This window comes from Callorhinus ursinus, unplaced genomic scaffold (genome assembly GCF_003265705.2).
Source record: "Callorhinus ursinus isolate GAN/ISIS: 27379988/994484 unplaced genomic scaffold, GSC_fseal_2.0 scaffold3, whole genome shotgun sequence".
Taxonomy (NCBI): Eukaryota; Metazoa; Chordata; class Mammalia; order Carnivora; family Otariidae; genus Callorhinus; species Callorhinus ursinus.
Genome location: NW_027397065.1, coordinates 12,759,090 through 12,903,268, shown reverse-complemented (window position 1 = coordinate 12,903,268; position 144,179 = coordinate 12,759,090). Strand labels below are relative to the sequence as shown.

At 41.6% G+C, this 144,179-nt stretch overlaps 3 protein-coding genes across 5 annotated transcripts; 2 read left to right on the top strand and 1 right to left on the bottom strand.

Annotated features, from left to right (window-relative positions):
* Positions 1-48,457: 48,457 nt before the first annotated feature.
* On the top strand, positions 48,458-57,270 carry GLRX (glutaredoxin). Of its 2 annotated transcripts, none has more exons than XM_073888360.1 (3): positions 48,458-48,773; positions 54,351-54,470; positions 56,070-57,270. In XM_073888360.1, the coding sequence occupies exons 1-2, from the start codon at positions 48,567-48,569 to the stop codon at positions 54,462-54,464; spliced, it is 321 nt and encodes a 106-aa protein (XP_073744461.1). In that variant the 5' UTR covers positions 48,458-48,566; the 3' UTR covers positions 54,465-54,470; positions 56,070-57,270. The 2 variants fall into 2 exon arrangements, with proteins under 2 accessions (XP_073744461.1, XP_025722592.1); XM_025866807.2 differs by having other exon boundaries at positions 48,459-48,773; positions 56,065-57,270.
* On the top strand, positions 56,720-63,024 carry LOC141369886 (uncharacterized). Of its 2 annotated transcripts, none has more exons than XM_025866805.2 (3): positions 56,720-56,859; positions 58,943-59,076; positions 62,202-63,024. In XM_025866805.2, the coding sequence occupies exons 1-3, from the start codon at positions 56,797-56,799 to the stop codon at positions 62,632-62,634; spliced, it is 630 nt and encodes a 209-aa protein (XP_025722590.1). In that variant the 5' UTR covers positions 56,720-56,796; the 3' UTR covers positions 62,635-63,024. The 2 variants fall into 2 exon arrangements, with proteins under 2 accessions (XP_025722590.1, XP_025722591.1); XM_025866806.2 differs by having other exon boundaries at positions 62,191-63,024.
* Positions 63,025-78,673: 15,649 nt separating this feature from the next.
* RHOBTB3 (Rho related BTB domain containing 3) lies at positions 78,674-133,478 on the bottom strand. Its single transcript, XM_025866804.2, has 12 exons — positions 132,949-133,478; positions 132,468-132,693; positions 127,697-127,883; positions 117,093-117,247; positions 113,569-113,680; positions 111,081-111,446; positions 102,514-102,626; positions 99,217-99,337; positions 94,473-94,646; positions 91,969-92,135; positions 86,815-86,911; positions 78,674-81,563 (listed from the first exon to the last, which is right to left on the bottom strand). Coding segments are annotated over exons 1-12 (1,836 nt in total). The 5' UTR covers positions 132,951-133,478; the 3' UTR covers positions 78,674-81,447.
* Positions 133,479-144,179: the final 10,701 nt, after the last annotated feature.

The window sequence follows — 144,179 nt, the reverse complement described above, 5'->3', positions numbered from 1 at the left end:
GGGTGTTCCCAGCTCCTAGTCTAGTATCTGGCACAGAGAAGGTGCTCAGTAATAATTTATTCAAAGAATGAATGAGGGAGGTTATTCATACTATGTCCTATTTAAAATTCATGTGGCCAGAGGATTTGGATTACTGCAAGAGTCTGCTGTGTCATTTAGGTTTATGTGCCTTGCCTCATCTTTCCAAAGTCATGATTTAGAAATTAGTTTGTTTTTTTTTTTTCTGATGGCAGACTGACTTGCCTTTGGGAGTCCCTTTGCCATGATTAACCAACTGGACACCTTCAAAGGGGATGTCTCTTTCCAATTTGGCATTCATACCTCTAGTCACCTCTGGAACATGAGCATCTCAATAGTCTATAATGGTTTGTAATATAAAATTAAATGATTAAAGTTACTTTTATTTATCATAACTGATGGGTTCATTTCCTACTGTATTTTTTCTATAGCTTTTCTCCCACTTCTCCAAGACAGGGTAGAGGACAGCAGTCTAGAGATAATGTTGTATATCACGTTTCTGTCTTCATTAAGGATAGATTAGCCTGACATTTCTTTAAATTCGATACGAGCTTTTGTTGACACCTATTTTATGCCTGGCATTTCTGTCATCTTCCAAGCATAGACATTTTGAGGACAATTGAAGGACCGTGGGATTCCTGTAATGACGGAACTAGCAGAGCCCATCAACAGCATCCAGAACAACTCTTCTGGATTCCATAGACGCTGAAATGAAGATGCTTAAATGACAGCCACACAGAGCAGGATGAGACCCTAAGAGCTTACAGACTCTCCCTAGAGAGGAGCTGAGAACAGCCCAGCAGCCACTGATGGCAAACAATACAAAGATGGAGTCGTAAAGCACCAAACAAGAAGTACCGTACACGCGTGGTTCAAAGCAGTCAAGCCAGACAGCCTGGCTTAGAGTCCTGCTCTGCCACTCACCAACTACAGACCATAGGCAAGTTCATAAAGCCCTGCAGCTTCAGCTTCCCAACCATGAATGGGATAGTACCTTCCCCAGAGCATTATGGTAACGTACTGGTAGGATGGTGCATGGTACCCAGCAAGTTTTCCATATATATATATATATATATAGTTTATTTTCTAATTATTTTTTCCATCTTTTATTTGGATTTGGTGAGTTCTGTTACAATATACCCGACAAACAAGCAGCCAGCCAGGACTAAGAAGTCTATTGGGTTCATTTAGATTTTTGCATAGCAGTGATTGAGCCCCGTTGTATGGTAAACACAATCCAGAACATTTTTGAGGCTCTGCTCCTTGCTGCTTTGTGAAATAACTTTTCTCTGTGAATCTTTCCAAGTATGATATTAGCTTCTCTTAGCATCATGGCTACCAATAACAGTACTGATGCACTTGTCCCAAACTTGAGCTTAACTTTGAATATTCTATTAATTCTCTCTTCCACTTTGTCTTCATAGGAGAGTTTTAAAAAGAGCCTTGTGGTCTGTAAGCCTGAGTGTTTCTTGCCCATGCAGGTACTGGAGTGGGCTGGCAAAGATCAATTCAGGTAAGATGCTTTGGGGAAAAGCCTGCTGTGGAAATGACTCTCGTACACCTGTAAGCTTTTCCTTCTCCTCTCAAGGATAGAGTTCACTTAAGTCAGCCTTGTCAAACCAGTGCCAAGAGGGTCTCCAGGGGTCTTGTGGCCACCTGAGCCACAGAGCTCTGCAGCTGAGAACAGGCTATAAGGGGACACTGGGGACTGTTGGCAGAGCTACCTCCTGTCCTCCCTCATCCTTCCTTCCTCCCTCTGCCCCTGCTGACAAGTCTGTATTGCTGTGGTAGCCAATTATCACCACCCCACCTGCTCCTCCCTTCTAACTCACCGCTCTTGCCTGAATGAACTATTATGACTCCTCCCTTCTGTTAAGATGCATATCCTATCATTTCTCCTGTCTTTGGGTACAGATGACTTGGCTTACAATGAGAAGGCCAGTTCAAAACCAAGAAAACCTGTAAGCAAAACATGGAAAGTTTGGGAAGTAAAATTGAAAATGCTTTGGTATGTGGTAGAGAGTAAAGAATAGAACTACACCCTGCGTTTGAGTCCAAGTTCTGAGGTTCACTGACCTGTTGACCCCAAGCAATTTGCCTAATCCCCTGGATCTTCCTTCCAACATCTCTGATGAATTAGGATACCATAGTTATGCAAGGATTAAACACAGGCTGTTGCATTCGATGAGAAGGACTGGGCGGGCAATCATAAAGAACCCCATTTATTCTCACAGGTGCCCCTGCAAACACACTTTGGTGGCTGTTTCCTTGCCCTCGGCAGATCTCAATTCTTCCAGGACAGTTGTTCTTGATAAGTCACTCTTAGCATAAGTTTCATTTCATAACTAGTAAGTCCAGCCTTCTGTAACAGCCAAAACTCTGAAATTCATTTAAAATTAAAGTCTCTCCCCTCTTCCAGCTTAGGCTTGCTGAAAGCCAAGTGAGTCTTGCCACCCTTCCCATTGACCCACCACTCAGCCATCCATGGGTGGATGGAGAAGAGGGTGCAGAGGAGGGATTAGGGCTGCAGAGATCTTAGACAGCACCCTGGAATCTGGCCTTGGCTTCCTGCAGGCATTGTCAAAACCCATCCTGGGTGCCTCAGAAGGTGCCGCGCTGAGCTCCTCCAGCCTTTCAGGGTGTTGACAGGATCTCTTCTTTGGCCAGCCCTCCAAAAAGGACCGTGCCAACATAGCAACTACACGTGTTCCTTCTGGTCACATCCACCCTTCCACCTCAGCCATGAACAAAAATAAGCACTGAATGCATCCTCTACTCTACTGTAGGGGTGGTTTTGTTTTGTGTATTTTTCCAAGCAAATACCAGTCCTCTGTGTCCCCCAAGTTTGAGGAGTCACAGATCAGGGGTGTTTTGTTTATTTAAACCACTTTATTAAAATATGACTGGCATGTAAAAAGCTGTACCTATTTAATATATACAACTCAGTGAGTTTGGAGGAAGGATACACCTATAAAACCATCACCACCATCAAGGCTACAAACGTACCCAACTACCTCCCAAAGCTTCCACTCACACCCTTTGTTAACATTATTATTTTTGTGTATGTGGTAAGAATATTTAACATAAGATCTCTTAGGCGATTTCAGGTACACAGTGTAGTCCTACACACTACAGGCACCGTGCTGGGTAGTGAGTCTCCAGAACTTGCATAACTGACACTCGGTACCCTTTGACCATCACACCTCTTCATTTCCCCCTCCCCCTAGCCCCTATGATCACCATTCTACTGTGCTTCTATGAGTTTCACTCTTTCAGATCACACATATAAGTGAGAAAATACAGCATCTGTCTTTCTCTGTCTGGCTTAGTGCGTTTAACATAATGTTCTCCAGATCTATTCATGTTTTTGCAAATGGCAGGACTTCATTTTAAGGCTGAAATATTCCATTGTGTGTATGTGTGTGTACACAGCACATTTTCTGTACCCATTCATCTGTCGTCTATGGACATTTAGGTTTTCATATCTTAGCTATTGTGAATAGTGTGGCAGTGAACAAAGGAGTGCAGATATCTCTTTGAGAACTTAATTTCTTTGGATAAATATCCAAAAGTAGGATTGCTGGATCATATGGCAGCTCTATTTCTAATTTTCAAAAGAACGTCCATGCAGTTTTCCACAGTGCCTGCACCAGCTTCCCCTCCTGCCAGCAATGCCCCAGATTGCCTTTACTTCACATCCACGCCAACATCTAAGTGGTCTTCGTGAAGCTGCTATCATTAGCCTGTGGTAAGGGGAAACACTCCCAACCCTCTGGAGAAACCCTCTGATTTCCCACATCAGCTGACTTCTCAATTAAAAGCCTTTATGCCAGTAAGAGGAGCCAGAAGCCAAGGGAGCAAAACTGGGTATTTTGACCCCCTCTGTAAGCTCTGCATGTGTGGTTCAGCGTCTTGCTTTACAGTTGTGGTTAAACAGCAATCTACTGCCTCGTGACGTCAGCCAAAGCTGTCAGAGTCCTGTGTTAAACCCCATGATATATGTTTGGGGATTTTCAGCCCGAGCACTGGTGCATTAATCCAACAAATACTGATGTGCACCTAGGTACTGTGCTAGGTGCTGGGAATCTATCACTGAACCAGACCCATGCAAACGACACAAATTGTTTGATTCCAATTGTGGTTAAGTGCTGCAAAATGAAAGGGCACTATGAGAATGAATAATAAGGGGACATAGGGCAGTTAGGGAATGGAGCAGGGGAAGTGGCATGGAAGCCAGCATCTGGGGAATGAGTAGGAGCTGGATGAAAGGAGACTGTACCAGAAAGAGCGAGCATGTGGGAAAGCCTTGAGAAGAAGGCTGTTAGCACTCATGAATGCCTGTTTATCCCCATCGCTTCTCCTTAACAAAAGGCATTTAGGGTCTGGTTTTTTTGTTGTCGAACTTGTTTTCTCAATTGCTGCTTTGCCCTAACTAAGCATTTCTGCCGATATGAAGCCCAGACGAGATTCCCCACTGAAGTCTAGGCACTTGAGGTTATCGCCTTATCACAGGCATTCTGGAACTTGGGGTTCTTATCTGGTGGCCTTCTCACGTTGCTAATAGTTCTGAGCAAAGTTTCCAAAATAGAGTGTTATCAGTTTAGGGGCCAGTTGATCTCAGACAGGTCCGAGAGCCTTCACAGGGCAAAGTTTGAGCTGGGGAGGAAAGTGATCGGCCTTGCCCAGAAATTAGCCAGCCCACCTTCTCCCCTGAAGCTGGAGGCTAGCACAGAACAAGTGCACAGAGAGCCACGCTGGCAAGTGCCCTGCACTGGCGGAGGTTTCTGGAGTTACAGCAAGAAGTCTTGGCCACAGGGGTAGAGCCCTATCAGCCTGAGGCAGTTTCTCTGAGAAAAAGTAACACCTGGACGATTAACATTGCCAGCCTTCTCTCTCTGCTGCCAGCAACGAGGCAGACCATCTGTGTGGTGTGACTCTAAGGAGGTAATGGTGGGCAGGGAGGAAACCCCAACAAGAGGGGTGGAGAAACATGCCAAAAGGTCAGAGAAGCTGAAAAGAAGAACTTCTGGGAATCAAAATGAGCAGAAGTTGGGAAGCAAGGTGGGTATTTTCTGAGAGACCACTTTATAGCATACAATGCTTTGTGCCTCTTTCATGCAATTTTTTTTGGGGGGGCACACATTCTCAATCCTCCCTTTAAACCCTTTTTAGCATGAGGGGGGATATCCCACCAAGAAAAAAATAGGCCTAGAGGGGTCACATGGTATCAGCACTAGGACAAGAATACCAATCTTGTCACTCTACTATACCGCACTTCCTGCCAGTGTACCTCAGGAGCTTGCCCTCTAGGACTTGGCGCTGATTCCCAAGATCTACCTAGTTACTGAGGGGACCCAGCAAGGTCTCCTCCCAGCCAACTCATGTTATGCCTCCTTGAAATTTAGTTTCTCCTCTAAGAGTATTGAAGTAAACACCTACTTACAGAAGGTAAATTTTTATCCCTATCTTGCTCTGAGCCAGGTATTCCTCAGTGCCTTGGCTTCTTCAGCCAGGTAAACACCTAAATCTACTATGAAAATGCCTCATTCTGGAACACCACCCTTGAGTTCAGGCCATTCCGCATCATGGGCATCCTTCCCAGGCTCCCATCCACGACTGTAACCATCCCTTCCTCCTGTTTTCTCCCGGGAGGTGGGATGCCCTCCAACATAACAGAATCTTAAAGGACACTCCTAAGCCAGTCAGTTTCACCAGACCATTTTTCTAACTCCCCTACCATGACTGTTATGGTCATCCAATGAAAAATTAAAATTTGTCCTTTGTCTTCTTCTTAATCTGTGGCTTAAAAAAAAAGTCCTTTCTACTCTTGACAAAAATTGCCAATAGTACATAGTACATAAAATAAATAGCAAACGCCCCCTGTTCTCACTCATCTACCTCAGGTCCCGGAGGTAGCCACGAAACATGCACAGTATCATGCTTAGTCTTCTCTTTGGTTCAAACAGGATATCAAACTATAGTCTGCAACTTAATTTTTTACTTAATAACACTGCTTGATTATTCCATGTTAATCCCTGTTGACTTATTTCATTCTTTTTAACAGCTGCATGGTATTCCAGCACTTAGGTCATAATTTCATAATTTAATCACTCCTGAGATTCAGGATTATTCTTAATAGTGAAAAACTGAAATTACCAACAAGGGCCACATAAATTCTCTTTAAGAAAAAAAAAAAAGATTTTATTTATTTTAGAGAGAGAGCACACAGGAACAAGGGGAGGGGCAGAGGGAAGGAAAGAAAGAATCTCAAGTAGACTCCACACTGAGCACAGAACCTGATGCGGGGCTCGATCTCATGCTGAGATCATGACCTGAGCCGAAACCACGAGTTGGACGCTTAACCCACTGAACCACCCAGGGAAAAAATTCTCCTTTTAAACTGAATGGTTTAACATTTTAGTCAGTAACCCTGCTGACAATCTCTACGTTAGCTTGCCTTACTCACCAAATCCTCTTAAATCATGAGAGAACCGTAAAACTTAAAGACTGTTTAGAGGATGTTCAGAAATCATTTACAGATGCAAAAAATTTAAATATTGTTCATCAGTTTCTAAAAGTGGTCAAGTACATTTTGTTTCTTAAGTTCAACAACTTTGATGGTAACTGTGGCTCCAAGCTATGAATGAGGAGAGAAGAAAAAAGCTAATTTCTCTACTGACCATTTTGGACTATTATATGTTTATATTGTAATTTTATGATGTTTAGGATTTACAATAGTTACATTCTGTTCTTTAACCATAATTTTGTGCATTTGGTTCTGTTCTACAATTAAATGTATTCAAGACTCTACCTCAATTCTTTGCCTTCCCCATTCTTGAGACTTTATTTTGATTCATCTCATAGTTAACCAGATTTTGCTGTGTACTTTTTTCCCTAATGAATTATCTCCAATGGGAAATTTGAGGTCAGTCTGTCCTTTTCTCCCTTGTAAGAAATGCTTTTTCTGCCTAGATGCCCACGTGGATTCTTATATTGTCCTGAAAGTTGAACTAACTTGACTATGTGTCTTTGTGTTGATGATTCTGTTACAAGTTTCTTCCCCCAAGATCTCTTTCAATGCACAGAGTCAGATCATATTTTGCTCCCATGGAGTTTTCATTTTATTTTTGATATTTTTATTTTCTGCTCCATTTGTTCTGTTACATACTTTAGGAACACTATCATCCCATATGCTGACTGACTGTTGTCTGGCTGGCTGTCATCTTGTACTTAGTTTTTATTTATTTGGAGAACCCCCCCCCATAAATGCTATTTTATTCTCTTTGATCTGACCTCTGCATCACTGAATATGTTTTCAACAACATCTGTTCTAATGCAGTCTTCATTTCTAGGATAGTTATATTATCTTCAGTTTCATTCATCACTCTTAGCTTACTTTGTCTTCTTTTGCCTATTCTTCTTTGATCGTATATTTCACTTCAGAATTATTTCACAAAGACCTTCTGTATTTTTAAAATTGGGAGTGCAGACAAATACACATCTGAAATTCCTTGGTGTGCTGGAATGATTCTTCTTAAGAGTATTATGCTTCATTTGCCTTTTGGTTTTTGAGTTTCTTTGCACATTTTTGTGATTTTTATTTGCTTTTGACATTAACGGACCTACATCAACTTGAAAACATATACCCTGCTCTAAAGGAAATGCGGTTCTTGCCTGACTTGCCATGTTTTAATTATGGAGAGGAGTCAAGGGGTAAGCTGGAGCAATGGCAGGCTTCAAACTGGGTTTTTATTGGGCTTCAGTAGTTTTTAACCATATTTGCCTTATTCTCTGACCTCTCAAGTGAGCAGATGGCCCCAGCAAAATGTAAGGACCATGGTGGAGACTCCCAGCTCTCCAATCTTTTATTGGGTTATTTATGTTTATCTGTAGCTGCTTGTTTGAATCAATCAACCACCACTAAGCTGGCTGCCACTACCACCTTTTCATCCTCCCTGCCTCATCTCCTACTAATTCTACTTTGGGAAATAAACATGCCTTGCCCAGTAATGTCCTTCCATCTGTATAACCAACCTCTCTTCTCTGCAATGTAGAGCAAAGACCCTCAGTTCTTGCTCTAAGTAAAAGAGCATCACCTGGGGCGCCTGGGTGGCTCAGTTGGTGAAGCGACTGCCTTCAGTTCGGGTCATGATCCTGGAGTCCGGGATAGAGTCCCGCATCAGGCTCCCTGCTCAGCAGGGAGTCTGCTTCTCCCCCTGACCCTCCCCCCTCTCATGTGCTCTCATTCTCTCTCTCAAATAAATAAATAAAATCTTTAAAAAAAAAAGATCATCACCTGGACCCCTGATAACACTTACTTTCAGAAAACTCTGAATCCTAATTGGAACCCAAAAGGTGTGTTTCAGCTCCTTCCAGCCTCCCTTGACTCAGTCTGGATGCACCATATTCGGGGGATAAAGTACTTTGAGATTTTAGGTACTTCCTAGTTTTACTGCAGATGGACCTTTCCGATCAAAATTTCATCCATTTTAACTTCATTCATTCTGTAGGTTTCATGGAAGGGATAAAGAAAACACAACTTTACACCACCATCTTTTAGCTTAATCACTTTTTGTTTCCTTGAAACTCTCTAGTTAATAGGCTTACTGGATTATGAGCATTTTGCTTCACTTGGTTTCATTCAAAATCACTTATTAAACATTTATTATACTATTGAACACTCCCTGCCCCCAGCACAAATCATCAATAGAATATAAAGTTGTCATGAATCATTTACACTATTAAGTAACTTAAAATAAAAATTTATTGAGTAAATATTAGATGCAGAACAGTATGTAAGATGCTGCTTAAGATATAAAATGGAGTAAGACTCAAGACCTACTTTCAAGGAACACTATGGTAGAACATGGATAAGATATCTCTAAGTAACCATAGTAAGATGCATTAAATGAGGTCAATGAATGATCACTATTATTATGATGGGATCATGGTGATGAAAGGAGATATGGAGAGTGATCACATTCATCTGAAGCGATGATAAAAATCAAAAGGAAAGAAAAAATGGTGAGCAACATTCATGCTAAGTAACTTGAGGTACGGTGGTATGATGGCAAGACAATGGGCTTTGGAGGCGTACGGACGGGGCTCACCTCTCGGATTGTACAATTACTGTGCTCTCTCAGTCAAACCATTCCTCTGTCAGGTTTGCCTTTGGTAAAATACCCAATACTATCAATCTGTTGTAAGGACCAAGTAGAATAATGCATGTCAAGATCCCTGCACAGTGCCAGGCTCACAGTAGGTATTTCATAAATGTTTATTTTCTTGCCAAATTAACTCTGTTCATGTTTCATCCCTTAGTTGTCATATCTGTTATATTAGCTATTTAACACATATACAGAAGTTTTTTGTTCTTGTTTTTAAAGATTTTATTTATTTGTCACAGAGAGAGAGAGGGAGAGTGAGCAAGCACAAGCAGGGGGAGTGGCAGGCAGAGGGAGAAGCAGACTCCCCAGTGAGCAGGGACCCTGATGTGGGGCTCGATCCCAGGACATTGGGATCATGACCTGAGATGAAGGCACTTAACCAACTGAGCCACCCAGACGTCCCAGAAAGTTTTTTGTTTTGTTTAGTTTTAAGATGAGTGTTCTTACCCCTTGTTAATACTATCTGCTATATAACTGCATAATTCTTAACTATATCATTGCTTTATTAACTCTATCTCTGAAAAAATCCAAAGAGACAATCATGAAAGTGCTCCACAAACTGTTAAGTAATAGCCAGTGTAAGGAAATAGTATTACCGTCTACCTTATGTTCTGTCCTTTAAAATGAAATCCCAGCCCTCCTTTGAATGGGAGAAACCTTTAACAGATCTGAACTGGGTTTTATCCTGCTGTGCATTTAGACAATTTTTCTATTGATTGAAGGCTATTTCTCTGACAATATTTAGAGTCTGCTTGAAGCTGGCTTGGGACCTTGCCAGTGTTTTCCATGGATATGCAACATTATACACATTAAAAAAAAAAGAAAGAAAGAAAATAGAATCTCCTGTAGTTGTGCTGCCTCTTTCCTCAGCTAAAGGTCATTCCTAATCTTCCTCCAGCTCCCAGAATGCCGTGTGCAATGGTTTTTGAAATGTTCTGGGAAGGAAATGGCTTCTATAAAGAAAAGCAGGGAACAGATTTTTCATGGGAGCAAGGGGCCCTACGTGTTTCTCAGTTCCATTTAAAACACTGCAAAGATGAGTTCTAGGGAAACTTCATGTTGGTCTATTTCCTGTAGTTAAATTTTGAAATTCCATCCCTGGATAGAACCATGGCTGGAACTTCAACCATAAGCCCTCTGTGACAGAGCATGGAAAATGAGGGGATTCCACAGGACGGCATCACCACACCTGAGTGCAGAGGTTGACACGTATTAACACGGCTAGAGAGTTTCCATTAAACCCAGTGACCACCACGCTGGGACCAGAGTGAGACTATAGCACTTCTCAGAAACCTAGAAATGAAAACAAATTCTGAGAATGCCACGGGGCACACTCAGACCACTACATAAACACTCGTGGCATTGAACGAGGCACACATGACAGGGAGGCTAACCTGGAAAGCTGCTTCCTTGCTTCCTCAAAGCTCCCACTGCTCGTGAAGAGCACCAGCTTCTCCCAGATCTCTGCAGGCAGCCGAGGCCAACCAAGTCCATTTCCCAGAGACACTGACAGTCCCTCCCTCACCCTGAGTCTTGGCCACTGGCTAGACCACACAGCATTCACAATTTTAGAAAAGCAGTTACTTTCACAATTTGTTGTTCCTTGTGTATGAGCTCATTTCCACACTTCCTAAGCTTACCACACAACCTGAATTCCCTTTTTCTATTCATAGCAGTTCCCTCGTCTAATTTTGACTCAACCATTATCAAAGCATGTGTCACTCTCTCAGACATTTGTCTGGAAATTCTGTGTATGTGACTCAGTAACAAGTAAGCATGAGCACGCAGGTATCATCCCTTTGGGATGATGTCCCTTATTTTCTAAAAGCGATGCTTTTCCAGGTGTCTGCTAATAACAAAAATAAAAACTAAACATATATACATACATGCATGTATATATAATACATGTACATATTTATGTGCATATATAAAATTTGGTTGATGCTAACATAATCTGCAACAAACCATACACATTAAAAGAAAGCATGGTAGCAACATCTCCTATAACAAAAATGATGAAATTTAAAACTATGTCACTGAAAAGATGAAATAGAGCACATTATTTCTAGGATCTATTAAATTCTTTTGCTTCCTTGAGCACACACTCTATATGGATATCAGTACATTTCTGCCTTTTAGCCAACCCCCCCCCCCGCAAAAAATCCCAATTCTCTCAAACCAAGAAATGGTAGATTTTGTGTTTGCTTCCACTTATGTGGTATTTCCATTCATGCTGGGGAAGTGACTATGTATGTGTTCACTGTGAAACTGATAAAAATGCCTGTTTGGCTCACACTCTGAGGCTGCCCAGGCCTCTGGCCTGGAGTTCTAGGAGAATGCCCAACCCAGGCTCATCGTGATGCCTGAGCTCGGACATTTCTTGCCTCTTCCAGCTCTCACTTTCATGTCACATTTTAATGTGGGCCTTCACTCACCTTTGTCTGGCTGTTAGCCCACCTTTGTACTAATCTCCTCAGCTTTCCTATGGGGCCTGGAAACCCTCAAATAAAGTCAAGATGACCTTAATAGTTTGTTTTGTCAAGTACTCTGAAACCTTGGCTCCCTGTTGTAGGTAGGGATATCTGGTCACCATAACAAAAGCACAAAACAAGTATATATTGACTCTACTTCCCAAATGAATTTTACCTTCATTTCTCGCCATTAAACAGAGGTATGCCATTTGGGAATGTGCTGGGAAAGTTGGGTTTTGTAAGTAGATACAGCAAGAAGATACAGGTAATGCTGTTCTTAGGTCACGTGGCTGTCATTTGAACCAAGAGCAAAGAAGCCACTCTGGCAGGGGGTGTTTACCCTTGGGCTCACAAACACCCAAGTGGCTCTTGGAGAGAATTTCAGAATTTCCCATAAATTTGGATGGGGGGGAAAGAACCACTTATTTTAACTAACCTGTAACTGAAATTTAGCTTTTCTTTTAATTATGAAGATAGGCAACAAACTACAATAGTTCCCTATGACTTTGTCACCATTAGTTGTTGCTAGTTCCTTGACATATCATTAACATTCATCCCCACTTTGAAGGTGCAACGCTTACTAAACCCACCAGATCTTATTTAATGTATTAATAAAGAAGCACCTATATTACTATCACATATTTTTTAAAAATTTTCACCATAATTGGTTCCCTTAGTAGCCTGTGTATTTTGTTTCGTACTTCCAAGCATCACTCTAAGAAGTGGTTCACAGGCTCCACCAGACTTCTAAACAGGGCCATGGCTCAAAATCAAAGACTGCGACTTCCTGCACTAGGGTTTCACAGATGAACTTGAGTTGCTGGTTTACAAATACATCATCCCAATAGGAATATGGCAAATGATAATGACTAATGCTTGAGAAATGTGACTTAGGCATGGGCTTCTAACAAGTGTTCAACCCTCCTGGGTCAAGAAACTTCAATGAAAGTGTGGAGAGAAAGAAAACCTGCTGTCTGTCAGCAAGCTTTCAGAACTGCAAGGCAAGCCATTGCATAACCACAGTCTGGATTCGCTGGTTGGCCTTCTTCATTCAGCTTGCTGAGATTATGATATTCCTGTCCAAGAATGATTATAGGTTACGAGGCCTGCAGGTTCAAAACTGCCCTCTGCGGCTATTTGTAAGTTCCTCTGACTGTTCATTTATTAACTATTGAGTTCCCTGGTTCTTTGCCCTAAAAGTTCTAGCTTATTCCTTTGACCCGGGGTTTCAATTAGACCTTTACAACGGAAGACGGTTCTTTGTCTTCAAGAGAAGCTGACTCCATAGTGTCAGGTCCTACTGGACTTGAGATGACTCTTCCCTTAATTTTAGTTGATTCATATTCTCGGTGGCTGACTCAAGAGGCATGGCTCAATAATGACAACATCATTTTAAATTTATAAAATTTGAAGGGAGCCAGGGACAGAAATAAAAGGGAAAACATGTAGAATGAATGATAGGAATAAAAGGAAAACCGTATAACAAATGAATGACGACTGCCAGTGGCCCTTTGTCTTGGAATAAAATAGAAACTTTACTAATAAAAGCCTGTAGTTTACATGTGAGTAGAGTTTATATAGTCATTATTCAGTTCAATGTCCTTAACAACCCAGCCAACAGTTACAAAAGCTGTATTTCAGAGAACATCCAGAACAGGACACAGGTCCCAGGTTAGAAAGCGGGGCTTGAGCCAAGGCAGGGGACTAGGCGCTCTACTCTTGGGGCGGGGCTTCTCCACACAACACAAAATCTGAAAAGCCCAGAGTCCTCAGCGGTACTGCTTGAGAAAAACCAAACAAAACATAGAAGAACTGTGTACCGTCTGAAAACTAAATGAGACTCAGGAGCAAAATGGTAAACATCAGCACTTCCTAATGTTTGTAACACTCACCAAAGACAGAAAAGGACAGAGAGGCATCGTTGGCCATTTGAAGCAAAAAAAAAAAAAAAAAGAAAAGAAAAGAAATGATAATACATAGAGAAGACAGGATTTAGCAAAAGAAACTGGAGGTCAAAAACCATTGAGAATCTACTTGAAGTATTATTTCAATTTTTAACAAGGTTGTTGCGCATCTATTCATAGGTTTGGTTCTTGTTCATATATATTGAAACATAATATATGCATATTGTATTACTAACAAGGCAAAAGGACCTATGATACAAAGAATGATGTCTTCGATGATTTTTAAGTACATTTCCTATATAGTTCTCTGAATAATATCCAACAAAAATTATGTAACATTCTTTGGCTTTATTCAAAAGTAAATAACTTCATCTTTTGGTTATTTTGTTTCTTATGATTTCTTACCCAACTACAGGGAAAGCTTGGTGCTCATAAAAGAGAAAAAAACAAAAACAAAAGGAGAATGGAGGACCCCACTGGTCTCTAAGCATTGTGCACGTGAGCATTCGCTGCACAGGTTTCTAGATCCTGATTTGAATCTCAGGGGCCACAGCTGTGTGTGTTCCACAAAAGGCCCTTTGAAACTCTGTTCCCTTCCTGGTCTGACACAGCCCTAGATGGCTGACCTTTGAGGGACAGACATGTTGGTTTGGCTTGGCCTCCGATCTCCGTGAAGGACTGTGAGCCATGCTCATCTGTCTGGGAGCTGCTACCTACTTCTTCCATTATATTTAGCTCTTCGGTTATTTTCCTAATGAGCTGTCTGTTTGCCTCCAGCCTTCCAGCCAGAAAATGAATGTGTGCAAATTATAAACTAAGTACCCAGTGCTTGAGCCCTACAAGGAGCAGCTCTACACATTTTGAAATCCACCCACTCTAGAGTTCTTGCTGGGGCTGTGTCTTTATTCTGTTTGCCCCATGGCTGGGCAGGAGCACTACCCTCTAGCTCGAGCCCTACATTCTCTCAAATGACCAGCTCCATAGCTGCCCTTCCCCACACCTCCCCACCTTGCTGGTTTGCTAAGGTACCTAAGAGGCAGATCAAGCACATGCTTACCGTGGCAGCAATTCAAAGAGAAAAGAAAAATTAAATGTATCTTAATCAACCAGGTAATTACCACTGGAGAACTTTTTACAATTATGATGTGACTCTGAATAGTGTATTTTGAATTATGTGTGGTGGGGCTGGAGGAGAATGAATCTTAATATTTTTTGATTCGTGAGGACTCTAAAGGTCATCATCAGCCTCTACTGCCTAGCATCCTCCAGACTGGTTTTTGCCCCGCCCCACTCCTCAATGAATCTTCCACCCAGAATTGATGTGACTCAGAGAATTCAGTCCTGCTGGAAATGTGGGGCTTGGTGAGCCTCAATCTGCCTTAACATGAACTTATCAGCTCCTGTTGTTCTACCCTTACACGGCCCCAAATAACTGGAAATTGTAGAAACTCACTACTTCCCATCTTTAAAGCCAAATGGCATTTTGGTGGTGGTTTGGAATCTTTATTTTCATGAAGTTGATGAACACCAAAATATATACACGGTTATGTCTTCACAGATAGAATATCGCACGACCCCCAGCTCTCATGTCTTATTTTTAATTTTAAGACCTGGGAGGTGCTGTGTAACCAAGCGCTCTCTAAACCATGAGAAGCAGTTTGCACCTCATGGTGGAAAAGCCCATTATCAATACGTCCATGAGAGTCAACACGGATGGGCACACGGCTGCTACGCAGAAGCGGTTTCCTGCTCAAGGTGACACCAAAGGGTGAAACAACCTAGAGGAGATTTGGAGTTAGTTTAGCAAGTGTTAGATATTGCCAAATACTGAGTAATTAGTTTTAAAAAACTTTATTATATATATACATATATAAATTTGCACAAAAAATCAACTACATGGAGAGTGCACATCTTTTAGAGGACTCAACAGCACTTCTTGGCGGGGGGGGAGACAAAAAAAAAACATTACCTAGAGCATTTAAAATACAGTGTCGGTTTTAAAATTTCATTTATATATAGCTTTTAGAAATTGTTTTGGAAGAAATAAAATTACAGGCAGAAGATCTCACGACTTGATTTGCAGTGACAATTTTAAAATTATATATTCAGGGCTCAAACAACCCATACGTCCCTTCACCCCATCTATCCCTATTTTTCCCCTGGTAACTTTGTGCTGGGCAGAAACAAAAGGACAGCGGCTGCAACGTCTGCCTGACATTCTGTGCCTACTTCTTTTCCGGCCCCAGCAGGAAGAAACCGTGGGGCTCAGGATTTTATAAACACGAATTTCTTACTCAATGCTCTAGGGAAGGTAAACTCCAAGCCCTGGCAGAAGGGAAAACGCCTCCCAGCTTCCAAAACCGGACAGTCAGGCCCAGTTTGAACCATGGGATCCAGCTGCACCAGAGTAAGCCTGGCTGGCCACAGTGTGGCCACATCAAAGCAAAACACACATGCAATCTGGGGACATTCGCCCTGCAAGTTTTGATGGGAATGTGAGTGGGAGGAGAGTCAGTGACAGCCCCTACCTCTTACTTCCAGGCCCCCCTTCCCCCGGGACCTCCAGGATTAAACTGCTCCCGCTCTGCGGTCTGGGACTCTCACTTGTTGAGACAAGGAGCTTGTTCAGCCTTACATATGAATGAAGGGCAGATGGAGAAGTAAGCCTCACCGACCACTGCTTCCCTGAGTGATTCCTCTCCCACACCCCCCATGGAAAGCCCTCCACCAAAAAAAAAAAAATTCCATCTCCTGGCCTTTAAATCTGGCTTCTGTCCTAGTGAGAGGTTGCCAAGCACAAAGCATTATGGGGGCTCCTATTGCAAAGCTAACAGGGCCCTGAGCGACCAGAAGGAGAGAACTGCTCTTTAAAAGCTTTTAAATGCTGTTATATTTTTACAACCACTTACTGAAGAGGTGAATTATTTTCTATCCCTCCTTCCCCAGAAGCACAGCCATTAAGGTTACCTGGAAACCTGTCCAGGAAGCATGTGGCAAATAGCAACCAAGCAATAGAAACATCCGGATCTGTCATCTAAAAGGAGATGGTATCAACAAGGTCATATTTGGGGAGAGGTGGATTGGAAACTTCATTAGTTTGCATGTCCTGGCTATTTTGGGGGGCTATTTACATGCGCATTTGGGAAGGGAGTTTGTTCTTAGCTTAGCTGGTGGGGGAGCTTGGTTGGGCTAAGCTGGAAAAGCGGCTTGAGATTGGATGCTACTCATACTAAAGACTACCCCATGGAAGGAAGAAGCACAAGAATAAAAAGGCATTAGAAGGCACTGCCTCTGATCTGGAAGAACTTCCAATCTGTCGGAGATGTGATGTACACAGAGAATGACCTGAGAACAATTTTTAAGGTTCAGAAGCACAAGAACATACCATGGAACAGTATCTCCTAGGGAGCCAAGATTTCATCCTGAAGGTGATTTTGAATAAGGTCCTGAAAGAACGGCGAAGAAGATGGGAGAAAAGATGGGGGGCATGGCTGGCATGGTATGTTAGCCAGACGTTCGCACTGAGGACACAAACAAAATAACGAGAAGAGGGTTTGACGAGAAATTTACAGTGCTGTTTATTTTGATGTTTTAATTTTCCTGATTGTATGGGTGAGAAGGAAATGACTCCTCTGTCTCTTCATGACCTTAGCTACTGGGGAAAAATTGTGGAAGCCGGGTTTCTCGCCTTTTTTTCTTTTTTTCTATTTCTAAAGAACTTATTCCTGATGTGTATTTCATTTCCAACCAACACCCTTTCTATGTCAGATGAGGTGATAAAATTTGTAATTATAGAGAAGCAAAGCTGTGACTCAGCTGTTTCACCACGCAGCCTTGCCCACAGACGCGGGGCTTGGGGAACTCCAGCTGGCCGAAAAGCAGCAGCGAGGAGAGGGGACACTAATGAATACTTGCCGCACCCACTCCCTTTTGCTTTACCCCAGGATATGTCCTTTTTCCGATTCAACATTAAGGAAGCGAACTGACGAAACTGTAATTCTGAAAGCTAAGCTATCGGCAAACCCTGTTCCAAAAAATTTGCTGGACCCAATAAGGCAAGCTGTGGGACAATCCCTGGGCTTCCACACTGAACTCTTTCCGCTCAGCGGCCATCCGTTTTCTCAGGGGCATCTGCGTGAGTCAGTGAAACATGGCCACGGATACTCGAGCAACCAGGGAGAATCAGACACTAACAACATAGACAGGAAATCTCCGCAACACAAACAATTCTCAGGAAGGGAAAGGGGCTGAATGATAAAGGCCCGGCCTGACATGCCACACACCTCTCAAATGACATAAACCCAATGCTGTCAACCTGAGACTGCCAAACCATATTCTAGCCAGCCTCTCGGCTTGCAGGCTTCACAAATGGTGGCTTCATCAGGTACTATGACTCCGAGAAGGATACTCACCTGAGCATCGCGGGACGCGACCATGGTCTCGGCAAGCCCTCTTGACATGTAGAAGACGCCTGACCTCGGCCCCTCTGAAAATGGAAGGAGGCACGTATCAGACCTGCACCTGGTCTTCCCCACTCACCTCACAAAGGGCAAGAGGTGTTTAAAGGCATGAACCGGAAGCTGGACTATTTGACTACACCTGTGATATACCATGGTCTTAAAAAATTCACAGAAGCCCTCTATGAGTCTTGGTTTCACCATCTCCAAAATGGTGTGAGTTCGCCTGACCTGTTTTATTCTACAAAGGTCACATATTAAAAACGCCAGACCAACACATGGTTCTTTGGGTGAACAACTGTTGTTTTCTGGCCTTGTTCGTATCGACTACCCCAATAAATCGGGATCGATCATAATCTCTTAGCAAAGTTTCCGTTTGCATTTGTTTCCTCCCTCACATAAAACACACACAACACGCATACTTATAAAGAATCCAAATTCTTTCATTTTCTCCAACTCCGGTACATTTCCCCGAGTGAGCAAGAACAGGAGAGAATTTACAGCACAAGCCAAGAATTACTCATAATATTGCATACATCCAGGAGAAAATATTACACACACAAGCATCATTCTTCCTGTGTGCCCTAAGGGGTGGGGGTGGGGGTGAGTTTATTTGGACTAAGCTAAACTCTGCTGGACTTGGTTTTCAAGGTGTTTATGCTTTTGTTTGCTCACTCACCTGAAACATCCGTGTCCTTATGCCAGAAAAGTGCTCAGTGCTTATACTCACGCCCTTCCTGTGGGCCCCCCACCCAATTCCACCAAAGCCAGAGAACCTGGGACAGCTGGAGACCCTCACCCCCTCCCCCACCAGCGAGCCCTGCAAGGAAGAGGGAAATCAAGAGAAACTATGGATTCCCTACCTTCTCCAGGCCCCAAAGATTTTTCTCATACAAGAACCAAACACCAAAAACCAGAAACAAAACCTAAATGAAAGCACAAAATATTTAACAAGGCATAGAGATTTCTGTAGGAGAACTTTTAGGAAACAATGAGATTTGAGATCACACAAGGTGGGAGAGGGGATTGGACACCGATAGGAAATATCCCGGAGGAACAACCAGCCAAAACTAGGAATGAGGATGTGGGGAACTTCTCCGGAATCTATTTCCCTCTAAATGTGGGAGAAGAGTCAGAGCAACATGCTGGTGAGAGTCAGGTAAGAGAGTCAGTCATCTTTGCGTGGCCCGACCTTCAGACCTTTGTGTCCAGGCCCACAGCTGCTCCCGACCCCCTCCTGCAGGTGAAAAGCTTTCCAGTGCCCCCTCCTCCTGAGTTAAGTTCTCTTCAGGTGCTTCTCCTGATGTAAATCCACGGTATCATTCAGGCTCCCTGTTCACTGGCTCAAACCCTTTCAGACCTTCCCAGATCTGTTTTCTCTCCAGTTCTAACCCCATCTTGTGTCTCTTCCCCAATACCAAAATTCGCATAATCCTCAGAACAGATCAACTCCAGTCATCTACATTTTTTTCTAGGTGCAGAAAAAAAAAAAAACTGGGCAGGTCCCCTCAGTGCACTCCCTGCTCACCCACATTTCCTGCTCCTCTGACCAAGTCACCGTCTCCAAGAACAAGCCCCTCCTGGGCTTCCTGCCAGAGTTAGTATTTTACAGCTTTCACTTGAATTTCTAAACGGCATACTTTTGAACATGTAAATTAATAGACAAGGCGAAACTATTTTTGGAACTAAGAGTGGCAAAATTCTCAAAAATACAAACCTGCCCCAAGTTACTTTTTAAAAAATAAAAGTGCCCTTGAAAAAACAGAAGTGCTTATGAAATACTCAAATATCTTCAGTGAGCACAAATACAATTGGTCCCCTAAAAGTTTGAGTAACGATCCAAGGCGAGGGGGGAAGGGTCAATGCTGACTGATTTACAGAAAGTGAATCTGAGTCATGGCAAGGTCCTGAAATTTCACATGAACTCATTCTGCCTGTAAATGCCCCAGAATCGATGGGGAGCAAAGCGAACTCTGGCCAGGCAGGCAGAAGCACTTTGTTTTCCGTTGTGCGGTGACGCCAGATCCCCCGTGCCTCTGACAAAGGCCCTCGTCAAGCCGGTGTGTCATCATTTGCGTTTGCCACGGCTGCAGCTCGGTGTGAGCGAAAACCCATTTCCCGACTTGCCAGGGCCTCGGGTGCCTCCTCAGGAGCGTGGGCCGCCGGGCCGGGGACGCGCGGGGTGCAGCGCCACCTGCTGGGCACCGCTCAGGAGAGCAGCAGACGAGCTGACCGCGGAACCCCCTGCGTCCTACCGGCGCCCTGTTTGCTTTGAGGCAATGACCAGGCCTGACTGGAAGGAGAACAAAAACACTAGCAGAAATACACACTCTTGATCCCAGCCCATCCTCAGGGTGCACACGCGATCCTTTCTCCACTATAGAATGAGGTGTGGTGTGTGTGCACACGCGTGTGTGTCAAGGTATAGTGTGGTTGTGCATTTGGTTGGGTCCAGAGGTGATCTCTTAAAGGTAGGGAAAGTGGTATTACCGTCATCCTCCTTGTTGGACCCGCAAGGAGTTCTACAGTTGGCAGCTACTCTCACATAAATGATCCCATTGAATCTCCTACTACTCGGTACGGGGAGATAAAACCGTGTCACCCAAATGAGCGGCCAGCACCCTGGCTCTGCTAGCAGAATTACTCATGACCTCACCACGTTTGAGGGTGACAGCAAACGAATGAGTTTTCCCCCCTTTCAAACGACTTCACCCCTGTGGAAGCAAAGACTCACAGTCCCTCAGCCAGGCGGCACTGGCCGTCGGCGTGGAGGACGTCCAGGGCAGACTCTGACAGGAAGTAAACTCCAGCCTGCTGAGCAAAGAAATCCTGAAGTCCAACCTCAGCCAGCCACCTCCGACAGGCTGTAACGGGTATGTCGGAAAACTCCGCCGAACCTGAGCCTGTGGCTCTTTGTCAGAGATATGTTCCCATGGGTCACAATTATGAGGCGACTTTCCCTGCCAGAGAGGTTCCTGACCTAAAGCCAGGGACATTTGTTGAAGCAGGAGGCCTGAAAGACAAAAGGAAAGGTGTTTCATGAAGAAAGCTGCTGTTAGCAATGTGGCAGTGTCTGCTGACAGTTCCAGAAACACCAGTGAGTGACCCAACAGACTGAGTCTTCTGGGTTTTCCTGGTGACTGAGTAATAAAAATAACAGCACCGTGACGGCTGACGTAGGCCAGGCAGTAGGCTAAATACTTTACCCTTTCTTTTCTCATGTAATCCTCACAACTGCTCTAGAAGATCAGCACTATGCTTAGCCCAGCTTTACACATGTGGAAACTGAGGCCCACAGAGTTTAAGTGGCCTAAGTTTACCCAGCTCAGAGGTGTAAAGATAGGACTCAAGCCCAAGTGTGTCTGGCCCTAAGACCATGCTCCCAGTGTTTACTGCTTCCCAGCTGCTGGTGCCCTATGAGGCAATGAACTATAGTATATTTTACTTGTTATTTCAAGGCCAAAATGACTCATCAGCCACATGACCACACCACTCATTTTCACTGACACCTCGAGTATGCAAGCAGGGCCTGAAGAAAGAGCTTTCGTTCACTTTGTTTTGAGCCAGGATGACAGACCAGGAATGGTTGGAATGAACAGTTCTAGGTCAGAGGTCAGGGGACAGAACTGGACTCCCAGGGCAAAAACAAACAAGGCTCTCGGTGCCATGTGGGGGCCCAGAGGCTGGGGCTGGCCGCCGTGTCTTGGGATGGGATGACGGGGTGTGAAAGGTGGCCTGCCCCATTCTTAGGCAGCTGGGGTGGATGAGGAAAACACTGCATTCAGCCTCCTGTTCTGCCACATACCTGCAGGGAAGCTGTACGACAGACCGGAAGGGTGGCCATTGGCCGCGTCATCTCTGACGACTTCACATAGGCCAAAGCTTCTCGCTCTAAAGTGGCAGTAATGGCATCCATGCTAAACTGTTGTCAGGTAACGCGACCCTGTGTGTGAGAAAGTGCTGGTAGACTCCAGAGTTCTGCAGATACACTGCATGTATGGTTATCAGTTCCACAGGAAAACAAATATTTTATTAATTCTGACATGCGCTTGTATGAGAGATGGGAAAGAGATGTTATCTGTGCAGTCTTTTGCCCTGTGGCAAAACTTCAGGACAGAGTTATATATATAGTTCCAGGTTTCTGTGAGGCAGTTTGACCTGCCCGGCTAACCCAAGTGACGTGTTCGTCAAAGCCGTCCTGTGCGGCCCAAGTTCACTTCTACCAATAGCAGTGCTATCATTGAGCCAACCAGTCCTAAGAGCAAACGAAAATAGTGCCAGGTTTACAGATAAAGGCTCTGAGGAGAGCTGGAGAGACAAAAGAGAAGGGAGGGGATGCCCGAGCCCAGGGCCTCCCTGTGGAAGCAGGGCGGCTAAGCCCCAGCTAGTCTCTCTCTCCTGGCCTCCTAAGAAGGCCCAACCTCCCCGACCAGTGCATGTCAAAAGGACACTGGCAGTCCAGATAGCACGGGTCTCAAGCCTTCAGACAAAAGCCTCTTGTCTAGGAGGTGCTGGGAGACACCACACAACATATTTCTTTCTAAATTGATTTTTTTTTTCTTTTCTAAATGTTACCTAAATCCTGGGAAGCTATTTCCATGAGCTAATTTTGAAATACCTTATGATATGTGAAAACCGTCAGCAGCATGAATGTCTACCATTAGGGGAATGGTTAAGTAGAGGCTGGCGTATTCTATAATGTTTATTTATGAGAGTTTACTTACACACGAAGAAGTGCCATAAGGTAAAGGAAGGTTTGTGTTAGGCTCTAACAGAAAAGCAGAGAGAAAAGCTGCATGCAGAACTATCTTATGGTGGCGTCTGACAGTACTAAAGATAAAACGATGAGCTGATCAGTACGATACAGTAACGGCGGATGCATGACCTTGTGCATTTGTCAAAACCCACAGAACTGTATAACACAAAGATAAACCTTAATGTGAAGAAGGGATTTCAGTTAATAATAGTGTTTCAATATTGGTTCATCAATTATAACAGCTGTGTACCTCATGCAGGATATTAATAACAGGACAAGCCGCGTGCAGGGAAGGAGTATATATGGGAAGTATTTGTTATATCGGTTCAATGTTTCTATAAACCTAAAACTGTTCTAAAGAATGAAGTCTTTTACTTTTATTAACAAAACTAAAAACAGGGGCGCCTGGGTGGCTCAGTCGTTACGTGTCTGCGTTCGGCTCAGGTCATGATCCCAGGGTCCTGGGAAGCCTGCTTCTCCCTCTCCCACTCCCCCTGCTTGTGTTCCCTCTCTTGCTGTCTCTCTCTCTCTGTCAAATAAATAAGGAAATCTTTAAAACACACACACACACACACACACACACACAAAACTAAAAACAAATAAATGAAAAACCAGAAGGAAATAATCAAAATGCTAACAGTACTGTTCTTTGGATGATGAGATTATGACTAATTTCTTTTTGGTTTGTTTTTACTCTTCAAATTTTCTACATTCTAATTTTGCCTGTTTTTACCTATGTATATCACTTTGCCAACCAGGAAAAACAAATGTATAGTTTTACAATCTTGTCTGGGTGGCCGGTCTCTGCGACAGAAAATGTATTTGCTCCAAGTGGTTGGTTGTCCAGTTCTTTATACATGGTTGGAACTTAGTAAATTTTACTTATAAAACATAAGCACCTTTAAATATGTTGTCAGCTCTGTCAGCCTTGGAGCCTGAGAATTTGTTGCCTCGTGGCTCAGGAGAGGACAGCCGATTAAAATAAAAATTGTGAGAGGAAGGAATCAGAGCCTTGAAGGATGAGCTGGATGCGTCACTCTGAATTGAAAATCTCTTCTTGAATAGCCAGGGGCCTGTTTGGGCATCTTGAGAAACATCCAGTAAATGGCACTGACGTGCAGGAAAGTGATGGGTGCTGATATAAAACAAGATCCCAAGATGTTGTGTAATTAAGCAAGAAGCATTGTGTAGAAGTTATAGTGGTAGTGCTGGTTTGAGAACTGGGGAAGGTTATGCCAGGTAAAGTCTTCGCTAAGTTCCTGATTCCTGGCAAACCAGTCAAAAATTGGTAACAGATATTTGAGAGCATCAGAGGAGTCTGTTATATTCTAGTTTTAGAGCAAATCTTCGTAGTAGAGGTGTTTTGCAGTTTACAATGAATCTTTGCATTGGTCTCATTTACTGCTTTCATTTGTTTGTTTGCCATGTGACCTTATGTGACTATGAAGAAGCTTCTTGAAGACAGAGCCATGTATTGTTTATTTTTGTGTGGCCTATGTATGCCTGGCCCACAGTTGGATTAAAGGTGGCTCCAAATTCTTTGACACCTCCCACTAAGAGATGCAATGTATTTCTCCTTCTTTTGAATCTGGGCTGGCCTGGGACTGCTTTGAACACCTGAATATAGTGGAAGTGACATTATGCCAGCTCCAAGCCTAGTCCTAAAGAGAACTTGGTATCTTCAAGCCATGAGCTTTCACATACAAAATCCAGCTACCCTACTGAAGAGTCCATGTGGGATCACATGGAGAGAGAGATGAGCCCAACTGAGCCTAGCCTTCTAGCCGCCCCTGCCAAAACATCAGACAAATACATGGAGCCATTTTGAACTATGCAAGTCAGATCAGCACCATCAGCCTGTCCCCAAGGACCCCAGGTGACTCCACATAGAGCAGAATAATCACTTAGCTAAGCCCTGCATAAATTCCCAACTCACAAAATCATGAGATATAATAAAATGGTTGATTCAGTCACTAAGCTTTGGGGTAGTTCATCAAGAAATAATAGATAACTAGAATAGCTCTCAATAAATGTTTGCTGCTGGATAGATGGATGGATGGGATATATGGATGGATATATGGATGGATGGATGGATGGATGGATGGATGGATGGATGGATGGATGGACGGATAGATATATGGATGGACGGATGGATGGATGGATGGATGGATATATGGATGGATATATGGATGGATGGATGGATGGATATATGGATGGGTGGATGGATGGATGGATGGATGGATGGATGGACGGATAGATATATGGATGGATGGATGGATGGATGGATGACATCAAAGGGCCATTGTCTTTCTCAGAGAAATGATGCTTAGAGAGCTAAAGAAACTTGTCAAAGCTACCATAGTGCACATTTGTCATTCACCCTCCTCCTCGAGGATCTGAACCTCCTCCTTCTTTTGGAGAATCCCCTCCCATTTGAATGTGGCTGGAATACAAGAGTCTAAGTTGGAAGTGGGTTACTCCATTTCTTAACTACATCCAGTCCTGCTGTGAGAAGTCAGCTGTCATCTGAGTCTTGCTCCTTTACAAGATGGTTTCTTTCTCTCTAGCAGCTTTTAGACTTTTCTTTTGTTTATGAAACTTTTAATTGCTCTAAAATTTGCCTAGGTATGGGTTTTTCTTTATCTCTCTGTGTGGTACGCCACAAGTCTAGTCAATCTGAGAACTTTTAAAGTTCTTTAATTCTGGGAAATGTACCTCCATCATTTCCCCCCAAATATCTCCTGTATTTGGTTTTTAGTTCTCTCTCTGGGACTCCTGTGATCTGGACGTTAGCATCTCTACTTCTTTCCTCCTTCTCTCTTATCTTTCTTTTCCTACTATTGTCTCCTTCTCCTTTCTTGCTCCCTTCTGGGAAAGTTCCCTTAACCTTATCTAATTCATTCTTCAACTATATTTATCCTACTATTTATGTTATATATTGTGGTCTTTATTTCAACTATTTTAATACTTAATATTTCCACTTAATTCTTCTCATGATCTCCTATGCTTGTTTCAAATGGCTAATATATTCTCATTTTCTTCAGGATATTTATATCAAGCTCATTTTATATCCTCCTTCTGTTCATTCTAATATTTTTGCTTGCATAGTTTGTATTGGGGGACTTTCCAAATTGGGGTACTTTCTGTCCTTTGAGCTTATACTGAAAGGGGCAATCAGCTACCCTCTGATACTGCACATCAGGAAAAGAGTTTAAGGAAAGGGAGGTTATGCACCCAAGCACTGGAACCATTGCCCCTATTCCCATTTGCACCTCCTTTACAGAGAAGCACCACGGAGGTGGGTGGTTTGTTTGTAATTTTTAAAATCTATGCTTCTTTCCTACTTCTGTACTTTCTTCAGTGTTGATCTGGGGAAAGGAGTTGCAGCTGCAGTCAGTTGGGCAACTGTCAGGAAGTACAGATTCCAAATAAGTAAGTAATTAATTTCAACTAAAAGAACAATTAAAAGAGGAAGAAGTCCCATGTGAAGCAAAGCTGGTTCCCAGCTTGTGGGGACCTGGATTGTTGGCTCTGAGTGTCCCTACTGTCGTCTTTGCCATACAGTCACCCAACAGTCCTACACCTGCCCTGCAGAGGCAGGGGATCTGATCACAAAGCAATGGCATCCAGAGTCCCGGCCTCAGTGACCCTGTCCACATCTGTGTCTGAAATTTCTGCACCACTCGGAGACTGATGCAAAATTGCCAAAGACCTTTCTTCACAGGTCATTTCAAACACGAGCCTCAATTGCCCAAGCAAGTAGGAAGGGAAGGCAGATTGTCAGCTATGGGCTGGACTTCACCAAGGAAGCCACACTGGCTGCTACCACTGTAGCAGCAATGGGTAGGGTGGGCAGGGAGGACACAGACCTTCAGGCTACCCGGAACAGCAGGTCTAAGAAACAACAGGGCCTTGTTCTGTATCACTTACTGAGAAGCGTCCTCAACATCTCTTTGCTCTGAGAAAGTCATTTCCCTGGTAACAAAGGCATGTCGTTGTGTGCTGTGCCGGGAGTCTACAGCAAAAGGCCAAGGCTCTGGCATGTGCGTGCGCGCCGATGCTGAGCTTTTGAAACGGGTTGTTTTTTTTTTTTTTTTTTGCAGATGCTCATATACCAACAAACTACCTTTTAGCCCTGTTTCCTTAAAGAGTTCAGAGTTATAATTTTCAAAGGTCCATAAGTTAGAAAGAATCAGAATGACAAATCTTTTGAATGTCTGTGTTTGACCCTGAACTTAGACCTGAATGTTTCAGCCTCATCTGCACTGGTCAGGCTCAAAATCTTACTAGCCATTCCTCTTGATGCAAAAGGAGGTTCCCGTTCCTGCTCCTGAATACCACATCATACTCTCAATTTCTTTTTTAGAGAGAGAGAGCACACAAGGGTGTGTGCGTGCATGCACAGGGTTGGGGGGCTAGCAACGGGGGGGGGGGGAGGGAGAGAGAGAGAATCTTAAGCAGGCTCTATGCCCAGTGTGGAGCCCGACACAGGGCTCAATCCCAAGACCCTGGGATCATGACCTGAGCCAAAATCAAGAGTTGTACGCTTAATAGGTTAAGCTACCCAAGCACCCCATACTTACAAATTTGAGTTAGAAACATTCTATCATCTAAAATCTATGTATTATTATTCATGTATACTTTTACAGAGATATAATTAAAATATCTCAGTGACATGTGTTATTATACACAAGATACCAGTGAGAGAATAAGATAATAATAGTTGTCACATATCAGTGCCTTATATACACTAATTTACTGTGCCTGTCAAAAGTAAAACAAAGACCATCAAAGGTAAGTGGTACCTGACCAGCTCAGTAAGCATGTGACTCTTTTTTTTTTATAAGATTTGTTTATGTATTTGAGAGAGAGAGCACATGCACGCATGCTTTCACGCACACACATAGGAGCAGGGAGGGGCAGAGGGAGAGGGAGAGAGAGAGAGTCTCAAGTGGACTCCCTGCTGAGCGTGGATTCCCACAGCCCTGAGATCATGACCTGAGCTGAAATCAAGCATTAGACACACAACTGAGTGAGCCACCCAGGTGCCCCGAGCATGCGACTCTTGATTTTGGGGTTGTAAGTTAAAGCCCCACATTGGATGTAGAGATGAGAGATTACTGAAAAATAAAATCTTTAAAAAAATTTTTAAAAAGACCATCAGAGGTAATAAATAAGTGGAGAAGAGATGGATGGATGCATGAATAGATAAAAATAAAAACAAAGTCTATTGATTTGCCAGACAAAGGAGAGCAGGCTAGTGAAAAAAATTCACTGAGTGAGTAGAAGTTCACTGAGAGGGAAAAATCAGAGTTTTTAAAGTCCTCGGGGTAGGGAGGTGTTCATGTGGTTATTGCTAACTAAGGATTGACATCCAGTACTCTGCAGAGGACAGAAGGAGTCCACGGGGTTTAAACACGGTTGGCTGAACAAACCATACTGCTCATTACTTAGGAAAGTATTCAGTTAGGACCACTGAGTCTGGGGTCTCAGGGTCAATACAAGGTCCTGGTCCTTTATCAGTTCCAGCCGGTCAGAGCCAGCTGTGAGAAGGACACCGTCAATTGTGATCTTTTCTTCGCAAGCACCACTATAAGCAGAACATTTTCCTTTACATTCTTCACCACAGCCTTTAAGAAAGTGCAGGTTTTATTATCCCCACTTTACAGAGCAGTAGATGAAGGCACAGGAAATGTCAAGTTCTTTGCCCAAGGTCAAGACAGAATTTGAACCTGAGCGGGGGAGTTCAGAGCCCTCACTCTTAACCCCTCAACAGATGTTCACAGATCTAAAATCAACATGGATGTATGTTGCTTATGTAAAATAATTCAAATTATTTAAATTACATTTACCAAACTTATTTCCCCATCTCACCTAAACTAAATGAACAAATATTAATTCAAAGAGTACCATGATTAGTACTATGACTATGCGCTAGGTTTAACTTGAGATCTGCCTGTAACCTTGGCAAACTGTTGAATATTTTATGAAGACAAGAAAGGATATATTGGCCTTTTAATTTTTGCATCTTCTGTTGCCATAGGAACCAAGTCTGTCTCTCTACAATCCTACACATTATACCAAAATCATCCTGAAGGAGCAGGATTCCCCTTTTTAAAGACTTTCTCACTGGCATCCCCTCCACCCATCCCAGACTTACCCACTCCACTATTTTAAAACCTCACACAAGGAACATTTTCTAAGTGAAAATTATTTGCAATTGTTTGCCCATTTATCCCTTTCCTTGCATCTTAAACTCCATCAAAAGTGAAGCATCTCTTGGATTTAGAGGAAGAATTAACATTGTCTTTAGGAGATTTAATTTTTAGAAATAGACAATCTCTGATAAATCTGACAACTAAGAAATTTGGCTAAGCTGCTTAATGGAGTTTTTAGCTCCAAAGGAGTGTCACCCAAAATAATGTAATGTGACTTTCACCTCACCAGTGAAAACTGATAATAAGGCATTTCCAAAAGAGAAGTCCCCAAATTTTAAAGACCAATGATATACCATTGGAATAAATGAACTGCCCCCCAAGATGATTATTTTAACAATAATTATTAGGTGTACACATGTCAGTGTGTTTGTTGGAAAACTCCATATGATAGAGCATAAGTTATACCTCACATGTACATTGAATTCGAACTTACAGACAATTGTGTGGCTTCCCTTCTTGCCAAGTCTGTGGGTTACAAACAGAAATATAGAGTAAGATTTCATTAGAAGAAAGAGTTCTGTGGCCAAGAAAACACTAAGTAAAGGACTGCAGTATCTTTGAGGCCTTTTACAACACAAAGATTCTAAGATTCAATATTTCAGAAGAGCTTCTGACAACTTGAATTATTTTTCAGCAATGAGTCCCCACTGAATCAGCTATATTCTTTCTCCAAATTTCTCTTGTAAATGATGATGATCATTTATAGGCTGATATTAAGAATCTTGTCACTGAGAACTCTTTCCTTAGACTTAGCACTGAGCTCCAGGCAACTGACTTAATTAGCTTGGAAAGTTCCTTCAACTCCCACTTCTCCAGGATGCAAATAACCCGAGAGCTCAAAGAACCAGATTTATTTTCTGCACACAGCTTTTCTAGAAGGAAGTGAAAAATGTCAATATTATGACTATTGCTAATACTGCTACTACCAATAATCATGATGGCTACTATTTATTGATAAGTACTATTAAAGACTGAATATTTAAATTTTTTCTTTATTTGGATATGTAACATATTACTTGCCAGAATGCAAAGGGAATAAAAGAAACACAGCATCAACAAATTAAATGTGTGTGTGTGTGTGTGTGTGTGTGTGTGTTTTCTTTTAATTCCTTTCCCTAATCCCTTGGTTCCTCTCCCCAGAGACCACCACAAAGATTAGTTTATTAGGTATCCTTCCAGGATGACAAAACAAGTATGTATTGCTATATTGTAAATCATATATATACACATAAAAATGTATATGTGTATAGTATATATATACACATATATGTATACATGTATATAGTATATATAGTATACATGTATGTATATATGTATTTCCATACATATATATTTTTTCTGTTTCCCCTGTGAAATACAGCATTCCAGTGATACCATTAGACATCTTCTTTCTTTTAATATCTCTTAGCCTGTTCTTTTTTTGTAAGATTTATTTATTTATTTGAGAAGGAGAGAGAGCGCACAAACAAGCAAGAGTGCGAGTGGGGGAATGGGCAGAAGAGAATATCCAAGCAGACTCCTGGCTGAGCAAGGAGCCCGACATGGGGGCTGTCAACCCCGGACCCATGAGATCAGGACCTGAGCTGAAACCGAGAGTTGGCTGAGCCAGCCAGGTGCCCCTCTTAACCAGATCTTTATATAAGCCTCTTTCTTCTAATGGTTACATGGTTACATGTTATTTCTGGATGTACACATTTTTAAAAAAATAGAAACTTAGATGAGATAAAAAGTTTTCTATAGATTTTTTTCCAAGCTGTTACATTTATGGCACTCTATAATAATTAGTGTTCATTATGATGACACTCATCTGTTTTTTGAATCATTAAGATAAAACTAAAATTATGTTTATGTTTAGCATAATTACCATATACCTATAATCTAGTATGCTTATTATAATTTTGCTTAAAATCATATTCTCAGTAGAATTGTTTTTGGACATCAAAGATTCCTGAATACTACTTAGCTCACTGTCCACCCATAAGAAAGATTTCTCATATTTCACTACCACTAGATGGTGCTCACACATTAATGTCTACCTGAGCCTCAGGGACGCTTTCGCCGTACACATAGTCCTAGGTTAGGCCCCACACTGGACAAGGCCAGACCTGACTGAAATTGCACCACATGAAGTATGTTTTTAAGCCCCATAAAATCTACCCGGATCCCCAGAGTCAGGAGGAGAGTGGTAAGCTCTCGTCAGAAAAGCAGAAGTCTCCTCACAGCGGTGAGGAAATGACTAAGGCGGGTGGGGTACAAACAACTGGCCCAGTCTTTTCCTCCTGGTGATGCTTCCAATAGTAACTTAATCTCCCACTCCAGGAACTGGAGCAGTGATGCTGAAAGGTGAGGCCAGCACCCTGAACGCAAGGACAACTTCCGTGACCGTCCATCTACCACAGCCTGGCCGGCATGTGCACTGGGGAAAAAAGGTCTGGACAAAGCACCGATGCGGGGCCCTCCAGTGTGCTGGCCCTACTCCGCCCTGGGGGGCCTCTGGAGCAGCAACTCAGCTTCTGTCAGCACAGGCGACTTGCCACAGGGGGCAAACATCCAGATTTCCCCAGGCTATCAACAAAGCTTCTCTCCGCATTCCCTGTGGTTCTTTCTATTATATTCAGTTTCTGAAGTAACTCTCGAGCCACTTCCCAAAAGAAACATGAGGATATACGGACTTCACCAGAAGACAAATCCCCACATCTAGGTCAGTTTGCAAACACGGGCCAGGGTGTGAGCGGCGTGCTCGCCAACGCCGGTGGGGCACAGAAAAAGATGCGATCGGCACAGGCCGGGCTACTGAAAGAGTTTCACGAAGAGGCGGCTCTTAGGATGAGAGAAGTGTCATGTCTGGAGCGGGAAAGGCCTTGGCAAACATCCGCGGGCAGGGGGGGCGGGCATTCCGGAACAGTCCCTCAGAGTCCCAGGGCCTCAAGGACTTACGTCAGGAGCCCCTGGCGAGGCCAAGTTCTGCGCAAGCCATGTTTGAACCAAGAACCCTGACCCTCGATTCTGTTTTGTTTAAAGCTGGAACCACTGGTCTAATCCAAACTGCTCACTTTACAAATGAGAACACTGAAGCAAGCTGGGGACTTGCCCAAAGTCATACACAGCGGAGACCATTTTGGACATGATACAGAAAGGAGAACAAGGAACAAGAAAGAATCACATTTCATCTGACCCGTGGGTGAGAAAGGAATATTTGTCAAGCCATATGAACGTAAAGGCGGTTTATACTTGCCTCTCAGGTTCCACTAAGAGATACATTTCCTCTTACCAGAGACATAGACGTGGAGCAAGACGTATTTCATACTTACTAAACCCCAAGCCCACACTCTTAGAACTTGAAAAATATCAGAATACTCGTATCCACTGTCCAGATGCATTTTTTTTTTCTTTTCCACCTTTTCAATTGCTCTCTTAAAGCCATTTCCTACTCGTTGTCAAAATACAGTCAAGAAAAAGGCAACCCTCCCTCCTCGGAGCCTGATCCAAGCCCACTCAAGCCCCTGATCCAGACTTGGCAGTGCTTACACTGGTTGATGTTGGCAAAAAATCCTATCTCATTATAAAATGTTTTCTCTTTCTCACCAGCTTCTGTTTCCCCTTATTTCACAAATGTGAAATTCATTTCAGACTAGCTTTAAGAACTTGAGTTAACAGGTGGGTTGGGAAAACCAAAAGAGAGCACGAAAAGATCAACCCTTAAAAAGTGGTGGGAGATCTATGATCCAGGTCGCAAGGGAAAGGGCCCTGTTGCTTTTCTACTCCCCTGGTGAAGAGAAAACAGAGGGTGCCCCCTCAGTTTCCTGCTGTATTTAGGTGAAGAAAGCCTACCTCAAACCAACTTAAGCAAAAAAGGGAATCGATTAGCCCAGGCAATGGTAAAGTCCAGGGGTGGGTCAGGCTTAACCAGAGGCAGGTGTTCAAATAACATCATCAGGCATCTATCTCCCTCCCTTGTCCCCACTTTATTCTTGTCTCCGCCTCATCCAAACTCAGACTTTCCTAAAGGGAAGGCAAAATTTCAACAGTTGCAGGCATACAAGCATAAAGCCTCCCAAGAAGAGAACACCCGTGTCCCAATGGCTCCAGGTATCGGGAGTTGCAGCTCATTGGCTTGGATGGTACCATGTGCCTCTCTTTGAACAAAGTGATTTGGTTCTGATAGGGCCAGCCGGTGTCACACGCCCACTCCTGGCATGGGGATTTGAGAACTAACCAGAGGTCATGTCCTACCAGAACGGAGTCTTAAAGGATAGAACCCAAACCAAGGGCCAAGCGTAGGAGTGAGGTAGTTCTCCAAAGGGTAAAGACAGGTTCTGGCGCTGGAAGAAGGCATGTGAAGCAGGCAAAAACCCTTCAACTGCCTAGCTCTGCTGCTCTCAGTGATGATGGGGTAAGGCACACCTGGTAACTTTGGCCGTCTCGAGATCAGCTAACAGCAACTGTCAGCTAAGCTACCCCGCCCATTCAATGATGTGCTCGTCCAACAAATGTTTACTTGTAGTAAGTTCTGAACTTGGACTGAGCTCACGCAGGGAGTGTTGTTGGGTAAACTGGCTTCCAGGAGCCACTGTGTCAGGAAGTACTGCAGGCTGATCAAATCCCCAGGGCCACATTTGGAGCCTCGGCTGACCGTCAGCTACTTTTTTCTTCCTTCCTGCAGACCCCGGGCTACCAGCAGTTTTGTTTTTCTGTCTACTCAGTTTCCTGGGAGTTTTTTCTTCTCCTAAATTTGAAGAGGCCTAGGACACATCCTTCCAGCTACCTTTGAGGGACACTCCTGAACACGAGGAGCAAGATTTTCTTCTTCATTAGTACTAGAGGCTCACGGAGGACTGGGAACAGTTCAAAGATTCAGAAGCCTTACAGTTTCCTTATGCTCATTATTCCTGATCATCACCCTTTTCAGGTTCCTAACCTTAAGGAGTTCCTGAACCTTCATGACATCTCTGTCTCCTCTTACATGCATGAAGTGGAACCCCCAGAATCTCTCTCTCACCCCAGTAGATGAGCAGTCCTGGCTACAACTTCCTGAGCACTCCCTCATCGTGTCATGTAATCCTCACCTCTCCTCTGAGGGAGGTTCCCATCTTGCACAATCTAATATTGCCCATCAAAGAGGACACTGGGGGCTGGAGAGATGAAGTCACTTGACTGAATTCATATGACCGGTCAGTGACAGCAAGGGACCAAACCTAGGTCTGCCTGACACTGAAGCCCAGCTCTTGACCATTACACACTGTCCTCTGTGGCCCTCTGCTTCAGAAAGCCCTCTCACAGCCTGGAAGCCTGAAGGCACAGAATGACAAGACCAAACAAGGGCGTACTGGAAGGCCACTCAGGAGCCCCCGGACTCAAGAGTGCCATATGCAGCCCCAGTGGTACAGGGATTTCAATCTCCATGTGTGACAATGTACCCCGTCCCCACAGCCAGCATACACAGAAGGCGTTAGCATAATGGGTTTTCTCCATGCGTTACCCCAGCTGGTGCCCAGTAAGAATCACCTCTGTTTTATGTAGGTGAGTGTTTCTCTACCTTATTCCATCCATGTGCCCTTCTGGTAAGTGCGAAGTTCTTACTACCACTGTCCCAACGTCTGGAATGGTCGGTCCCCAGTAGTTTCTTCCCTTCCATTCTGTCTTTTGCATTACTCCATCTCACCAGCCAAAGTATTTCACTGAACTTCACCTCGTGTAGTTTGAATTACAAGAGAAATTCCCTTTTATAGTCTCCATGTATAAAACTACTGTGTGATAGTGAATATTATTTTCAGAATATGCCCAGCCACACCTAAAATATTTAACAGCTCAGATGGCATGAGCCCCAGCCTATCAGAGCTGCTGCTGGGCTTTCTACCACACTGGGGACCACCACCTGAACTTCAGCCCGCCCAGCCCAGAGTTCCCGCAGCACTTCCCGAGGGCACCTCGCCCACCATCACAACGGAGAAAAACTGAAGTAGGTCCTAGTGTTTCTGCGAATGTTGCCACAGAACTCCACCAGGTGAGGAAGAAACAAAAATGGAGATTGCATAATTCTCTTTCTCCTTTCTTTTACATAAAACTTCCTTCCTAACCAATTTCTTCTTGTACGAGGGAAGAGAATTTTCAACCATGAATAACAACAGCCCAGTGGACTACTGTGTGTCAGAATGTGGACCTATAGTCCATCAGGTGGCATCGCCCTGCTTACTCATCTCAAAATGCAACTCTTAGGAAACAACTTCCCTATCCAGCAGCCACCCACTTAGTCCTCCCAAAGGAAGCTTGTGAAGTCATGAGGGTGTGAGGCACTTGGTTTCATAATGCATAAGCATTGACCCAGTTCTGGAAGAAGAAGCCAACACCCAAACCTGAATACTTTTGCTCTTCCTTTTAGTAGGTGAGGAGTATGGTGACACGGGAGGGAACTTGGAGGACCCGTGCTCCTCCTGTGAATACAGCTCCCAGCGTAGAGCCTCAGGTCGCGTCAAAAGTGAGGAGTACTGCTCAGCCCAGCAACACAGCAGGAGGGCCCCAAAGAGGGCCAGAGTCAGAAGGAAGGTAAAAAGTTTCACAGATATATTGCAGTCGCTGAAAGGATTTATTATTAAGTGCATGATTCCAAGAAATAATTGGAAGCTCTTTGCAAGGACCACTTCTCCACTGGAAGATTCAGAGGGGAAAAAAACAAAACAAAACACACGAATAAAAATATTTCACAAAAAATAAGGCATATTTAATTCGATATTAGATTCAATCAAACTGTATGGAGAGCCTGTGGGTAAGCATTGCCAGGAATGTAAAGGTGGGCTTCCATCCTCGAGGTCCTACTGCAAGCTCGCTAGAAGTAAGTTAAGTATGTCTGGGATTCTGAAGAAGCAGAAAACTGAACGATCAGCTCTTGAGAGCTCTTGAGGATCACCTCAAACCTCCAATACCTGGGCTGAAAAAGCCCCCAAAGTTCCCCAATATTAACAATTTCTGGAATTAATCTCTCTTGGTCCTCTGACTGCCAGCTGCCAAGTGCCCTCCAGTCACGCCTGCAACACATCGCCTCCCTCTCAGTTCTGGGAGAGAACACACACCACACAGAAATACACTGTAACAGTACAGGCGGACTGAAACAACCCAAAACTCCAACTATAGGTGTGATGGTACATTCATTAAATGGAATACTAAGTTACATTTATAAAGCTGAGTCCGAGGGGCAGAGGTAAATTGTCGCCAGACCAAGGCAAGGGTAGGACATTGAGCATACAGGTGACCGTTTAAGAAAAAATACATGAACAACTATCTCCAGAAACGTGGTTGCATTTGAGAGAGGAACATGAGGCCAGGGGTCAAGAGTAGGAGGAAGCAATGATTTTGGGTAGCAATGATCCAGAGTTACTTTGAAACATTTCCAATGAGGAAGAAGGGAGAGAAGCTGCCCACACAAAAGCATTAGGGAATGAGTTTCAACTTCACTGACAATGTCCTGGAGAAGGCAGAGGAAGGCTTTATATCCACAACCCACAGAAAACTGCAGAGATTTCTGGTCCCATAGTCCCTTTTGGAACACCTGCTACCAGGAGCTTCTCTGCTGGCCTCTCCCAATCATACAGTTAGCTCTCAGGCTCTGTTCATGCGTTCTCCTTTCTCCACACACCTAACTTCAATTCTTCCCCCTCCTTTAAAGCCACTAGGTGGAAACTTTCTTCTTCAATGACCTCCCAGTAAACCAATAAATCTCTGTGTGTAGTGGGAATCATTCCACTACCGTAGAACATAAGAATTTCCAAAGTGCTTAGTTTCTCCAAAGAAAGTGAAATCTGGCTGTCCCCGGCCACCCTGTTCCTGTCCCTCCTTTGTGAACATCAAAGAACTCCAGAGTGCTAAAGTTTCTAGGATCCAGGAACATGGAGCAGGGGCCCTGGATGCATCATGGTAGCCATCCCCATCTCCCGGCCCATGGTCCAGCTCCCCAGCTCCTCTGCAGGCCCCTCTGGTGGTCTCACCACCTCCAGGCCACGTGAGGCCCAGGGCAGTCCCCCTTGGCCCCCAGGTCCTGAGACTCAATGCTCACCACGAGGTCTCCACCAATTCCTCTGCTTGGTTCATGCTGGGTGTATCACAGCTCAGGATGCTGGACGTGAGAGGCACACAGGCCCCCGACACTCAAGACCGGCCGCCTCCCTTTGCCCTCAGAGCCAGGCCACTCCCTTCCCTTCAAAGCCCACCCCCATCCCCTCCTTTTCCAGCCTCTCCTTACACTTCAGAACTAACACTTCCATCATAAAACGTGATGGGGCATAACACTGACCCCTTCCCTATCCAGACCAAGACAATCCAGAGCTCAGAACACCAAAGCCTGTTTGTCCTGCCTGCAAGGGGGAAAGAGAAGTTACTCACACCACAAAACCCTCCCCATGGTAACTATCAACCCAGTGCTCTGTTGCACCTTCCTCTCAATAAATCTTTGTGCTTTATAAAGGGGAAATACTTTCCATAAATAAATAGGGATACTTTCAAAGGGAGGTAAGGGCACTTCTTAGCCAGGGTAGCTGAAACCCATTTTCCTACATTTAATATCAATTTACTATTGATTTACAGAGAGTAATTTTCATAGTAAAACAGCACCTCACAGCGTAGACAAGCTTCCCAAGGTTTGGGAGATGAGCCTGGGCACAAAGAGGATTTTCTCTCCTCCTGGCCAGGACGTATCTCCTAGTGGGTCTTCCTCTGTGGAAGGAAGATCTTTGGTGGGAGCATAACCCCGAGGGGTTCTGATTCAATTAATCCAGAGTGGGACCCAGGCAGGTATTATTTTAAAGCTCCCCAGGTGCATCTCATGTGCAGATAGGACTGAAAGCTGATTACATACGGGCGGGCCTAAGGTTATAAATTTCATCAGTGCTATGAATTGGTTTCCTAACCCCAATCTCTGTATCACCATAGCAAGTCCTCAAATAATCATTCTGTGTGTGTTTGCCAAGTATTCATGCTCCACACAGTCCCCAAACCAACACGTATACGTATATGTCAATGTCCCCTTTTAGGGCCAGGACCCTTCCTCCTCCTGGGTCTCCCTTGCAGTAACAGGTGTTGGAAGTGGAGCCCCCAGGTACCCTCTTTAGGGATGGAGAGGAGAGCGGAGACCCTTTGGCTTCGGTAGCCAGAGAGAGCGTGGCAGGGCAGGGCCACTCGTGCAGCATCTCAGTTTAAGCCAAGATTCAGATGTTCCTTCCTCCGGGATGAGATGTTCATTCTCAGAAAATACCCTCCATTTCTGAGCACCCTCTGTTGCTCTCACATGCAGACTGGCCTTTGTGGCCACATGTCCCAACATGCCGGCCCACCTCGCTGGCCACACGGCGGCCTCACGGTCGGGCTCAGGCATCGCCAGCCACGGGGTGACCATCTGCCTTCTCCAGAAATAGTTTGAGTTTTTAGTAAATCAGAGTTCAAAAGAGAATCTTTAAAATTCCACATCCTGAAAATTGTAGAGAAATGGCTGTCCCACAGCCCTGAGAAGGCTGTGGTTGGTTTCTCTCCCCTCTCCACTGCCCACCAGCTGCCCGGGGTTCCCACTGTTCCACACGGACTTTCTCGCTCAGCCTCCTCGCAGCTCCCTGGTAGCCCCATGGCTGCGGAAGTGAGGGACTTGGGCCTGGGACGTTCCCTCTCTCTTTTATGACCCTCTGTTGGTCAGCTCCCAGCATAGGCATGATTTACTAAATGTGGGATGTGTCCCCTCATGTCTGTAGCTTCTGGTCCTCTAGGTTTCCAGGACGGTACCAAGAGTGATCACACTGCTTTCATTTTTGACCCTCATTGATTCTTTTTTTTTTTTTCTTACATAAGACATGAACACATCCTTACTGTACAAGTTTCAAATAATATAGAAGTCTACAGAGCAATGCTGAAAACCTGCACCATCCCTCCCATGGCCACTTTCCCCCCTCAGAGGCCACAATTCCCACCATTTGCAATGCATGCTTCTAGCCCCCTTTCTAGGCATTGACATCATATGTAGTCCATGGATCTATGCACCTATGTCATTTTTTATTTCTCACTATTTTACATCTAGATATGATTTTGCTACTTTTAAAACTTGATAGGTTTTTCACTTGGGAATCTTTCATGTTAGGATACATAGATATAGCTCATTCATATACCCGTATATATATCACACACAAACACACATAGAATACTCTCATAGACTACATTTTTATCTTCGTACAAAAGATACTGTCTGTATACATGATCCTGCTATTTGATTTTCAGACCCTAGAAAACTCAGCTCATGTGCCTGAGGGGTCTCAGGCACTGTTCATATTAACAGCTGCATCCTGTTCCATCATTTGGATATGCCAAAATGTTTTAACCAGGAGCCCACTGAGAAGCATTCTTATTGCAAATACACTTGTCATCCATCTTCAGTCGAACCTCACATTCTGTGGGGAATCATGAAACCAGCGGGTTGCTGTGTGGGGCCAGGATGCAGGGCCGAAGGGGGTGGGGAGAGGGCCCCTGGGGAGCTGTTTCCTCTTGAGTCACCTCCTAACACTCCCTATCGTCACTTCTCCTTCCACCAAAGTTCTTTAGAGGTTACTCTGCACTGGTTTTCTCCACTTCCTTACTGCCAATCACTACTTTACATAAGTAAAAAATTAAACACAAAAGCAAGTACAGATTCAGTGAAGGTATGGCCATGATAAACCATCTGCCCAGGAGGGAGAGATGAACAAGCAGACCATAGAGGATCCTGAGGGCAGGGAAACTACTCTGCATGGTGGATACAAGTCATTATACATCTGTTCAGACCCATAGAATGTACAACACCAAGAGAGAACCCTAATGTAAACTATGGGCTTTGGGTGATGATGATGTGTTTACAATAGGTTCATTAGTTAAAACTGCTCTAAAAAGTAAAATCTAGTTTAAAAAGACATACACCTGAAACTTATATAATGTTATATGTCAGTTATACCAAAAAAAAAAAAAGAAAGAAAGAAAGAAAGAAAGAAAAGAAAAGAAAGAAACCCTGAGGAAATAGGAAAGTAGGGTTCATAGTCACCCTGGAGGCAGAAGGCAGAGCAAACAGGCCTTTTTTTCCCTTATAGAGGGTACAAGGAAACAACACGGATTCACATACCCACATTCATACACTCCACATGTGTGTTAACACACAAACACACTCTCATACGGCCCCATCCCTTCCCAGCTGTATGCTCTGAGGATCTTTAAGCTGAAGGCTGACCATACCCTACGTTGATCCCAAGTGAGCAGGTTAGCAGAAGTCTTATCTTGACCTGAAAATGATGCTAGAGTAGTTGACTCTCAAGCCCTGCTCTGGTATGTGAGGTGAGGTCCAAGGTACCGAGGCCTCTCTGTTAGCTCTTTATTGCAGTGAAGAAAATCACCCCCAAACGTATCCACCTAAAATAACAGGCATTTTTTTTATTTCATACAGTTTTTGAGAGTCAGAAAGCCTGAAACAACTGGGTGGTTCTGGTCCATGGTCTGTCATGAGATTGCAGTTAAGATGTTGGCTGAATTGCAGTCATCAGAAGGCTTGACTGGGGCTGGAGGATCTCCTTTCAAGATTGCCTACTTAATGGCTATTGACTAGAGGCCTTAACTCTTTACCACATGGACCTCTACATGGGGCTACTTGAGTGTCCTCACAATATAGCAGCCGGCTTCCCCTAAAGTAAGAGATCTAAGAAAGAGCAAGGTTTTATATATATATATATTTTTTTTTTTCTATTTTCCGGGGTGGGGGGGAAAGAACTCAGTGTGGGAGGTGGGCAGAGGGAGAGGGACAAGCAGACTGCACACTGAGCACAGAGCCCCATATGGGGCTCAATCCCACGACCCCGAGATCATGACCTGAGCCGAAATCAAGAGCCAGATGCTTAACCAACTGAGCCACCTAGGTGCCCCTACAATGTCTTTTATGACCTACTCTCAGAAGTCATATGCATCATTTCCACAACATCCTGTTGGTTAACAAATGTCTGCTCTATTCAGTGTAAGACGGATCCACGCAGGATATAAATTCCAGGAGACGGGTAGCACCGAGGGCCAGCTTGGACACTGGCTCCCTCAGCTTTACGACAGTACTTCTGCCTGGTTCCTCGTGTCCTACCAGTCCTTGCTGATTCTTGGGTGGCATCTTGTTGTGCTTGGTAGACCTCAAACTGCCAACTCAACAGTGGTCACTTGTGACTTTAAATAATCTCCAAACCTCCCTGAGTCTGCTTTCCTATCTGCATATGGCAGGTACTTGCTCTAGAGGAATATTTATTTATTAAATTATTTAGAGAACCTGACTTGGAAAAGGAGTAATTGAAACTGCTAAACACATTTAGGCCTGGAAGGCACTGCACTCGGTCAAAGAAGTTGATAAAACAGCCTGTGGAACAGCAGAAGTGGCCATCTTTCATTTCAGTGTTTTCAACTTGGTTTGACTAAGCAGGATAAAGTTCTTATTGGTGGCTTACCGCTTCCAAGAAGTCTGCCCTGAGAGTTGGCCATGAAGACTGCTAGTTGCCTCCCTAACATCCATTCCCCTTTCTTCTTCCTACAGAGCTCCAGCTGTGCTCAGGAATCCACTCCTCCCCAACACAGCCCATCCCCTCAGTATAAGCTAAAACCATCTCCACTCCAGGTGTGGGCCTGATCGTCTCCAAAAGTAGAGTCATTCCATGCCTTTTGCTAATCTTTGGGCCGGAATGAGCCTGTGAAACAATCTGGATCAGTAACACAAGGTGAGGTTTACTGTGGGAAAACTTCCTAAGTGACCCTTCCTAGCTTCCTCAGGACATTTTTCTTCACAGAAATGAGGCATCCCACCATCAGGCTGAGGGTGAACCCGTCACATGGACAAGAGCAGGGAAATGGAGGTAAGGCCACTGAATTATGCCAGCCATAAAGCTGGCCTTATTTCTAAAGGGTCTTATGTATATATAAAATATATATATATAATTGTTTAAGCTAGTTTGAGTTGGGGTTTCTGTTCCTTATAGCCAAAGTCATCTTAAGAAACACAAGAATAATTAACCAGTACAGAAAACCCTCTGGCCTCTGATGTAGCTACCTTGAAAAGGATCATGGAAAAGCAGACCCCTGCTCTTGGGATGGTGAAAGGGGATGGTAGACAATAAAATCAGAATACCACATGCAGTGCAGGAGAAGTCTGACTGATTATCTGTCTCTTCTTGCTGGCCCAGAGAACTCAGGTAGCAAGCATACAGCAAGGTGGTCAGGGAAGAGATACCCTGACTTTGGGGTGGGCATGTGAACCAGTTCCAGTCCAGGGGACATAAGGGAAGTCTACTGGGGAAAAAGCATGGAAGGAGGAATGCCTTCCCTGCCTGTGCCACCCTCTACCTCCCACCTTTGAACACAGCCATGTAAAGGTGTGGGCCACCTGCAGCCAGCTGCCACCCTGAGGGAAGGACCAAGAAAATCGCAGAGACCCTTGCCCAGAGCCCCAGATCACTGAGCCTCCGAGCCACCTTCCTACCTCTGAAATTCCTGAGAGCCAAGAAAAATAAACCCCTAACCAAAACTAATTTTAATTGGGTCTTCTGCTAATTTACACCTAAAATATCCAAACTGACAAATCTGGTTGGAGGCTAGGGCTATTAAAAAAAACCTGGGGTATCATATTCTGCTTGTTCACATGATGCTCTGAAATCTAAATCTACGTGTTTTCCCTTGAATTGCCCTAGAAGCCCCTAAAGGAAATCCAAGTCACAGCCCAGGGGGAGTCCTTAATTTTCTATCTCTCTCCAGCCACATCTGATGCTTGAGTTGGGGTTTCTTTGGCTATAAAAGTCTTATAGCCAAAGGACATAGGTATAATGCCCTGTGAGCTATCCTACCTTGGCACCAAGGACGGGAAAGATAGAGACCTAATGGCACTTCCTTACTGGGGCCCCTAATAAAGAGATTCCTAATAAAGGGCTTAGTGTGCTTTGGCATGATTAGGTTAAGGAGATGAGAGCAGTAGTGCTTATTCCCTCCCATGAAGCCAATAGCAAGAGTAAGATCTATCTGTAGTAAAAACCTAGAAAGGTCAAGGGTACAGTCTTGAACTTAAAGGACAGCAGTAAACCTCAGTGGAATCCAGGGACCTGTCAGTCCCCTATATTAGTAGGTGATACACTAGACTGAGACTGAGCCCGGATCTTAGAAAAGGTGGCAACAAGGGAGACTTTCCAAATACATCGTGGAGCCTGTTGGGAAGCAACCTAGACTTCTGACCTTGGTTGAACTTCAAGTCCTCCAAGTCATCTTATTCCTCCTGTCATCTGGGATCCTCTCCTTATTCCTCTTGTCATCTGGGATCCGAAGTCTCCAAAGTATCTACCTTTCAGGGTTGCTATAAGGATTGGAGATGATGTATGTAAAGCCCCTAGCCCTGAGCCTGGCACACAGTAGGCACGAAGTAAGCGGTAGCTATCCAGGCTACTGAGTTCAGCGCTAAGAAACCCTGCATAGAGGTGGTGGGTGAGGAAACAATCCAACCAAAGGGATGACAGTTAGAATCAAAATCACTGGTCCTCTGTGGTCAAATCTAGAGAGGTCCAGAGAGAGAGAGCACCAAACAGTCTCAGACTCTGAAAAAGGGCATGGCCTCACACCAGAATTTTGATGTGTCTGAGGTTGGAAAGGGCTTCTGGTAACACGGCTCATTCACCTGGACTGCTAGAGCCGCACATTGCAAGGGCTGAGAGTGGCCATGTTTAGTCTAGCAAGTCTTGAGAGCAGCTCAGAACCATGGCAGCTGGCCACCTGCTGAGCTGCCCCTTCCACCACCACGTCAAGCCTTGTGGAAGCCAGGAGTGATCTCAGGGTGAGCTCTGAGAGATCCTCAAAAGTTGGCCTGCTTCAAAGCATTCCTTAGAGACTTTCTATGATCAAACTGCATTTAGGTATGCATTGTGTTACTGGAGAGATGTGTCACAGTCATTAACTGATCATTTAACTGCAAATCTATCCATTCTTAAAATACACCTAGCACGGCTCCTCAATGCCATGTATAAAGTCCTCAGTATTTAGCTTGGTAAAGGATGCCCATCCGCCTGCTCTGCGGCTGTCTCTCTCCCCTCTCCCCCAACCTCACACCCCTCATGCTCCATCCACACGCAGCTACATCCAATACCAAATGCCATTTATGTCCTTCCTGCTCTTCCTCCTTCCTCTGCTCCCTGTGCTCTTCCCTACCTTGTAGACTCGCAAACATCTCATCTCCTAAGATTCAGCCTTGCTCACCCTTGTCAACCTTTCCCTAAGCATACTACAGGCAGGAATACCACTCTCTCGGTCACCCTAGTGCCCATACATACTTCTCTTAGACCACTTAGAATACTCTATAACACCCGTGTCCATTTCCTGTCTCTGTATTCCCTGCTGGACCATAAACTCCTAAGGGCTGGGTCTGTATGAAACAGATGTTTGTGTCTGGCTCAGAGCAGTTGATTTAAAATATTTGTTGAATGGAGGCATGTGTGAATGGATAAGGACCAAGGTGTCTCTGTTAATCTTCTGGGTTCTGGTAATACAGGGATGAAGGCCATCTCCCTGCCCTCCAAGAGCTCACTGCAGATGACAGAAAATGAGTACCAAAGGACAATGAGATAGAATAAGTCAGACCACAGCATGTGAGCCCAGCCATGGGCATGTGAGCTCAGCTGAGGGTCACCCATTCTGGTGGAGAAAAGAAGCGTGTGCTCAAGGATACTTCCTACAGGAGTCAACACCTGATCTGGATCTGGATCCTGTTGGACCAGGGGAGTCAGCCACAGAGGAAGGGGAGGGAGCGGCACGTTAGGCAGAGGGATGAGCAGGTCCCAAGCAATGAAGGTGTGAGTAGCAGCAGTGTGGAAATGGCTCAGACTCCACCGAGCTGAAATAAAAGGAGAAATGTGGGGGAAAGGCAGCAACACAGATAAAGAGGCAAGGGAGGACCCATCACGCAGGGCCACAACCCCACCAGGGAACCTGGAGTTTTTCCTAAAAAAAAAAAAAAAAAAAAAAAAATGGAACGCTTCTAAGAAAAAGAGAGAACATGGTAGGATTTGCAAATATAGAGATGCCCCAGGAGCAGTGTGGGGCCAGGCCGTGAGGCCAAGATGGAGATTCTAACAAAATCTAGCAGAGACCTGATGAGGGCGGGTTGAAGGCAGGGCAGTCAGATTGAGAAGGGTGTTCAGAGCTGAGGGGTCCAAGGGAGGCCAAATTGTTAGAGTCTGGTCACTCTGTATAAAGAAAGCGGGGGCAGGGGGGAGGTGGGCCTACAGATGCCACCCCCCCAGGTCAAAAGGGCAGATGCTGGTGTTCATGGGAGCATGCATACCTCTGGAAGAGAGGAGAGTGCCTTGGGTTTTGTTCATACTGAGGCTAACACACCTCAGGAACCCCCAGAGGGGTCTTCTCAGTAGGCAACGCGCTGTCCATTCCTGAGGCTTAGGAGAGAAGTCTAGACAAGAAAAATAGACGTGGTACTCTTCAGCAACCAGGTGCTAGCTGGAGCTACGTGGGCAGATGAAATCTTTCAAGGAGGGTGTGTGCCTAGTGAGAAGAGGATCAAGCCCCAGGACATACCACACATGTGGGCAAAATTCTCAAGAAAGAGTCTGAGACAGAATACCCAGAGATACAGGAAGAATAAAAAAAAAAAAAAAAAAAAAGCCACAAATGACCTTTTGAAGAAGAGAGCTTCAAGAGGGGACAGTGACCTGCGTGATCAAGTCCTGCAAAGTGGCAAGTCAGGAAAAAAGCCTGAAACATGTTCATGTGTGTCCAAATTTTCCCAGCCCTCGTCAGCCTGTAGGTCCATACAGGGTCACATGAATAGTATCAACCACCATTTCACCCACATCGCTGGCTTGCTGCCAACCATCTGCAGAGCCGGACCGCCACTCCCTGAAGAGAAGTCCTCCGTCTCCCATTATTTCTCTGAGTGCCTGGGAGGGCAGTGCACAGGCCCAAGAAGAGTGCCCGAGTGCTCCTCCACACACACTGGCATCTGATGTTCACAGCACTTTGGGACAGGGCCTCCCCACAGCCCCCCTGAGATGCCCCCGAGGTTAATGGGTTCCATCTCTTGAAATGCCAAAGCAACACACCATGATGCTGAAGCAGCAGAGTATTCTACACTCTGACTTCTTCCCTGAGCTGAAGCCACAGCATTTTCTGAGAAATGAAGAGGACACCCCGTTTGTCATCTGTTTGTGCTCCATGTCTCACAGAGTTCCTCCTGAAAATGCCTTCTTCAGCCATGTGGCCATCTGTCTTAAGGCCCCAAACACCAGTCCCTGGGGCTGAGCTGTGGAGCAGACTACAGAGTCTCCCCGTATCCCAGGCTCTGCCCCAGGGACCCAAACCCCCAGGGGACTCTGTGTACACAGATCTTTGGTGAAGTTCACCCCATCAGTTTACCAAAAACTCCACATCCACACTTGTGAATTAGTCTGTCAGGAAACCTGGCCACACAATGACTTAGCAAAGGAGTTGCAGCAGAACAGCTGATAAGGAGGTCAGATTGCAATGAGGTGAGGAAAGAGTGGGAGGTGGGGAACTACAGATAGCAAACAGAACGGCAAGTTTCCTGACATTTGACTGTGGGGAAAGGTCGAAGGAGATGAAAGGTGGTGGTGGTTTTCAACCAGGAGGGACTAGAACAGAGTTGCATGCTGGCCAAAAAGAGCCGCAGAGAACAGGCGACCCCCAGACACCGGGAGGACAATGGCTCTGAGGGAATAGCCAGGTACAAGGCCTGCCGATGAATCTGGGGCCCAGGGAAGAGAAGGTGGCACCCCTGAGGTCCCTGAAGAGACCCTGGGCCCCTGGGAGGAGCCTGGCCACATGAGCGCCCACAAAAGGAAGGAAGTGAGTGGAAGAGGAGAGAGAATCTGCCCTGTGCTTAGGCAGGAGGAAAGTGAAGCCAGGGGCTGGGCAGGACAAGCAGCCTCAGCCCCCCCCCCCCCCCCCCCCCCCCCCCCCGCCCCTAAGTACATTCCTCTTGTTGACAGAGATCTCAGTAGCTCCCTCTCTGTGACTCAAAATCTGGGTTTCTCATTTTGCCATTTAATTTTAGTAATAAAAAGAGCTGCTTCTGGGAGTCCATCTTCTTCCCTCTGTCAATTACATGATGCCGGGGACTCCACAGACATGCTGATCATGGAAGGGTCCCTCGCTGGCCCCAGCCCCACCCCTCCTGATGGAGTTTCAGTGTAAAACTTCCTGAAGAAAAGAACAAAATTTTACTTTAAAAAAAAGTGGTGTTTCCCGGATTGATTGATTTAACTTACTGCACACAGAGGGGTCAGAACTGAACCTAGAACAGAAGACTCTGCTCCCCCCACACCAGGGACTGTGGGCTGGCCAAGCAAGGGACAACATCACAGTTTCCGGTGCTACAGCCCCTGCTTGAGGTGAGCGTGGTAGCCCAGTTATTACACCACTTCATTCCCAAACACTGAAAACAAAGGGGCACAAACGGAGGGTTAAACAGAGAAAAATACCCTCCTTGAACCTGCAGTTTGAAATCTGGGTGTGTGCTGGAATTTGCTTTCATGGTAAACTGATGTTCAAGGGTCCCAAAGTCAAATGCTTATGGCCATAAAGAAGCAGATGCCTCCAAGACAGGAGCTAGCATGTGGCCTGTAGCAAAAGGGAGTCACTGTCCGCCCTGCTGAGAGGGACAACAGCTCCTCAGCCCCAGCTGCTGCCACAAATCCATGCGACCAGACTTTTCAGAGAGAGGTTGCAAAACCAGATTCTTCTGTGAAATCTCCGGATTTTTAAGGGTTGGGAACTAATTCCATTAAAGTAATCACAACCGCAAACACCCATCAACCGGGTCAAGTCAAATGCCCTCAGAGCCACGTCAAGATTGGATGCGTAGTCCTAATTTCAGTTTCATTTCCTCTACGGTGATTTCCATGTTTCATGAGTGATTCTGTTTCTGCGTGAGTGTTGGTGGCTCTGAGAGGTAAAACAAAGATTGGACTCCTAAGAAGTCACTGCTGGCTCAGCACCCTCCCCGGTGCTGGTCTGCATCCTTGATGCTTCCCCAATTTGACTCTGGTCTCTGCCAAAGGGCAGGCGCTCCTGAAAAAGCTGAGGACAACACCGACACCCTGGATGTAGCTATTGATAAAATACAAGTATGCAGGAGCGCCTGGGTGGCTCAGTCGTTAAGCATCTGCCTCCAGCTCAGGTCATGATTCCAGGGTCCTGGGATCGAGCCCCGCATCGGGCTCCCTGCTCCGCGGGAAGCCTGCTTCTCCCTCTCCCACTCCCCCTGCTTGTGTTCCCTCTCTCACTGTGTCTCCCTCTGTCAAATAAATAAATAAAATCTTAAAAAAAAAAAAAGGAAATAGAAGTATGCAGTCCTTGGCGTCTCTAGCTGGTGACTCATACCAGACTGAAATGACATTGGAGCTGTCTCTTTAAAACTCGAGCATGCTACCAGGCAAACTCCTCCTCCGGGGAGGTTCCTTTAACTGAGAGCCAGCTGGCCTGGCCATCGGTTTACTCCGGAGCAATACCGGCAATTGAGGATTCCTCCCCAGGAGGCAGCTGCCTGTCAGGATGGCTCAAGAGTTTGTGAACAGCAAAATCCAGCCCAGGAAGGTGGTTGTGTTCATCAAGCCCAACTGCCCCTACTGCAGAAGGACCCAAGAGCTCCTCAGCGAACTGCCCTTCAAACAAGGGGTTTTGGAGTTTGTCGATATCACGGCCACCAGTGACACAAGCAAGATTCAAGATTACCTGGAAACGCTCACAGGAGCCAGAACGGTGAGTTCTCAAAGGCTGGGCAAAAGGTTCTCAGATTCTCTTTTCTTGTGGGGGCTGTGCAGGGGATCCGCCTGTCCTTTCTCTAGGACACCGCTAGGGCTCCGGCACTCAAGGCGCCGCCGGAGGGCTCTGCGGGATGGGGGAGGGCGACGAAGAGAAGACACCGCTCCAGGGAACAGGCTGCAGGGCTGCAGCCAGAGGTCCTCGCGGACCCTGTGCCCGTGCGTCCGGGTCAGCGGGCCCAGCCGCTGTCCCAGGGTCGGTGAGCTATCTGGAGTCTTTGTTTCAAGCACTGCCGGGAAGTGACAGTTTGCAGCTTGCAGGGCTGGGGTTGGAAGGTGGGGTGCAGGGGCCAGGGTGACCTGTGCGTTTCTGTTACTGAATGTGGGAATCGTATGCACTCTTTCTTCCGTGTTCACTTGGCCAAGCAGGATTTGCTGTCCTTCAATCTTTTCTAGAAGCTTTCTTTAACCATAAACCCAATTAGCCCATCCTTCCCTATCTCACCTAACTCCTCCCACTGGAAGAATCTAAAGGCTCATGATTTGCCCCTTCTTCTCTGAGGTGCTTCCAGGTCTGTGCTAGTAGGGAGTTCAGGGGCCAGAGTTCCAGCCTGGCTCTCACAATGGCTTGCAGTATGATCCTAGGCAAGACACCACCTCGGGGATCCTCTAGGACCTCCCCGGCTGCAAGACCAGACCAGAGCAAGGGACCACCAAGTCCCCTTTGCTCTCAATAGACCATGAGCCCCTCTAAGAACTACTTTTCTCTACCTAAAAAGGCTTCCTCTGCCTCAGCACCCCTGGCTTCTGGCGGGATGGCCAGGCAGCCAGCTTGCCTGAGTCTGTTCTGGCGCTGGGTGGGGTAGGGGCTGGCCCACCAGCTCACCCCAGTCCCCCTCAGGAGGCACATTCTCGGACATAGTGTTTGCAGAAGCACATATCCTGCCTCCGTTTGAGTTTGACTCACGGGCTTTTGTCTAGGTTCTGAGCATAAAGCACTGGAGGCTGCTTCTCCTTGCCTCTCCAGTCAGAGACCCGTATTTTGGCACAGAGGGGGGCTGAGCCTGTTACCCTCTGGCCTCCAGCGCCCCAGCTGTGAGCTGAGGACTCCTGTGTCTGAGAGGGAGGTCCTGCAGCGGAGGACACAGTGGTCAGAGACTCCTGCTGCCCGGGGCCTGAGAGCCAAAGGGCAGGACAGTCCCTGCCAAGGACCCTGCTATGACAGGTGGATCCCTCTCAGCCAGTGGCTCCCAAACCTTCCTGCACATTGGCATCACACGGGGAGCTTTTTTTAAAAAATCTGGATGCCCAAGGCATTCTCCATATCAGTTAAGTCATTTATCGGAGGTGGGAGCCAGGCGTCAGTAGTTTTAAAGACCCCCAGATCAAAGGGTACAAATTCTCAGTCCTAAGATGGGGAAGTTCTGAGGATCTAGGGGACAGCAAGATGACTGTAGTTAATAATACTGCATTGTATGCTTGAGGTTTGCTCTGGAGGAGGTCTTAAGTGTCCTCACCACTCATAGACAAAAGTTAACTATGTAAGGTGATGGACATGTTAATTAACCTGATTGTGGTGATCATTTCAAAATGTGTATGTATATCAAATCATAATATTGTAGATCCTCCATATATATAAATTTATTTGTCTATACCTCAATAAGGCTGGGAAAAAAAGTTTATTTCCTACCAAAAAAAAAAAAAAAGATCCCCAGGTAATTCAACGTGCAACAAATTTTGAGAGCTCCATGTCAGCCTGGCAGCCTCTCTTCTTTAGCTGGAGACACCTCTTCATGCATTCATTCGACACATTTTTTCCCCCTATCTCTTCATAAAGCGGCAATTTTTTAAGTTTGTTTTTGAATTCTTAAAAAGACCTTTCACAGGTTCTTGAGCCCTGAATGCATTCCTCCAAGGGGAAGAACAGATCCTTTTACGGGGCTGCCTTCAGGTTCCCTTCCAAGGAAGGGTTTACTTCTGAAGAGATGAGAGATTTGGAAGTCATTGCTCTTATTTACCCTGTAATGACCTATGGTGATGGGCACATAGCAGGAGCCCAGCAGGACCTGACTGGTTCTAGAAACTTGTGTCTTCAATCAGGCCGTGTACTTGGAGAAACTGTTTGGGTTTTGCTATGGCAAAAACTCTTCGATCAGTACTTCATTTATTCTTTCACTCATGCTCTTCCTTTATGTAGATCCAAGTTTCTGACCCTTATCATTTTCCTTCTCTCTAAAGAACTTCTTTGAACATTTCCTGCAAGGCAGCTCTGTTGGCAACAAATTTCCTCAAGTTTTGCTTGTGTGAGAAAGTAATTTCTCCTTCACTTTTGAAGGATAATTTTTTTGGGTGCAGCAATTTTTTGAAGCACCTACTACATATCAAGGCACTTTTAACCGCCATGAACAGAACAAAAACTGCTGCCTTTGTGGAACTTACATTCTAGTAAACACAGTAAGTAAAACAGTTTGTTGGAAGGTGGTCAGTAATAAGTGCTGTAGAGAAAAACTAGGTAGGAAAGGGAGGTGGACAGTAGGCAGCAAGGTCCAGTTTTAAAGGAAGCCATCAGAGCCTCACTGATTTTAGATCTCTAAAGGAGGTGAGAGAGCAATGCAGGCAGAAATTTAGCGGTAGAAATGTTCCAGGCAGTGGGAACAGTGAGCGCAGAGGTCCTGTGGTAGAAGCACGTGTGGCAAGGAGGCCTGTGTGGCTGGAACATCGTGAATTAGTAGGAAAGTAGGAGGAGATGAGGTTGAAGAGGTAATGGGGTAAACCTGGGAAGGCTTTTCAAGCTGTTATAAGGACTGTGGCTTGTGAAGTGCAGTGAGATTCCACTGAAGAGTCTGGAGCAGGGGAGTAACCCAAACTGACTGAGTTTTTGGAAAGGGTGGTGGCTGTGGGGATAAGTGAGTGTAGGAAGGCCAGCCTGAGGGCTGAAGCTGGGAGACATCTGGAGGCTACAGCAGTTACTCAGATGAAAAATGATGGTGGTCTGTATGAAGCTGCCTAACTGGGGCCGGGGCCAGAGAAAAGTACACCAGGACAGTCCAAGTCCCACTATCATAAAGCTTGCTTTTACGATGGCAGTTCTCTTTCTGCTTCTTGACAGTTAGAGACTCTCAGGTTCCTGGAAGAGGGTGCTGGGGCCAGGAGGGGAGGACACAGAGCATGTGTTCCTTCATCCTTCCTCAGCAGAATCAACTGATAGCCGCTGGGTCACTGCAGCTCCCCACACTGCCCTGGGGGGCCTGTAGTCCCACCCCTTTTGGAGGTTCCAGTAACCACTCCGCTGTAAGTGGTTTGGCTGTTGCCTAGCCTAGAGGGTGGGCGTAAGGGCAGAGGGGCCTTTCAGCTTTCAGGCAAACCAGCCCCTTTGCCAGGTGGGGTCTAAGGAGAGACTCCTTGCTCCTCGGGGCACTCTCTCCAACTAATTCAAACCCTCTCAGCCAACACCCCGGTCAAAGGTGGGGATGTGGCAAAAGCAGTAGGAGCCATGACCATTGCTCAGTTCTCTTTGAAAATAGAGACGGTCAAGAGTGAATATATCTCCTCCTTGTTTAAAGCTCAGGTGATTTCGGGGCACCTGGGTGGCTCAGTCGGTTAAGCATCTGACTCTTGGTTTCAGCTCAGGTCAAGATCTCAGGGTCATGAGATCCAGCCCTGCTCAAGCTCCGTGCTCAGCAGAGAGTCTGCTTGAGATTCTTTGCCCCTTCCTCTCCCTCCCCCCTGTCCCTCCCCCCACTTATGTGTTCGCTCTCGCTGTCAGATAAATAAATAAGTAAATCTCAGATGATTTCTATTTCATTAGGCAGTGCCTTTAACAGAAGGAGCTTTGCAGTATAATTATACTAAAATTACACTGGGATTCGGTTCTAGTTACTGCTACACTGACCACAGCCAAGTGTTCCTGGGTGTGATAAAAGCCAAAAGGCCCCCAATAATTTGGAGTAGTGGGAGCTTTGTTCTAAAATAATGGAAGGACCCAAGGGAAAACTTAGGTTTCCGACCTACTCTTTCCACAGCTATTCTGTCCGCTGATAAAAATAATGTTGCCCTGATGGTGTTCCCCATTTACAAAGTCCCCACACAGCCATGGGGCAAGTGGGGCAGGCAGCGCTGTCTGTGACTGAAGAGTGCATTCGTGCACTTTCTCACTGACGTGCAGTTTTGTGTGCTCTTTCCCAGTGTCCAGGCACAGGAAATAGCCATAGAAATGGGGTGCAGATTCATTTAATATCTGGATAATTAATACCTTAATTTTTAAAGCTCACTACCACCGAGAACACCTTCTTAATAAAAATGCTGTAAGAACTTACTGAAGTAATTTTGCCCTCTTTCTCATCTCTCTCATGCTCTAAAAAATTCACTTGAATCATTATGCCTTCTGAGGAAAATCAAACGCTTTGAAAATATTTTTACTGCCTTCTGTCTTTCATCTCTCCTGCCCCTTGTGGTAGGTTCTTAGGGTTCAGGAAGAGGACCTGCTTGCTTCTCAGTCAGGTGACTTGTATGGTTTGTTTCTTCATTGCCAGTCAGCTTTTCTGTACAAGTTGGCCTAGAAGTTCTAGAAGTTGTCTGGGCCACAGTGAGAGGACTTACTCCTCCCTTCGGGACTCTAAAAACACTCGGGAAGCTAGCAGCATGGAGGGAGCCTGAGCATGACCAGAGAGGATCGCATTCAGCAGGGGTAATGACTCTCAGCCGGCCTTGCCTTGGGTGACCCACACGTGCCCGAGGGTGAAACAAAGCAGCTCTTACTCCCAGAACAACAGCACTTGAACATCTGATGTTAGGCCAGGGATGAATAAAGGAGAGTCACATACCACCACCCCTTCCCCAGCTGAGGACAGAGCTCACAGCAGAGAGAGATGACAAATATACCATGAATCTAACAATCAGGGACCCGGACCTAATGCCAGTACTCTTCTAGCTGTGTTTAGAAACCAACTGCTTGAGAGACTATGGACTCTGAAAAACAAACTGAGGGTTCTAGAGGGGAGGAGTTTGGGGGGATGGGTTAGCCTGGTGATGGGTATTAAGGAGGGCACGTTCTGCATGGAGCACTGGGTGTTATACAGAAACAATGAATCATGGAACACTACATCAAAAACTAATGATGTAATGTATGGTGATTAACATAACATAATAAGATAAAATTAAAAAAAAAAAAGGGAAACCAACTCCTTCCTGGTTGTCGTGACTCAGCCTCAGGGCTCAGGTGTGGTCCCAGCTGCAAAGACACCAGAATTCAACCAGGGTGGTCTGGCTGCAGCCAATCGAAATTCTTTCCCTCAAATGTGTTTCTCAAGAATGAGATTTTTAAGTTATTTTTACAAATTAGACAATCTCACGCACTGCCCTCTCCATATGATAAATATCTTGGCTTACAAACATTCTTTGATGAATAATTTTACGCTCGTAACAAAGTTCTGACCTGAAAGAACATACATGAGGAGGTTGTAAAGTGATTCTAAAAGCTTTGGATCATGGGAAATTTTTAAAGGAAGGAAAAATGTCATTCTTTCTAACCTAGTAATGAAGCTCCTTACCTACCTTAGCTTGTTTGCTTTTTTAGGTACCTCGGGTCTTTATCGGTAAAGATTGTATAGGCGGATGCAGTGATCTGATCAATATGCATCAGAGTGGGGAACTGTCGGACCGGCTAAATCAGATTGGAGCTCTACAGTAAGTCTAGGTGAGTGAAGGGTGGGGTGCCCAGCCAGAACACTGGGAGATGCTGGAATTCTGCTGGATTTTATTATACTCCAGAGAGGCAGTTGGGTTAGAGGAAGAGTGATGCGGAGTGATTTATAGAACTGTGATGTCGTTTAGGACTTTACAGAGAGGTTGTGTGGATAGGAGGAAATCCTTTTAGTTGACCTTCATTGAACAAATATTTATTGAGCACTTACTATGTGCAGACACTGTACGAGGCACTGGGAATAGGGAGAGGAACAAAAAGATAACAGGGAACCTCTCTTCTAGAGTGGCAGCCCGACCAAAAACAAGTAAGTAAATAATTCCTGACACAAATTAATAAAATAATGTGATAGAACAAGGCAGGGGGTGGGGAGCAAATTTAGAGCTGATATGGTGAAGGAAGGTCCTTCTCAGCTGGTGGAGCTGAGACCTGGTTGACAAGAAGGAGACAGCCATGTAAAGATAAAGCTAAAGAGCTTTTTGGGCAGAGGAAATAGCAAGTACAAAGGCCCAGAGCTGACAACAAGTGTGGAACATGCAAGGAACAGAAAGCAAGCAAGAAGAGACTGGGTGAAGTGCAAGGAGAAGGAAGAGCAGCCAGAAGTACGGGCGGGGAGCCCGGGTACAGAGGCCAGGGTAAGCAGTTTGGATTCTTCTCCGTGCAATGTTGAAATCAAAGTAATTTTTGCATTACCTGTGTTCACGCTGTAAATCAATTTAATCTAATTGGATTCCCAAATGTCAAAACAAAGTTTTCTGCAGTTGTCACCCAAAGGAGATCCTTGGCTGAATGGAAAGCCATAGGGTGATGAACTCTTCAAAAAAGGAACCAGGGTACTTTTTGGGGTCTGATGAGCTCTTTTTTCCCCTCGCTCTCATTATAGTTAGCTAGTTGCCAGTAGGTCGGTTCCACTCACTGACAAGCAGAGAGACTCAGTGGGTTTTTCCAGTCAAAGGAGATTTTGACTAATGTATGTTTCTCAGACCAAAATATTTTTTGAGGGATATTTATTGCCCATTAATTAATAACTTACCCTTAAGCAATGTGTGTATGTAATTTCTGGTGCTTAACTCAAAACAGCAACAGAAGTTAAAAAAGAATTTCTGAAAAAGTATAATTGAATACCTTGAAATGAAGTAGTCAATACCATAAAGCTCCTAATCACAGTTCTTACATCATTGCAGCAAGTGAACACTAAATCTGTTTGTGGCCTCACCCCATATATCAAAGCACTCAAAACCCAATTAACTGTGGTGCCAAATATTTTCTATTCTGGAACACTTTTGAGCAATTTAGGCTTAGATTAAAAATGGAAGAAAATTAATGACTTTGTTGGGAAGATATGAAAGACCATTTCCCCAACTACCTCTGTGTCAGGGTGGGCGTTAAGAGTCCCCCTTATTCACAAGGTCTATTCGCACTGTCCTTCAGCATTCTATGATCTCAGTATTTTGCTGCCAGCTGTATCTAAAGGCCATCTGTAAGTGTGCTCAAATAGCAGGAGTAAGTATTCTGGTAATGGAAAAAAAATGAGGGGACTTTATATTTCCATGGAAATCCACTTCTTTGTATTTTGTTTGTCTGGCAGAGCAGATCCCAGGATGATATCCCACTGAGAGCTGGATGGCACTTCAATGATAACACACTTCCTGGTGGATGGATCTGCGACTAAAATCCACAGCAACTGTTTACTTAAAATTCTGAAATATATGAACAAAAAAAAAGGGGGGGATTTTTTTGGCGAAAAGAGCTTCCTCTTGTTTTGACTCAGTATTAAAAGTGGACCAACTTGCCCCAACCCACAGGTCTGAGAAGGTTGATGGATATCTTGGGTTTCTTCTCGATTGGCCCTTTGGGTTCCAAAAGACCATGACAAGTGATGGCTTAGGATTCACTCAATGACCCAAAAAGTTGTCTTTCTCTTTGGCACATGTCTGTTCCTAACTGTCCCATATGCTAGGACACCTCTACCTCTAAGCCAGTGTTTCTCAACTAAGTTTATCCCAGGCCCCCCAGGATGAATCTGTAATTGGTTTTCTGCTACTGCCTGAAAGGTACTTTGTTGAGTTTGACTTTACAGAATTTGCATTACAAAAACAATAGGTCTTTTGAATGTGCTTTTCCAAGCTACATGGGTCTCCCAGGTCATGATCCCCATCCCACCCCATCTTATCTTGAGAATCACTGCTTGGAATCAGTGTTCTTCACCTTGATAAGTCACAGATTCTCCTAGGAAGTGTTCAACAATTCCTTGAAGAGTCTTAAGGAACTAATTTGAGAAACACCACATGAAAATTTAAGCGTGGTTGGTCTTCACTTGATGCCACAGAGATCACAGCTGCTGCAATCATGGGCACCTCTGTTATGTAAGATGGTCGTCCAGGTAATCCGGAATAAGTGTGTATTAACTTGTTTAGATTATGAACAGAAGTAAAATACAACATTTAAAATGTTATCACAGAAAACTTGCAAACCCCTCCCCCAAGAATAGGTCTGTGAAAGTGGCCATATTTGAGAAACATCATTCCTAAATGATTTTTTCTCTCTCCTTTTTCCCTTCGCTCTATGAAAACTTGAGTCCCTTATTGTGAAGTTTATTCTAGAATTGGGATTTTAAATTAATTTTCTTCTGCAGTCTCTCGTGTGAATGGTTAATTGACAGTAATTTTTGTCTAATTCTTTCTATGTTCTCATTACCTTGAGGAGTAATATTAATGTGAACTACACCATATTAAAACTTTATTCATGTTTGTCTCCCACCATTATAAATAAAGGCATATGCTATTGTCCTTCACTGAGTACAAATGGTTGATGTGATTTTTAAATTTCATATTGAAATGACAAATAATTTGAATATGTCAACACTAACCTATTGAATAATGTTTAGAATCCTATAATAGTTTCATTTCACATTCTATTTTTTCCATTTCTTACCTAATACCCTTCAACCAAATGGCTGTGGATGATTGTGCAGGTTACGTCCTGCACAACACTGTGAATGCCCCCCCTGGGGGTTGTGCAGTGTGCAAAATCCCCTCCAGACCATTTGCCCATACTTGCTTTCACACTTCATCCTCAAACACCCCTTCTTCACCTTCAATTTACTTTCATATTTCTCCTCCAAGGCCTGATTTACAGATTATCTCCCCTGTACCTACCCTCTCCTCTCACTGCCTTTGGACAATAAAACGCCACTGCTGTCTCTTCTGTATCCTAAAGCATCTGCATACTGGTACTTCAAAACTCATAGGGTTGAACTGCAGTTAATCCTCTGTACTGGTCTCTTGCCAGATTCAGAAATACTCAAAGGCAAGAGTCTCGACTTAAACTTCATTGTATGCCCAGTTTCTAGCACAGATTTTTTTTTTATCAAAGCAATACATGCATGAGATTAAAAATGTCAAACAATAGTGAAAGTTCTTCCTATTCCACCCATCTGCAAACCCTGTTTTGACCACACATTTATCAGTTTCATTTAAGCCTCTTAAGAAATGTAAAATAGGGGCACCTGGGTGGCTCAGTTGGTTAAGCGACTGCCTTCGGCTCAGTTCATGATCCTGGAGTCTTGGGACTGAGTCCCACATCAGGCTCCCGGCTCAGCGGGGAGCCTGCTTCTCCCACTGACCCTCTCCCCTCTAATGCTATTTATCTCTCGCTTGCTCTCTAATAAATAAATAAAATCTTAAAAAAAAAAAAAAAGAAATGTAATATAGGTGCCTGAGTGGCTCAGTCGGTTGAGTGTCTGCCTTCCGCTCAGGTCATGATCCCACAGTCCTGGGATCGAGCCCCGCATCGGGCTCCCTGCTCAGCGGGGAGCCTGCTTCTCCCTCTCCCTCTGCCCCTTCCCCCAACTTGTGTTCTCACTCACTCTGCACTCTCTCTCAAATGAATAAATAATCTTAAAAAAAATGTTAAGATCTATTAGACCTATATAAGAGTGTATAGAATGCATAGTTCTGTGTAAATGACCAGCCATATATCTGCCTCCTCGGTTAAGAAATGAAACCCCTCTCTAACAGAGCCCTTCTAAGGTACTGCTAAAGCACCAGAGAGGCCCATGTGCCCCTTCCCAACATATCCCCTTCCTCCCTCCACAGAAGTAACCACTAGCTCATTTTTGTTGTAATCATTCTGATGCTTCTCTATAGCCTTACTCCCTAAATCTCCCTAAGCAACACATTTTAGTTTTGGAAAAGCAATAACAAACACCAACCCAGCTGTGTAAGGCAAGGGCAATATTATCACCATCAGGTGAATGGCCCCAGGAGAAGATAAGCTGAACAGAGGCTCAGAGTCTTCCACTGGCTTCGGTTTCCCTGGGGGTTTACCAGAGGGGTGGCCCTGAATGAGTCCTTGGGCAGCCCAGGTATCCCCTGGTGGGAAACCTAGTGTGGGAACAAGTCCTGGGCATCCCCCAGAAAGAGAGTCCATGGACGTGGGCTGCTATGCATTTTCTCCGTCTGCAGCCGCCCTCCAGCTATCAGCAGCGGGTCAAAGCGCAGCACTTGAGCGGCAATGTGACACGCCTGGACCCCTCAGCTAGCGCAACGTGTGGTACGAAGAATGGAAATGTCATCAGCACAGGGCAAGCTAAGTACAGGTAAGGATCTGCTTCGGGCTCATCTGGGCACTCTCTGCTCAAATTAGAAAAAAAAAAAAAAAGATGCAAACTAGAGAGCCATCAACGGCTGCAGTCTGGGCTGGTTGCCCTCTATGTCCGGGCATGGCTCTCTGCCTGAGAGCTCTCTTCACTGCCATTCTGAGTACTCTAGTTCTCTCCTGGGCTGGATCTCCTATTTCCCTCTGTCAGTATACATTTGTTACAGCTCAACTGCTTTAACAAAGGCATACTCTCTCTCCGGACAGTCCAGAGGCAGGCAGGAGGCTTTGCTCCACGAAGTCACAGTCAACCCAAAGGATGTACGCACCACTTCCACTCATGCCCCATTGGCCAGAACTGGGTCTATGGCCCCAGTTAGCTGCTGTCCCCACTGGGAAACCCCTTGCCCAGCTAAACTCTGAGAGGTCTACACCAAAAGAAAGAAGGAAAGTTGGCAGATTGTGTCTTTCTCTTTTTAAGTCTTCTTTTTTATTTTGGAAGACCTATATCCTCCACGGTTTTTAAGAAAGAGCATGGAAGGTAAATTTTTTGAAACGCTGCTTGTCTAAAAATGCTTTTATTGTACCTCCTATTTGACTGATAGTTCACCTGACTATAGCTTCTAGTTGGAAGTCGTTTTCCTGCAGAAGTTTGGAGACACGGCTCATGGTCTACTGTTTGCAGCGCTGCTGCTAAGTCTGAAGCCATTCTCATTCTTGGTCTTTTGTAGATGACCTGTTTGGTCTTCTTATTATTTTTATACTCCAGAAGCATATAAAATCTTCCCTTTAAGCCCCATGTTCTGAAATATCATGGTGATATGCAGTGGTGAGAGTCTATTTATTTTCATACATTTTGGGGAGTACATGGAGGCTTGGAGGGTCCATAGGCAGTTTTATTGAATTATTTGATACTTTCCTCCCTTCCATTTTCTCTGTGTTCTCCGTGTGGAACTCCTAGTAGTCAAACATTGGCTTTCCTGGACTTGTCCTTTAATTCTTGTTCTATTTTTCTCTTATTTTTTTCCCTGAGGGATCTACTCATCTTTATCTTATTTTTCTAGTGAGTTTTTAATTTCTGACATCAGGTTCTTAGTTGCCAACAGCTCTTCAGTATTATTTGAATGTCCCTTTTTTATAAGATTGTTTTTGTTTCATGAATGCAGTATCTTATCTCCCTGAGGTTATTGTGATTTATTAAAACTTCTTTACTGAATTTTTTCCAACTGTGATTTGTTTTATTTCTCAGAGTTCTTTCTTGTTCTTAGTTGTTGTTGTTTTTTTCTTTTTCCTCTTGTTCTTGTATTATGAATGCAAACACATTTTTTTTTTAATCTCTCAAAGATACTAATTATACTTGGGGCTTTTCTAAAAGCTTTCTTCTGATTCCTACATTCTTTCTTTTCCCACTGAGTCCCTATTTTCTATTTCTGCTTTATATTTGAACCATTCAATGTTCTGCCCTGAACATTTGAGATCTGGCTATCTGCACCTATTTAAGAGTGAGGCACCAAAAACTGGTTAGAAGATCTGTGTGCATGGATTGGGTTCATCCACTGGTGACCTTCACCAGTCTTTGTGCAAATGTTACTTTCTCAACAAGGTCTCCCACATTAAACTCTATTTAAAGTTTCACCTAAAAATTCCCTCTCCCTCTTCCTTGTTTTATTTTTCTTTATAGCATTCATTACCTAATATAGCATGCAGTTTATTTTGTTTGCTGTCTGTCTTCACTAAAATGTAAGCCTCTTGAGGCCAGGAATCTGTGTCTGTTTATTTACTGCTCTATCTGCAGCATTGAGAAGACTGGTTGCCCATAGTAGGCATTTGATAAATATCTGTTAGATGTTTGGATGGATGGATGAATGAATGATCAGGTGAGGATCCCCCAATGGTTAGTTCTGGATGTTTTTCTTTTAAGCCATTGGGTTTCCCCACTTTCACAGCTAAGGGGTTGGGTCTGGGTGCCAGGTTCTGGCTGCCAAGCAGGGGAAAGGGATTTGGCAGCCCCCAGGCCAGTGTGCAGTCTCTCCCGTAATCTCCTGTTACCCATCAGCTCCTTGCTGAGTAATTCTGTGTGATATGCAGGAATAAAAAGGAATATCATCTGAAGGGCACCAGAGGTTGGCACAAGGGGTTGGCAGAGAGAGCAACAAGAATAACCAGACAAACAATTCAGAGCCAAAGCTCTACTCCTGTTTACTTTAAAAAGAAAGTGATTCAGTCTCCTGCACATGTCCCATTTTAATAACGGCTGTAGATCTGCTGCTTCCAGCCTGGCCCTTGGAATGGGACAGCCGTTCCAAGTTAAAGGCTGTCCAAAGACGGCCCTTAAGGGGAAATAATACCTAGGGTGATAAATGGGTCTGTGTGGCCCAGATCACACTATTTATATCCCCAGTGAATATTATTAGGCCGTTATCTTAACATTTGGTTGTAAGAGAAAGCCACGCTCCCTAACTCACTGTACCACAGTTGTTGTTAGCAGGTTCGGGGAAATATGTTAAAGAACCGGCCTCCTGAAATATTTTAAGTCAAATTTCTTTCTTATATTAATAGCAGTCTTTTCTTATTAAATACATTCAACATTTGAATGGGTAAAATTTACTCTTACGAATTAATGGAAGAGAATTCTAGCCTGGTCCATTTAAACACTGGTGATATTTAAACACATTACACACAGATTTATATTTGCTGTCCCCAGGTGACTTCTGGTGAGCTGTGCAAAGCTGAAGGGGAGAAGAGAGGAAGGGGAATTAGGAGAGCCAATGAAAGTACAGAACGAACTTTGTGTCACCTTTCTGGGGTTGCACCCGGCACAACTGGGGTTTGGTTCTTTCGGGCTCTTCCTGCCCAGTCAAGGTCCTCCCTCCTTGCCAATAGGACTGGAGCCTCTGGGTGCCCACGGCCGAGCTTTCTCAGGAAAGAGCAAAACCACTGCCTTCTCGATTTTCTCTTGGGTGCCTTGTGAAACTTGGCATACTTTATAAGTAAAATTACAGGTTGTTTTTAAGATGGGGATTTTCTGTGGCCTTTCCTTATTATTCTTTCAAGTCATCCTGAGGATCAGGTATGAATGTTCTTTAACACAATCTGCCCTGACTTCTAACCAAAGGTGCCGAACAGGGACCAAAGGATCTGCTCTGGGAATGAAGAGCCGACAACTCCCGGGAAGTCAGAGAATTCAGCCGGAAGCTGTGGCCACGAGGACTGTCCCCTCGCATCTAGGATGCAACCCCCATGTGTGGCAAGAGCTGACTCGGACTGCCTTGAACCAGCCACTTGCTTGGAAGATGCCACTCGCAAACCCAGTCACTGGATGACTGGAGAGTGCCACAGAGCGCAAGGGAAGAAAAGGGTGGATTACGGGCTGCCTCCCAAAAGGGCAGAATGTGGGTATAGCCTGAGACAGACAAAATGCACACTAACCAGAAAGGAGCTGTGCTTCTTTCCCCAACCCAGGAAACCTGAGGCAGGCAGAACCGCTGGAGGGGATAAATGTGGCTCTGGGCCACTTCTGAGGACAACTTACCCCACCCAGGTATGGCCCAATGGCTGACAGACTGTCCCTAATACAACCAGAAAAATTCCCCTTGTCCAAATGAAGGATGGAGCAACGAAAGCAGAGTGCCCCTTCAAACACACCCTGAGCTGGCAAGAGAAGAGAAATCCCCCTTTATAGGAATTTGAGGAGTGAGGGATATGTGTTCCCCACTAATGAGATCATCTTCAGCATCTTCTCTCCACTGGTTCTTCTCTGACTTCCGGAGAGTGGGCCCTGTGAGCTGTAGAGCCCTGGTATGGTCTCAGGGCTATTGAGAGGGTCCGAGAATATACACAGATATTCTCATTTTCCACAGGTATATATAAAGAGGTGCCTTTCCATGTATCTTTTACTGCATCTGTTTTTTTCTAATATTTCAATAAAGGTGAACAATTGGTTTATCCAGTTAGAAGTTTTTCTTGGTTTATTTTCTTGTATTGCAGCCACAGGGGCATATATATATGAAATATATATATATTGAAATATATATATTTCATATATATATGAAAATATAAATTCATTTAAAGAATCACTGCATGTACATAAAATTATTCAAAATACTTAGTTTACTTACTTAATTAATTTATATTATTATTTTTCTACGTGGGTCTTGAACTCACAACCCTGAGATGGAGACATGAGTTGAGATCAAGAGTCAGACACTCGATAGGTTGAGCCACCAGGCGCCCCAATACTTAACTTACTCTTAAAAAAAAAGCATCCCAGCATTTACAGTAGCTTTTGACCATTACTGTTTTCTCAGTCAATGGTTAAAGCACAACCACTACATGTGGAAAGGCCGTGGTCTGCCCCATCTTTTAATGCTGAAAACATGGGGAGGGGGGTGGTCCACAAGTTCAGAAATATTAGAAACTCTTGCCCTGTAGTAAAGAGATGGCTAACACCACTGGTCCTCAGTCTTTCTACTTAGATAGATCAGAATCTAGAAAATAGCTACAGTGTAAAAGTAATATCAGGTAATGGTTAACTCACCCAAAAGTCAGTATATAATGAATTTTCTCCCGTTTTCCTAGGTGTTTTTGAAGGGCTACAGGATCTACCCATTAGCTGAAATAGAATGTAAATGTCTGCATGCTATGACAAAAGGAGCTTAGAAAGACCCAGCTGCTCTCACCAGGTGCCAAGCTCATTCTAAGTTTTGAATACGTTTCACTCATGTGATCCTCACAGCAGCCCTATAAGCCAAATACTATCACCATCATTCTCCATCCTAAAGATGTAAAACAGCGGGACACAGCGAGGTTAAGTAAGTTGCCCAGGGTCTCTCAGCAAAGCCAGGATTTGAGCCCAGCCGGCTTCCAGGGGCACATAATGATGACCATGCTGCCCTTCACTGGGCCTTTTATTGTGAGGAAGACCTACCTGTGTCTCCTGGTCCAAAGGAAGGGTTGAAGGGCCTTCGCAGGCCTCTGGGCACTGAGCCATAAGACATGCTCTGATTCTTCTCCATCATGGACTGTCTCTTAGCTCAGAGTTTCCCAGAGCGGGTTCTTAAGAGCACTGGCTCCATGCCACATTACTAAATGTTATATGACAAAAGGGGTTTGATGGTCAAATGAGTTTGGGAGGGGTTGGGCTATGCTACGTGCTGGCTGTGGGACTTGCACTCATTTTGAGAGTCTAAGTGTTTTATCTGACAGACTTTAAAAACATGCACTTGAGGACCTCCAGTGTCCAATTCAGTATGTACGAAGCTTGGAAGTTGACCATCTCAACAGACTGTAGAATGCTGAATAAACTGAAACATTAACAGTGTTCCTTAGATCCATAAGAAGAACGAAGTCACAGGGTAAACCACTGCCCCCCAAATTGGAAAGGCCGACGGGCCGATACAGAGAATCACAAGTGACCAGAGCCGAGAGCTCCATGAGAATTAGAGCCGGGAGAGGGAAACCTGAACTGTAGCTGGGGAATTGCTGGAAGCTCAGTGTGGACTACAGGGGACCCCGTCATCAGGGGGCCCCCACACTTGGGCAAGGTTTACTTCCTGGTGTTCTAACAAGGATCTCACAGTGAATACTGGAGAAAAGTCCTCTTGTGCTTCCAGCAGGGGAAGGAGGGGGGAAACAACTCTGAAATATGCCAGAACTCTCTGTTTATCTTAACAAGGTCTATTCTCAGGAGTGAACTCTAACTGGGGCCTAAGCTGCTGGGCTTTTATCAGAAATGAACTGACCTGGAGGGAGGGGAAAGCCCAATTTTGACTTCCATAATCTTCCACAAGGGAAAACGGAAATACCCAACTCAATTCTAGCCATCCTATTGTGCTTGGCTGCGGCAGGGGTGGGGGGGGGGCGCGGGTGACATGTGAAGCTTACAGTCCAGAAGCACAAGCTCACTAAAACCTAACATCTACTCAAGGGACTATGGAAGGCTTCCCTCCCTCCACACATCCTACTACCACATTACTGAAGTCTTGTCTGTCACAGTTACCCAGTACATGGTGAAAAAACGATAAGGCATATTAAAAAGCAAAAAACACAATTGGAAGAGAGAGAAAGCATCAGAACCAGATATAGATAGGGCAGGGATGTTGGGATTATCAGACTGGGAATTTAAAACAACTATGATTAATATGCTAAGGTTTTTAGTGGATAAAATAGCACACAAGAACAAATGGGCAATGTACACAGAGCGTTGCAAATTCCATGAAAGAACCAAAAAGAAATGCTAGAGATCAAAAATACCATAACAAAAATAAAGAATGAGATGGGCTCATTAGTAGACTGACGTGTGCTACGGTCTAAATGCCGCCCCCCTACCCCAAATTCACAGGTAGGAATTCTTATGCCCAGTGTGAAGGTGTGAGAAAGTGTGGCTTTTCAGAAGTGATTAGGTCATTAGAATAGAGTCCTCCTGAATGGGATTAGTGCTGCTCTTATAAAAGAACCCCCAGAGCTCACTAACCCCTTGCACTATGTAAGGACACAGTGAGAAGTCACCAGCTACCAGGAAGAAAGTCCTCACCTGACCATGCTAGCATCTTGATCTTGGGCTTTCTAGCCTCCAGACCTGTGAGATATAAATTTCTGTTGATTATAAAATACCCAGTCTATGGTAATTTGTGAAGCAGCCCAAATGGACTAAGACTGAAGAAAGAATCTCTAAGCCTGAGGATATCTCAATGGAAACTTCCAAAACTGAAAAGCAAAGAAAAAAAAAAAAAAAGATGGGGAAAAAAATACAGAGCAGAATATCCAAAAACTATAGAACAACTACAAAAGATGGAACATATGCATAATGGGAATACCAGAAAGAGAAGAAAAAGGAAAGGAACAAAAGAAATATTTGAAACAATAATGACTAAGAATTTTCCCAAATTAATATCAGCCACCAAACCATAGATCCAGGAAGCTCAGAGAACATCAAGCAGGATAAATGCCAAAAAAGTTTATCTAGGCATATCATTTTCAAACTATAGAAAATATAAGAGGAAAGAGAAAATCCTGAAAGAAAACAGAGGAAAAACCATCTTACCTATAGATGGACAAACATAAAAATTACATCTGACTTCTCTTCATAAACCGTGCAAGCAAGAAGAGAGCAGACTAAAATATTTAAAATATTGAGAGGAAAAAGCCCACCAAACTAAAATTCTCTGCCCTGTAAAATTACCCTGTGAAAGTGAAGGAGAAATAGAGATTTCCCTAGACACACAAAAAATTGAAGGAATTTGTTGCCAGTATTCATAATTGATCCAAGAGATAGCAGTTTATTCAAAACAATAACAGCAACAATGTATTTGATTACATATGCTTAGGTACATATATGGACATATGTATGCTTATGTATAAGTGAAATGAGTAACAAAAATGATACAAGGAATGGGAGGGAGAAATTAAGATTAGTTTGTTAGTAACCTGTGAAGCAGTACAGTGTTATTTGAAAGTGGACTTGGATTAGTTGTAAACATATATTGCAAACTCTAAAGCAACCACTAAAAAAGTAAGAAAAAAAGAACTGATATGCTATGAAAGGAGAAAAAACTAAATCCCTAATTTAGGGATTGAGCATAAAATGCTCAATTAAAACTACAAAAGGCAGAAGAAGAATGGATGACAAAAATAGGAACAAAGAACAGGGCAAAAAAATAAAAAGTAGTAACAAATATCATAGATATTAATCCAAGTGTATCAGTAATCACTGAATGTCAATGGTCAAAATGCACCAATTTAAAGACAGGGATTGTCAGAGTGGATCAAAAAACAAGACACATAATCTTAAATATAAAACACATAAATTAAAACTAAGTGGACAGAGAAAGATGTATCATGTTAACACTAATCAAAAGAAAACAGATAAAAGCTATATTAATTTTAGGTGGGGCAGACTTTAAAGGCACAGACGTTACCAGGGATACAAAAGGGCATTACATAAATATAAAGGGGTCCATTCTCCAAGAAGACACAACAGTCTTTAACATGTATGTGCCCAACAGTTGACTGTCAAAATACATGAGGTACAAACTGATAGTACAACAAAGAATAGATAAATCTATTATAATTGGAGAATTCAATACCCGTCTATCAGAAATAGATAGATCCAGCTGGCAAAAAAATCAGTAAGGACATAGCTGATCTCAACAACACCTTCAAGTAACTGGATATAATCAGTATGGATAGACTACATTCAAAAATAGCAGAATACATATTCTTCTTAAACTTATGTGAAACATTCACCAAGATAAATCATAAAACACACCTTAACAAATTTAAAAGAATAGAAATCATACAATATCTGCTCTCAGACCAAAATGTAATTAAACTAGAAATTAATAACAGAAAGATACTTAGAAAATCCCAAAATACATGGGGATTAAACAACACACTTCTAAATAACCCATGGTTCAAAGAAGAAATCTCAAGAGAAGTTTAAAAGATTTTTGACATAAAAATGAAAAGGAAAAATGACTTATCAAAATTTGTGGGATGTAGCAAAAACAGTGTTTAGAAGGAAATTTATAGCATTGAATGTATATATTTAAAAAGGAGAAAGATCTAAAATCTAAGCTTCTACCTTAGGAAACTAGGAAAAGAGCAAATTAAAGCTAAACTGAGCAGAAGATAAGAAATAAACAAGAGCAGAAACCAGTGAAATTGAAAAAAGAAAATCAATAGAGAAAATCAACAAAACCAAAAGCTCGTTCTTTGTAAAGCTCAGTAAAATCAGTAAGCCTCTAACCAACCTACCTAAGAAAAAAAGAGAGGACACAAATTACTAACATCAGAAATGAAAGAGGGTACATTACTAAAGATCCCATGGGCATTTAAAGGATAATAAGGGAATACAATGAACAACTCTCAATGACTGCATCTTTGATAATTAGATGAAATGGGCCAATTCCTTAAAAGAGGACAATTTGCCAAAAATCACACAAGAAGAAATAGACAAACTGAATAGGCCTATATCTGTTACAGAAATTGAATCAATAATTAATAACCTTCAAAACAGAAAGCATCAGGCCCAGATGGGTTCACTGGTGAATTCTACCAAACAAGTCTTTACAATCTCCTTCAGAGCATAGAAACAGAGGGAATATACTTCCTAACTCATTCTATGAGGCCAGCATTACCCTAATAATAAGAAATACATCATAAGAAAAGAAAACTACAGATCAATATCATTCAGGAACCCAAATGCAAAAGTCCTCAACAAATTATTAGCCAATCAAATCCAACAATGTACAAAAATAATTACACACTTTGACCAAGTGGATTTATCTGCTTCAGGTATGCACGGCTGATTCAACATCTGAAAATCAATTAACAAAATCAATCATATTTACAGGCTAAAAAAAGAAATCACATGATCGTATCAATAAATTCAGAAAAAGCATTTGACAAAATCCAGCACCAATTCATGATAAAAACTCTCAGTAAACTAAGAATAGAGAGGAACTTCCTCAACTCGATAAAGAATATCCACAGAAAGCCCACAGCTAACATCATACTTAACGATGACAAACCTGAAACTTCCACAGTAAGATCAAATACAAGGCAGGAATGTCCCCTCTCACTACTCCTTTTCAACATCTTCCTGGAAATTCTAGCTAATTCAATAAGAAAAAGAAATAGAAGTATACAGATTGGGAAGAAAGAAATACAACTGCTTTTGTTCACAGATGACATGATCATCTATGTAGAAAATCTAAAAAAAAATATCAAAAAACTCCTGAAACTAATATGCAATTACAGCAAAAATTTCACAATACAAGAGTAATTAATATACAAAAGTCAATCACTTTCCTATATACCAGCAATGAACAAAAGGAATCTGAAATTAAAAACACAATACCATTTATATCAGTACCCTCCAAAAGAAATACTTATGTATAAGTTTAACAAAACATGTAAAAATCTATATGAGGAAAACTACAAAATTCTGATTAAAAACAGAATCCAAGAAGAACTAAATAAATGGAGCGATATTCTATGTTCATGGATAGATAGATTCAATATTGTCAAGATGTCAATTCTTCCCAACCTGATATATAGATTCAGTACAATCCCAGTTAAAATCCTAGAGATTTTATTCTTGGATATAGACAAACTAATTCTAAATTTTATATAGGAAGGCAAAAGACTCAGAGTACTGAATACAATATTGAAGAAGAACAAAGCTGGAGGACTGACACAACTTGACTTCAAGACTTAATTATAAAACTATAGTAATCAAGATGTTGTGGTATTAAGTGTCTATAAAAATAGACAAATAGAAAAATGGAATACAACAGAGAGTCCAGAAATAGACCCATATAAATACAGTCAACTGATCTTTGACAAAGGAGCAAAGACAACACAATGGAGCAAAAACAATCTTTTCAGCAAATGGGGATGGAACAACTGGGCATTGTTTTGCACGTGCAAAACAAAGAATCTAGATAGAAACCTTACAACCTTCACAAAACGTAACTCAAAATGGAGCACAGGCCTAGACATAAAATGCAAAATTATAAAACTCCTAGAAGATACCATGGTAGAAAACTGGGTGATCCTGGGTTCAGGTATGACTTCTTAGATACAACACCCAAGGCATAACCCACAAGGAAAAAAACTGATAAAAAATCAGTACTGGACTTAATTAAAGTTAAATATTCTGCTCTGTGAAAGACACTGTCAAAAGAATGCAAAAGCAAGCCACAGACTGGGACAAAATATTAGAGCAAGATATATCTGATAAAGATTGTTACCCCAAATATGCAAAGAACTCTTAAAATTCAATATTTGGAAAAAAAATCTGATTTTATTTTAAAGATTTTATTTATTTGTTTGACAAAGAGAGACACAGTGAGACGGAACACAAGCAGGGGGAGTGGGAGAGAGAGAAGCAGTCTTCCTGCGGAGCAGGGAGCCCAACACGGGGCTCGATCCCAGGACCCTGGGATCATGACCTGAGCCGAAGGCCGACACCTAACCACTGAGCTACCCAGGCGCACCAACAATCTGATTTTAAAATGTGCCAGAGAACTTAACAAATACCTCACCAAAGAAAATGTACAAATGGTAAATATGCCTATGAAAAGATGCTTCACATCATATTTTATGCAAATTAAAATTAGATACAACTACACAACCATTAGAATTGCCAAAATCCAAACACTGACACCACCAAATGCTGGTAAGGATGTAGAGCAAGAATTCTCCTTCATCACTGGTGGGAATGCAAAATGGCCCAGGCGCTTTGGAAGACAGTTTGGTGAGTCTGACAAAACGAAACATACTCATAACATATAATCCAGTAATTGCACTCCTTGGTATTTACCCAAAGGAGATGAAAACTGATGTCCACACAAAACATGGATGTTTATGGCAGCTTTCTTCATAACTGCCCAATTTAGAAGCAATCAAGATGTCTTTCAGTAGGTGGTACTGAAAATAAACTGTAGTACATCAAGACACGGAATATAACTAAAAATAAATGAGCCATCAAGCCATGAAAAGACATGGAGGAACTTTAGAAGCATACTACTAAGTAAAAGAAGCCAACATGAAAAGGTTACATACTATAGGATCCCAACTATATGACTTTCTGGAAAAGATAAAACTATGGAAACAGTAAAAATGTCAGTAGTTGCCAGGGGTTGCAGAAGAGGGATGAACCGGCAAGATATCTAGAGCAGTGAAACAATTCTGTACGATACTATAATAATGGATACATATTATTATATATTTGTACAAACCCACAGCAAGTACAATACCAAGAGTGAACTCTAACATAAGCTATGGACTTTGAGTGATAATGATGTATCAGTGTGTCCATCAATTGTAACAAATATACCACTCTGGTAGGGGATGTTGATAATGGGGGAAGCTGTGCATATGCGGAAGCAGGGGTATATGCAAAATCTCTGCACCTTCTGCCCAATTTTACTGCGAACTTAAAACTACTCTAGAAAATAAAGTTTATTAAAAAAAAAACAAAAAAACTTACGCTCTTAGCCTCACCAAAGCCCACATACAAACTTACAACCTCTCCCCCTTTGCTGAGATACAGGAAGAAGACAACAAAGGATCAATGGTAGGTAAACAGCCTCCCTGAGAGGCATTTTCAGTGCGAGGGATGAAATAGGGGAGGTCACTTTAGGGTCATAACTAGGTGGGCTCAACCATGCTCTAAACCCATTTACCCAGAAACAAATTTTTTTTTTCCAGTTTTGCTGGTCTTCACTGAACTCATGTCATACAATGGTTATTGGACCAGTTAGAAAACATTTTTCTAGCTACTCATGTTTCATTTTCCTTCTTTCCTTCCTTCCTTCTTCCTCCCCTCTCTCACCGCCCCCCACTCACTTCCTTGCAGTCTTTTCCTTTCTTTCTGTAATAACTTTTTTTAGTTTTTTTTTTTTTAAGATTATTTATTTATTTATTTGGCAGAGAGAGACACAATGAGAGAGGGAACACAAGCAGGGGGAGTGGGAGAGGGAGAAGCAGGCTTCCCGCTGAGCAGGGAGCCCCATGCAGGGCTGGATCCCAGGATCATGACCTGACCTGAAGGCAGACGCCTAAGGACTGAGCCACCCAGGCGCCCCTATTTAGGTATGTTTTGTAGCCCATGTAATTTACCCACTTCATTTGTACAGTTCAATGATACAATGTTCCTCAAAGCTATAAATCTCCTTTAGGAAGTGGCCCAAGACCTGAAATTGCTACTCCAAGGACAGATTTTTTTTTTTTTTAATGGTTTAGGAGCAACATGGACTGAGTTCGAATTCTGTAGGCTATTTCCTAGCTGTATGCCTGTGGCTAAGCCAATCTCCTCACTTGGGTTCTGACTATGAGAATTACAATGAATTAATCAAAATTAATTAAAACGCAAGAGGATGAACAGAGAAACCTCACTACCTGATTGCTGGGATTGAATGTGCCCTGCACCAGTTACCTTTCGCTCTGATCACTCCCTACCAGGATATGCAGATTGTTTTCCAGTCTTCAGCCTTGGGTTATTTACTTCAAATATTAACGGCAAGGGTGCTATGTTAATCAGTCATAGCATTTGAAGAATCGTGATCAGATTAGACCTTGGAATAGTTTCCCGGGAGAGGGGTGGGGATGCTGTTTGCTACTTGGTAGAGCATTCGGGCTTTGGAGTAAGGTCTCGGTTCTTCCTACTCTGCCACTTTTTTTTTTTTTTTAAGATTTTTTTTTATTTATTTATTTGAGAGAGAGAGCATGAGAGAGAGCATGAGAGGGAAGAGGGTCAGAGGGAGAAGCAGACTCCCTGCTGAGCAGGGAGCCCGATGCGGGACTCGATCCCGGGACTCCAGGATCATGACCTGAGCCGAAGGCAGTTGCTTAACCAACTGAGCCACCCAGGCGCCCCCTACTCTGCCACTTTTTAACGATGTGACCCACCTAAGGCTCTTACTCCCTGTGCTCATTTTAAAATGGACACACTGATAGCATGTGGCCCACAGAATTGCTGGGATGATAAGATAATAAGAACAGTTAAAATTTAAGAGTGCTAACTCTGTGCAAGTCAGCATTTTTATGTGTATGACCAAACTGACTCTCCCATGAAACTATGAAGTTGCTGCATCCATTAGCTCCATTTTATAAATAAACAATGTCCAGGGAGAAGGCCTTGCTCGTGTCTGAGGTCACACGGTAAGAGGCAGAGCTGGGATGTGAATCAACCTAGGGAGTCTGGCTTCACCAGCCACATGCTCAGTGGGCCCACCAGACTACGTTCCTCTGCTACAGTGCCTCTTCTAAAGGGAAGAATGTATGCAAAAGGCCGGACACTCAGTAAAAGTGCGGTAAGTGGAAATGGGGCATAATTAATGGCGCTTCAATCCGCCCAGGCCTCACCAGCCTATGGAATTCACACAAACGGCAATCACAGAAATTTCACTCCGTTATACGTTTGCCTGTAGGACATGGGCCCCAGGGTCTCCCCACGTTATTCCTGGGTGTCTCCTGGCCTTCCACACTGGCCCCTCGCTGAAGGCCCTGCCCTCACCCTGCTTCTGCTGTGGGTATCTCTTGTGCCCTTCCCAGGGCCAAGACCCCTGGTCCCTAAGCAGAAAGGGGATACCTGGGCCGTAAGGGTCAACACGGTATACTAGAACCGCCCCCCCCCCATATGTCTGCTGGGCTCTCCCATCAACTGTGTCCTCTTACACTCAACAGATGTTTCTTAAGCAGCTGTTGTGCTTCTGAAATGGTGCTCAAAGATAAAAATATGAAGTAAGAAACAAGCAATCAGTATGTCCACAGTGGTACCTTATAGCAGTTCTGGGAACCCTGGTGCCTACTAATACTAAGATCCCACACAAGATTAGCCTTTCTTACCATAAAGTAGTGAGGGTTATAAAAGTCAAAGTTTTCTTGCTGGTGGTGGTGTGCAGCTTAGGAAAACATCCTGGCAATTCTTTACCACAAATTCCACTTCATCTAAATGATCTGCTTTACATTTGGATTCTTGCCAAGGAAATGCCTTAACTTTTGTTTTCCATCTATTCAAGAAAATCATTCAAACTTCACCTGGGCCCTGCTACATTCTAATCAGCCTTCCTACCCATTACCAGGGGCTCTATTGGTGGCCTCTCATCAGGGAGTTTGGTCTGTAGTTAACGCTACACAAAAATGTCCTAGTTTACTCTGAGGCAATTCATTCCTCAGAGGAAGTCACTACCAATTTAGAAAACCAACCCTACTCTTCTTCCAACCAAGGGGACATAAGACCCAAGAACAATGATGTGTCCAGTTACCATGGTGACACATGAGAATATTAGACAAGAGATTTCTAGGAAAATAAAAATGGCCTACATAAATTTTATGAAAACTGAAACAGGAAACTGTAGTTATTTTTCTCCAGCTTTAAACTTACTAAAGTAAAGGCAAAAAGCAAGACTTCCAATCAGGAGGAGGAAGGGAAGAATACTCAGAAGTTGGAAGCAAGCCTGGGTGAGAGGGACACTGGTTACTCAGTAACTCCCTGCCACCTGTGGGAAGAATTCCTGGAACACACAAAACCGGTTTAACCAAACTTTGACCTTCTAGGACCTTCCGTTAAAAAAGATTATATATGATTATGCTCCAATGTTGCTTCCAATTCTTACAGCAGCTGAATATTTTTTAAAAAAATCAGAGAAGACAACAAATAGGTAGACAATTTTTCAGGAAAAAAAATGTATACTGTGAGACAGTAGCAACATCTGTCATTATAAACAAAGATTTAAGGACTCACATTTCCTGATGAAACTCTTCCAAGAGTAATATATAGGACTGTGTCTAAGACCTTTTGGAAGTTAATTTTACTTTCATTCATTGAGTGTTCAGAGCCTTGCATCATCTCTTGGCCAAGAAGTTCAAAGACCTAGCACACAGCACAAGCACAGGGAGACTGGGAGCTCCAGAGGAGATTGAAGGTCAACAGTAATGTGAGGTGAGGCCTTCGGGAGGCTCAGTGTGTGATCTTGAGTATCTGAGTCCAGCCCCTCTCCCCTAACTCACCACTGTCACCCCCACCCCCACCCCCAATAAAGAGAAATCATCCTGGGCGGCTCTACTCTGACTGGCCATCCCATAGGCCTAGGCCTCAGGGGAGACTGTTGGCTTTGGGTCAAACTCTTATGAAACAGAAGCAGAAAAATGAAGAGAGGGTAACAGAGCTAGAAAAACTATCAAGGAGACAGGAGGGGCCTAGGTCTAGAGGTCAAAGTTCAAACAGAGAGGAGGGGGAGGGGGAGGGCCTGGAGTAGTCAGATGCCTCAGACCCAAGAGAAATGGAATTGTTTGATGGGTTCTCAAAGCGTGTTCTGTGGACCAGCAGCGTGGGCATCCCCTGGGAACTTGTTTCAGATGCGAGTGCTCAGGCTCCAACCAAGACCTGCAAAGTCAGAACTTTGGGGCTAGGGCCCAGCACTCAGCTTTTAAAAGCCCCTTCAGCTAACTCTGATGACTGCTACCATTTGAGAGCAACTGGCTTAATAAATTACTGAGTTAAAGGTATTGAGACCCCACTCAGCCCCCCTTAAATGGTACTGAGAACAAAGGATGTAATTCCTGTCACCTCTGTATGAAGAAGGATAAGGGTATATTTGTTTCCTATTGCTGCTGTAATAAATTATCACAAACTTAGTGGCTTACAACACACACATTTGTTTTCTAATAGTTCTGGAAGTCTGAAGTCCAAAATCAGTCTGACTGAGCTAAAGTTGTCATCAGGGCTGGTTCCTTCTGAAGGCTCAGGCGAGAATCCATTTCCTTGCTGAAAAGCTTCTGGAGACTGTCCTTCCTTGGCTCATGACCCCTTCCTTCCTCATCTTCAAATCTCCGCTCCCCACATTGCCTCCTGTCTTCACTCTTACTCTATTGCATCCCTCTCATAAGGGCACTTGGGGTTACCAGGGACCCATTCAGGAGAATCTCAAGATCCTTAACTTAAACACACCTGCAAAAAAATCCCTTTTGCCATGAAAGGTAACATTCACAGGTTCTGGGGATTAGAATGTGGATATTTTGGGGGGCCATTATTCTGTCTACCACAGGAGGAAGATGAAAATATGCATTTTCATTGCTCATATTCACATAAGCCAACACTGTAATCGTGCCTAAAAAAACGAATGCAAGTAATTACTATGGGGAATGTGGGAAACGGGGTGAAGGGAAACAGGCAGGAGCAAGGACTTTTTTCCCAAAGTATGCTTTTTATATTGTTTTGAGCTTTCAGCCTCACAAATACATTACCTATTAGAAAATGTTAACACTAAAAAATAACAAGAATGAGAAGCCTTTTTAATAACTCTTGGCTGTGGCTTGAACATATGTCAGAGACTAAACCACTGACAACTCTGGAGTCGGAGAAGTTATACGTATTAAGAGAAAAGAGTTCTGGTGGTGATGTGGTTACTACAGGAAGAAGAAATAAGATAAAAGGACACCCAAGGACACCAAAATAAGACAGGCACCAAGTCATAGATGAGGGGCTAAGAACTTTAAGAACATTAAGCTCTGACAGTTAAGCAGGACAACTAAGAATTTGAGAATTAGCTTCGCATGCCAGGGAAATCACTTACATGCAGTTAAAGGATCATTTGCATATGAACGTTATGTGTAACGCTGTTCCCCTTCGTTATTCACAACTGAAACTCTTATGTCCCCCCAGCTCATCTTTCTGCTGACCTTCAGTGGCAACTCCCAAGCAGGTGTCTCCAAGGATCACTTGGTGCATGTTTTGCATCCCCCTCAATGGTCAGGAACTTACCACTCTTACATTCTGTTCATCAGAGCCAGCCACCATGGTCACTCCAGGTCCCACATGCCAGCGGATTCTGGCAAATCCTGACACAGGGCAAACGAAGCTTCAAGTGTGCATATACTACTCACTTGCATGAACAAGTTTTTGATCATTGTTCCAACGGAAGCACTCTGGCCTTTTCAGTGCCATTTATTGTACACAGTCTATGTCAGTCCCATGTTTCTTGGAGGGTTAGGGAGGAGCCATGAAGGCAATTCAAGACATGGTCCCTGCTCTCAAGTTATAGCCAAGTAGAAACCACCAATACATAAATACCTAAATTGCAGTAGGTGCCATAAGAAAGGTATGAGTAAAGATCTAAGGAAAGACACATGCAGAAGGAATTAATTCTTATTAACATGCAGAAGCGATTCTTAAGTCCTAGAGAGCAAAAGAAATACGATGTTTAAGTGGGGTTTTACAGGATATGCAGGAGTTTGCAAAGTAGACAGGGAATGGCAACCCAACCCAAGGCACGGGAAGACTATGAAGTGTGCAAGTGCACAGCCAATATCTCACATGTCAAGGCAGAACAGACAGGGCTAGTTATGAAAGGCCGTGATGGCAATGAGGACTGTGGAGGTTCCTATAGGTAATTGGGGTCCTCTAGAAGAGCATGTCGCCAGGTCAGATTTGTGTTTGCAACATAATTCCAGGGGAACTGTGGAGGCCTTTATGGATTTAGTAGACTTTACTAGTAATTGGGTAACCTGGGGAGGAATTGCATTATATACCACACACTCCATTTTCATACTGATTGCTTTGTCTTTCTCCCTCTTCTATCTGGCCTCTTTAGCCCTGGGAAGTTCCAAATTCTTTCTTTTTTTTTTTTAACTGAGATGTAGCTGGGTAACATTATATTAGTTTTAGGTGTACAAATAATGATTCACTTTCTGTAGATACTGCAAAATGATCACCACATTCTAGTTACCGTCCATTACCACACAGTCACAAATTTTTTTTTCTTGTGATGAGTACTTTTAGATCTACTCTCTTACCAACTTTCAAATACAAATACAGTATTAACTAGTCACCATACCGTATATTACATCCAATGATAACATCTTACGACTAGAAGTTTATACCTTTTGACCCCCCTTTACCCATTTCACCCATCCCCAATCCCCAACCCCCACCTCTGGCCAATCTGTTCTCTGTATGAGCCTGGTGGTTTTTGTTGTTGCTGTTGTTTTAAGATTCCACATATAAGTGAGCTCACATGGTACTTGTCCTTCTCAGTTGGACTTATTTTACTTAACGTAATGCCCTCAAGGTCCATCCATGTCACAAATGGCAAGATTTCATAGTTTTTTATACCTGAATAATACGCCATTGTATATACACACCACATTTGTCTTATCCCTTCTTCATCCAATGATTGAGACTTAGGTTGTTTCCATGTCTTGGCTATTGTAAATAATGCTGCAATGAACATGGAGGTGCAGATAGCTTTTCAAGTTAGTTTTTTCATTTTTTTTCAGATAAATACCCAAATGTGGAATTGCTAGATCATATGGTAGTTTCATTTTTAATTTTTTGAGGAACCTCTTCACTGTTCTCCATAGTGGTTGCACCAATCTACGTTTCCACCAGCATTCCACGAGGGTTCCTTTTTTTCCACCTCCTCGCCAACATGTTATCTCATCTTTTTGATAATAGCCATTCTAACTGGTGTGAGGTGATGCTTCATTGTGGTTTTGATTTGCATGTCTCTGCTAAGCATCTTTTCATGTGCCTGTTGACCATGTCTATGTCTTCTTTAGAAAAATATCTCTGTTCAGATTCTCTGCCCATGTTTCAATTACATTGTGTTGCTTTGTTACTATTGAGATGTATGAGTTCTTTACATATTTTGGATATTAACCCATTATAAGATAAATGATTTTGCAAGAACTTTCTCCCCTTCAGTAGCTTGTCTTTCCATTTTGTTGGAAAGTTCCAACTTCTTAACCCTTTATTATGCAGAGCGGCTTCTCTACTTCTCAAAAGTCTTGGCCTCAGCCAACACTCAAGCCCACGGGGCTCACTTCCATGCTAAATAATTATCAAAACATTTTTCTAAATAAAGGCAGTTATTTTGTTAAGAGAAATTCTGGTACCAGCTGGTCAAGGTAATATAAATGTCTTTACCTCATCACATGCATCTACAACATCAACAATATTCTACATACCCTACATGTCATCTAATTATCTGTGAAACATAATTATGCTTGAGAAACACAGGCAGTATTCCCAAATTTATTCCAGCATTTCCACATCCGAGGTAAAATAACTGCAGGACACTGTGTTAAACTTGTTTTAAAAAAGGTTTATTTGTTACAAAATGTTAAATACTAAAACTAAAAACATATAAATTCAGGTCAGGCTATATTAAAATACACACATACCCTTCTTAGTAAAATTATTAAAGATTGAATTAAACAGATGCTTTAAATAAAATAAAGTACTCTTGAGGAAATTTTTTTTCTAATTATGTCAGTGTAGTGTAGTTTTTAAAATTGCAGTTGAAAAGTTTAGCTGTCTTGGAAGTTCAATTAATCCAACTGTTCAGTTTTCTGCCACTGCCCAATGTGAAGCCGCCATGCCGGCTGGACAGGGTGAATTTCAGTTATGTTACTGAAACTTCTATTTTATAAGCCTACTCTCTTATAATAGGAACAAAGAGCAGTAAGAAGTATACAAAGGGTTATATAAGGTGAAAACCTGGCCCAGAAAGAAAAGGCCTTAGTTCTATCACACAGTATCTTCTCTAATTAAAATGATTGGTAAATATATTGAAGCAGAGATGAACTCAAAGCATACATTCATCCAGAAATAATCTTTCAATTAAAAAAAAAAAACTCAAAGAGAGCACTCATTTCTCCAAGATAGTTTATAAGTATTTTTAAATTTCTTGTTATTTTAAATTGAGTTAATTCAAAGGTACCGAAGAGTCTAGGTTTAAAAACTAATTTGATTACTGTTTTGACTAGGTCTGAAGAGCCACAACATCTGTGTGCTTTAGTTACTCACACAGGTGGTAAATGACTTTCGTAATAAAATCTACATGCTCAACACCCACAGAGCACCAGCTTCCAAACTCAACTTCCACTCAGGTCAAACAACCTCAAAAGTATCTATGGTCTATGTAAATGTGAAATAGTATTTTCAAGGAAATATTTTGCTTTAGAACTTAATGTTTTTTTCAATTTCCTAGATCAAAAGTTACTGATTTCGAATTTTAAGTGCTATAATTCACATAGGGGAAAGACTACCTTAGGAAGAACATAAGGCTATTACTGTGTTTTAAAAGATCTTATATGTGATGAATTTCTAGAGATCTACTATAGTATTTATTCTTTACAATGCTTATCCTTATCAAATGGGATTTGCCAAGAGTTAAGTGATTAAAGTACAAAAAACATAAAATGCATTCCAGTAATCTTCATCGAAATAATCTAATTAAAATCAAGTTTCTTGGAAGATATATATAGGGCATTTTTACTGTTTTACTCTAACAGTGTTTATATACATCCAAGGACTAACCGTATAGTATTATGTCTAATACCGTGGTATAAAACTGTTTAATCAAACTTTTGAATAACTGAAAAAACTTGGTGTCCTTAAAAGTCATTAGAAATTAAAATATATCCCAATACTGAATTATAGATGAAAATGATGTTATTGATAAAGAGTAATCTGGTTTTCCATCTCTCGGCTTGTGAACTTCTAGTTATTTCTGTTGACACGTGATACAAGAGAAACTATAATTCCATGCTAGTACCATTTTCTATGTACTGAGTCTTTAACCTTTCTCTTAATTTACTGGGTTATCTTGAAGGACAAGATTCATGCTACTCTTCATTAAATAACATTATGGTCCTCAGAAAGAATTCAAACAATTCAAGCCGCTGGTCTCCTAAGCTTAGTAAGTACATGAAACAAAAAACTCTTAAGCCACTGATTGCAATTTCTCTAGAAAGGATCTCTTCCTACGAGTATTTTTATAAATGTGTTTTAAATTCACACCAGTCAGTAGCTTTTACCAACATCCCGGTCTTAAAATGAGCAAGAAAGCATTTGTTCAACTGTGACAGAGCCAGGGCTGTGAGCGTTTTAAAGCTGAGTAAACACAAGGCGTATCTCCCTTGCCCGCCAAGGTGGCAGCAGAGCTCCCCCCACACGCCGTGGTACAGACGTCCCCAAGAATGGGAAACCCCACGTGATCTCTTCCCTCCATGTCAGTGCCTCTTTTTTGCTTTCAGAGAGAATGATGTTTAAGCAAGAAAATACAGTACATATCCTGCTAGGAGACACACATAATTTGGGGGGCCCAGTACAAAGTGAAAATGCAGGGCCTTTCTTTAAACATTATTAAGAATTTCAAGATGGTAACAGCAGAGCATCACACCAAGCACGGGGCCCTGTGTGGTGACAAGAGGTGCCACGGCTGTGAAGCCAGCCCTGTTTAGGTTTCCTGCCCAATCAGCATCCCACAGAAAAGACAAAGTGGCTCAGTTGGGTTGTCCACATAAAAAACAAAGTTTTTTCACGATGGTTCAAACACTGTCACTGATTTGAAACCAAGCGCCGTTTCACTCTCGAAATCCCACGCAAATATCTATTGCTAAAATTTCAGATTGATCAGCTTTACCCTAGATTTTTTCATTATTGAAATAGTCATACTGGGTCTTTAAAACGCCCTTACTTTAAGAGAGCAATTAATCAGACATAATGAAAATTTTTAATTGATACTACATGATTTTTTTTTTTAACTTAAACATTACTTAACTGGGAGGCGTATTAGTATCACTAAAGCAATAGGGCATCTTAAAGGGGAAAAGAAGCTGTATGACAGCTTTACATACTAGGATGGTGAAGCCTTGGTTTTAGCCTATGGTATATTTTGTTCCCTTTTAAAATCACAATAGTAGTTTTTTTTCAGAGAACTAACAAACACTCTAAGCTGTATGGTAGTTTTTTAAACGCCCATATTGGTTTTCAGTCACAGAATTTTACTGGAACACAGAGGCACCCCATTCTTCTTCATAATAATAATAAAAAGCATATGCATATAAAAGCTCTGGGTTACATTACTAAGCAACGACACTTCCGGGAGTGAATATACTTCCTGTATTCCGCAAGCTGCTTCAAGTACATATTCGATGGCCATCTGTGCTTTTCAACAAAACTGCGTTCTTCCACTAAAATTTTTAGAAAAAGAATGTTAATTGCAAATATTTTATTTTGGATCAAGTTTAGATATTAACTACTGATTTCCTATTTAATAGAGGATATGTGAGTTCGGCTACATATCCCCTACCTTTCTCTTAATGCTTCCACAACTGTTTAACACACTTTTGGTGAAATCAGTCATCAGGATTTAAATTATTATGTGATTTGCCACAATATACGTCTTGTCCACTGCTTCATCAAGTACTACGTCTATTCTTTTGTTTTTCCGAATAAGACTTGTTTTTCTTGGAGATAACAGACTTGTTTTTCGCTTAGTTTTCTCCGTAGCTACCTCAGCCTCCCAAACTCTTTAAGGCCCTCTCGAGTCTATTCTCTCAAGTCTCCACCCAGCCACAGTCACCAGACAAGCTAACCACTCTGGTGGCAGCTGCTGGCCCCTTCTCCTCACAGCCCTGCACCCTCCTGCTTTCTAGGCCTGCTTCCTGCTTCTGTGTTGGATCCCTCCACTCTTGGACTCCGGGCCCTTCACTCAGTTTATTTTCCATTTTTGGAGAAGCATAAACTTTATTAGCTCTCTGAAAAAGAGGGTACCATCTGAATCATTTTTGAGACCTTGCTTGGTGATGAAACATCTTTATCCTCTTCACACACAATTGATAATTTGGTTTAGTACAGAATTCTAGGTGGAAAACTTCCCTCAGAATGTTGAAGACAGAATTCCACTGCATTCTAGTTTCCAAGGTTATTAAACACTCCTCTACCGTTCAGATTTATAGCTCTTGGCAAGTAATCTGTGTTCTTTTAAAACTTTCATATTTTTCTATTTATAGTCGGTGTTCTTGTATGTCCCAGGGATGGACCTGGTTCACTCATAATGCTGAGCGCCTAGCAGGTCCTTTCAGTCTTAAGACTCAGGTCCTTCGGGATTAGAATAATTTCCTGTATTACTTGCTTGATAAGTTCCTCTCCACTGTTTCATTCTGTATTAACTTCTTTTCCTCAGATACTTCATCTCCTGGATTGAGCCCCAAACTTTTTAAAAAAACTTTCTCTCCTCTTTATCTTTTTGTCTTACTTTTTAGAAGATGTCCTCATCTTTACCTCTCAACTTTTATGTAGTTGTTTCAGCTCTTTTTATTTAGGGTTTTGTTTTTTGTTGTTGTTTTGTTTCTGTTTTTTGCTATGTTTGTAATTTCCAAGAACTCCTTGTTTTTGTATTGTTTTCTAGACTATGATAAAGCATACACAACCTAAAATTTACTATCTTAACGATTTTTAAGTATATAGTTCAGTATCGTCACGTACATTCACACTGTGGTGCAATCAATTTCCAGAACTCTTCTCATCTTGCAAAATTAAAACTCTATACCCATTAACAATTCTCTATTTCCCTGTCCCCCCCAGTCCCTGGCAACCATCATTCTATTTTCTGTCTTTGTGAATATTGTTTCTTTTTAAATAACATTCTCTCCTGCTTTATAAATTCATATCTCTTATTCTCTGAGGATATTAATTTTAGGATTTTTAAAGGTTTTCTTTCTATTCTTTCTCTTCTGTTTTTATTTTGGTTTGGTATCTGTCTTTTATGTTAGATATTGCCTAAAATATCTGAAGATCCTCAGTTATATCCTTACATTTAAGAGTGAGATAGTAGATAGCTGTTTGGATATCGTGTGGTCATGGGTAGGACTTACTGACTGGTGGAATAATTGAGCAGATATCTGTTGGGTTCACTGACAGAATTTCCAAATGATTGCATCTATATATTTTTTCTCCAGGGCCAGAGAAAGATGCTTCAGTCTCATGCCCAGAGTGTGGGAGTCAAGGCAGCAATGCCTGGTGCTAGAATTCTAGAACCTGGACACGGGAAGGAGGCTGGTAGCTTACTACACAACGTGTACACTTTCACATGATCCTGTTTTCAGTTCAGGTTTTTTTTTTTTAAGATTTTATTTATTTAATTAACAGAGAGAGAGACACACACAGCGAGAGAGGGAACACAAGCAGGGGGAGTGGGAGAGGGAGAAGCAGGCTCCCTGCTGAGCAGGGAGCCCAATGCAGGGCTCGATCCCAGGACCCTGGGATCATGATCTGAGCTGAAGGCAGATGCTTAACCGACTGAGCTGCCCAGGTGCCCCTTCAGTTCAGCTCCTTAACCCAACCAATCTCAGCTATACCTGAAGTTTGTGATTCTATAACTTTTTTGGTTTAATTTCTCCAGGAATAAAACTCCCATCTCCTACGATGATGAAGAAGGAGTTGCCTGCCTAGGTGGGATGGAGTGCAGCAAAAGCTTTTTCATAACTTTCCTTTTTTTTAAAGCTTTTATTTATTTATTTATTTTAGAGAGAGAGCACACTTGAGCCAGGGGAGAGGGAGAGAATCTCAAGCAGACCCCCTGCTGAGCGCAGAGCCGGATGTAGGGCTCGACCCCAAGACCAAGACCCAAGCCAAACCCCAGAGACAGATGCTCAACTGAGTGAGCCACCCAGGCACCCCCTTCTTCATAACTTTCAACTAATTCTACTGCTTTCAGCCCCAAGCCTCATTCTGCTTTCTGAAATACTTGGTCCCTCAGATTTCTAAGGCTTCTTGGTTTTCTGCTAGGTGACTCAGCTTGCTTCTCATCACCATTCCCTTCTGCAGGTACTTAGATTTCCTTCTGCAAAGTCAGTTCCCACTTCCCCATCTACTATTTGACCTCATATATTACAATTCAGATTAATGAGGTCATGATCCAGGCTGCAGGATGTGCACAAAAGGAAAGAACCTAGCAGCTCAGGGAAGTTAGTTGTAGGGTTCATTAGTACGCAAACATGACATAAGACTACTCCCTTAAGATTTAAAAAAGAGAGAGAAAAGTTATCACAGATGAGCTCTGGCAGCCAGCAAAAACCAAAACAAGACAAAAAACTCCACAATACAGAATATGTAACATAACACTGAGCTAAGTCAAACTGTGAGAATAATGAATCCATAAATGCCAAGGGTAACTTATTTTCCTATGCATTGCTGTTTGTGTTTAAAAGAGTCCAACATATAAAATATACCTAACATTGAAAGGGCTATTTAACTGAGTCCTGCTGTATCAATGCCAGCATTAACACGACAGCTTGTCTAGTGTCACTTTTCCATTTCTAAACACCCCTAAGGAAGAAGAATTCTCAGGCAAGAGAAAACACTTCACAGAATTCCAATGATTACTTGATAATGTCTGAAACTGAAAATGGGAAATTATTTAAGGGAGCTGTAAACTGTTACAAGAACCCTTCCAACTTCAAGTGGCCATGTGAGGCAGTTGAAGTCTGAGGACATTCTGGAGGAGACATGCTACTGTAACTGGGCTGAGATACTGCTCATCTCCAGGTTGCTGCCATGTGGGAAGATGGGCCCAGGGCAGCCAGATCTTCCAACTTTTCAAAAGAAGCCAGAAATTTGGATTTTTAAGATGTGACATGTTACAATTTTTAAAGGGTGACACTAAAAAAAAGTAATACCGTGTGGTCCAAATAAAACCCCCTGGCAGACTGTATTCAGCTACGTTCGACCCATAGATTCCCAGTGTGTGACCACTCAATTAGACTATCTAATTCTCCCTATCCACCAGGGGCTTTTTTCTCTGCCCCCGAGGACACATGACAGCAGGTCCTGAACACAGACAGGTACTACTGATACCTTTGTAGCCCCCAGCAAAGGAACAGAAGACAATCAAGGACACAGCCTCATCTTCTTACCTGCCTTCCCAAAATTACACCCTGGACTCCTTCTTCTCACTATGCCAGCTGGCCCTAACATACTTTACAGTCAATTGTATAAGTAATAAAATAAAATAAAAATTTATAACTCGAAGGATTTATAGAGCACCTTTCTCCTAAGGTTGTACTAGTACTCTGTGTGTGGCATTCATCTCTACAAGACCGTAAATGGAAAATACAAATGGAGGGGACCTAAGGCAGCAGAACAAAGGTAGTTCTAAAATCACAATGTTCACTCATTTCATTTTGAATTGATTTCTTAAAGAATGACTGTATTAGAATGTCCCTACTAACAGCAAGAAGCATGCCTCCTCTTTATGAGTGGAATTAGTTTCCTTCCTGCACAAAGGAGATGGTTAGGAAATACCTATATTCTGCTTACTATGACTGCACTAGTAATTCAGCTCTATATAAGAAGGCTCCCAATAGGCATACGATGTTTGTCAACTAACTGAATCTATCTGCCAGAAATAGACTGTTTCCTGGTTTCCTTATCTGTGCAAGAAGCTGAAAGAAACCAGAGATCTACAAATATTTTAGCAGCAGATTATCTTTTAGAAGTCAAATTTTACGGAGAACAGCAGATAAAACAGATAAAAGTGGAACTACTCTGGTTAAAGGGCTGGGCATCCAAGACCTACAAACTCCAGCCTCCCCTTCTCCCCTCTCTCCTCTTCCTCAGCCGCTCCCCGCTCTCTGCCCGCACCTCAGAAAACCTGCAGGTATCTCCAAGGACACCTCCCTGCTTAGTTTAAAACCACTTAACTAGGGGATCTTTTTTGCCTTTTAATTGGATTATTCCCTGCACCTAGTCTAGGTAACATGAGTAAACCATCGTATCTAAACTGACCATCTACTCTGATGGCTCTTCTGTTTTTATTTTCTTTCTTCTTACGCAGCACTCAGGAGCTCACACTTTGGTTTTAATCTTGACAATTTACCTTAAAGATCACATTAGGTATACTCTCTGTTCAGTAAGTTTTGCAACATTCTCTGACCAATTAAAAAACTTAGTTCCCAAGTAATATAACGGATTCCTATACAGATAGACTTAAATAGATGTAGATATCAGAACTACATATTATAAATAATAAAGGATATTTACAATTTCTTCACAAGAAAAAAATTTTTAAATCTGTACTGTTTAAATTTTGCTTCTGACTTAGGTGGTTAAAAACTAAGATATCATTTATCACAATCAAATGCCACCTGAGGCCACCTTATCTCTCTACTTCAGAGAAAAGGTGCACTTAAAAATGGATGGGAGCTATAAAACAATCATTAGAAAGCTTCTTATGTAACACAGGTCAAGCTATTTTTATAACCAGGTGACTGTAAGTTAAAGTGTCCTCCATTACCACACTGTGTAGTTAAGAAGAATGTATGACACTGACTTTTTTTTTTTACTTTTTGTTTTTTAACAACTACTATTCCTACAAACTATGTCTTAAACCTAAGAACAAAGAATGAAGTTTTCTTTTCAAAACATTAATTGGCAATCTACCTGAAAGATCCTGAAATTCAGGCTTTTGGCTGAAGATGAGGTAGTTAGTGGCAATGAAATGAAGTAGCCAGGTTGAAAGGCAATCGGAGTGGTGAAACTGCAAGAAAAGTGGAAAGTGAAACAATGTTGTATATAATAACCATTGAGACGATGAACAGGTGGAGAGTATGGTCTGGGACAAATCGTGGAGAGCCTGACTCCATGTTGACGGCGTCCATATATGATGCAGCCTTCTGCCTATTCTGAGAGCAGAAAGGAAAAGGGAGAATTCTTTACATGTAATAAAAAAAAATTACATCAGTGAAGAAACCAAATCAAATGAGTAACAAGCTACCGGTGCTGGAGTGGCTAAGCGTCTTGGACAGAGGTACGCCACATCAGTGGTTAACAGAGACTCTTGGAAGTTCTTAAGGATTTCCTTTAAGCTTTTAATCTAAGGTCACGGACTTCACTAACTGCACTTATATCAGTGTAGCAGAGATAAGATTATGGTTAGCAAAGGGACACAATTGGCCGTATCTAAACAAGTTCACCTGAGGAGCAAACCGAAAAATATTTTTTGGAGGAAATGTCATCAACCTAAGGGGATGGGCTTCAATGTGTACATATTTCTATGAGAAGGTTATGTCTGAACAGTTGCTTTTAACTAGGATGTAGTTAAAAGGATGCTTTTAACTAGGATGTAGTAATCCTGCTCACTATAATTTCCAGTATGTTTCTCATGCTGAACTTCAAAAGCTAATGGAAGGGAAACTCAGAGCACCATGGCCATGACATCCTCACCTTGGTGCCAGTCCAGTGATGCTCACCGATCCATCTAACCACTCAGTTCAGACTACAGTAACGTGCTGGCAGGCCACTTTGATACATGAGTATAGTTCTTTTTGTTATTATTGTGGTTAAAATACACATAACATAAAATTTACCATTTTAACCTTCTTTAAGGGTACCAGTGGCATTAAGTACATTCACATTATTATGCAACCATCCCCACTATTTCCAGAATGTTTTTATCATCCCAAACTGAAACTCTATACTCATTAAATAATAACTCCCCTTTTGCCCCTACCCCTAGTCCCTGTTAACCACTATTCTATGTTTCTCTCTATGAATTTGACTATTCCAGGTACCTCACAGACACTGACTTATACAATAGGTATGCTTTCTCTGTCTAGTTTATTGTACTTAGTATAATGTCCTCAAGTAAGCATCCATGTTGCAGCATGTATTACAATGTCATTCCATTTTGGGACTCAGTAATATTCCACTGCATGTATATACCACATTTTATTTATTCATTCATCTGTTGATGGACATTTAAGCTGTTCACCTTTAAGCTAAATATAGCTCTTTTAGGGAAACTCAAAGATATTATATAAGCAATAAGTAATGCTAAATCGAAGAAAGATTTATAATCTCACATCTTAAGGAAGAGACTCAAGCATTGCTCTTTTAAAAAGTTATAATGTGGGAATATTTTCACATGTAAATCCACAGGTTCCTCTGATTTTCATTATACAAAAATCAGAATTTTTGAATTGTAAGACACTTTGTGGTTCATCAAATCCCACATCACATTTTACCAATTTTTATTCACCTTAACTTTCAGCATACAAATGTGAGCCATCTCAAAGGGACAGAACAAGAATGTGTAGCTATTTTAACAGAAGCCACCAGCACTATAAGATGATTAACCCAAAGCAGACAACCTACAAACAAAAGTTCAAAACATCACCTAAGGGCTGTGACTTTAAAGAGAAGGAAGATCACAGAAATGAATAGCTGGCTACAAAAACGTAGTAAAATGCAGAATTTTATTTTTGACCAAGATTTAAGATATCACAACTGTAGGCTCTTAGCGAAGATAAAGAGCGGTTCACTGTAAGAACTACTTTTTTGGAAGAATATGGCTAACCTGAGAAAGCAGGTTTATTTATTTGTTTGTTTTATGATTAAGTTATTTATTTCAGAGAGAGAGAGAGAGAAAGAGAGAGAGAGCATGCCCATGTGCACACATGAGTGGGAGGGGCAGAGGGAGAGGGAGAGAACCTTAAGCAGACTCCCCACCGAGCATGGAGCCTGATGCGACTCGGGGCTCAATCCCACAACCCCGAGATCACAACCTGAGCAGAAACCAAGAATTGGATGCTTATCTGACTGTGCCACCCAGGCACCCGAGACAAAGTAGGTTTAAACTGAAATAAACAACAGAATAAAAAAGAAAGGCTTTAAAAATACCATAAACAAAATGTTATAGCATTTAATAGCTCTGTGAAGAATAATAATGGTGGAGAAAACACCCAGAAACTCACAAGGAGATGATCAGAAACAAAACTGGTGGCCTGAAGCAGCCAAATATTAATGCACAGATTATAAGTAAGACATTAAGTTTTTATAAGTAAGATATTGAGTTTGAAACTTTAATATGGTTAACAGGACTTCAGAGGAATCACCAAAGTTCGGCTAGTTAGGGTATAAATGGGAGCAGAGATAAGAAGATGTCTACCAGAGTTCAAAGAACTTACTCTGATTAAGGGAAAGAAGCTTCTCTTGCATGATAGAAGCCCAACTTGATGGAAACAGATGAACTTAAAGGAGAAACGTTAGGGGAAGGAGGAAGCATTAGTGGGAGAATACCAAACTGCTCAGCTATATCAAAGGTATGAAGGATGCTTTCCTGATAAACAATGCAAAGCTAGCAGAGATGACAACAGAGTGTTTGGAAATTCTGATTATTCAAAAAGCTACTCAAAGTCTAATTCTGCTAAAAGACAATTTCACCTTCCAGAAGTCAGAGAAACAATGAAGGAAAGATTAACTAAATTCTGACCAACAGTATGAACTGGCTGGTGAACTAAAGCCTCAAACTATAAACTTCCAAGAGAACTGGCGAAGAAAATGACCCTGTTACCCTGGATTTGTAATTGCCAAATTAGGGACCACCAGGAATAGAATAAAGGAAAACTGGGAAATGGAGACTTAATCCTAGAAAATAGAAAAGTCTTCAGACACAAACAGTAAAATTCAAAAAGGGCTGGTGTCTTAAACTTTTCAAGTTAAAGAGAAATGAATAAGGATAATTACATAATCAGAAAGCACAGAGTCAGGGAAAACAGGTCAGGAAGAACCGCTGACGACGCAACCATAAAAGACACGCACGCGTGCACGCGTGCGACCTAAAACATCAATGCAGCCGGACAGGAGATTCTCGGACGCAGGAACTAAAAGGATACGACGTGATCAGGAAAGAAAAGCTTGTGACCATTTTCTTTTAAAGATTTTATTTATTTATTTGACAGAGAGAGAGACACAGCGAGAGAGGGAACACGAGCAGGGGGAGTGGCAGAGGGAGAAGCAGGCTTCCCGCCGAGCGGGGAGCCCGATGCGGGGCTCGATCCCAGGACCCTGGGACCATGTCCTGAGCTGAAGGCAGACGTTTAACTGACTGAGCCACCCAGGCGCCCCATTGTGACCATTTTTTTTTAAAGTATGACAGACTTGGTAGAAGAGTATGGAAATGATACATCAAAAATGAACGGAGGTTGTGAAAAATACCAGAATGAATGAAAAAGAAATTTTAAACTAAATCTAGAGGTTAGCTATTTATCCCAAGCTCAATGTAAATACATTACAGAGATCGAGGTCACTCAGGTTTTGGGGGGGGTTGGTTTGGTTTGGTTTTACCTGCAGCAAGAATTACTATCACACTGCACTCACTGGGCCAGAGACCCTTGCGGTGTTAGCAAAGGACTTAGCCCTTGTGTGCACACTGCCTACTTGTGAGAGCGGCTTCAGCTCTGAGCTCCAACTCTGTGCAGAAGGTTACTCAGTTTTCTAAATTAAATTTTATCCTTAAAATTTAATATATATGGTCTTAACACTTGATTATGAAAGAAATGAACTCCAAAATAGTTAAGGAGACAGTAAAAGAAGACCTAGATGCTTCAAATGAATTCTTGAATCTTATGCCCAGAAATACACAGTATCACTTTATGAATTCATCTCAACATGGAGGCAAGCTTTTAGCGGTCTTTCCTTTGCCCCATTATGTGGCTCCATTTTAGCAACTTGAAGACAAAGTTGTCCTCTTTTTCTAATTTTGGATGTCGAAGGTAATAGGGATAGCCAAATGTTGTATGCCAGATAACATTTTACAATGTCCCGATGGATCAGATATATTCCTGTAAAGACCTCGAAGTTTCAGCTTAGGGCAAGTTCAATACAGACCATTATATTCCATGACTGCCACAAGCCTTAAAACTGTCATAGGGCAGAGGATGGAACAGTAGAATAACCAAGGGTGGGATGACGTGTCTGGATAAACCGCCTGTTCCCCTTAGGGGAATGAGGAAGTAACAGATTTCTGACTGGCACAACATCAGGTTCCAGAAGACTTCAAGACCGCAAACCTAGTTTATAGATCGGCCGGGTCCTTTGTGAGATTCAGATTCTAGGGTCTCTGTGACTGCAGTTATTCATAATTAGCTTAACCAGGTAAACTCTGTTCCCTAGAATGTGTAGCAATGCAATTCTTAAAAAACAAAAAGGCCCTAAGCTTAAGAAGAAGCCAGAAAGTATGGTGTACTATAGTAATTCTCAACTCAAATGTTTATACTGGATATACATGAGACATATCAACAAAAGGCACTTTGAAAGGATTAATGAAGTATCAATACCTCCTACAAACAACTGGGAAACTTCAAAACATGTCCATGAAGTGAAAGGATGAATGAATGAACAAATAAATGAGTTTAGCATAACCATCTCTGTCAGTATGCATGGACCAATTCTTCTTGAACACTGAGATGTGGCTGCTTTGGGGAAATTCAACCTAAGTTCTATTTCCTATAATGCTGATACGGCATAATAAAGCACCATACTCAGATGACTCCAATAAAGGCCACCATTCAGGTGAAAACTTTCTTATCAGCAAATTCTACCTCCTTGGGAAAAAACTGCTCAAAAAACTGATGCTTCAAAATGATCTAGCCACAGAAATTGAGGTGAGGGCACTTTACCCTCATTCAGCCAAACTTCCAAACTGAGACAAACACTAATGTATCTCTCAACAAATAGAAATTTTTTTAAAAGTAGTATAATTTTTAGAAGAATTTCTTTTTTTAATCAAACAACCAGACACACAGGGGCAAGTACCTTGGCTTTTTTGAGCAGGTCAACTATATCCAGGTTCATAGATGCCAACTCCCTGCTTGGCATGCTCTGCAGCTGCGTGATGATGAAAAGCTCACAGATGTGCTGCAGTCTGGACACCTGATACATCTCAGCACAGATCAGAAGACACATAGCCTGGAAAATGCCAGCTGAGGCAGGAAGGGAAAAAAGAGAAAATGGACAATAAAGCCGTTTCTTTTATTACCTAAAACAAAACAACAACAAAAAGCAAACAAACAACAATAAAACAAGGCTGACTATAGCAGCCAGTGTACAACAGAATGCAGAGAAAAAGCCTAGAAGTTGAGTCTGCATTCTATACTAGTATGCCATTTTATTTATCTACTTACTTATTTTTAAAGATTTTATTTTTAAGAAATCTCTACACCCAACACGCGGTACGAACTCACCACCCTGAAATCAAGAACTCACACTCCACCGACGGAGCCCGTATAAATAGGCACCCCTATTATGCCATTTTAAAAAGAATTACTTTAAGCCTTCATACTCTAAAGTGAATATTTTCATTGTTGTTTCTCAATTCTTCAGAGAAGGCAATTCTACAATTGCCCTTAAATAATCAGTTCTAAGGCTGTTATGTAATTCTTTAGGCTAGCTAAACTAAATCCTTGTAATTTTTCTTCTCTTTAGTCCCCAAGTTTGTTTGTTGTTTTTATTGTGGCAAAACAAGCATAACATAAAATTTATCACTAACCACTTTAAAGTGTACGGTTTTTCAGTGACATTAAGGTACATTCACATTGTGGTGCAACCATCACCATCATCCATTTCCAGAACATTTTTCTTCTTCCCAAACTGAAACTCTATACCCATTAAGCAATAACTCCCCATTTCCACCTTCCTTTAACCCCTGGCAATCGCTCAGGTTGTTTGTGTGTGTGTGTTTGTGGTTGTTTTTTTTTAAGCTTCCCTAGACGTGATTTTTCAGGTTATTCTCTTTTTAAGTCCTCCTTAAATTTCTTGCATTGTTTTGTAGCTAGGAACCAAGAACACTGTGTATGATCCATACTTAACACAATGAATAGATCATCTTTCTTTCTGCGATTTCCCAATACAAACATTCTAGTACTGATCTACTTTCTGATTATTAATTTTGACTCATTTTCTCCCCACACCTTTTACCAAGCTTTAAAGTGCTTTGTCCTATAGTTATTAGTGCTTCTCTAAGCATTTTTTCTAATTAGCAGGAGAAGACCTAAAATTTGAAGCTTCAATTTATTAGTGGGAGGATGACTGAGAAACTAAATTTTCTTATTATTCTAAATCTGGGTAAAAATTTTTATTTAACATACAAATTCACCAGTATTAAAATAATAAAATAAACAACACACATTCTGATGAGAATCGATGCTTTCATTTTTATCAAGCAAATATAATAAGCCCGTCTTTAACACTGACAGTAGCAACTGTAACTGGCTCCAAAGTACTCTACAGCTGGCTGCAAGACCAGAATTAATTCAGTTAAAAAAGGAATTTTCTTTTTTTGAACTTCTAAAACCTTTCACTAGAGGGCTCATGACTTGTTTAAAACTTAAGAGATTTTAAATAGCAAAGGTTGAAAAACTTCTTAATCTAAAAGTGAAAGCAATAAATCTGAAGAGAGCGATGGTCTGAAATGTGTTTTCTTTTTATATTTGCTAGAATACCTGGCCAGGTCCTGTAATCAAGGTCTTCGGCTCCTTGACTAATTAAGTAAACTGCCAGGGATTTATTCTAGTTGTGTTTGTGGTAGTTGTGTTTGTGGTGGGAGCCATCTAGTGGCCAGAGGATGAAGATGAATTAAGGGGGCTTCTGTGCCAGCATCCCAAGGCTCTAGGATTGTAGAAAGGATTTTGAAATTTCTCCAAGGAGACCCCCAGCTAGAAAAAACACCTGCAAGGTCTGTTCCAACCTATAGCTGCCAAAGATGATTAGTTTTTAGTCAAAGATAGTCCTAAGTCAGTAAATAGGGATATAAATCCTCCAGTCCGCTGGGTATCCTAAACATCTCAGGAAAAGTTTTTGGAGAAGTTAAAGGAGAATATGACTGTAGGAGTAGTCAGAAGAAGGCTTAAAAAAAAACCCTCACATTCTCTGAGCCACAGAGATGACCAAGGAGTCTCAGAATATTCAAAGTCCTTAAAAGTGCCTCAATCACAAGTTAGAGCCATAAAAGCAGCTGCCCAAACCTCATCTCTTTATGGAAGGGATGTGGGATGTTCCAATCTGTAGAATTAGTCCCTGGGTACCACAAAACACCTCCATTTCTAGGTGTCCACATAATCACCACACTGTTGGGGCTGGCTGGGATGTGAGAACTGACTGAAAATTCATGGTCGTCCCAATACCACCTTACCTGACTAGCACATTCCATGATGTCAACTCTGATCAATCTTAAGAAAAAAAAATTTCATAGAAAGCACTTTATCAAAATGAGTGACAAGGAAATAAATTGTAAGATATTATCTAATATTTAGACTGCTCACCTGGGCAACAGGAGTCTGTGTATAGGTATTCTAAGAATGACAAGAAAGTCTCTTTGGAAACACCATAAACTGGAATCAGAACACTCTTTGCTTCCATGTAATTCCCATTAAACATGGCTGCCATCACTTCACAACGGGCCACCAGGATGGCCCTGTGGGCTGGCACCGTTGTACCTGCAAGGTTTGAAAGAGAAAAGTTAAGTTACACAAGCTTGCAGAGTTGTTATTCTAGCAATTTCCCTGTCAATTAGAGTGGTATTGCGTGAGGCACAGCTAAGCTGATGTCAGAAAGCAAAGTCTGGGGATCAGGAACTTCTTAGTTTTTAATTGAAAAACAGAGTTCAAAAGTTGATTTGGAAACCGACAGTTTATAAGACAGGCAATTATCCGTTACTCAGTTTATATTTTCTGAAGATAGAAACACTGAAATATTCTGCTTCCTGTTTTTATAATGAAACATGCATCCTTTGCAATTGGCTTGAAATACCATCACCCATTCTTACCCATGTGCCTCCCAAGAAAACACTGCCATTATCCTTGGACACACTCAAAGAACAGGTCCTGGCCATGCTTCCCCTTATGAGAAAGAGGAAACTGTAGAAGGTGAACTATCCCTTGGCCTAAGCAACCCATATGTTACCACAAGTATGGCAAGGGACTCTTGTGTGGAGCCAAGGGGAGCATTTCAGAAGTTATGGAAAATTTGGGAGGGGACGACCTAGTCCCTGATGTCTCTCCAGTGTACTACCTCCTCAGGGAACAGTGCTGCTTCTGGAAGAGCCAGAGCTACTTTAAATTTTAAAGTTCCCTCAGCCCGTACCCTTCTCTGAAGCTCATTAAACTAAACTGACTCTCTAGCGAAAGCCCGCTAAGTTCTCCAGCTACTGGGCCGTCCCACCAAGGCAGCACCAGATGGCACATGGGTGGGGAAGCAGTTCTCAACACTCCCAGCACCTTAGGAAACCACGAATCCGCAGCGAGCCTTCAGTTCAGTCTGCATCAGTTTGACGCATCATTACTGAGCACCCACCATGTGCTAATCGCTACATTACATACCAAAGATACAAAGATGAAAAAGACAAAACTACCCTGCTTGGGAGCAGTCACGCTTTTAGTTTGGTGGAAGACAACACAGCCAATGTGAATGATGAAGCCTTCCAAAAGGTAACTCTATGAACCAAACCACTCTGCTCTGCTCAAGAGTCTTCACCTATACATCCCTCAAATCTCAGACCTCTCAGGAGCACATATTCTATGCTATGTAAAATATTCTAAGATATTTTACAATGAGGGGCACCTGGGTGGCACAGCCAGTTAAGCATCCAACTCTTGGAGCCCACCATCAGGTTCTGTGCTCAGCATGGAGTCTGCTTAAAAGATTCTCTCTCCCTCTGTCCCCCTTTCCCTCTCTCCCAAATAAATCAGTAAGTCTTTAAAAAAATTTTTAAAAATATTTGCAATGACTGGATTCTTCAGCTTCTTTAAATCCAAGCAAAACATCTTCTGATTCAGAAGAGTTCCACCTAAGCCCAGGGACTTCCTCCAAAGCCATGAATCCCTTCAGATTCACAAACAATGCCCAACATTCCCAGCTCTGAGCTCAACACTTAAGAGCTATGATTTGCACAAATGCACCTCCCAGAGGAGCAGGGAGGGGAGGCTACATACAGTGAACATTGCTACCGAGTCATCACACACCTGCTATAGCAGGCATCATCCCCTCCCTGCTCCTTTGCCGGTGGGCCGCCAGCTCTCACTGGAACAGTGTCCACTGAGGGGGACAGCCAGTTTCCATGATTAAACATGCTCCATTACCTTTGTACACATCAATTCACAAAGAATCCAAACAGGTAATTCCGTTGGGCTTGTAATTCTAAGGTTTTAAAATCTGAAGTAGGACTATTGAAAAAAAGAAAAGGAAAAGCAGAAGCATGGCTTAGACAAACTAGACAGCCTCTCATTTGTGTTGACTGACCCCAAATACCAAATGGACAGGAGATGGGGAAGGAATCTGACAAGTAACCCCGGAATTTTAACAGAAATTTTCCATTGATAATGTAGTTACAACAGAGTTATAAGACCAGCAAAGAAAACACCCAGTATCTTAAAGTACTGTCAAACCTGTTTCAAGCTTTGAATTTGATTTGGAAAACCATTATACCACCAGTTCGGAAAATCATCACTTCTGTTTCTCACCTTTTTCCAACTACTGTTTGGTATTATAAACTGTTCCATTGTGAAACCATAATGCAATACACCTCAGTATAGTCACATTTTTCAACATAGTATATAAACTATATAAATAGATAAACACTATATCAAATATACCAAATGAACACAATCCAGTGTTTTGGGTTTTTTTTAAGATTTTATTTATCTATTTGACAGAGAGATAGAGAGCACAAGCAGGGGAAGTGGCAGGCAAAGGGAGAAGCAGGCTCCCCACTGAGCAGGGAGCCCGATGTGGGGCTCGATCCCAGAATCCTGGAATCAATACCTGAGCAGAAAGCAGACTGACTGAGCCACCCAGGCACCCCAAAAATCCAGTGTTCTTATACCAACCAGCAATAAGATAAAGCTGAAGAATTAAAGAGGGGGGAAGCATCAATTTTCTAGTGAAAAGATAAACAAGTTCTTTGAAAATGTCAAGGCCTAAAGTATCTTTCCTTTGTAGAATTCAATTGCTGTTAACAGTTTTAGAAACTTTTTTTTAAATGAAAATGCTTAAGAGTGAAATAAAATTTGAAAGCCCAAGTTTTCTAATAACCTTAACATAAATTATCAAAGATCTTTGTTTTTATTATACACTAAAATAAAATCCTACATTTGTCATACCTTCTTTGCATTACTCTCCAAGTTTCAAAAATGAAATTTTTAGAATTTTGTTTTACTCTGAAAACAGGAAACCTGCCTAGTTCAAGAGAGATTTAGAATATGTACCATCAAGCCTTTACATATACCCTTACATGCACCGCCCCGATCCTCAGGACCACTGTACCAGGTAGAAATCTGTATCCCCATGTTACAGGCAAGGAAACAAAGGATCAGAAAGGTAAAGCACCACCACACCAGGACGCTAAATATGCACCCACAGAAGATCCCAACCAGGTCTCTCCAGTCCTGGTCACTACCTCCTCAGCAAGCTTAACACGAAAAATGACCTTTTAGAAGCTATCTGGTTCACCTTCTTCACTATGGAAATGAGAAGACTTCATAAAGCGAGACGCATTAGCGGTCCTGCAGATACATGCTGGTTGGAATGCAAAGCTGAGGCTAAATAAACTAGGGTTGCAGATGAGTCTGCCTCCAGAGGAGACAACACTGCTCCCTTCTGCACACTAGAGCTCCCTCCCCAAATTCCAGAAGCTAGGCTTGCCTCTCCTCCCACACATGGCAGAGGTTGCTAGAGCCCGCTTCCACCCATGCCTGCTTGTCTCAGCTCCTGACCTTGGGAGGCCTTGGTTTTTGAGCTGAGGAGGCTACAAAGAGCAGTAGAGCAGCTGAGTCTCAGCAAAGGCCCACAACTAGCCCGCCCACACCCAGCCTCTGCACAGCTGGGGGCACGGGCAGGGGCCTGCAAAAGAGCTGGCAGGTGGAATTGTGAGACAAAAGCAAGAGATGCTAAGGAGAAATAATTCTCCACATCACTCTCTTTTCTCTTTATATTTTCATGTTTCATACTCCTTTTGAAAAACTTTTCAGTAGGTTACACTAACATGATGTTTGGGGGGAAGGCCTCCTATGCAAATTATAAGCAAATACAGTCTCTTGTTAACTTCCCCCCCAAATCATTTTTTATGTAGTTCAAAGTCACTCTTCTTGTCCCATTCTCGGTGTCTCATGTGCACATTTCAAACAGTGCTGATTGGAGCTTATCAGAGGGCACTTGGGAAGTTTCCAATACACTGTCTTGGCAAGTGGCCAAAATTAAAATGAATCTTTTTGAGGAAAAAATTTAAAAAGCAAATGACTGTTAGCTGCCATACATTTCTACCATAAAATTATAATTCTTTCTTCTAGTAATAGTCTACTTGAAGTTCTACTTAATGCATGTGGAAACAACTCCTAACCTTCCTGCAGAATTGAAGGTACCTGACAATTCACTTGCAAGATTATGCTTTTAATCTACTGAAGTGGCAAAATTACCCAAGCGGATAATCAATAATGGGCATTAAAACAACTTATCATTATTAAAATTAGGTAGCATTACTTTCCTACAGAGATAAAAAGCAGCTCTCAATTGCTCTGGTGATAATTCTCAAAGTGCCGTGAGAAATAAATGTAGCAATACCTACCCAGGCCTAATGTGAGGCAGGCATGACCCTCAATGCTTGCTTAGTTCCTTTGCTCAAAGAGAAAGGAAGAGAACTGGATAAATTACAGGTAATATAATGTGAAGGGGGCTGGTTTCAGATGATTCAACAACTAGTATCTCAAAGAAATACAGGGACAAAAATATACAATGAGGTGATATTACAGAGCATTCCATTCCACGCTGGTTCCTAAAAACTAATGAAGCCTATGGTAAGGGGGGAAAAAACCTAGGAAAACATAAATTTCTTTCCTTGTTTTAACAAAATACTTCATTTCCCTAGATTTTGCTGAAATTCAGCCAGTATTAATCTATAGCCTGCATTGAGAATAGTCATTTCTTCACCCAAAATATTCAAGGTTGAAATAGAAAGTTAGGTAAGAAAATAAGAAATAAAAACAAGTACTGAACTTTGTAAAAATTGAACCCTACCTTGTATTTCGAAGACAACGTCAGCAAGCATTGGTTTATTAAGGAAAAACTTGAGGGAAGTGTTATAAAACCACAGAGGTTTTCTGGCTTGATAAGTTTTGCAATTCCTTAGACAATTAATCTATAAGGGAAAACAAAAATACAAGTGGAAATGTTGTACAATATGCTCTGTTAATAAATATATAGGTTGGTTAGAGAATTTGGAGAACTGCACTAAATGTCTGAAGAAATAACGATTCCCTCCTCCATGGCACTTGTGCTCCTAGCTGTCATGGGAACTTGCTCTCAAGAATGACATGCTCTCCCTAAGAGGGAGCAGCACGGCTCTGTGTAACATTCTGAGCAGTGAGCGAACTGGCTATGGGAAAACACAGCTCTCTGGCTGAGAAACGTGGGGCCCTGAATCCACCCACATCCCCTTTAGACAATGCTCAACCTCATATGAATGCCTGATAAAATATGTTCACATAAAAAACCTGTTTGCTTTCCCTAACTAAAGAGGTACACACACAAAAATTTGTCATTTTAAAAAACATATATTTTCCCCCATCATATCATGTCCTACTACTTACTAGATCAACATTAAAATACGTGAAAGTAATTAACTGATTCATCTCTGTCTTAATGTACAGTCTTATAATCCTACCCACAGCTGGGATTCCTGGAATCTCTCAAAGGTTGCCTGGATCTCTGCTCCGGAGTTCCAGAGAACCAATTCCATGACTACACCTATCTGTGCTCGCACACAGGCTCACTCTAGGTGGTGGCCCCCCATAATAGTGCCTCTACCTGACTCAGCAGTCTCCAGCCCCCCACTACACCCCACTTAGGCTTTGGTGCTTTGTTTATCCTTCCTGTAATCTTTCAGACATTCCTTTGTTCCAACCCCAGAATTCAAGAGCCAGCCCCTCTTCCCTCCCCCTCCCACCATTTCCCTAGCTGAATCTCAGGACCTCTGCCTGGGTCAGAACTCTGACCTCTGCTTGGCTATCCAGGGAATATGGAAAGCTTCATCCCTAAGAAATAATCAAGCATACAACTGCAGCAGTAAGAATAAATGGCACCTACTCTCCACTCTGGATTAATCCACTCTGGTGGGAAACTAACATCTTTGGTAAGAGGAAAACAAACTATTATCCTTCCTCAAAAGGAGGAAGAAAACACACTCCAGAATGATTTCCATGAGCAAGGCAGAGAAACAAAACAGGATCATACAAATCCTGCTCCTATAAAGCATGTTCTCAGATCCTGTACACAACCTACCTACTTTAATACACATCAAAGGAACTGGTAGAGAGGATTCAGGTGAATGCCACACACAAAGCAGAGCAAGTCAAAAAGCAGCACAGAATTTGAGAATCAGCAAGGGCTTTAGAAATCATCATCTATTCCTCTTCTTACAGAAAGTCCTGAGAAGACTTGCCCAAAGCCAGAAATAATTCATGCCAACTCACAATCTGAATGTACATTTCCTGATTCCTAACTCAGGGTTATAGCTCTGTGTTGTACTCAGTGAATGAGAGAGACCTTTACCCCAGAAAAGCACAGGAAGAAAGCACAGAACTCATCTCTCCTCCTGTACAAAGAAGGGAATTTAGTTCAATATCATGGAATTGTCCAGCCCCAATCCTCTTCCCCAAAAAGAATTCATTTTTTCTCAGTACTCAAAGGAATGACTGCTTAAAATCACACTCAAGGAAAGGCTCAGGTTTAGAACAAGAGGCAACACTTCTGTCTTCCCCATTCATATAAAGGTTATGAATTTTTATGTCATGAATACTATGTAGATGTAGGTCATGTATGGATAGATCGATCGATCGATCATGAATCTGTGTCAACAGATTCCTTTGTCACCCATGCCTTGAATGTGAAGGTCAAAAAGATAGGAATATAGCAGCTTGGACAGAACACTGATATACATGGTGCACATTTTCACCAGTCTATAAACAAGTAATCTAGAGAACTTTCGAAAAACAGAATGCAGGTTTATGCACACAGTTCTACAAAAGCATTATTTAGTTGAATTAGATGGCAAGAGAGCTACCAATCTGCCATGCCCTGGAAAACTGCACAGCTTCTGCATACCTGCTTCCGTGTTAGACTGAAATAAGAAAAGGCTTGCTCTCAATTCCATGTTACTTTGTTCAGTTTTTTTTTCTTAAATAAGTCAGGAATCTTCATTAAAAGCTAGTACCGTTTTAAAATATTAACTTAAAATGTCATTAACTCAGGTTGTAGAATTGACTAAGTCATCTGTATAAAAAAAACTCAAGGAATGATCATTTCTCTTACATTTAACATAAGTCTATATTCTCCTGAGCACTGCACATAGCTTACCTTTTTACCTACTGTAGCCAATTTGTTTAGCACATAATCTGAAATAAGAATACACTGGCTCAAGTGTATAATGTAGTTGTCTCTAAAATGAATAAATTTATTTTTATTTTTATTTTTTTTTAAAGATTTTATTTATTTGAGAGAGAGAATGAGAGAGAGAGAGAGCGGGGGGGGGGGAGAGGATCAGAGGGAGAAACAGCCTCCCTGCTGAGCAGGGAGCCCGATGTGGGACTCGGTCCTGGAACTCCAGGATCATGACCTGAGCCGAAGGCAGTCACTTAACCAACTGAGCCACCCAGGCTCCCAGCAAATTTATTTTTTAAAGCCCTTACAGACTGGACAGTCTAAGGGACTGGAGTTTTAACATGCACACATTTAGGACTGTATACAAAGTCTGTATTTTATAACCTTTGACCTGGTTTATGATTTTATTTTATTTTATTTTATTTTTGACCTGGTTTATAATTTTAAACCTATACGAGATGAGAAATAAATCCTTAACTGTCTAGCTGATCAAACAGATTTCTCAGAACTCTTGAAAAAGGCACACAGAGAAACTGCCTTGCTCTTGAAAACTACTTGGACTTAAATTTGGAGAAGTGAGAAAGCATCCCCTTTAACAAGCTTAACTGGAACTGGATAGATTCAACAGCCCTTCATTCTTGACATAGACTGCATATTCTTGGAGCTATCTAGGGGAATGTTTCAGAAGATGGAATTCACAAATCAACATTTTAAAGACATGACTCACACATATTTTAATTCTTACATGAATTAAAATCTGAGATAGTAAGAAATACGTTTGTGTTTAAAATATTCAAATGGCAAAAATAGACTCAAGGAAAACATATTTCTACACTGTTGACTCTTCTCATGACTCAATATTATTCATTTATCATCGTATATATGTTAAAGTTCAGGGAACATCAAAATAAACTGATTTTCAATAAAGTAATTTACCTTTCCTGGTGTTTTCAAAATACATTTAACTTTCTCAATTACACTTGAAACATCCCCAGAATCTTTCACTTTCTTCCTGATGTCTTCTTCCAATTCTTCCCATTGAAAAGCACCTGTAGACAAATTAATATATGTTAGATTTTTATGTTAAAACAGGAAGTACAAAAGTAAATCTCTCATTAGATAGCACTTTCAGTATTTTCTTTTTTCTTTACCAAATATATATCCTTGTAATTACACTAAAACATTTAAACAGTTCTCACATTTTTAAAAACTCAGTTTGCCTTCCCCTAATGTATTTCTGAAAACCTGAAATCTGCCTCCCTAGACAGCTGTCAACTCTTTATAATAGATGGTCACCTAAAAATGACAGCAACGGCCAGAATATTAGTTGCCATCACAAGTAGTCCTTCCTACACTCAAATTACTTACTTGCCTGGGCTAAGAAGGCAGATATGGTTTTTTTTTTCCTAATTGACTTAAATCATACTAATCCTGGAGGGCAGTGACTACCATCAGGTAGAAGAATGAGCAGTAGGAACAGAATGCATTCAGAAAGTCTCACGCATGATCAGGGTCAGAGAAGGATGTTCAATAGCCATCTCTACAGACCCAACCTGAAGAAGGGAGGTAGATACTGTCCTGATGAGCTATCTGACCACTGCACTGGAGCAAAATCACTGCACCTGGTCCCTCCCTCCCTTTGTCCTCACCCCACCCCACTTCCAAGCTATCTCTTCCCAGGCTCATTTCACGTCTGTCTACACTGTCAGCCCCTTTCCATTGTGTCTTTTTTTTTTTTTTTAAGATTTTACTTATTTATTTGACAGAGAGAGAGACAGCAAGAGAGGAAAGACAAGCAGGGGGAGTGGGAGAGGGAGAAGCAGGCTTCCCGTGGAGCAGGGAGCCCGATGTGGGACTCGATCCCAGGACCCTGGGATCATGACCTGAGCCGAAGGCAGACGCTTAACGACTGAGCCACCCAGGCGCCCCACCTTTCCTCTGTGTCTTACAAAACTGTTTGATGGTCAGCAAAAGTTCTCCTTTCTCCAAGCCCTTCTCTCGCTTGGCTTACCACAGCTTCCCGTATAGCCTACCTGCTCCCCAGTGGCCTTCTCCTCATTGACTCAATCCCGATCCTCAGTGCTGATACGTTTCCAAAAGTACAATTCTGATGATGATATTTGAAGAGATGACCCCTACCTATCCCATGGCTTACAGAAAGTCCTAAAGCCTAAAAATATAATTAACCAAGGTGTAGTGTGGGCGGGTATAATTGGGAGACCCAGGCTCTAGTTCTACCTCTGCCATTAATTACTGGTGTGACTTGAAGCAAGTCCTCTCACCTCTGCATAACTCAAAATCCTTTTCGATCTATCTCTTTCTTCTGATCTTCCCCTTTCTGTATCCAGAACTTTGCCAGATGCCTTCATGGACATCAGGGATGGGGAGAGCACATAACAAACATTACTGAACCAATGAGATCAGGCAATTGCAGCCAGGCTGAGCCAACCAGATCCAAAGCTACTCTGAAGAGTCAAGTGATAGCCCAGAGGCTCTCAGGCGCCATTATAGTTGAGCCCTGTAGCACTGGGCGCTCTATAGAGTATCTTTAAACTTCCCCTCACCTAACCTTCATGATTGCTACAGTGTATCCTGAGGAGAGGGGGCTGGGGAGGGAGAGCCCTGATCTGGGCCATTTGCTACCTCTGTGGTGCAAATACTCGCACCATGGCCACATTCAAGCCACCAACACGACACCACAGAGCACAGAGCTGGGAAGAGAGAAACCCAATAGGCTCTTATAAGCTGGTGCCAACCAGCTCCAGCAGCACCACTGTTTCTTCCTATGACTTCACTGTCAGCTCTCCTCCCTTCTCAAATTCCCAAAGGTTTGCAGTCAAGAAACACCTGGGTTTTTTGTTTTCATTTTTTGGCACTAAGGATTTTTAACTTTAAAGGCACATACTCTTTTCACTATCTGATATTTTCTTTGCATTGTCTCTCCAGAAAATTTCCTATACACACAGAGACATTATGGTCTACATTAAAATGTCATAAGTAAAAGAACCACTGAGAAACCAACAGAACCCACATTAAAAGAATTTTTGCCAGTGATTCTCAACTATAGCTGTGCAGTACATTTACCTGGAGATCCTTCATAAAACACCATCAAGGAGGTATCAGTCCCAGACCAATTAAATTAGGATTTCTGGGGCTGGAGCCCAGACATCATTTTAAAAGCCTCCCAGGGGATTTTAAGGTGCACTGAGTGCTGATCATCACTGCTCTTCCTTCAGACACTTCACCCATGATCAAAACCCAGGATCAGTGGTATGCAGCCAACAGGTATTTTTTCATTGTCTACACTCACACATGTTAAAGGAGAACAGATATTAGCTCTTAAAAATAAATTGTATTAACGAATACCTACACAGTATCTCCATTCAGAATATTATCTGAGAAAGCAAGAATTAAGTTGAAATACATGGGATTAACAGCAGGTAAATGCCTACAGGCCACTCATTTGTCTCAGAATAGACACAAAAGGATCCAATAACTAAAGATGAAAGACCAGTTCATAGGGCACTCTAAGGATTGGGCTGTTCTTATAATTAGAAATGCATGCCAAGTCATCTTTGACATGTTTTGGTCCAAATAAAATAATAATCCTTATACTGGGATTTTCTTTTCCTTTTTTTAATTGTGGTAAAAACATTTAGCATGTGGGGCGCCTGGGTGGCTCAGTCGACTAAGTGTCCAACCCTTGCTTTCGGCTCAGGTCATGATCTCGGGGACTTGGAATCGAGCCCCTGTCAGGCTCTGTGCTCAGCAGGGAGTCTGCTTGAGGATTCTCTCTCTCTCCCTCTAAAATAAACCTTAAAAAAAAAAAGAACATCTAACATGTGATCTATCTTTTTCACAGAATTTTAGGTGTACATTACAGTGTTGTTAACAATAGCCATGATATTGTACAGCAGGTCTCTAGAACTTACTCATCTTGCATAACTGACTGGGATTTTCTATTTAGTTAACTTCTCAGAGCACTGATTGAATTGACTGAGGTTCTTAGGGAGCATGTTATACTCATACATACAAGCTGCACTTTTAGGTAGTGCAGGAAAGAGCATACCACAGAATAATTCCAAGAGCTGGAAGATACTAGGCAAGCTGAAGATGAAAGCTCCTTTCCACATGTTCGTTTACTATGGCGGCATTTCAATAAGGGATGTGAAATTCTAAGGGCCAACTGTCGTATGAAAAGCTCAAAGCAAAATTCTTGAGGCTCTGACATACATTTCAATTCCTGGCCATCTGAAATTGGGTGCATCAGGAATTTGCAAGCATAAAGACTATCAAGTATTATAAGAATGTCACAACTATATGCCAATAAAGGATGACTCGATGAAGACCCACAAACTACTGGCCTCGCTCTTTCTTTGAGGAATAGTCTTTCAGTACTTATACACTATACAGTGTTAGCTGTTACCCAATAGAAAATTAACATACACAAAACACATACTTTTACCGTGTCTATTTATTTAGGAATTTTCATAGGAGAATACTCTGAAACCTTACGTTAACCAGACCATTAAACAGACCCTTCCTAAATATAGGACCTAAACATCCATGGTGACACATATATACAAAATTTCAAATTCCTAAAGATTAAAAAGAAGCATGTTATTTAGAGGAAATTAAGACATTCTTTGAAATTTGGTTTAAAAAAAAAAGTAGGAGATAGACTGAAGATGGTTTTTCAGTCCATGTTTGCTCAGGGCAAATATTCCTGAGCATGCTGTGTCATGGAGTTCTACCTCTGTGTTACTGACCCAACAGACACGAGTACAAACAGCTCCTGTCTTCACTGCCCACCTAACATAACCTGTGGGTAGGCCGGGGCTTCTGTGAAGAAACCACTGCGTAACTGAGTCTTAAAACTTATGCTCAGTTCAAAAGTTTTAAAACGCTCAACAACAGCAGGAAGAAAAAAAGCAAAACAAAAATCCCTTAAGACTGTCGTCTTTACTGAAGTCTCTAAATATATATATATATATTTAAAACTTTAATTTGTTAAAAAATATTTTCTTTTTTTATTTATTGAGAGAGACAGCATAAGCAAGGGTGAGAGGTAGAGAGGGAGGAAGAAGCAGACTCCCTGCTGAGCAGGGAGCCCGACATGGGGCTCCATCCCAGGACCCCAGACATGACCTGAACCAAAGGTCGATGCTTAACTGAGAGAGCCATCCAGATATCCGTGATAAAAAAATATTTTCTAAATAAATGGTAACCTATGCACAAAGACTAGAGGATAAAACAAAACATCAGTAAGTGTTTTGACATCTAAGAGTAGGAATTGGATTGATTTTCTCCTCAACAAATTTTCTCCATTTTTTCACAATTGTCTTTACTGTACAAGTACAGCTTTAATATCTTTTTAAACATAATTTAAACACAATGTGGGGCGCCTGGGTGGCTCAGTCGTTAAGCGTCTGCCTCCGGCTCAGGTCATGATCCCAAGGTCCTGGGATCGAGCCCCGTATTGGGCTCCCGGCTCAGCGGGGAGCCTGCTTCTCCCTCTCCCACTCCCCCTGCTTGTGTTCCTGCTCTCCTGTGTCTCTCTCTATAACAAATAAATAAATAGAAACCTTAAAAAAAAAAAAAGAATAAACACAATGTAACTTTTGTTTGAGTCTGAGGTTATACTCTATAAATACAGAATAAGTAATAGGTACCTGCTAAAGCATTTATTTTCCCTTTTCCTCAAAGCACTGGGGTCTCCCTGCAGCCCCAGGTCAATGGCCTGTGGCCCAGCTCTTCCCTGACACCACCTCTTCTCTGGGTCTTGACATACAAGGAGAGAATGAACAGAGCAGAAATGCAACAGCTCAGTGTCAGGTTAGGAAGCCTGTGCTCTGAACCACTCAAGGGCTTGTAGCAAGCTCTCCATGCTATGATGTTCCTCTGCCTCTAACTGCTCTTCCCGGGCTCACAAAGCAGCCACTTGCCCAACCCTCCGGCAGCGGCTACCACAGGGCAGCAACAACTCCAGCTCCGAACAGCTCACAGCAGTAAGACTTGCAGCTGACCCCATTTTGACTCTGTGCCCTGAGACTGATAGGCCAGGTCCCTCCCCTGGGCCTCTGGACTGAATGCCAGGCTCTTATCCCCCTGTCCGTGGCCAGTACGTGGTTATTCCCAGAGCAGGTGATGCGTGTAGTCCAGAGCATCAGCATTACCTGGGAGACTGCGTGAAATGCAGAATCTCACGCCTCAACCCCCCGGGGCCTACTGAATCAGAATCTGCAGATGACGGGCACCTGGGTGGCTCAGTCAAGCGTTTGCCTTCAGCTCAGGTCATGACCCCAGGGGCCTGGGATGGAGCCCCACATTAGGCTCCCTGCTCAGCGGGGAGCCTGCTTCTCCCCCTGTCCCTCCCCCTGCTCATGCTCCTTCTCCCTCCCTCTCTCTCTCTCAAATAAATAAATAAAATCTTGGGTGCCTGGGTGGCTCAGTTGGTTAAGCGACTGCCTTCGGCTCAGGTCATGATCCTGGAGTCCCGGGATCGAGTCCCACATCGGGCTTCCTGCTCAGCAGGGAGTCTGCTTCTCCCTCTCACCCTCTTCCCTCTCGTGCTTTCTATCTCTCATTCTCTCTCTCTCTCAAATAAATAAAATCTTAAATAAATAAATAAATAAATAAAATCTTAAAAAAAAAATCTGCACATGAACAAGATCCCCAGTTGACTCGCATGCACATTAAGTTTGAAAAGCCCTGGTCCAAATGATGGACAAGCTGTAGCAGCAACCACCTGTTGTCAGAATAATGGTCTTCCTGAGGTTGATCTCCAGAGTAACGGAGCTTCCTTATTAAACTCCTGTCTTGCCTGCTCTATTCATTCCATCTCCCCACTATCACCAGAGATGAGCATGCCAAAGCCCAGTCTGATCATGCTTAACATTCTAGAACAGCTTTGATGAACAGCTTCCATCTGGCTTGCCAGCCTCATCTCCTGCAAGCCTTCACCTCCCACTCTGTACTCCAGCGGGGGGAAACCAGCACTTACTACAGATACATTTTCCTTAATGTATGTTTCCCAATAAATTAACTTCTTTCAAATAGCATTAGAGTCAACACATAAGGGGGCTAAGGAAAGAACATTCTTTTCTTTCCCCTTTGCTTCCATCTGCATGTATTAATTTTGCAATTTAAAAAAATCATTCCCTACACGAAAGACAAGTAGGTTCTGTCACTGGAGATACAACTAGTTCTTTTATTGCTACCTTATTCAAGAGGATGTAACTGACTTCAAAGTGCTCATGTGCCTTCGAAAATATTCAATAGATATTGTGGTAAACTTGCTGAACAATTCAATTTCAACAGTAACATCTCCGAAAAGAAAAGCCAAATACTTCCTTCACAGTTCTCTAAACATCATTAAAGACTTTTTTTCATTTAACATGTAAACATTCTTGTTTTTCAGAATTAGCCTTAAATTCTAAACTGTGAGACTCAAAGTTTAAACATGAAAATCTATTAGTATATGAAGTGTTTAACTAACCTGCTTTATTCATATGATGATTCACAGCTACTAGAGTCTACTCATTAATTCAACCGACACAAAACCTGCCATGTTGAAGGCACTGTGTTGGTGTGCTCTGTAGGAGTGGTTATTCATGCCTTTTCCAAGCCAATATTCACTGAATAATGGGTTTAAGACCCACCACTATCATTCTACTCCTATGTAGGTATATGTATGTACATATATAGAGATTTTTTAAAATTTTTTTAAAGTAATTTCTACACCCAAAGTGGGGCTTGAATTCATGACCCTGAGAGCAAGAGGCACATGCTCTACTGACTGAGTCAGCCAGGTGGCCCATATATATACATTTTAATGCACTCAAATCTTCATACTGCAACTGCACTTTTCAAAACCATTAATTTTTATTTTAACTTAGAGTAAAATTATATAACCACATCCCAAATGAAAAAAGTAAAATCTGATATTAACATCAATTATTTCAACTGAAGACTACCCAAAGGTTTCTTACAAACATGAAACAGCACTTTATTTATTTGCAAACCTTTATAAACTTATCTGTCCCTCATTTTGAAGTCTAAAAACAGATTATAAATGTTTCTGCACAGCCACATTCCAGAGGAGTGACCTTAACTTAATATTTCATCAGAACATGATTCCAAGTGAAAAATTAAAGAAGAGAGAAGTTCTCAGAAAATTTTTACTTAGATGCTTACTTTAAAAATCATTTTATGTCAATTCTTTTCCATTTTTATATGGGACACTTAGATTTGACACCCTCAATGCATTAGCTAAAGTGACTCAGATAAAACTTCTATTTTTTAAAATATAGTAGCTACAATCATTTAAAAGGACAAGAAAAAAATAATTGATAAGCTCTTTTTTTAAAAAGACTTTATTTCAGAGAGAGAGTGAGTGAGAGAGAGAGGGAACACAAGCAGGGGCAGAGGGAGAGGGAGAAGCAGGCTTCTTGTTGAGCAAGGAGCCCAATGCGGGGTTCGATCCCAGGACTCTGGGATCATGACCTGAGCCGAACGCAGATGCTTAACCAACTGAATCACCCAGGCACCCGATAAGCTCTATCTTAAAAAGATAAGTGCACAGTAAGAAAAAAAAAGTAAAATCTAAAATAGTCAAAGTCAGGGTACCTGGCTGACTCAGTTACTGGAGTGTGTGACTCTTGATCTTGGGGTTGTGGGTTCAAGCCCCACACTGAGTGTAGAGATTACTTAAAAACAAAATCTTAAAAAAATTAATTAATTAAACAAAGTTGATCAGATCTCAGTCTAAACTAACTTCAGATACTCTTTCCAGTTCCTAAACTGAATTCAAGGACCCTGCTAATTTCTCTTAATTCCCTCCAAAATCTAAGAGTAAAACAAAAGTGAATAAATGGCCATCTTTTAAGATGCAGATACTGGGACACCTGGGTGGCTCAGTCGGATAAGCATCTGACTCTTGGTTTCGGCTCAGGTCATGATCTCTGGGTCATGATCTCAGGGTCCTGAGACCGAGCCCCACATTGCGCTCCCCACTCATCTGGCAGTGGGCTTCCTCTCTCCCTCTGCCCCTCCCACTGCTCACGTTCTCTCTAGCATGTGCTCATGCTCTCTCTCACTCTCTTCCTCTCAAATAAATAATCTTTTAAGAAAAGATGCAGATACTTATTTTCATTCACACTTTGAAAATTTTGTTTCTTTAGAGTTAGACTGGACAAATGCTCATATTTTCACATTTTGGTTATTTTTGTTTAAATAAAATACTGACTAACATCTGCTCAGTAGGAAAAGAAATTACTATTTTCACAAGTAGATTTAAAACCAAGGCAAGTAGACTTATAAGTAAGATGGAAAGCTTGGACCAATTCCTGTATATAAAGTAAAGACTATTTCATGTATAATCCTTACCTCGGATGGTAGAAAGAAAATAAACATGGAGCTAGACAATACACCTGAGGACCACAGGCGTAGTTCCTTTCAAAAGCTTAATTAAGAGAATGTACCAGAACCATTTAACAAGATACCTGAATAAATGAAGCGCAGAATGTCCGGCAAACAAGAGCAGAAGAGGGCATCTTTGACGACGACGCGTAAGGGCGGGTTGCCTGGAGTATCCTGGCGAGCACCGGGAAATGCAGTGTCTCTGCTGATAGTGAAGAGGTCTTGGGTAGTTCGGATGATACTGGAATCCTGAATGTCAGCGGGACTCTTCACATTGAAAAGTAGCATGAAAACGTGGCTTACGGCACACAGGACAATCTTGTGGGCCTCGGCAACTTCCTTCAAATCTGGGTTGTAAAATACCACATCCACACACTGGCAGCAGAACAACAAATTATTCAAATCAGAGTTATAATGCGATGCTTCAGCCTTTAAGACAGGCATTTTTTCTGTTTCAAAGAAGAAAATAAAAGTGACAAATTTTTCTTTAGGTCTATAGACCCAATCATTTCCGGTTTCTTTTAAACACAACAAAAGAATATTTTCTTAATATTATTAAGTTGAGCCACATGAAATTGCCAACATTTGGCCATTTGTGACCCTACGAAAACAGCAATTGTGTGTAACTTAATCTAATCATAAACACATAAATTAATTATCCTGAGATAACAGTCACAGAAATACACAGTATTTTTTACAGTGCAAAAGAAAATGGTACTAATGCTATTAACAGCAATAAAATAGTACTTCTCACTATTTGTGTGTCCCCAAATAAAATCTCTCTCTCTAGAGTCCTTAATTTCCAAAAAAACGATGTAACCTTCAATTTCCTAGTTTGATCACTAACAAAGGTAAATTAGCCCTCAGTCGATTCAGAATATCCCCACAGAGGATCACACTCTAGGCCCTCATCATAGACCCTAACTGTAAAATATCTGCTGGCTAGATTCATCCCAAGCTGAGCCAAGGAAAGTGTTATCTGTAAAGGGTTGCTTGAAAGCTACACAATCCTCTAAATCAGTAGAATTCAAACTTCTTTAGGAATGAAAATTCTTTACTCTAAAGCAAAACTCCAGTCTCTAAAACCGATAATAACAAGGAACTTTGGTGGCTAGGCTTTTTCCGAACTACACCCCATCCTTCCCTCCACTGCCTAAGGCACCTCAAAGACCCTGAATGATTTACGAACAGTGTAAAAGCCACATGCCCTGGAGCCCAGGATCTACCCTTAGAACAAATGAGCACCAGAACCAATGTTCAGTGTGACACCTCACAGAAGGGCACCAAGTTCCACCTGTGAGAACGGAGACTGCATTTGTCGACCGGACCCTTCGGAAAGCCCCGTCTGCTAGGTCACTGAGCACCCCAGGCGGAGACCCACGTGAGAAATTTCTCCTTCTGCTAAATCCATGAATGGCTTTGCTTTCTCAGAGGAACTGTGGTGTTTTCTCTTCTTGAATTAATAAGAACCAAGAAATTATCTATCTCCACTGTTTATTTGGCTATTCCCCACCCATCTTCTCATCCAGAAAGCATTTAAAGCAGCAGGTTTGCTCCATAACAGACCACATCTCCCCGCTTACTTTGCACACCAGGAAGTTCAAAGCCAAACTGTGTATCACTTAGGATCTATCTGCATTTAAAAAAAAAAAAATACCTGGAATTGACTTCCCATACTAATTTATGTTTTCCGAATTTTTAATGTATGTTGATTTATTTAACAAGTACTTACCAAGTACCTACATTTTACAACAATTTCCATAACAAATTGGTCTGCATAGTGTACTACTATTCATTTCTATGATATAATTATTCAAAATTGTTGATAAAAGTTAATTTTGATAAAATTGTATTTATGTATCTTTATTTTCCTCTAACCTTGTGTTATGAACATTTTCAAACATTTGAAAAAGTTGAAAGAATGATACAATAAGCACACACATATCCTTCACCTGCATTCTGCAATTAACATTGTGTCATGTTTGCCTTATCTCTAGCAAGATACACTTACACACACACTCATACTGCTGAACCACTTAAAAGTAACTTGAAATCATCAAGATACTTCAGCTCTAAATAACGTCATATTCATTTCCAAAGAATAAGGACATTCTTCCATTAATCACAGAACCATTACCATACATACAAAAATTAACAATCCCTTCATGTCATCTAATTTCCAGTCCATATTAAAATTTTACCCAACTGCCCTAAGTCTTTGAGATGTTTTTATTGAACCGGAATCCAATCAAGGTTCATGTATTGCATTTGGTTGTTATTTCTTAGACTTTAATCTACGATAGCTCTTCACCACACACACTATTTTTTAAAGAAGCTATAGACTCAAGTTTAAGACAGAATTCCTCAAAGTCGGTCCAAATACCATCTGCTTCAGAATCACCTGGAAACTTATTTTAAAAGCAGACTCTACACCCCATCCCAGATTTACTGAAAAAGAATGCCAGGTGAGTCCCTCAACATACTCAAATTTGGGAACAATTGCTCCACGACTTGTGAAGTGATCTATAATAAATATCAATTGAATGTAGAAACATTGGTTAATAAATGCACCTGGTTGTTCAAGCTGAGGTGGTCTAATTCCATGAAATGAGTTGCTCATTTTCCTTTTCTTCATTTTTTCACTTGTCTTCTGATTTAAGGCTTGAATCATAAAATACTCCAACTAAAACATGAATAGAATTTTGATTAAAGCTTCAACAAAATTATGTATCTGACATGATTATTGGTACCCCAAATCACATTTGCCAAATGTTTTTAATGCCAGTACCATCTCCATGTAAGCTTTAGCAAACACTTTAAACAATTTTTTATTAAAACAAAATGTATCAAGTAGAACAGACTGTGCCTTGTCTAAGCATAAATAAACTACCCATTCAAGAAGGAACTGTTTATTCTCTTGAATAATCAAGAAAGCCCAGCAGTACGACTGTGTGACTGTCAATAACCATCTTGTGGGCAACCACAGCAGTTAATACCAGAAAAACTCAAGGCAGGACAGATCTGGCTCTATGTCACAGATGCTCATATCAACTAGGGATATTTACACGTGCTTTATTTTTTGCTTGAATAAATTACATTGAAATACATCCTTTATGTTATAAATTAAAAATCTTGGGGTGCCTGGCTGGCTCAGTCAGTAGAGCATGCAACGCTTGATCTTGGGGTTGTAAGTTCGAGCCCCATGTTAGGTGTAAAGATTATTTTAAAAGGTGAGGGGCACCTGGGTGGCTCAGTGGGTTAAGCATCTGCCTTCAGCTCAGGTCATGATCTCAGGGTCCTGGGATCAAGTCCTGCATTGGGCTCCCTGCTTAAGGGGGAGCCTGATTCTCCCTCTCCCTGCCCCCCGTGCTCTCTTTTGCTATCTCTCTCTCTCAAGTAAATAAATAAAATCTTTAAAAAAAAATTAAATTAAAAAAAAAAAAAATCCTAACCACACGCACTTGCACAGCACCAGACCTATGCCTTACACTGTGAGGCTTGGGGCAAAAGAACAGAGAGAGGTCCATGTACCACATACACAAATATTTAAACTGAGTAAATCAAGAAAACAAACTATTATGTAAAAGATATTCTATCCTCTTGCTTTGACAGCCAGGTTTGGATTTAAATTCTCAGACTTCTCAGAGTTTCGTGTAGCACAGGGAGAACTGGCCCCTAACTCCCAGGCCCCAAGACTGCTCCTTCTCTTCTCATGCCCTGCTCCATCCCATGCCTCAAGGAGCTTTATACGTATAAGTAGACATTCATGCCTACATGTCCAAACTCTACTCTCCCCTCCCCCATTCCTCATATGTAGTTATCCTTTGGCCACCTTTCAAACCTAGGGACACACACACTAGTAATGCAATCCACTTCAGGAGGACTGACACAGGAAAAAGGCCTGCACAAGCCTGAGAAACAGACTGAGTGCCACCGGTCAGAGAATTCTGGGGTCCTGGGTTTTGGAACATAGTTGGAGCACTGTACAATAGAACCCTCTGTTCTGTGTTGATGGAAATGCTCTATAGTATCTGTGCTATTGAATAGAGTACCATAATGGATGGTGCAGGTCTAGAAGAGCTTCTAGCTCCAGGTGGGCATACCCCCTTGGCTCCCTCAACTTGTGCCATGGGGGTGCAACTGGAGGAGGGCCAGATGGGGCTCTCTAAAGCTACAGGGCACACACCCCTCTTGCCCAGGTCTTCATCCTTGACCCTTAAACACAAGATTTTAAATGCTCCTTTCACTCTGACATTATCATCTCCATCTATATTCCTGCAAATGCCACTATTTCTTACACTCACGATCAAAGCTGTACTTTACTATTCAATAATCTCGAAAGGGATCATTCTGATCTTATTTCCATATTCTTACCAAGTCTTAAGGAAAAAATAAACTGCCATTTCTTTCTTCCAACCTTGACCACATCTTCAATCCTTATCATGCGTCCAACCGTAACTGCAACACCAGGTGTTAGGAACAAAGAGAAACAAGGAGGAGGAAGCAGAAGTGAGCAGATAAAAGTGGGAGTTGGCAGGTCGTTCGGAAGAGTGACCCTGAGATTTCAGGTTCAGGAAGTGGAGCAGGGAAAAAGGAGAGTTCCATACCCCAAGAGAATCAGCCCCTTCCTCTCCAACAAATGAAACCAAACTATCATTTTTCCCCAGTTCCCTAAATATTTCAGGGAAATGCAAAATTCTTAGACTAAATTAAGATTTTTTTTAATCCACTACAATACAGTATCTTTGACAGGAAAATTAGATTTCAGTCCTCTCTACCTTCCTACCCTTTCTATTTTTTATTTATCACTGTAAAAAAAAAAAAAGACAAAAGTTTCTCAAGTCATTATGATATCAGTCTTGTGAGTATATCTTTCTTAATGCTATATTATTAATGTTTCTTCACATTAGTGGGCAAATAATAGCCACTTATACATGATAGAAATCAGAACCATTTATATTTGGTGCTTATTTTATCTTTGGTTCTTCTTTGGAGGTTGGTAACTGTCCAGAACAAATGAAATTTTCTACAGTCATCTGTGGAGACCTCAACATTTTGACATGAATCCACATAATGAATATACTGGTATATTAGAAAGAGTACTTGACAAAGAGCCAAGGAACTAATGGAGAAGTTCAAAGTGCTCCTGCTTAATGCAGGGTTTACTTTAGTTTAAACCTCTTATCCATGTTTACCAAATTTGTCTGTTGAGTGGAGTCACTTCTTAGAGAGTTGAAACGATAGTTCCAAAGTCAGTTCATACTTACATGATACAACTCCATGGTATTCTCCAAGCACCATGCAGTCCTAACAGTGTAGGGTAGGGGCTATGTGCCAAGACGGGTCTCAAAGTGCCTATAGTGCCCAATAAATGCCATAGCTACAGAGCAAGCAAATCCCAAATGTATTTTTTTTAAAAGATTTATTTATTTGAGAGAGAGAGAGAGCATGTGAACGCAAGCAGGGAAAGGGGCAGAGGGAGAGAGAGAGGACAGAAGCAGACGCCTCGGTGGGCGTGCACTCTGAGGGCTCGATCTCATGACCCTGAGATCATGACCTGAGCAGAAATCAAGAGTCTGATACTTAACCAACTGCACCATCCAGGCACCCCAACAAGCTATTTGTATAAGCAGTTTCTATGGATATTTTTGAGCTGAATCATTTAGGAGTATACAAAATCTTGCCAAAGCACACACAGAGGAAGAAAAATCTTTCTTTTTGAATACTAGATAGAAATGAAGGAGAACTTTCAGGGCCCAACGGCTCAGGCTGCAAGGCTCATTGAACAATTTAAAGATACGAAGAAAACTTACATCACAGGTTTGTGTAAGTAAATATGCTTTTGATATGTTTAATAAAAAACAACAGTGTCACCAAATGGAAAACTCCAAAATATCCTATTAGACAATAGAAAACGCTTCATTTGAAGAGAAAAATAAAATTATAATTTTACTCTGACAAAACCTTATTCTACTTTCAGTTTGTTTCTCAAAGTTAAAACCAATTTTTAAAACTAAAGTTCTAATTGAGGTTCTAGAAAATAGCTACACAGCAAACCTGACAAATTACTTTATGTAACAGGGATTACCACTTACCACTCCTCCAAAATATTTTCCTATGTAGAAGTCATCAAGGCTGTGTAGTTCAAGATAGGTAGCTCCCAGCTCTTTTGCGAGTTGGATCCCTTCAGTTGTACTGACACAGCTCCCTCTGTCTGAGGTACATAGCGGGCATGTACAAGGTAATTCTTCTGAGAAAAGAAATATGAGTAACAAAGAGCTTTGAAATTAAACAGGAAAAGAAATATACACAGGCAACCTGAACATTGAACAACAAATTAACAGCTCATACCAGAACCATAGTTCAGGGGCATGTGGTACGTCCACTATCCACCAGACTGAATAAAAAGCACCAGTGTTATAGAAAGGTCCCTAAAGTAAACAAGCTTTGTGTGCAAGAATAATAAACAGTATTTTAGAAAATAGAAAAACTTTAAAATAAGTGAATATATATCACCAAAGCAAAGCTTTTATAGTAATTAAACCAATCAGCTATAATGGAGGACATGTTTCCCTTTATACAACCCTGACATCCTGAGTATCAATACAAATTAACAACTTAATTGCCCATAGAAACCATGGAAAACAGTGGGTTGGGTTACCTCTTTTTTCTTTTTTTTTTTTTTTTTTGGTAATAAACTTGAAATATATTCACCGAGTTGACTAGATCTGAATCCTCAAGGCTGCAAAATTTTATATATTTCATATAAAGTACATTCTTATTAATCCAAACATTTCAATTATTAGACTCTAAAGTATTCAACTGCAGAAAACAAATTCAATCACTTATCTTTCTCTTCAAGATTAAAAAATTTTTTATAAAGGAATAAAAAGTATTTTCAAAATGTGAACTATCGTAAATGTCATGGTTGTATCATGTACAGATGTATGGCTGGGCAGGTGGTAGATCAACATATCTATTAGGACACTCCTTAATAAAGCTAAAAATGTATGTTCTACTCTAGATTCATCAGCAAGCTTTGTTTTGTTTCATGACACATCAGATATACCATTGTTTAAACGGCAGCCAAATCAAAGGGGGATAAATCCCTTTCTAGAAATGCAGATTGTTATAGATTAGTTTCCCTGGGAAGCAGACTCTGAGATGGAGACTGGTGTGCAGGAGGTTTATTGGGGGAATGATCTTGGGAACAAATGTACTCAGGGGTGAGGGAAGTGGGACTGGGCAGAGAAAAAATTCAAACTGCAATATAGCTAGAACAAAGATCTCAGCAGATCCTACTGGCGGGGGCTGGAGCTTAGATGGCCCTTTAGAATGGTTCCCAATTTGAGGGAAGGCAGCTGGGCCTTTGTGTCCCTAAATCAATCAAGATAATCAATGACTAGATGAGGGCTGCCATGGAGGGGGCAGAACCTTGAGCAAGCAGCTTCTATGAGCAAAAGGTAACACCCGGGAAGGGACTCAGCTGTGCGCCATCAGCAGCCAACATTCTGGTAATTGAGAGAGTAAGTACAGTGGCCCCAAAGGGCATTTGGGGGGCACCTGCATGGCTCAGTAGGTTAAGCATCTGACTTGATTTCGGCTCAGGTCATGATCTCAGGGTTGTGAGATCAAGCCCCACATGGGGCTCTGCACTCAGCATGCAGTCTGCTTGAGATTCTTGCCCGCTCCCTCTCCGTACCCCTCCACTTCCCCCCCTGCTCTCTCTCTCTCTCTAAAATAAACAAATAAAAATCTAAAAAAAAAAAAAAGGTTTAAAAAAAGGACATTTGGGCAACTTCCCACAGCCTACACAATAACTTCCTTACCTGTGAACTGCATATAGGTGGACCATATATAAGTACACAAAGGATATCTAGTGCATGTGAGTGCTACGTATATAACTATGTAGATAATTTTAGCTTCATTGAAAACATTTTAGAGCTCAGAAACCAGGAATTTACATCCCCCTTTTGCAGAGGAGGAAACTGGGGCTCAGGGAAGATAAGTGACTTGTCCAAGTCTGTGTGTCAGAGATGGAAAAACAATGATACCACTGTTACTTGCTCTATCTGATAAGCAAAGTGACATCAAAAGATAAGATAAAAATTTAGTTTGAGTAAAGACACAGTGATTTAAAAGTTAAGCATTGGTTCTCAAAATTAAGCCCTGAATTCTGAGTTTTTGCTTTACTTCTTCTTCCAGGATCATCTTGTTGCCAGCATATCAAGTTTTTATACAGAATTTAGCCTATCTTGAAAAATAACACGTTGGTATTTCACATTCTTTACAAAGATTCATAAACAGTGCCTTTGATTTTCTGAAGACAGAGGCCTTCTTATGTCTACAAAGCTCTCCTTATGTTGATGGAATGGGGTAAGTAGGCAGCCCATCGTATTAAACTGTATTTCTAAACAAAAATAAAGCAATGTGTTGCAAGTGAAAAATTAAGTGAACATAATATAAAATAACTTTTAACAAATAATCTTGATTTGAAGGAAAATCCAACTAATTTCAGGTTTAACCCAGCTGAGCAGGGTTTTCAGCTGTCTATAGCCCCACGTGGGGCTCTGCACTCAGCATGCAGTCTGCTTGAGATTCTTGCCCCCTCCCTCTAAGTCCCCCTCTACTTCCCCCCCTGCTCGCTCGCTCTCTCTAAAAAAATAATCTAAAGGAGTGCCCTTTACCGACATACACGCCTAGAAAATTCTTCTTCATATCTAGTCTTCATATCTCCTCTGTAGCACAGAAGACATTGCTTTTCCTTCACATGCACCCAAAAGGAAAAAATGTCTTGTCATTATGTGGTGGGTATAGCACGAAAACCAACAAAACATTTATAGAATAAATAAACCTACATTATGCATTTCACCAGGAACCATAAGAGGACCCAAAATAATTTTAAATTGTGGTGTCTTCTTCAGGAGATCACTCCTGTGAGCCTACCTCAGGGTCACAGGGACTCTGGACATCAGTGTTACACTTCTAGTTAACATGTCTTTGTTCCTTCTCTTATGTGACATCTTTTAAGGTATCACAAATGTCTATTTTTTTTTTTAAGCAAACACATTGTAACTCTGGAATTCAAATGAATGGCATCTCTTTCAAAGCAGGGGCTTTCAGAATCTGTAGGGTGATTCGTACAATGTTGCCAAGTGCTTGAAAGTTTTAGAAATCCTTTTAAGAATTCTAGCCTAGCAATGTACTCGACTCTATCAAAACTTCAAAAAGAAAAGAAGACACGACACCCATTTTGGGGAGCTTAAGGCTATGAATACCCTCTAGGCATGTTCAGGAAAAAAAATTCTCTTTTAAAGACAGGTTCAATATTTAGTAAAAGCCAAAATTTGTTCAAAGCCAAATGTGATGAAGAAGACATACAAGTCAACCTTGTCAAAACATGTGTAACAAAGGAAACGATGAGACTGATTGTGTTTGCTGAACTAATTCTAAAAAGAGCTCAAGAGAGGAATTATCAGGAGAACACACAGCACAGCTTCATGTATTGCAAGGGACTGGGGGAGGGAAGCAATAAAAATCCTCGGGTTGAGTATCAGATTTAGCTTGGTAATTACTTTGCAATCACATCTATATGTGAAATTAATTTCATCTTGTTTAAAACCATTCATCCACTAACTGAACAAATGTTTGAGTACCTACCATATATCAAACAAGAAATATACACAGATAAAAGCTCATAGTCAACTGAGCCAACATAGACGTGACTGCAAATTATAATATAATACATATAATAAATACTAAAATAAAGTATGCAAAATCACCATGGGAACAGAAGGGAAGAAACTGACTCTGCCTGGGGATTAAGGAAAGGTTTCACAGAAGAGGTAGTGATTTACTGGATAAGGATGAATTGGCCATGCAGATATGACAGAAGTTGTGCAGAGGGGCACTCCCATTAGAGGGTATAGCATATGCAGAGATCTGGATGTAAGAAAAAACAACAGTACATTAGATTCCAGTTTCAAAATGGAAAGCTAAGCCCACAACTCCTCTCCCTGTCAAATCACAGAAATGATTAAACAAAGAGGGGACAGGGAGGGGACGAGAAAGGAGAGAGAAATGGAGGGAAGGAAGAAAGGGAGGCGTGGGGGAGGGAGGAAGGGAAATGTGCATATACAGAAACACTCAAAAATTAGGAGGAGAGAAACTCATCAGCCCAGAAAGGAGGAGTGCCTAAAGGCTGAAGGCAGATAGCACAGGACCAAAGAGGAAAGCTGAAGCTCAGAGGACAGGTGGGAAATCACACACTGGGCAACATGAAGAATACTCACTGCTCAATCATGGAGGAGCAACAAGGAGGCCCATGGACAACTAAGTGGAGATCAGTTGGACACCCACTGGTAGCAGCGAGGCCTGCAAATCTCATATGAGCTCTCACTCCCACCCCAACCTCAGAGAGCAGTTGAGCAGAGGAGGAGAAAGGCGTTAATCCAACAGAGAATCTAAACTGCAAAACTAGGCAAATTAAGAATTATCCAACATTTAAGAAGCCTCCATACTATGAAATAAAATCTCATCAAATGAAAAGATTTAGATCGTCCTCCTTAAAACAACTCAGTAGACCAATCAAAACAGAATCTTAAAATAAGTATAATTACTTGAGAGAGGTTTTCTTCTTAAAGTATTTACATTCTTAAAACAGGTAGAAGAAATTATGAAAAACAACCGATTAGAGATTTTGGATATGAAAAGCTGTGAAAATTTTTAAAAATGTAATAATGCAAAAGAGCAGGATAGACCCTGCAAGTAATTTGTGAGTTCGGGAAAAAGACCAAAGAATTCTCCTATAACACAACAGAGAAATAAAGGTTAGGAAATATAAAAGAAAAATAGGAGAAGCAAAGGAGAGATCCAAAAGTTTCAACATCAGTCTAATAAGAGTCCAAAAAGGACATAATAGAGAAAATAGAGGGAAGGTGGTATCCAGAAGAAATCAAGAATCTGAGGATCAAGAAATCAATATCTGAAGTTGAGACTTTCCCAGATCTAAGAAAGACATTAAATTCAAGTAGTTTAGTGTGTCAGGTACATAAGACACAAAAAATCGTGCCTACAAGGGGGCAGAAGTAGTCAGGAGATAGATCATGAAGGATCATGTCTTTTAAGTAAGATGTTACAAGAGAAAATTATTGAAGTGAGATATAAATACTGGATTGGAAAAAGAGTATCAATGGGAACTCATGATTAAAAGATATATATTTAAATATATATATATATATATATATATATATATATATATCTCCAATGAAAGGGCCTTGAAGCAATGACACTTAAGATTATGAGCACCCCTAAAGCCCCGATCTTGGTTTCTAAATATCATTGCTCACTAAATGGAACCAGGGCTCCCTTGAAGAAATTGATTGATTCCAGGTGAGCCTGGGACATCTGATGCCAGAAAATTAGGAAGCACTCAAAAATTAATTGGAACTAGCTTGAAAAGACTCCCTCCATGCAAATTTGGAGTAATATGAGCAACAGAAAGAATGAGAAGAACAGATTATAAAATATTGAATCAAAAAACAAATCCATGAATTATAATGATTCTTTTTTTTTAAAGATTTTATTTATTTATTTGATAGAGCGAGAGAGCACAAGCAGGGGGAATGGTAGAGGGAGAGGGAGAAGCAGACACCCCCCACTGAGCAGGGAGCCCGATGTGGGGCTCGATCCCAGGACCGTGGGATCATGACCTGAGCCGAAGGCAGACGCTTAACCAGCTGAGCCACCCAGGCACCCCAAATTATAATGATTCTAAAAGAAAGATGTGGGAGCAGAGAGAAGGGAAAGCTCTATTTACAGAATAATACCAACGAATAAGTGTAGGTGGAATGATAGAAAATCACTATTTTGCAACCACAGTTATCATAACTAAAGGTATTATACAAAATAATGGGCTTAGATTCTTTAAAAATGTCAATATCATAAAAGACTAAAAACAAAACACACACACAAAAAAACAGGCTTGGGAATTGTTATGGATTAAAAGAGACCAGAGAGACATTAGAGACACATAACAATTAAATGCAGTACGTAGTCCTTAATTTTATCCTGGATTAAAAAAAAATAGCTTTGGAACAACTGAGAAAATTTGAATGTGGATTATGTTTAAAAATAATAGTATAATAGATAATAGTATCTCACATTTCTTGAATGACGATTGGATTATGGTTGATAGGAAAATGGCTCTGTCTTAGACAATACATGCTTAAGTAATTAGGATTGAAGGAAAAAAAAAAGAAATCCCGTATTTTTATAATTCCCTCCCAAATGAAAAAAGAGAGAGAGTGTGTGTGTGTATGTGTTTATAATCTCTGGGGGTCACTGTTCTATTCTGCTCAATTTTCCTGGGTTTGAAATTTTGCAAATAAAAGGGAAAAAGAAGAAAGTTTCTAAAGAATTTAAAGCATTGACTATCATGATCTGACTTGTATTCTAGGATGATTATTCTGAGAGGAGTTATTTCAGAAAGGAGCAAAGCAGGGATAAGAGACCACAGGTCAATTCACCATTAAGCTGATGAAGCTTAAGTGTGAGGGCCCTTGTCTTATGGGTCCTTTCCAAAGCTTTGGGAGAAACCTGAGCAATAGATTCTTTCACATAGTCATATGCTTTTGTAAAATTTGCAAAATAAGATATTCTAACTACATTTGGTTAAGACCACTGTCTCCTTCCACTCCAACTCACTTGTATGTCAGGCAGCTTGGGAATAATGACAGGCATCTTTGGGATCCTGCTAATGGGAATTTAAATTTAGGTTTAGTGAGATACTATTTGTGGTTTGCAGTCACTTCCTTGTACAGTTAAATGTCTGAGAACTGTCCTGATACACGAATAGCCCTGAGGGATGCTGCTGCCACCCGCTGAGCAGACTTGTTTGGTGTCCTGAAACAAAGATGCTCAGCTGAAAGAGGAGCACAACACAAACCATAGCGCCCAGCTCCAAACCATGTGAAGAGCAAACAAACATGCTGGAAGAAAAACTAACTATAATTGTCTTCTCTATATAGAAAATATCAAAAGTGGTTATCATATTAAGAAGTAATCAAAGACTATGCAGTCAAAAAATATAAGAAAACTTAAAGAAGGGGGGAGGGGGATGGGTTATCCTGGTGATGGGTATTGAGGAGGGCACGTTCTGCATGGAGCACTGGGTGTTATGAACAAACAATGAATCATGGAACACTGCACCAAAAACTAATGATGTAATATATGGTGATTAATATAACAATAAAAAAATTTAAAAAAAAAACTTAAAGAAATGTCAAGCTGTTAAATAATGGAAATATTTTTAAATGTTTGTGGTATTTGACAGCTTTCTATTTTTTTAATTTTTTATTTAAATTCAATTAGCCAACATAGAGTACTTCATTAGTTTCAGATGTAGTGTTCAATGATTCATCAGTTGCATATAACACCCAGTGCTCATCACATCACATGCCCCCCTAATGCCTATCACCCATTACCCCCCCCCCCCCACCTACCTCCCCTCCAGCAACCCTCAGTGTGTTTCCTAGAGTTAAGAGTCTCTCATGGGTTTTCTCCCTCACTGATGACGTCCCATTCAGTTTTCCCTCCCTTCCCCTATGATGCTCTGCACTCTTTCTTATATTCCACATATAAGTGAAACCATATAATAATTGTCTTTCTCTGATTGACCTTTTTCCCTCAGTGTAATCCCCTCCAGTTTCAACCATGTCAATGTAAATGGTAAGTACTCATTCTTTCTGATGGCCAAGTAATATTCCATTGTATACATATACCACTTCTTCTTTATCCATTCATCTGTGGATGGACATCTTGGCTCTTTCCACAGTGTGGCTATTGTGGACATTGCTGCTATAAACATTGGGGTGCAGGTGCCCCTTTGGATCACTACATTTGTATCTTTATGGTAAATACCTCATAGTGCAATTGCTGGGTCAAAGGGTAGCTCTATTTTTTTTTTTAAGATTTTATTTATTTATTTGAGAGAGCGAGAATGAGAGAGAGAGAGAGAGCACATGAGAGGGGGGAGGGTCAGAGGGAGAAGCAGACTCCCCGCTGAGCAGGGAGCCTGATGTGGGACTCGATCCCGGGACTCCAGGACCATGACCTGAGCCGAAGGCAGTCGCTTAACCAACTGAGCCACCCAGGCGCCCTGGGTAGCTCTATTTTTAACTTCTTGAGGAACCTCTATACCGTTTTCCAAAGTAGCTGCCCCAGCTTGCATTCCCACCAACAGTGTAAGAGAGCTTCCCTTTCTCAGCATCCTCGCCAACATTTGTTGTTTCCTGTCTTGTTAATTATAGTCATTCTAACCGGTGTGAGGTGGCATCTCGTGGTTTTATTTGCTGGCTTTTTAGATTTGCAACTTGTCATGCTTCCTTTTCTCATTCTAAACATTCATGTGTGTGTGTGTTTTCTATAATGTTGTCATTTTTTTCCTTACAAAGCACCTCTAGAACTGTGTAAGTTTCAGGTCCTACAAGATCAGGAACTGCCCCTTTAGCCCAAAAAAAAGAAAGATAAGTAAATGACTATGATCTGAAATCCAATGAAGACAAAGAGAAAGCAATGAATTTGAGGTTTATTTGAAATGTGAAAAAATAAGAGCTTCCTAGTCCACTGGATTTGGGGAATGGGAGGAAAGTTGGGTTGGATGGTTCTAGTTTGGGTGAATGAATAGGTTTGGCATCATTCACCAAGACAGAGAATTCAGCAGAAAGAGGAAGATTCTGTGGTGATACGGATTGGAAGAGAAACTAGAGTGGGAGAAAGAGACTGGGTATTCATCAGTGTCTATACATGGGAAGGGAGAGCAACAGATTAACAGCTTCAAGGTCAGAGCAAATAGCAAGAAGAGGTGAAGCCAAAGGATGGAACCCTGGCAACAACTAAGGATGTGTTGGTTCAATATGTGTAGGTGTGGGGGCGTCTTGACCAGTAAGAAGACAGAGAATTGAAACAACCAAGAAAGAAAGAGTAGCTTTTTTAAATGGAGGGAAAGATGTGTTTGAATAACCTCAAAGGGTGAACTGTTATTAAAATATAAATTAAAGTGTAAATTAAATGGAAATGGAAATCAAATTTGGCAATAAGCATTTAACTGGTAACCCTGAGGGAGAACAAACCCAATGTAATTGTGAAAGTCAAAGTCAGACTGTAATGGACTGAAGAGAATGGGAAGTCAGGAAGTGGACTCCGGAAGTGTGGGTGACTCTTTCAAGAATGGAGGCCAGCAATAAAAAGAAACATAGGGAAGTAGAGGGGATGTGGGGTCAAGGAAGGGTCAGGTCTGCTTTATTTATGTCTTCTAATGCTAAACCATATACCTACCCTATGACTATTACCCAAAATCCTACTTCTAGGAAACAACTTAAGCATCATGAAAAGGAGAATGAATAAATATGTTACAGCACATTCACACACCTGAAAAATACACAGCAAAATAACAAATTGTAGATAAGTGCAACATGGATGAATATCAGTATTTTGCTAACTGAAATTAGACACAAGATACTACATACAGTATAATTCCATGTATATGAAGTTCTAGAATAGGTAAAACTAATCTATACTGTTAGAAGTCAGAAGAGCGGTCATCCCTGCGGAGGGGGCTAGTAACTGGGAAGAGGCATGAGAGCCTTCCAAAGTGAAGCAAATGTTCTCTATCTTGACCTGTGAGATGCTGCATGGATGTATATATATGTAAAAATGCATTAAGCTGCACCATGATACCCAGTGAACTTTATGTCCTTTACTTCACTATACCTTAATGAAAAGGAAAAAAAAAAAAGATAGTAGGAAGGGTAAAATGAAGGGGGGGAAATCGGAGGGGGAGATGAACCATGAGAGACTATGGACTCTGAGAAACAAACTGAGGGTTCTAGAAGGGAGGGGGGTGGGGGGATGGGTTAGCCCGGTGACGGGTATTAAAGAGGGCACGTACTGAATGGAGCACTGCGTGTTATATGCAAACAATGAATCGTGGAACACTCCATCAAAAACTAATGATGTAATGTATGGTGACTAACAACATAATAAAATAATTTTTTTAAAAAAAGGAAAAAATAAACGAATAAAATTTTAAAGACAGCTTCACTGAGGAAACACTACTAAAAAGAACTATCAAAATACTACCAAACCAAAGCAAATTCTGAGTTGGTCCTAGGATATCTGACAATGACATGCCCAGCAGCAGCTGCTGGAACAGACTGAACCAATGGAATCCATCAGCCGTGGAGTAAATGATCCTCTCTCTCGGGCCATCAGCGTCTCCAGATCACTCGTTCCCAGCTACCTAAAAATCCTGCTCCTAAACCCCCAATCCTTCTGTGGACAATCTATCCTTCCAACTGGATGGACTTTTAGAATGTCAAAAAGGGTCTCCCAAAGCACAGCGCCAGCCTCATACCTCTCCTATATCAAAAGAATACAATCACCGACCTCCTTCACTTCTGCGGAAGAGCAATTTAGAAGATAGATTTGTACGCATCAGAATCCCAGCAGTCGTCTGTAACACTTTCCTTTGATGTCTCACTATCATATCCAGTGATGAAGAGATAAGAGCTGGCATTTGAACAGTCATTTTTTTCCCCAAAAAAACCCAAAACCATATGAATTATTAATAAACTTAACACTATTTAAAATTAACATGGTACCTGCACGCTTATCATAAGAAGAAAATTTAAATACTTACCATTTTGTCTGGTACCAACAGCAGCAATGATTACTGGAACTGAATTTAATGCCCTTTTTATCACCGGAATATAATTATCCTTTACTTCGTGGAATGAGAACTTGTCATTTACGTTGTATTTGATGACAATGATGTCGGCACTCCCGATTAGGTTTCTAGAGGTATACCAATCACTGTCAAAAATGTCCTAAACCAAAATGCAAAGAGCACTCCTTAGTCTACTTGTCTTCAAATCAGTCATGAAATAAAATGGGACACATACCGTTTCTTGCTATAGTTTAATTTTTAGAATTCATAAAAAGAATTTATTTTCAAATAAGTAACTACCTAAAATTAAAAATGTCTGAAGCCTACCAACTCTTCTATTTTTATGTATTCTTTTAACCTAGACAGCAGTGTAGTTGTACTGTAAAGCAGATCTAGAGAATTACTGAGAGTCTGATGAAATAAGCAACCCCTTTCAGTATTTGTACTTAAAAATAAGCACTTTGTTTTAAAATTATGCCATTACTTTTATCACCTAATAATTTTGAAAATGTTAGCACTACACATTAGATGCCACAGCATCAGTATGAGTAAGGAAGCTTCAAAGAATTTTCTGTGACCCAATTAGACACTGCAGGATTGTTCACTATTTTAAACTGCAATACACTGTGAATTCTGTGGAGTTCCATATATTGTATACATATTTTAAAAATCTATATATACTTTCCAACTTTATCCATCCTTTGGACGGTACCATATCCGTATACGTATAGTGTACATGTCTACAGGTATGTGTAGGGAACGTATGTTTCATAAAAAGATACTGTGTATTATAAAGTGTCAGTGTGGTAAGGAACAGATTTTCAATTCATGTATTTAGCTTATATAAGTTAAAAATTCAGAAGAAACTTTCCAATTTTGAAATTTTCACTTCTGGACTACAGTTAATAATATTTATATTTAGAATCAGGGTGAAAAGTAATTTATTATGAAGACTACTCCTTAAAAGCTTTGGTATTTTAGAAGTATTTTTTCAAAGTTTGTATGTGAATAGTAGCATAAGAAAAATAAATGTCTTAATACCACTGCTAAATATGCATTAGTAGGTTTCTTCTCATATTCTAGTTAACTATTAATTATTATTTGTCCTTTCATGCGGCCTTTGACATATATCTCCAGAATATATTAAAGCTAGATTAAGAAAACAGTTAGATGTGGCTAACAGGTCCAAAAACTGTTGGGCTATGAAAGTTTGCACTTTGAAATATGAGTCCAAAACAGGGTAATAATGCTGGAATCGGTCAATCAAGATCCATGTGACAAAGCTTCTACAGTATGATGGAAAATTCTAGAGAAGTGTTACACAGCAATGCCCTTTTGCAGAGAGAGCTGCTTCTCACCAGTACCTCCATGGTGTCCAGCAAAGCCTCTCCCAATTCCCTATATCCAGCCCAACCCACCCACTTCCTACAAGTATACTCAGAGTAACAAGAACTGCAGAATTTTTAGATATAAATACCCTACTGAAAACAGGAGCATTTAAAAAGAAAGATTAAAAGGACCAAAAAAAGAAAAATAGGCAAACTATGGGAATATAAACATCAAAGGCAAAGTCTTGAACTTGAACTAAGAGGGGGGAGAAGTGAAGTGGGACACAGATCAAGAAAATGTGAAAGCTTCCCAGCAGAGCTCTATGCTAATTTCCAAATCCCAAACCACAAACCCATTCAGTTCCAATTGTATCTGTTATAGTATCCAAGCTCAAAGTATGCAAGCATAACAAGGGTACACAAGTAGAACAAAGAAAGAGAACAAAGTCAGATGAATGGAATAAAAAACAACAAAAACTAAACACAGGTGGGACCAACATTAAACAGCCATTTAACTCTGAGAGAACAAATCAAAAGTAACTGCTCTTTGCATTCCAAACAGTTTCAAATTCCAGAGTTACTGGAGAGGTGTACTGGGAGAAAAGGAGACATTTAGAGGAAAATGTCATGAGAAAATGGGTTTTGGCATCATTATCACAGTTGTATCGAGGATATAAAAACTACAAATAATTTTACTTTTAACACAAATCAGAATTTCAAACCCTGCACAAGAAATTGTACATGTATTACCTCACTGCTTTTTGTGGAATATTTTTGGTAAACAGGAAAAGATCTAGAAATAACATAACTGCACAAAAAAAGGAGGGTGGGTCTGAGAGCGACATACCAAATAATGAACTACATAAATGAATTTGAAGCACATTTATGTTTAAAGTGCCAAGTATATACAGCAAGGATCCAGAGTGAGGCTACGGATCTACAGAAGAAACTAGAAAAGAGAAGCACAAACTATCTCATTCCGATTCCAAGGAAACAACACCACATTTCTAAACAAGCTATGTCAAAGAGAAAATGCTCTCCTGGTTTCTAGAAATACGAAGGAAATCAAATTCTCCCTCCCCTTGTAAATCAGTTCCAGGATTTCCTCTAGGAGGTTATGCAACACAAGACTTGGAGCCGCACTGGGAGAATGGAACTCATCTTTAAAAATAATCTAAAATTTTATAGCAAAACAACAATTTTATTCTACTTGACAGCGGGGCTGCAAATACAGCATCTACTAAGTACCAGCACTGCTGCCTCTATGTATTGTATTTGTGTAAGTCTTGAATGATGTGTAGGAAAACTTTACTTTTGCTTAGTATAAGTGATTCATGGTTATACTAACATTGTAATGAACACTGTATTACTATAATAGCTACCGCCTCGAGTACCTACTACATGTCAGCTTCTATCCTAAGAACTTTACGTGTATTATCTCATTGACTCTTCCACACAGCCCCAGGGGGACAGGGAGTCTTTAGGAGGCAGTCAGTCTTTTTATTTTATACATAGGGAAAAATAGGACTAAGAGAAGATAGATGACTCACCAAGGAAAACCACTAAATAGCAATGTGGGGATCTGAAATCAGGTCCTTTTGCTATCAAAACCTGTGCTCTATCTGCTTTGCTATACCGAATATTCTGTTCCAGTACATGTCAAGTATCAGCTGTTAAATACAGTCAACTTGAATATCTTTGATGGACTTTGACCTACCACCAAGAAAAGCACCTTATAAAGAGAAGCTCTACAAATATATTCCCTTATGCTTGAAGATCATTTTAACCCAAAAAAGTGTACCCATACTCAATGCCTTTAACAGGACCAGACTCTAAACAAACAAAAAGTGATTAGCACAATAAAGCACAACAATCAGTATAGAGCAAAAATCTAGACTACAGAGGCTTATTTTAACCCTTTTGGAAGATTTCATTTACTACAATACCTGGGATCACAAGTATTATTTTTTGCTAAGTTAACAACATAAACAGGAAAGAGTTAACAGCTCGAAGAAGAAACAGGAAAAGTAATCCTAACATCCTAATTCAGCTTATTTTATTTTCCCTACGTTTATTTACTCTATTCACTCAACATTTGTTCAACTGGGTGTAAAACCATTAAGTTTTTAAACTGTACGATCATTCACAATGAAATGGCCAAAGTAAGTGTTTCATTTGCTTGCATGGACTTCAGCTAGTGAGTTCCTTCTTATGACTGGCATCATCACTGTGATAAATGGGAGTTTAATATCATCCTGGTTATTGAAAAAACCTGTTTTTCATTTATTTTAGCCCATTAACATAAATATCCTTTAACTGAAAATTTATTTGAGCTAGTGATCTCTTCATCCCGTAATTTGCGTAAGTAATTTTTCTAGGTACATTCCATACATTCCTTTAGAAAGGTGTAGTAATTCCCTATAGCACATAATACAGTTTTTTTTAAATTGATCTTTAAACGTAAAATCTCACATAATGATAATTTGTATTCTTTTTCAGACACCAAGCTTTTTTCTGTTACAAAATATAATCTTTAGCTTCAGTTATCATATTATAACTCCAATACCAGTAAAGAATCAGAGATTTCCAAATAAGATTAGATGAAAATATTTAAACAATTACTGTTATTGCATATTACATTATATTATTGCGTACTGAAAATATTTATGTGTCAGAGAGTAGATTCCTTTCTCCTTTTATCAAGCACTCAAGAATCAGACTAGAATTTTATCGACTTCATTACAATTTCTTTTAATTATTGCACATTTTAAAGCTTTTTGAAAATTCCAAGCAGTATTATTATTTCCGATTTATGAGTCACTGAAAACAAACGGCTAATATATCAAGAGTATCTGCATTATTAAAATTAAAAACATTAATTAAAATTTTCAAAGGTGGATAGTGTTATAAATGAGTGGTTTAAAATTAATTCTCAGTCCCTGTCTCTTCGTCTCCTCTCCAGGGGTCCTATTCCTGAACTGTCCCAGTGAAATTTATTTTTGCTTGTGTTGAGCTTTCAGAGGACTTTATTTTTAGAACACTAATATTACACTATCACCCACAGGGTAGGCATGAAAAAACATTGCTCTCTGCTGGTGAAACTTAGTGACCCCGTCCCTTGGGGTTGTCACATTCAACTGCCAGCTACCAAGGGACACCCTACAGTCGTCAAGCGTGCGAGTAAGTGCTCCATGTTGCCACCGGGGCTTTCTGCCTTCTAAGAGGGTTCTCTGACCGGGCTGCCCCCTGCCTAATGAAACAAAGGAAAACAAAGATTTCCCCAAAAATGTTTAAAAACTCTACCCAGGTAACCCGGACTGTCCACATTCATGAAAGAGGGAAAAGGGAGAGGAGGGAAAAAAACAATGAAAGGAAAGCTCCGTTAGCCTCGGCACAGAGCGGCTGCCACCCCTTACCCAGACGGGACAGTCGTGGACCACCAGCTTGACATTGCCAAACGCGCTGGCCTGATACTCGGTGAACACCGGCCGTGCGACCGTACTGGTCGCATTCAGCAACAAGCTGCTTTCGTCCCCCGAGACCAGCGGGCTTCTCCCCAGGTAAGTGCGGATGAGCCCCGACGGCCGATTGTCCTGGTGAAATGCGTCCCCCTCGTTCCCCAGCGCCACGATGTGAATGGACCTACACGACAGAGAGGGGACCAGGGGGAGAAGAGGCGCGTGGTCAGCGCGAGGATCACTTTAATCCGAACAGGAAGGGCGGGGGGGGGGGGGGGGGGGGGGGGGGGGGGGGGGAAAGGCCCCCCGTAGAGGGGCCCGAGGGGGGGGGGGGGGGGGGGGGGGCAGCGCGCGGCGAGGATGAGCAAAAGCCCCTCGAGCTGGGGCGCAAGACACGCGCTGGGGTAGAGACAATGGCAGGACCGCGACGCGTACGTACATGATCTCAAATCCAAGGGCAGGGCGGCGACTCGGAGAAAAGCGGCTCCTCGCGGCCTCTCGGGGCCAGGCGGCGGCGTATTTACCCGCAATCAGCTCATCCCCGGCCGCGTACCCCTCGCGCGCCTCCACCGCGGCGCGGCCGACGCAGAGCGGGCCCGGGCGAGCGAGCGAGCGAGAGAGCGACAAGGGGGCCGGGGACGTGCGAGTCGGGCCGTGTGCGCGCTGCCAACCAGTCAGGAAGTGCCCGGGAACATCCCGAGCGGCCCGCCGCTCCCGCCTCCCCGTCCGCCGCCGCCGCAGCCAAGAGTGGCCAGGCGCCCGGGCGCTGCAGCCCCCTCTCTGCCGCGCTCCCTGGGCAGGGCAGCTGTCGCCTCCTGCTGCTGCTGCTCCTCCTTCTGGCCGAGAGTGGCTTAGGAGAAAAGCCGGGGCCTCCGCCCCCTCCGCGGGCCTGGCGGGCGGGCGCAGCACGTGCTGGCCTTGGGGGTCGAGCGGACGCGGGGGGCGTGCTCCCCGCTGGGGCCCCCGGGCTGGCGGCGGCCGCCAGATACAAAGGAGCACCCCGCACAGGGCCTCGCGGAATATAAATTAATAAATGCAGCGCCCAAGCCTGAGAGCTCCTGATCGCCAATCCGCCTGCAGCAAGTTTGTTCAACTCGAAAGGCTGTAACCAGAGCCAGGGATGGGGGGGTGGGGCGGGGAGGCCCCCGCTCCCCAAAGACCCGGGAAAAAGGAGGTTAAGGAAGCTAGGCATTCAGGCCCGTGGGCCGCTCCGGCAGCCCAATTTTTTTTCCCCTCTTGGCCTTGACGGAAAGTGTTTTACCACGTCTGCCGCTTTGTCATTTGTCAACATGCACTACAGCTGTTTTCTAAAATCATACTTGTGAGAAAAAAAATAAAAGCAACATTCATGCTGGTGCAGAAAGGGTTCTTTGTTCACACACCAATTTGCTAATATCGCTTTTGAGGGATTATTTACTATTTCAAGCTATATTTGGCATATTTTACCAAAAACCGCAGGGGTTTTTTTTTTAAGTGCTGGGGTTCTTATTGTCATAGTTGTAAAAAGAAGTTAGGCGTGAGATGTTTAACGTGTTTACAAGCTAGATGCTAGTTTACTTGGAGATTTTCAGTACACATAATGGCTACATATTTAATAATAGCTCCTTAGACCAACTGAAATAATCACGATCATGCTAATGCAAGGATACTTCAGATTCTTTCATGAAAACGCACTGAAGTAAAGGTTATGAAGGTCTCTAAAGGGCCTCAAACTACCTTAATGCAAACGAACACTGGAATCCACTAACACCAAGAAGGGCCAGAGGTTACTGTTGGACTCAGCTTCTCCATAAACATAAAAATTCTCACAAGTTCTCTGTGTTGAAAGCGTTCTTATTTATCCCTTTCCTTATTTATTTTGCCCTACTTTAAAATTTCTTTTCTCAAAAGAGCTATTTTGAGGGCCTGAGGTACTGAAGAGGTACTGAGGTACTGAGTAGGGCAGTGAGAAGACTAGGGTAAGAGGCCTTTGGAATGTGAACAGCTTTTTATTATGGGCCCTTGCTGCTCAGTTGGAAGCAGTATAACACAGTTTCTCATGCTCATAGGGTATGACAAGAGGCATTCATTCTGTAGTCACTGATTTTTTAAAAAAATCTAGTTTCCCTTGCACTAAGTATAATTTCTCTTTTAGTCTCTAGAACATAAGCCATCCTGAAATATTTAAGAGGTTAGGATCACCTTTTCTCTTGGGTCAATAGAAAATATATTTTCTTGTCAGTCCCCTCTAGTAACCACAGGTCAAAAACAAAGACACTAACAATGAATGGATAAAGAAAATATGGTATGTACCTACAATGAAACATTTGGACTTGAAAAGGAAGGAAATCCTGTCATCTGTTACAACATGAATGAATCTTGAGGGCATTATGCTAAGTGAAGTAAGTCAGTCACAAAAAGACAAATACTGCATTATTCCACTTACACCAGGTATTTAAGCTAGTCAAACTCTTAGAAACAGAAAGAATGGTGGTTACCAGGGACTGGGGGTAGGAAGAAATGGAGAGTTGTTCAATTGGTAGAGTTTCAGTTTTGCAAGATAAAGAAGTTCTAGAAATCTATTGAAACAAGATACATATAGTTAACACTACTGTAATGTACACTTAAAAATGGTGAAGATGATACATTTTATATGTTTTTGCCACAATATGTAAAAGGGGGATGGGAATTGGGTACTGGCAGGAAGAGAGACAGCATTCATTTTTTTCTCTTCTGTTACTGAGTATGTGAGCCAGGCCTGTGCTAGGCAGGCATGGGAGATAATAAGATATATAAGACTCAAGTGTTACCCTTGAGAAACTCAGTCTATAATTAATGGTCACTATATTGTAAATATTAATCACCCAATCCTTTGAAAACATACTGGTTCCTTAAATAATTATAATACAGGCTCACACATTCAGTAACAGAGGTAGGTACAAAGTACAAGGATAAAAGTGAACATTAAGAAGAGATCTGTGCCTGTGTGTCATCAGAGAGAAGTTCATAGGGAAGTAAACATTGTCTTGGGTCTTAAAGGATGAGGAGGAATTGTTAGATATGGAAGAAGAGGAGGGAGGAGGAAAGGGAAAGAGTTTTAGAAAGAATGGACAGACATCATATGCAAATCACATGTAAAGGTATAGAGACATGGAAGGAAGATCATGGCTTGTTCAGGGAATGGCAAGAGCTGAAATTCATGCTAGAGTACAGTTGCCTCCTTATTACAACAAGCAAAAAAGAGAGTGACTTCTCAAGAGATTTCTAAAGTCAGACCTGATGATACTCAATTATAGATTAGGAATTCCTCTGTATATATGATGGAGCTCAGCTAGATGCTCACCAAACCCACCTTCTCTTCCAGGACCCATAGCTAAACTACATTTCCCAAAGTTTTTACATGTAGATAGAGCCATATGATTAGTTTTTGGCAGTAGAATATAATCCCTGCTGAGCAGTTAAAAGTATGCTTTCTCCACTCTCTTTTATCCCTCTTTCTCGTAATTGTATGAAGCCAGGTCAATGTTGAAGCCATGTGTTCGAAATTGTTGGTCTGCGGCATGGAGGAGGCCTGGGTCCCTGAAGGACTGGTTATAGCAGAGCTGCCTCACAGCATGCATTGTACTGGGACATGAGTAAGAAAATGGACCCTTATTGAGTTAAGCCGACATTTTGTGGTCAAGTATTACAGTAGCTAGTGTTACTTATCTTGGCTAATGCAAGATCACAGATGGTCCATTTCCTGATATCTTAAAGATTCTTTTCAGAATTATCTTGACTACTTTTTTGTAATTATTTTCCTTTTATTTACAATGTTTATTTGGTTTATGTATTTGTAGTTTCCCTCAGTAGCATTTAATAAAAAATTTACTTTTACCAGGGTGTAACAAATTCAATTATCATTATGTCATCCAATCTCAAGGTCACTGGGGAAAACAAAAGCAAGCTCCTCTAGCCCAAACAATAGTTTTCCTATTTTCACAGCTGAAATGCCACTATTTTATATTCATTCTAATAGATGTTCTCATCCCCAGATAAAATGTAGCCACACATGCATGTCAGGTATGTATGAGATAACTCAACGAGTTATTACTGATCCCCAGATCATGAATATTAATATAAATTAATATACCAGATCATGAAATTAATATACCATTAAAAATTTTGCTGATTCCTTAATGACTAGAGAGGAAGCAAGTGTTACTAAGTGTAGATCTGAAGAATTAAGGTTGGCATAAGATTTTTCCAACGTTGTTTCAAGGAAACTAGTTTTCCACCTGAGGAGGTTGGGGAGAAAGATGGATGCCTAGAGAGATCTGAGCACCACCTTCTCCCATCTCAATCAGACCAGTGTTATTGTCATCTAATTTTTTAAAAATATATTAGAGTTTCAAGTTTATTTTCAGTAAAAAAGAGGGGATTTCTAACATTAAAAAAAACCACAAAATTTTAAAACTCTTATCTAGAGCAAAGGTCTCCAAAGTGGGATACAGAATGTGACCCCTGAAATTTTAGAATAAAGTATTTGAATTTCTATGTACAAACAAATATATTTTTCACCAAAAAAGAGGGGAATAAATTAAGCTTTACTCATATTGAATGTGAGGACTGGCACCAGCACCCCACTTGATCCATAAGTGGGCAAGCACCTGGGGGGCTCTGGGGAGGGGGCGAGCACAGCAGCACATAATAGAGGAAGGGAGGGCTCTCTCCTTTGTTCGCTTTCAACATATTGCCACATGGTGCAATTTCTATATCTAACTAAGTGGATTTATGTATGATATTTAAGTAAACTAATTGTTACAGCATGGACCAATGGAGATAGTGTTCATAATGCAAGAACAGGCAAACACAATTGGCTGAGCTGACATTTCTGATGCCCTTTGGAAGCTACATTGCCAAGTAAAAAACTAATGACTAATCAGATCTGACAAGGTGGCCATAATCATTGAAACTAGAAAGAACATTGTTTTAAATATGAATTTACACCTACTTTTACTGACTTTACCCTAAGTGCATATCAGAGTTCATAGATGATGATATTCTGAACTGATTACAATTAGTTAGCCATTTAAAAACTAGGTATCCCAGCACGAAGGCAAAACTCCACAACATATCCAGCATATTTAGTAATATACTATTTAAGCCAATACTTTAAAGAAAATTCATATATTACAAATGCTAAAAAGCCTCTTTGAGCTTTCTTAACAATGAAAGTCAGAAAGCAGCATACAATTGGGAAAACAGTTTTCTTCTTGCCAAGATGAAAATGTCTGAAATTATACATGGAACACAAATGGAAAAAAACAACTGCATTCCTTTGACAGTTAATACCTTGAGAATATGCACATAAAACACTGCTAAAGACCCCAAGACATGAGTATTGGAACAAGTTACACAATGTGGGAAGTTTACCATAAAGTTAAACTGAAAGCACAGATGTTTTTAATATGTCTCACATTATGGTAGATAGATTCTGTTATGTTAGATAGATTCTGTTTCAGTGTGGTATTTACTAGACTGTGTTTCAATAATGAAATACATTTTAAAATGACATTTTTTTGTAAGCCACTAAAGGAAAGCTATAGTAGAGAAGATAATCCTTCTCTGCTACTTCTTTAAATGGTATTTTAAGTAATAACTGAATTTTTAAAAATAAAAACTATGTTTTATGCAAAACTTGTGTAAGTGTAATCACTGATTGATTAGTTGTTTTAAGAAGAACTTTTTATTAAAGAAAAAATAAAAGCGTGGATTCCAAGCTAAGGTTACAGTGAGCACAACCACATGAAACTCATTCATGGTACATCTTACAGACAGTTATTCCAGCAAAGAAGTTGGAGTCAGAATACATAGTAATATAAGATGTTAACAATGCAATTAATTTTGTGCTAACAAGACTTGTGTAGAGTTTTTTAAAAATTTCTTCATTGTGAAATATAACACACATACACAGAAAAGTGCATAAAACTTATCATAAGTTAATAATTGTAAAGTAAACATTCCTAAACAGCTCTCAAATCAGAAAATAAGTTACTATCAGCATTCATTCAAGGGTGCAGGCACACGTGCTCACACACACGCGCGCGCGCATGCACACCCCTGGTGCCCCTCCTCAGTTACAGTCCTCTTCTTTTTTTAAGAGAGAATTATGAGCCTGACTTTTGTGATGATTATTTATTTTCTATATAATTTTACTATCTGTGCATTCTTAAGCAAACATTTTTGTTTTGCTTCTTTTTGAACTTTTTATAAGTAGCATCACACTATATATACATTTTTATGTCTTTGTTCTTATGTTCATCATTTGTCAGATTCATTCATGTGAATGTAGCTGTGGTTTATTCTTCTCATTCATTTTTATTGCTGAATAGCATCCAGTGGATATATACAAAGCCATTTACTTATCCATCCCATTGTAGATGAACATGTAGGTTATTTGTAGTTTTTGCCTATTACAAACAAAGCCTTGAGGATGACTCTTGTTAAATATACTTGTGGGTATGCTAGGTCACAGGGTATGTGTATGTCCAACTTTGGTAGATAATACCCAACTGACATTAAAAGTAATTTTAATGTTTACACTGTTTACAACAGCAGGGCATGAGAATTCTCCCCCTAATCCTTTACAGATTTAAGTATACTTGCTATATGTCAGATATTATATTAAGTACTTTATTGAGTTATTTAATTTTCATAATGGCCTTGTTGAATAGGTTCTATTACCATTCTAATTCACAGGAGAGAAAATTGAGGCACAACAGACTAAGTAACTTGCCCACGGCTACATAAACAATGAGTAGGGGAGTTGGGATTCCAACTTAGTAGACTGGCTTGAGTCTATGCCCTTACCTACCATGCTATGTTGATGTTAGAAAATATTTCCTTCATTATGTAATTTTTGTGATGAAAACCACTGCATGTAACCTATAAAAACTCGTATCTCATAGGATTTTTTAAACCCAGTTAAACATTTTTCAAATAAAATTTCCATGCCGTTTGAAGCCATTTGTTAAAAATATAAACATTTACAACACCTTCTCATTAGAGTGTAGAAACAAATGAGTAACAGGCAAATTGGAAATGTTTCATTAGATATTAACCAGAACCTTTACATAGCAAGTCGTACTGAAAAATAAGTATTGTGATTTAGTAACCCATCTAAGAAACAGTTCTTCCATTTAAATCCATATATCTTTGTGAGCTCTTTTCAGAGAACCTTTAAATAAACTAAAAGTAAAAGTAGACATCTGGGGGCACCTGGGTGGCTCAGTCGGTTAAGTGTCCAACTCTTGGTTTTGGCTCAGGTCATGACCTCAGGGTCCTGGGATCAGCCCCATGGTGGGCTCCCTGCTTAGCGTGAAGTCTGCTTCAGGATTCTCTCTCTCCCTCTCCCTCTGCCCCTCCTCCAGCTTGCTTGTGTGCTCTCTTCTCTCTCTCAAATAAATAAATAAATCTTTAAAAAAAAAAGCAGACATCTGTGTTGCTGTTTCACAAAATATTAAACCAAGATTTAAAAAATATTGAGACATTTAATTATTGTTCTCTCTAAAAAGCTTTACAAACAGTAACATTTTAGATAGAATGTATTTTGTATTATTATTAATAGTTTACATTTATTTAAAGTATTATTTACTTCATCTTTATCTCATCTATTGAAATCTTTCTGTTTCAGTATGTTATACTGTATTCTTAATGAATATATGCATGTAATTTATGAAGATACTGAAGGTGTGCTCAAAATTCTTTCTTTTAGGGTACTCAGTCAAAACCAGTTTAAAGACTATGGATCTGACGGCTTGGGCTGTGCTCTGGAGAACAAGCTTAGGGAAACATGGTAGCGGAGTCCTGCACTGCCAGGATGCAGAATAGGGCATCAGGGCTAGCTGCTGGAGGGAGGCTGGGAGAGAGGAAGCAAAGAGGAGATAGGAGAAGGCAACACTGATAAACTACGGACCTACCGGCCTAGAAATCAGCCTGGTGAAAAATGTATTTGTATTGTATTAACTTATCTAGGGAGAGATAAAGCTTGCAAATTTACACAAAAATCATAAAATTCAAGATTAGCATTTTTTTTTTTAAACAACAAGAGCTTGCACAAAGAGTAACGTAAGCAAAGTCACATACCAGGGTCAGTAGCGATACAGTCAGTCATAAGAAAAGTTGACTTTATTCATTTTATTACCTATGTAATTCTTCCTAGAGAAGTAGCTGACAGATATCTTCTAAACTGCAAGGCTGCTATATTGTCAATCCTGTTTGGAGAAGCCAAGGTGAAAATCAGAATGATACTTATATGCTAAATCTAACTACCCTAAACTCTTTCAGAAAAGGTCTAAAATGTTCAAATGTTTGTTTGAATAGATATTATCCACCCACCTCTATTATTGTGTGCAATTGTGTTTTTCAAACAACCGTTGTTTTCCAGTTAAAATGTTACTTAAAAACACCAGAACATATGTTCCTTTGAACCAGAACTGCTTGTTTTTACCAGCATTTTTCAAAGGATTGAACTTCAAAGAAATCTAGTTGTTCAGCCTTTAATATGCCTGCTTTGTCATTCACTCCTTGAAAAATATATATACAAGTATCATTATCAAGCATTATTGATGGTATCATTTATTTATGCATAATATTTGTGAATATTTCCATTGGTAGCCATACAGAATATAGAATATTAGATTTAAATGTTGTAACACTTTGCTGATAGACCTTTTGAAGATCTCTAATACATTAAAAATATAGATTTTTTTCAATATTACTAGAATCTGGCTCCAGGGTTAACTGTACTAAAAGTTATGCCATTTACAATGGTAAATTGCTCTTAAGTCTTCCCCATTTCTTACTCTTTCTCTGCTATGCATCCTTGCTCTGACCATCCATTGGGCATTATCCCAACTGGGCATTTCACAAGCCTGCTTTGAAATGTTCTCCTTTTTCATTCAATAGCTTGGACAAACCAATTCACCTGACTTCTGCTCTCATACAATACTTCTGATCCTTATGTTTCTCACCTTGCTTTTTACTTTTCACTCCCAAGTCTATAATCCTGTCTGCAGGTAAAGACTCTATTTTACAGTGAACAACAATTAAAATTTTCTTAGAGGGTTTTTTTTTTTCTAAGAAAAGCCCAGCTTATTCCATTAAATATTAAGTTAACAGGTTGTATCCTTGGTGAATAGTCCATTTGGCATTCTAAAATCACCTAGTGAGGCTTTTAAAATTTTCAGCTTAAGGACATTTTTTTTTCTCTTCTTTTGTCTTGATTCTCACTTTCTCCAGAGATCCCCTGGGCATATTTTTACTGACAGTCATCTCCATACTTTAGAGCCCATTCAATGTTTTAAATCTTAATATGGGACTTCAGTATTATTTTTTTTTAAAGATTTTATTTATTTGAGAGAGAGAGAATGAGAGAGAGCACATGAGAGGGGGAGGGTCAGAGGGCAAAGCAGACTCCCCGCCGAGCAGGGAGCCCGATGCAGGACTCGATCCAGGGACTCCAGGATCATGACCTGAGCTGAAGGCAGTCGCCCAACCAACTGAGCCACCCAGGCGCCCTTCAGTATTATTTCTGATTGATACTCTCTCTTCTCATCTTCAAATTAAAATATCTAGACTTGCATAGTTATTATCATCTTTCCAGTTATACTACCAGTTTTTTCCCCACTGTAGCCAGATCCAAACCCCCTTCCCAACCATTTACTGCCCCCACTCCTAAAGGGCCGATACTATTTCTGCTAATAAAGGGCCATATCCAGTGTTCCTCCTCAAGACGTTTTAGTGTTACAAGCTCCTTCCAGTTTTAGGACCAGAGTGGGACAAGGGCAATTCAATCTACATTAAAAAAATTCAGTATTTATCTGAGAGGGGAGGAGCAAGATGGCAGAGGAGTAGGAGACCTAAATTTCGTCTGGTCCCAGGAATTCAGCTAGATACGGATCAAACCATTCTGAACACCTACGAACTCAAGAGGAGATCGAAGAAAAGAATAGCAGTAACTCTGAACAGAAAAGCGACCACTTCCTGGAAGGTAGGACATGCAGAGAAGTGAATCCCAGGCAATATTCGGGAGGATAGAGGGTGGGAGGGGGCCTCCATTAGCCGCTACTGGCAAGTGATAAAGCAGCGGAGCACAAAATTGGAACTTTTAGAAGTCTGTTCCACTGAGGGACATCGATCCAGTGGCTAAGCAGGGGGTGGAACCCTCACTGGGACAGTATGGTCTCAGGACCCTGGGGGTCACAGAAAGACCACGGGTGCCTGAGTGCGGCAGAGCTCCCAGGTATCAGAGCAGGGAAGCTGGCTGCAGAGATGGAGCTGAGGAGTGGGCTCTCAGCTTGGGGTTGCCATAAACCGTGATCCAAGGCACAGTCGGGCAACTGCTCCGCCAGCAGGGACCCAACAAGAGGCAGATCCAGGGAGACTCCCCTTCCTCCCCGGGGAGGAGCGGCGCGGGAGCGCATCACAGGGATCTGCTGGGTTTGGCGACTCCACACAGGGTCGGATGCCAGAGATAGAAATGCTTGTTCACAGGCTGGGTGAGCACAGAGTGCCGCCGGAGACCGGGGAGTCAGGAGTGACTAACTGCTTTTCTCTGGGGGTGCACTGAGGAGTGGGGCCCTGAGTTCTTGGCTCCTCCGGGGCAGAGGCTGCCATTTTCACTCTCATCCTTCAAAGCCGTATGGAAAACTTGCAGGGAACAAAAGCTGTCGAGAGCAAACGGGAACAGATTACTTAGCCCAGACCAGCAAGGGTGGGGCAATTCCACCTCTGGCAAAGACATTTGGGAACCACAGCAACAGGCTCCTCCCCCAGAAGATCAGCAAGAACACCCAGCCAAGAACAACTTCACCGATCAATGAGAACGGCAGAATTCCAGCGCAAGGGGAATACTGCACATGGAATTCATGGCTTTTTTCCATGATTCTTTAGTCTTTCAAAATTAATTTTTTTAATTGTCTTTTTTCTTTGAATTTTTCTTTTTCCCTTTTTCAACGAACATTTTATCAATCCCTTTTTTAAAAATCTTTTTTATTTTTCATTTTTAGAGTCATATTCTATCCCTTCATAGTAGTTAACCTTATTTTTGGTATAAATATATAAGTTGTTCTCGCTTTAAAATTTTGGGATACAGTTTCTTTGAACAGACCAAAATATACCCTAAATCTCTAGTGTATGGCTTTGTTCTAGTCTCCTGCCTGATCACATTCTCTCCCTTTTTTTTTTAAATTACTCTTCTTTCTTTTTCCAACTTCTTATCAATTCCTTTTATAAAATCTTTTATAATTTTCATCTTTACAGTCATATTCCATCCCATCATCATATTTACCCTTATTTTTGTACATATATAAGTTTTTCTTTCTTTAAAATTTTGGGAGTCACTTTCTTATAACAGACGAAAATAAACCAAAAATCTACTGTGTGGCACTGATCTATGCACCAGCCTGATCATGTTTGATCATATCCATTTTTTTTAATCTTTTTCTTTTTTTTTTCTTTCTTTCCCCTTCTTTTCCCCCAGTTTCAGGTCTCCTCTGATTTGTTTAGTGTATATTTCTCTGGGGTCGTTGTTACCCTATTAGTATTTTGTTCTCTCATTCACATATTGTCCTCTGGACAAAATGACAAGACGGAAAAAATCACCTCAAAAAAAAGAACAAGAGGGGCACCTGGGTGGCTCAGTCGTTA

What these genes read in the sequence shown, in the direction of transcription:
- GLRX (XM_073888360.1), top strand. Translation starts at nt 48,567, where the DNA reads ATGGCTCAAGAGTTTGTGAACAGCAAAATCCAGCCCAGGAAGGTGGTT. An exon ending in CGCTCACAGGAGCCAGAACG is followed by an intron (nt 48,774 to 54,350) that starts GTGAGTTCTCAA and finishes TTGCTTTTTTAG; the next exon opens with GTACCTCGGGTCTTTATCGG.
- LOC141369886 (XM_025866805.2), top strand. Translation starts at nt 56,797, where the DNA reads ATGCCACAGAGATCACAGCTGCTGCAATCATGGGCACCTCTGTTATGT. An exon ending in TATGTAAGATGGTCGTCCAG is followed by an intron (nt 56,860 to 58,942) that starts GTAATCCGGAAT and finishes CTCCGTCTGCAG; the next exon opens with CCGCCCTCCAGCTATCAGCA. An exon ending in ACAGGGCAAGCTAAGTACAG is followed by an intron (nt 59,077 to 62,201) that starts GTAAGGATCTGC and finishes GGTGCCGAACAG; the next exon opens with GGACCAAAGGATCTGCTCTG.
- RHOBTB3 (XM_025866804.2), bottom strand. An exon ending in TTTTGAAAACACCAGGAAAG is followed by an intron (nt 99,338 to 102,513) that starts GTAAATTACTTT and finishes TTTCCCTTATAG; the next exon opens with ATTAATTGTCTAAGGAATTG. An exon ending in ACCTGCTCAAAAAAGCCAAG is followed by an intron (nt 86,912 to 91,968) that starts GTACTTGCCCCT and finishes CTTTTCTTGCAG; the next exon opens with TTTCACCACTCCGATTGCCT.